The sequence below is a fragment of the Coptis chinensis genome, chromosome 4 (genome assembly GCF_015680905.1).
Source record: "Coptis chinensis isolate HL-2020 chromosome 4, ASM1568090v1, whole genome shotgun sequence".
Lineage (NCBI taxonomy): Eukaryota > Viridiplantae > Streptophyta > Magnoliopsida > Ranunculales > Ranunculaceae > Coptis > Coptis chinensis.
Window position 1 is genome coordinate 96,895,803 of NC_141459.1, and position 144,179 is coordinate 97,039,981.

The 144,179-nt window shown below is 35.9% G+C and overlaps 6 protein-coding genes, 2 long non-coding RNA genes, 1 other non-coding gene and 1 pseudogene across 14 annotated transcripts in view; 5 read left to right on the forward strand and 5 right to left on the reverse strand.

Moving 5' to 3' along the window:
• Positions 1-33,516: 33,516 nt before the first annotated feature.
• Positions 33,517-34,539, reverse strand: LOC147505972 (uncharacterized). The gene has a single exon (XM_086605663.1). It carries the CDS (start codon positions 34,537-34,539, stop codon positions 33,517-33,519), a length of 1,023 nt encoding a protein of 340 aa, XP_086461789.1.
• Positions 34,540-52,308: 17,769 nt separating this feature from the next.
• On the forward strand, positions 52,309-55,080 carry LOC147505973 (uncharacterized). Its single transcript, XM_086604201.1, has 4 exons — positions 52,309-52,806; positions 52,989-53,104; positions 53,214-53,310; positions 53,448-55,080. The coding sequence occupies exons 1-4, from the start codon at positions 52,749-52,751 to the stop codon at positions 54,902-54,904; spliced, it is 1,728 nt and encodes a 575-aa protein (XP_086460327.1). The 5' UTR covers positions 52,309-52,748; the 3' UTR covers positions 54,905-55,080.
• A 365-nt stretch (positions 55,081-55,445) lies between these two features.
• Positions 55,446-57,317, reverse strand: LOC147505974 (uncharacterized; annotated as a pseudogene). Its single transcript, XR_015220722.1, has one exon. The product of XR_015220722.1 is annotated as an uncharacterized LOC147505974 (transcript).
• Positions 57,318-62,575: 5,258 nt separating this feature from the next.
• Positions 62,576-64,415, reverse strand: LOC147505975 (putative disease resistance protein At4g14610). The gene is made up of 2 exons (XM_086558340.1): positions 63,123-64,415; positions 62,576-62,945 (listed from the first exon to the last, which is right to left on the reverse strand). The coding sequence occupies exons 1-2, from the start codon at positions 64,205-64,207 to the stop codon at positions 62,930-62,932; spliced, it is 1,101 nt and encodes a 366-aa protein (XP_086414466.1). The 5' UTR covers positions 64,208-64,415; the 3' UTR covers positions 62,576-62,929.
• A 9-nt stretch (positions 64,416-64,424) lies between these two features.
• Positions 64,425-67,424, reverse strand: LOC147505976 (putative disease resistance protein At1g62630; the record flags this gene model as incomplete). The annotated part of the gene is given in 4 exon segments (XM_086605664.1): positions 64,425-65,630; positions 65,632-66,134; positions 66,236-66,368; positions 67,168-67,424. Coding segments are annotated over 2 exon segments (1,680 nt in total), but the record flags the coding sequence as incomplete, so codon positions are not given.
• A 995-nt stretch (positions 67,425-68,419) lies between these two features.
• LOC147505977 (uncharacterized) lies at positions 68,420-73,127 on the forward strand. Its single transcript, XR_015220723.1, has 4 exons — positions 68,420-68,865; positions 69,095-69,164; positions 70,661-70,711; positions 72,972-73,127. It is a non-coding gene; the product is annotated as an uncharacterized LOC147505977 (long non-coding RNA).
• Positions 73,128-84,338: 11,211 nt separating this feature from the next.
• LOC147505978 (uncharacterized) lies at positions 84,339-90,758 on the forward strand. The gene is made up of 2 exons (XR_015220724.1): positions 84,339-84,656; positions 90,098-90,758. It is a non-coding gene; the product is annotated as an uncharacterized LOC147505978 (long non-coding RNA).
• Positions 90,759-92,765: 2,007 nt separating this feature from the next.
• LOC147505979 (small nucleolar RNA R71) lies at positions 92,766-92,869 on the reverse strand. The gene has a single exon (XR_015194044.1). It is a non-coding gene; the product is annotated as a small nucleolar RNA R71 (small nucleolar RNA).
• Positions 92,870-108,607: 15,738 nt separating this feature from the next.
• LOC147505980 (phytochelatin synthase 1 (PCS1)) lies at positions 108,608-112,365 on the forward strand. Of its 5 annotated transcripts, none has more exons than XR_015193541.1 (9): positions 108,608-108,823; positions 108,901-109,057; positions 109,415-109,653; positions 110,002-110,165; positions 110,426-110,477; positions 110,831-111,058; positions 111,172-111,189; positions 111,320-111,684; positions 112,088-112,365. XR_015193541.1 is itself a non-coding variant. In XM_086558345.1 (9 exons), the coding sequence occupies exons 1-9, from the start codon at positions 108,749-108,751 to the stop codon at positions 112,178-112,180; spliced, it is 1,383 nt and encodes a 460-aa protein (XP_086414471.1). In that variant the 5' UTR covers positions 108,608-108,748; the 3' UTR covers positions 112,181-112,365. The 5 variants fall into 5 exon arrangements, 4 of the variants coding, with proteins under 4 accessions (XP_086414471.1, XP_086414467.1, XP_086414469.1 ...); XM_086558345.1 differs by having other exon boundaries at positions 111,328-111,684; XM_086558341.1 differs by having other exon boundaries at positions 111,172-111,684.
• Positions 112,366-143,893: 31,528 nt separating this feature from the next.
• Positions 143,894-144,179, forward strand: part of LOC147505981 (uncharacterized) — a 2,139-nt gene continuing 1,853 nt past the window's right edge. Inside the window, exon 1 of the mRNA XM_086604203.1 lies at positions 143,894-144,058. Coding sequence (XP_086460329.1) covers positions 143,947-144,058 — 112 coding nt within the window. The 5' untranslated portion in view covers positions 143,894-143,946. The remainder of the gene's footprint in view (positions 144,059-144,179) is intronic.

Below are 144,179 nucleotides of genomic sequence, written 5' to 3' on the forward strand. Positions count from 1 at the left end.
TGTATTATGAAACCCCATTGAGACATATAAATTTGGTTAATTATGTGTTTAATAATCATGAAATAAATATGTTTTCATACTTTTGCAGGTATTTGCAGTAAACATGGAAATATTGGTTAAACCTGCGATAAAGCATGAGGAACGGCGTATATATGAATTCTTTCAAATCCACACAGAAGCATCAAACTTCCAAAGCTCCTACCTCTCGAACCAGGACTCGAATGCGACAAAGAGAGCTGCTCGGATAATCGTATGATGAACTCCACGATAGGCGGAAGTTGTAAAACTGCCCAAATACCGGACCGCCATCGATCGCACATGGACCCACTATGCGGGGCCACAAGATTGGATGAGTCATCAATCATGGAGCATGTCAAGACAAAAATAACAAATTATTGGTGCAAAGTTGACACCTTGCATGTAATAAATTAGATTAGGTGTTAATAGTGAAAAAAAAGGCAAGGTGTCACTTTGTTTTAATGTAGTGGATAAAAATGAATTAATGTGGTTTGATGATTCACGTGGGAGGAAATGAGATTTCTCTCAAATGGAGAAGAAATTAGATAAGGGTGGGGGACACTCCATTTACTCCCTTGACTTATTTTCCTTACATGGTATTATTTTAGTTCCTTAGTGAAAAAAAATGAGTTAGTTAGTTTTTAGTTTTTATAAGAAAAGCTTGTAATAGTTTTAATGGAGGAAACACTTGTTTTCTTCTAGAAAATAAAAAGCAAGTGAGTTTGATTGTTTATCTTCTTCCTCTTCCTCTTTCTCTCTCTTTTTGTTTTTCTAGTTATAATTTCCTTGTCCCAAGGATCATGAGCTAACTTCCCTTTTGGGGAGTTAATCCAACTCATGTGAGGGAAAAACAATTGTTGTTGGTTTGGTAGGTTGTTAGGAAGAACAACTAACTCTACATCCTATCCCAAAATGATAGTTGGTGTAGTGTCTAGTTAGGAATCAAAACAATGAGCTTAGAGATAAGTCATTGCTTGGTTCCACTTGCTAGCATGTATGAGCTCTTAAGTGAGTCATGTATGCTAGGGATCAAGTTTTCTTCCATTAGGGGCTTGTCTATGAGTCTAGGAAGAATCAATAAACCTTTTCAAATCAACAACTAAATGATAGTTTCACATGAGGAGGATTAGCTCTCCACCTTTTCTTAGTAATTTGTATTTTTGTATTAAGTGCATGATTTCAACCTTTAATGTTTTTCTTAATGTTTGTGTAGGAAAGAAAACCTAGCATTAGTAGTATAACCTTACTCATTAGTTCCCTAAACTGTAACAACCAATTTGTAGTTGTCCTAGACTTTAGGTTGGTTCGAATCCTTATTCCAACTTCACGAAAACGAAGATCATGAGTAAGGAACTTTGAGTTGCTTTTATGCCAAATTAGAGAGTTCAATCTCTACATAGAAAAAGATAATATCAAAATGGCGCCGCTGCCGTTCTAAAGCCAAAGAACGTGTTCTACAAATCAGAAGTTACATCAAGGGGGAACCCCCATTCTCTTCTTTTCTTTCCTTCTCGTTCGTTATTACGTTTTTGTTATTTTTTCGGATTTTTCCCTCGCAATAGACCTGTTCGCTAAAAAAAAATTCGTTGCACTTCCAGGTACCAAAAGTTAGGGGGCGAAAGTACATAATCAGAGGAAATTATAAGAGTTCGGAAAAATTTGAACTCATTCTGAATTACTTGATACGGCGGCGCTGGCGTGTGTGAAGTCGCGTGAAATAAAGATCGACCCGGCCCACGGGTGAATTTCTTCCTTTGCCTCTCCTGTTCAACCGCCAGCATCCACTGATACACCCTGATCCATAGCCGGGCCTAATTATCTGGACCCGATTACCTAAAAATTCAATATCTTTTGGGATTAATCACGTCGCCGGATTGAAACGCCCGTTTCAATTTTTTGGGCGGACTAGCGGGAAGCTTCTGTGTTTTCAAATTTTTCAGTGTTATTTTTATTTTTCGTTTTTTTCTGCATGAATGCCATGTACGTAGTTATTATAAATTAGTTTATGGATTATTATCTACGTCTTAGGCTAGAAATATGCATGAATCATATTAATACGCCCGTCAATATTTATATGCGATTAAGTAGGTATGAATTGCATATTAATGTATATGTACATACCAATGGTACTGTTTTGCATGGTTATCTATATTTATACGTATAAGTGTCTATTATTGCATGTTTAGTATTCTCTACGTATACGTACACGGTATTGTCTAATAAGTCGATTTTGTCAAGAAAGAGGAGAACATTCCAACGAGGGTTAAAAGCTGAGTTGGGTAAGTTGTTTCTAAACCCTACGGGGTAAAGGTGCTCTCTATATGACATTCGCAATCTCAATGAGTATTGTCGAAATCGAATTATTATGCAATACAAGAGTCGTATTTTAGTTTAGGTATAATACCTTGCATGTTTAGTTTTGTCGTGATTTATCTACGTGATGTATACTATCTTAAGATGCTAATGTATTTAGATAATTATGAGTGATTCAAATTTGCCTCAACATCGTTGATATCGTTTTTAATAATCGATTTACAAATTAGCATACATATACGTATTACTGATGTATATTTGCCTGTACGTATGGAAGTATTTATCGATGACACAAGCTTGCCTATTCGTATAGCTATACGTATGAGTAGAGTATCTTCACATGCTACTGCACCTAGTATTGTATGAGTAGATCGTATTTGCATGTTTGAATTTTACCCCTTGCATAAATCTCTAAAAAAATTAAATTAAATTAAATTAAATTAAAATTAATACCGCCTTTGCATAAATTTTAATTCCATAAATCTTAATCATATTCCAATGGTGTCTAGGAAACTTGAAATATTGAGATTACTTAATTAGAACCGTGCTTGCACGGAAATCCTCCCTCATACCTCTCTTGTGACCTGGCTGTTGGTTTATGCACACGTATTCCTAGCTTCACTGCTACGTTAGCAGCAGCTTAGGCATATATTGTTCAACTCTAATGCTTAAGATAATAATAAAATTTGAGTCCTACTAAATTCCTTCTGTAAGTTAGATCTAATTTTATGCTTGCATGAGATTAAGGTCTGGTTCCACTAAAGAAATTGAACATACCTATCGTCGAAAAAAATACGATAAGCAATTGCGTAAGTTCTCACCTAAAAATTGTTCTTCTTCTGCTAATTACCTTCATCACGATCCTTCATCGCCATCAACTTCTGTCATTATGGCCGACGATCCTCCACCGCCAGAGAAGCCCTCTCGGACTTCTATATCGCATTACATAAGAAGGACCTTCTTCCCCGTGATCAAACTTGAGGACATTGTCGGTGATTTTCGTGATCCCACCAAACGTTTTCAGTTTGTTACCTATATATCATGGTTTGGAGCACGAAAAACCTTACAATCATCTTCGTAAGCTTCCAACAAGTGGCAACAACATTTCACCATCCAAAGCCAGCCTCTAAGGAACAACTCTTGCTTCGATCGTTTCCATTCACTTTAGCGAAAAACGCCAATTTGGCTAGCAGGACAACAGCCACCACCATAGACACATGGAATAAACTAGTTCAAGCTTTCATGCTTCAATTTTACACTCGAAGAAAAAAAACCTAAATGCTTCGAAAAATTCAATTCTTTTCGTCAAAATCCTCATGAATCCTTTTACGTAAGCATGGAGTCGCTTTTTATCGATCTTCGTTAGAATGTCCTCATCACCAACTGGACAAAGTTGTCCTTGTTCGCTCATTCTTTAATTGTCTTTCTCGATCATCAAAAAGAAACTCTTGATATAATGAGCGGCGGTTGCTTTCATGGACAAAGGAGCTACCGCTTATACTTTTCTTGAAAACAAACGTAAAAAAGGTACACACTAGGGTAACACCGAGTCGCTCTCGGTCATCAAAGGACAATGTTACAAAGGCACATCTATTTTTGAGGTAAAACCCAATCCCGAAATAAAAAATTTGATAGAATCCCTAACTAAAAAAGTAGATGCCCTTGCAGTTCAAGTAAACGATCAACTACCAAAACCACCATGAACGTTGACACCGCCCTTGTGTCCTTTGTCTTAGTCCCCGACCATCCCGATGCATATTGTCCCCTTGTTATATGCTTCCCCTACTCAACAATCGGAGGAGGCATGTGCATTCAACATTCCTAATGCACCGTGGAGACAACATCCAATTTCGCTTGGCACCAAAATAACCAACAAATGGGGCTCCTCCGTGTTTCGCTTAATCCACTGTTCGACCTACCAACAATTTTATTCCATACCGCCAAGAAAATAATCAACAATACCAACAAGGTCAATTTCAAAATAATTCCAATGCTAACTATCAAACCAACCGCAGCCTTTGTTCCAAATTTAATCCAGATCCCAACTATAATCAACAACTTCAAGTAATAATCGGAACTACTACCGTTGTAACAACCTCACAAGAACCCATTTCAGATAGGACAAACGAGACTTTCTTAGCTTACATGAACCAGCAGCCTCAAATTTTAACGCCTATCCAACAATCACTTTAACAATTGGCGCAAGAAAAAGAGTCGAAGGCGTTTTTCCTCACAAGCAGCTTCCAAACCCTAAACCAAAGAAACACAGCCTTTTGAACTCACTAATGCCCTCGGGTACAAGCACCCCCAACCAAGGTGAGGTGCATGCAATCACTACTCTACGATCTGAAAAACTGTAGACAATCGACACGTATGCCGATGATCAACCAAAGGAAAAAGAGGGATCCAAGGAATCTATTTCTAATAATGAACCTACGGAAGATTCCCCGTGATCCAACAAAGTCAACACCTCGAATGTAGGAAACAAGCAAGTAGACCCTTTGCCAAATTCGGCCCTAAAGCACCGCTTTCCCGCGACGCTTTGGCAAAGAATAAACCCGATGAGAATTTTGTGAAATTCGAGAGACTTTTCAAAATTTAACAATCAACTTACCTTTTCGATGCCTTAAAACTATTACCAAAACATGCAAAATTTTGAAAGATATGTGCACCACAAAAGGAGAACTAATGTTCCTCAACAAGCCGCTCCTCAATCAGCAGTTTCCATCCATCACCAACACAATGGTGTAGTAAAATACAAGGACCCCCGGTAGACCAACGGTTCCATGCACCTTAGGTGACAAATACACGGCCATCGCACTACTAGACCTAGGAGCTAGTGTGAACTTACTTCCATATTATTTATTTAAACAACTAGGTCTTCATGAGCTCAAACCTACCACCATGACTCTACAGTTAGCCGATCGTTCCATAAAGTATCCAAAAGGAATTGTGGAAAACGTCCTTGTAAAAGTCCAAGATTTCTTCTATCCTGTAGACTTTGTTATTTTGGATACAGAAGTTGCATGTGATTCCATTCCTATCATCTTAGGACGTCCGTTCCTCGCCACTGCTAATGCTCTTATTAACTGTAGAGATGGTTCCATGACCATATCCTTCGGAAATCTTTCGGTCGAGGTGAATGTGTTCAAGTTGATGAAACAACTTCCGTGAGCTCCGACATTGATGGGATGGGTCAATGTAGTTGGTTGACAAAGATTCCCAAGAGTATTTCACAAACTCTTTCCAAAAGATGAAGTGTACCAATTTCTTTCCTTTAGCTTAATCTGAGTTTGAGGATGATGATTATACACAAGAAGTAAATGAGTTATTAGAGTTAAGCACCATTATTTGACCCTACAACAGTTGATGTCAAGTAACTTGGATGATCATCAATCTGTTTACTACATGGATGATGACCTTCCTCAAGAATCTTTAATACCCAACCACCCCACCCCGATTTAAAACCTCTTCCTTTGGAATTAAAAATACGATACCTTGATGCCAAATGGTCGCCACCCAGTTATTATTTATTCACAATTGATCGGCGATCGTAAAGCTCGTTTAATTAATGTCATTCAACAACATCGCTCGCTATGGATGGTCCCTCGATGACATTAAAGGCATTGAACCTAATGTGCACCCATCGTGATACACTTTGAAGAAAATGCTAAGACGCCATGTGGAACCGCAAATACGCCTAAACCCTACCATGAAAGATGTGGTCCGAGAGAAAGTGTTAAAATTACTAGATGCGGGTATTATTTACCCTATCTCCGATAGTGTTTGGGTGAGTCCCGTACACGTGGTTCCAAAGAAATCTGGCATTACGGTTTCAGCGAAATGATAAAGATGAATACATTTCCGCCAGATCCCAAGAAATGGCTTAATATGCATTGACTATCGCGAAACTTAATGCCGCCACCGTAAGGATCACTTTCCACTTCCATTCATCAATCGATGCTCAAACGCTTAGCCGGTCATGCCTATTACTATTTTCTTTGATGGTTATTCAGTTATTTTCAGATAGTCATAGACCCTCCGATCAAGAAAAGACAACGCTCAATTGGTCCATTTGGTACATTTGCATATAGACTAATGTCATTCGGCCTTTGCAATGCACCCGGTACTTTCCAACCGCATGCTTCATATTTTCAGTGATATGGTTGAACGGTTTATGGAAGTATTCATGGACGACTTCTCATATATGGAGATTCTTTCGATAGTTGTCTATCAAATCTTGAAAAGGTCTTTACACGCCAGGAAGAGAAAACCTTGTTCTTAATTGTAAAAATGTCATTTCATGGTTACTAAAGGAATAGTTTTAGGACACATCGCTTCAAAGGACGTAATCAAGTCGACAAAGCTATGATAGAAAAAATTGCTTCACTTCCTATACCAAAAATAGTTCGAGACATTCAAGATTCTTAGGACACTACAGTGTTTCTATAGAAGATTTATTCAAGATTTCTCAAAGGTTGCTAGACCTTTAACCAATCTCCCGCTTAAAGATGCCGCTTTTTTATTTCAGTTTCAATTTGCAAACAAGCCTTTGAGATATTAAAAACCGATTAACTACCGCCCCATAATTCAACCACCGATTAGTCTAAACATTTTGAATTAATGTGTGTGATGCGAAAGTGACTATGCTATAGAAGTTGTACTAGGGCAACACGAAAGAAGATAAGCCAGGTTGTCATTTACTATGAAAGTAAAACCCTTAATGAAGCTCAACGTAACTATACCACCACCGAAAAAGAGTTTCTCGCCATTGTATACGTTGGATAAGTTTTCCCTTACCTAGTGGGTTCTCCAACTATTGTCTACATCGACCACGCTGCACTTCGCTATCTATTAGCTAAAAAAGATGCAAAACAAATGTTGATCCGATGGATTCTCCTTTTACAAGAGTTTACTCTAGAAATTAGAGATAAAAAAAGGTTGCAAAATGTGGTTGCGCACCATTTATCAAGACTTGTCGCTGATGTTGATACCGATACCGAACCTATCCGCGGATTCCTTTTCCTGATGAACACTTGTACTCTATTTTTTTCGCCCCTTGGTACAATCGACATAGTAAATTACTTAGTTACCGTAGAAAGTCCCTTTATCTTGGTCTCAGAATGACCGGAAAAAGTTTTTATCCATCGCGGAAATTCTATTTCTAGGATGATCCCTACCTCTTCAAGTATTGTTCGCACTAACTAATCCGTTGCATTCCCCGACCGGGAACACAACGATGTGTTATCCTTCCGCCATGAACAATCTTGTGGTGGTCATTTTAGTGGTAAGAAAACCGCGCCAAGGTTCTACAATGTGGTTTTATTGGCCAACACCGTTTAGAGATGCACATGAGCATTGCAAAGCATGCAATCGCTGCCGCCAGCTTAGGTCGCATTACTCAACGCAATATGATGCCCTTAAATCCCATTCTAATTGTGGAAATCTTTGATGTATGGGGCATCGACTTCATGGGTCCATTTCCAAATTCTCATGGCTTCCTATACATACTTGTAGCAGTTGACTATGTGTCAAAATGGATTGAGGCATTGGCATGTCGCGGTTAACGATCATAAAACGGTCGCTTTTGTTCGTAAAAGAAAATATTTTCTCTCGATTTGGTGTTCCAAAAGCTATAATTAGTGTGACGGGGAAAACATTTCTACAATAAAATTTTGAATCATTAGTAAAGAAATATGGAGTCACGCGACAAAGTGGCAACTCCAGTGATCATCCTCAAACCAGTGGTCAAGTAGAAGTCTCTAATCGAGAAATCAAATCCATTTTGGAAAAACTGTCAATCTATCTAGGAAAGATCGATTCTACGATTATATGATGCCTTGTGGGCATACTGTAACAGACTTTTAAGACACCTATGGGATGTCTCCGTGATCGCCTCGCTTTTGGAAAACCTTGTCATCTCTTTGGTTGAACTTGAGCACCGCGGCTCTATGGGCCATCAAAAGCCTCAATTATAACACTAACGGCAGGTGCTTAAAAGAGAAAATTGCGCTTAAATGAGCTTGAGGAAATTCAGAGTGATGCCTATGATCTCAAATCCTATAAAGCTAACATGAAAAGAGTGCATGACAAGCACATATTGAGAAAAGAATTCAAAGTCGGTCAAAAGTTTTGATGTACAACTCAAGATTACACATTTTTCCAGAAAATTAAAAACTCGATGGTCCGGGTCCTTTCATCGTCTCTCACTGGCCACCCCTTATGGGGCTATCTCTTTGAAAAATGTAAAATGATGGTAGCTAATTTCAAGTAAATGGCCAATGCTTTAAACATTATCATGAGTTGCGCTCCGTGATGTCGAAGAGACTCTTCTCAATGATCCAAATTACACACGGACTAATAGATTATTTGGTGTACTTCTTTCCATGTATTTAAACAGAAAAGTATGCCATTAGGGTAGCCGGCCCTCTTCTATTTCTTTTCTAAAAATCCCTAGAGTGTATGGTTTGTAGCAGGAACCTTAGTCCACAAAACTCTACTTCAGAACTGAGTATAAATGTCTTCTGATAATCGAGCAAACGTGCCTCCTAGAAAACAATGGGTACCAAAAATTTCAAATTCTTCTTTCTCTTCCCTTTTCTATTCTCTTCATCGCGAACTCCAACTCATCATCTGGTGTAAATCTCACCCATCTCGAATTGGTAATGGTTGATAAGAGCCCAAAACTGTAGTTTTAACCCCTTAATAATCATACTGTTAGACCAATTATGTGAATATAATAAGTAAGAGTTAATATCGACGTGTTTTTATACATTTCAGGGCTTCAAAGTCCATTATGTGAATAAATGTGCGAATTTTAGCGAGATAAAGGAGCAAAAGTCGCCAGAACTTCCAAGTACCATATCTTTGGACTCAGACCTCGGATTGAGGCCTACCTTATGTCAAAACGACCGCTCGGAAAGAGCTTTGCAATGGTCCAAGCCTTGACCCAATCAGAGGAGCAGAAGTGGACGAAAAGTCTGTGGAAGGCAACTGCAGCTGAAGAGGCCTTTTGGACTAAAGAAATGGGTTTTGGGCCCGATTCTCTCGCCCAAAACATGGCTCCAAGCCCATGCACGATTTTTGGATCCTGGAAGTATAAAACAAAAGCTTGACTCTTTGTTAATGGCGCTTAGGTTAGGAAGCTAATGTTAATGGAGTTAGGGTTAGAAAAAGATAGTTAGATCTAGATTAGTTAATTACTTAGTTTTCATTCCATTAATTAGTTTCATCCCTTGTTTTTAATTTAAACTATTAAAATATTGTTATTGCTTCATTAGATAAATAAAGTAGTTTATTATTGATCAAATTCGATTTTGTCATTTATCTATTGCTTAGATCTAATTTCATTTCTTGGTTGTTAGTCATTTTCAGAGTTATTGATGTTAGATTTTAATTATTGTTTGTTAAATTTCATAAAGTTAGAATCTTTAGATTTAGTTGTCTTAAATTTATAATTAGTTTTAGTTTAAACACCAAACACATCACTCTCAATCGTTCCTTGTGTTTGAATAATTGAATTCTATTTAAGTCTTGAGGGTTTAAGAGTGGAACTAATTCCTTACTCATTATATTGCATGAATATGTTTTGAGAGTAAGTAATATTGATTTAAACGTAAGAACGGTAGGATTAATGATTAGTGTTCTTGTAGCATTAATATTAGTGTTCTATTATTTTTATGGTTATCAAATGCCATACCGCCATCTTAATCTCGCTCAAGACAAGAATTCAATTGCTTGAATCCAAGGGCAATCCCCCATTCTCTACCCACCCACCCTTTAATTTTTCATTCTTATTTCTTGAATTTTCGGAAATGTTCATCGTTTCAGCTTTAGGGGCCATGGATTCACAGAGAAAACACTGGGGTGAAGGTATTTCTAAATTTTCGAAAATTCTGAAAATATTCATACATAATATTTAATGTGTTGTTGATTTATTAGAATATTTTCAGATTTTTCAAAGTTGGTTTACCTTCAAAAAAAAAAAATACGATATTTACAGTGCTGCATTTCAGTTTTCACACAATCGCATGTTCTTGAAAACAGACGAATAAGGTTACTTAGGAGTTCTAAAAAATTATATAATTTTACAGGAGTATCTATCCTAATCCAGGAGTTTGTAGTAAAAATTTGATGAGTTTTTGATTTGTTTTGACCTCCTAAATAGTAGAGTGTTTCCAGTGTGTTTCTGCAGTGTTGCAAACACTTAATATCTGGAACACCATCCAATAAGGAGAGGTTGTAGACATCCAATTGCTCTAAATTTTTTACAGGAACAACTAGAATCTTTCAGGAGTCTCCAGTAAAAATTTGGAAATTTTTGGATTTGTTTTGATGGGTTAACCATTCGTTTGTTTGTATTGTGTCCGAAAACGGTTTCGCAAACTTTGGAGGGCTGTAGAGGGACTTTCACTACTCCGATCGATTTGAAAATTTACAGGCTACTTGATAGACGTCTTAGCAAATTACTGTAAAAATTTCAGATTTTTTGGAGTACGATAAAAGGCCTAAAACTTGAAAACCCTGGAGCGCGCCCGCGCCCATATTGAGCGCGACCCGCCCTTATTCACTGTAATTTCAACTTACCTTGAGCGCGCCCGCGCCCAACCCGCGCCCTACCCGCGCCCAACAAGGAAAATTCATCCAACAGCCCAATTTTCATAGGTAAATGCATATTTTTATTCCTTAAAGTTATTAAGTGTTTCTAACTTGTTAAATACACTTTAAATCAGCAGATACAAGACGCTATTCAAATTCGCGAAGCAAAGGAGGCATTCAGTACTCCTTCTTCCACTCCTCGCGTCTCTTCGGCCGAGGAGTTTTAATTCTAGTATAATCAGGCTTGTTTTTCGTAGAAATAAATATAACACGCCTATCTAGAATTTCACACACTACACCGCATCAATGGCTAAAGAACAAGAGACTCTCTCTCTCGATTTTTATAAAGCCCTAAACGATGGCCCTAAGTCGCATCGCTCTTTGTAGACCTAGTGGGGATTTTCGAATCCCCCTAATATATTTAACTTGTTACCGGTTTTTTCATGGTTTAGACCACGAGAAGCCTTTTACCAAGACACGCGAGGATAGACCAAGTTCTCACTACATTCCATCATCCTAGCGTAAGTCCAGATCAAGTTAAACTTAGGGTGTTTCCTTTCACCCTAGCCGACAAGGAGGGCGCCTTTGGTTAACTGCCCAAACGCCAAAACTCGTGGACTCATGGGCTCAACTTGTTCAATTGTTCATGGAACAATTTTACCCACCACTAAAGACAGATGAAATGCTTCAAAAAAATTCATTTCTTCACCATAATCCTCATGAATCCTTTTCAGAGGCCTCGAATCGCTTTAATCGATCTTCTCATTGAATGCCCAGATTATAATCTTGGCGAAGACACGCTTTGTTCGTGCTTTCTTCAAGGGGCTTTCACATTATCATAAGGAGGTTCTAGATATCATGATCGGGGTAGTTTTCTTAGTAAAGGAGCCTTGGAGGCTTATAAATTCTTAGAAGATCAATCTAAGAAGAACAACAATCGGGGAGGAAACGATTCCTCCCGGGCCTCTCCTTCTTCTCGTGAGGTTAAACATGATCCCGAAGCTTAGAACTCTTATCGATGCCCCCACTAAAAGGTAGATGCCATCTCCTCGCTCAACAACAACCCACTCGATCATGAACATTAACTCTACTTTCGTTGTAATGTCCATTTGTAGTCTTGAGCATTCCGACTTCTATTGTCCCTCTTGTCTATACACAAACACCACCACAACCATCACACTTCAACCGCTTAACTCAACATCAAGGACAAGGGAACTTAGGTGACCGTAATAGAGGTTTAGTACCCATAACCCTTAACTATCAACATCAAGACATGAACGCCAACAAGCTTTAATTCCAATACAACCATCTACAGACAAAGTAGTAGTGACCTTGTTGGAGAAACAAAATCAAATTATGCAACAAAACTCCAACTTGATGAAAGATCAAGATGATCAAAACTCTAATATGATGAAACAAACGATGCAAATGATGCGCTCTTTGTGCCAAAAGGTTATTGACATGTCTTCTAACCAAAATAATAACCAAACCGTGTTTCCAAGTCAAGTAGTGCCTAATCCTAAGTCAACAAACACCGCCTTTGAAATAAAAAGATTTACGGTAATGGTAATATAAACCAAGGGGACTTCCACAATCCACTACCCTTCGCTCAGTATGTAGTAGTTGATAACCAAGTGATTATGCCTAAAGATTACCCACAAACTAAAAATGATACCATACCACATACTATAATAGAAACCAAGACCCTACAATTGTAGAGAAGTACCGTTAAACCACAACCAAAAAAGGAAAGCATTACAAGATCCAATAATAGAAAGTGAAGACCTTACACCGTAGAGGTTCCAATATGGATACCTAGATGGAAAACGGATAGAGATAAAGCAAAGCCTAATAATACTTTTTATCCCTTCTCATTTAAAAATAGCGATAAAGCACCATATCCCCAAAGACTAGTCAGGTTTAAAAATGACTAGAATTTTGATGAGATTAGGGAAGTGTTTAAAAAATTTGACTATAAACCTACCTTTTCTAGAAGCTATAAAAGTCTACCCCGACACGCTTAAGTTTCTAAAAGAGTTGTGCACCAAGAAGAGGAAAACCAACATACCCCACTTAAGCATTCTTAATCAACAATATCCCTCTTTATCCTAACATAATGGAATTGTTAAGTACAAGGACCTCGGTCTTCCTATCAGATAATGCACCTTAGGTGATACCTTCATAACAACCGCTTTATTAGACTCGGGGAAAGTGTTAACTTACTCCCTTTTATTTATATAAACAATTAGGTCTAACAAAACTTCAACCAACCAAAATGACTTTGCAGTTAATGATCGTTTCTATTAAGTATCCCAAGGGTGTAGTTGAAAATATTCTTGTTAAAGTTCAGGATTTTTACTATCCCGCCGACTTTGTTATTCTTCGAGAAGTTGCTCATGATTCCATTCCCATCATCTTAGTATGCCCTTTCTTGGCAACCGCCAATGCCCAAATCAATTGTCGTGGATGGCTCAATGACTCTTTCTTTTGGAAATCTTTACGTAGAAGTTAACATGTTTAGACAAAAACAGGGACAACTAGGTTTGCCTATAGAAGGAGAAGTGAAGTCCATCGAGAGTTTTGTACCTCACATTAGTGCGGCCGACACTTTAGTCCCACACTAGTAGATACCCCTCTTATGGAAGAAGACAAGGATCACAATTTCTACTCCCTAGACGTAGATAACATCAAGGAGGATTTCCTTCGACTCTTTTGCAACCTTTCTTTTCCGCCTATGAAGTTTCTCTCCTATTGACATCCATTCATCTCTTGACGCCATGACGGAAGAAGAATTTTTAAGCCCTCTTATCCTAGTGATTCTTCTTACCCACCTATTGAGGAATGTCTTGCATATCTCAAGGCCTCGATGATATAGACCTAAGAACACTAGTTGAACACCATTCACCCACCTCACATCCTCATGTCACTCATTCACCTTCCATCACGCATGTCCCTCCCTCTACCTTTTCAAAGAACCATTGAGTTTGTACTTGACCTTGGTGTTTCTCCTATGCTTCATAACTATCTAAAACCAACTAGTGAAGAAGTAACACCCAAGGACAAGCCACCGGACACTTTTTTTCATTTTTTCCATTTTTCCCTTCTCAAAATTATCCACATCCCACATTATCTTCCACAACCATCAATTTTCTCATGTTCATTTACTTGGCATTCCCTTCAGTGGGAGGACAAAGAAGAAACCGTATGCTCGATTAGGTTTTTAGATCTATAAGGCTTTACTCTCATTCCACTAAGCTACATCATAGGAAATCTTGGTGCTTAATTACGTTTTGATGGTGCATTCCATGTTAATTATTTGTGGAAAGACCCACAACTTTTTAGATTATTGATATATGGGAAACCGCATGTAAATACATGTATATCACTTTAAGTCTAGGAATCCGACTTTAAAAGACCCATGTTTTAAAACAAATTTTTACAAACCTATTTTCAAAAATTTGTTTTGGGGTGGGGTGTTTGGTTTTTCCATTCTTGATCACTCAAATTCCTATTCTTACCCCCACCTCACCTTTGAAGAGTAGCTAGATTTCTTCTTGTTTGTTGTTTTGATGTTGTTTTTATTATTTTTAGTAGATAGGATATTACGTTGTTAAATTCAGAAGTTAACTTTGAATTTGGTAGTTAAATGTTGTTTAAACTTCAGAAGCGCCCAGCTTCCTGCGCCCGCCTTCACATTTTGGAAAATTTAGTTAGAGCCGCCCACATGGCTTAGCCGAGCGCCACCGCCAAACATCAGATCGAAAAAATCTCACGAAGCGCCAGCCACGCGACAAGCAGAACCGCCGAATTCCAAACACCGTAATTCCAAATACACATACGCGACTTGGCGCTTTCTAGTTGAAAGGCTTTTCGACTTGGGCCGACCGAGGAAAATTCCAGTTTTCAGCGGGTTGTTCCGGGTGATTTGCATTTGTTCCAGAGCGTAGTTTTGAGATGACATCTCCTACAATAATACCATAACAGATCTTTCAAAGATTTGTTTCAAAGCACTACTTATGGTGCTTGGTTTTGAGGTGATCACACACGAAGGCGGGAACCGCTTATGGTTCTTGCAAGCATTTGTTCTTGGACTTGCCATGCTCGCTGAAATACAAAACCCATGATGCTATTGGGTAGATAATATTCATGTCTACACTTATGACTTTTGCATGAGGCTTATGGGTCCGACATTTTCCGTGGTAGAGGACCAAGGGACATATAACGTAGCCCTTGGTAGCTTGTCCCTTAATGTGATACGGTAATGTTCTTTATCATGCTAAACATATTAGGGGAGTGGCATTTTTCTTCCGCTAATAATGCCACTTGCGATGTTTTCCTTGCTTTAGCCGAGGAACGCTTCGCTATATGACCTTCCTAAGACCTTAATGTCTAGTTTAGCACGAGCCCATAGCATGAGGCATAAATATCTTCTTATGCCTATATTAGTTTGCCGTATTATACTATGTTTCTTCCCTATTTTTGTGCCCGCTTTCACGGACTAGGTTGGGGTCGACATTGTGAGACCCACCAATTCTATTATTCGATCTTTCCCGTAATGACTTGGCAAGGGTGGAGGATACAACCTCATCAGGTTGCACCTTACACCCCATCCGACCAAGTGGCTTTTAACGGGTTAGGATCCGTAGATGATAAATGGCGCAAGCTTGGAAAATTATAATGGCATGGCGGGATGCAAAGGAACCTCACTTCTTTATAGAAGAGGAGGATGACAAAAGTAAAACGGAGTGGAGGTAAGTTTTTATTTTTCAGTTAGTGTCCGCTTATGTCCCAAGCAATTTAATTCTCGCTAACCCCATAATGGGTGGAACTCTTATAGAGTTGCGTCCGCTTTTTTATTTCCTATATTAGTATGTTCTCACCTTGTTTTGCGGATGTTCGAAATTTCACGATTTCCATGGTATTTTTCTACCCTCTTTATTTAAATGCTTTGAGGACAAAACATGCTTTTTGTTTGGGGGCATAGAAACACGTGTAATTAAGACATCCGTTAGGATATAGATATGTATAATGTGCACTTGTTTTCTAGTTAAAATTTCAAAAATTCAAAAATATAAATAAAAAGTATGCTATACACTTAGGAATATTGGTATTGTTTTCTTTCTCCATGCTCTTAACAATCTAGAAGTCTCAACGATTTGTTTTGATCAGAATAATTGTTAGAAACTTAGGTTAATATGTAGGTAATAATCTTTGCATCTATCTATAAATTTATTACATGAGTATCTATGATTGTTAGCAAGAAGTTTTGAAATCTAGGCTAGAGTACTTATTCTACAAATCCTGTGAGAATATAGCCTAAAGCCTTATATGAAGCTAAACATTTGAGAAATGACACAAGGGAGAAGTAAAACCGGATAGAGAAATCACACGCCCACTTGCTTAATCACTAAACCATATCCTAAGCGAGAATTTTGGCCCTCTTTGGATCGATATAGCGAGAAATTCAAACCTATGAATTATTTTCCGCTAGTTAAGCCCCTCCGAGCCTTTCTTTAGCCTTCCATAAACCACAATTCCTTTACCCTGTTACAAAAACAAAACAAAATAAAAAAAATCAACCTACCCAATTTAGAATAAGTCCGAGAATAGAATGAGGAAGAAAGAAGAAGAGAAAAAACACGTGTAAACAAAAAATTAGTTAGTTGCTTCAGAAAATAAAGAAAAGAAGTTTCCATCCAAAGAGAAAAGAAAAAAAGAAAAAAAAAAAAAAAAAGAAAAAAAAAATATATAAATAAATAAAACTCCAAAAAATAGAATAAAAGGGAGTCAAAGCCAAAGAAAAGAAAAATATGGCTAAGGATGGAAACAAAGTGTAGAAAAAAAAGTAAATAACAAGGTTTTCTCTAGTTACATAATATGAAGACTCTATTATCTCGGACTTGTCCTCTAGAATATCCATTTCCTTCCTTCTTAAACCATCTCCTAATCCCCCAACACCTAATAAAGACCTCTAGCTCAATTAGGAATAGGTTAGTGTGATAGTAAGTGGCGGATGTGTTTGATCGACCCCAGCTTCCTTGTTGTCATTGAGAGTTGTAAAAGGTAAAGTGTGCCCACCGCACAATCGGAGTATGAAAAACTTGAGCGGAAAAATCATAGTGATTTTGTCTTGACTTTTATGTGAGGACCTACTTAAGGACGCTTATTCGAAGTTTTCGAAACGGACTGCTAAGCATTTCATAGCATTACTCATTGTATATATGTTTATTCGTAGATGATTGATTATTATGCATATATTAGCTTAGGTTTCACATAATTATTCTCGTATTCAATTGCTAGTGAGATGTATAGATAGTTGAGACATGAATGAGGAAACAATAGTTTTATTTCTTAGTCGTTGTAGTATAGATGAAGTTTGTGAGTACCTTCATCGGAAAAACTCTCACGAGGTTATAACTCGCCCACTAGGGAATTCCTAGTGGTTTAAGGCCTTGTTGCATATGGTCAATGCAATCGCGACTCAATAAAACGAGAGTAGTTAGAACTCCATTTTTGGTCACTTATTCTAATTTCTCATCTTTGCTTGAGGACAAGCAAAATGCTGTTTGGGGGTGGTTTGATAAGAGCCCAAAACTGTAGTTTTAACCCCTTAATAATCATACTGTTAGACCAATTATGTGAATAATAAGTAAGAGTTAATACTGATTACGTGTTTTTATACATTTCAGGCTTCAAAGTCCATTATGTGCAGAAATGTGCGACTTTAGCGAGATAAAGGAGCAAAAGTCAGCAGAACTTCCAAGTGCCATATCTTTGGACTCAGACCTCGGATTGAGGCCTACCTTATGTCAAAACGACCGGCTCGGAAAGAGCTTTGCAATGGTCCAAGCCTTGACCCAATCAGAGGAGCAGAAGTGGACGAAAAGTCTGTGGAAGCCAACTGCAGCTGAAGAGGCCTTTTTGGACTGAAAGAATTGGGTTTTGGGCCCGATTCTTCCGCCCAAAACATGGCTCCAAGCCCATGTACGATTTTTGGATCTGGAAGTATAAAAACAAAAGCTTGACTCTTTGTTAATGGCAATTAGGTTAGGAAGCTAATGTTAATGGAGTTAGGGTTAGAAAAAGATAGTTAGATCTAGATTAGTTAATTACTTAGTTTTCATTCCATTAATTAGTTTCATCCCTTGTTTTAATTTAAACTATTAAAATATTGTTATTGCTTCATTAGATAAATAAAGTAGTTTATTATTGATCAAATTCGATTTTGTCATTTATCTATTGCTTAGATCTAATTTCATTTCTTGGTTGTTAGTCATTTCGTAGTTATTGATGTTAGATTTTAATTATTGTTTGTTAAATTTCATAAAGTTAGAATCTTTAGATTTAGTTGTCTTAAATTTATAATTAGTTTTAGTTTAAACACCAAACACATCACTCTCACTGTTCCTTGTGTTTGAATAATTGAATTCTATTTAAGTCTTGAGGGTTTAAGAGTGGAACGAATTCCTTACTCATTATATTGCATGAATATGTTTTGAGAGTAAGAAGAATTGATTTAAACGTAAGAACGGTAGGATTACGTATTAGTGTTCTTGTAGCACAAATATTTAGCATTCTATTATTTTTACGGTTATCAATGGTCGTAGTACTTTTGCTCGAAAGCGACGTGCGTGAAGGATGGGGTGGTGTATGAATTGTCAACAACGCTTCTGTCCAGGTCTTGATCTATTATCCGAGATGAGCCGGTATAAGGTATATTATTGTCGATAACGACAAGAAAGCGGGATAAACTTCGTCGTCGCCCCGTTATTCCCACAGGTTGGGAATCGTCTTGAGGATCTGACGTTAAAAGACTCACATTCGTCTTGAGGATCTGACGTTAAAAAACTCACATTCGTCTTGAGGATCTGACGTAAAAAGACTCAACATGTATATACTCGTTTTTTTTTTATTAGCACCCAGCATGGTGCCCAAAGAGAGTCTTGATATGCACCATCGGACATTTCCTAGTTCGTACGGGCAATGGATTCCACCAGGCCAACCCCGATCAGTTTTCTATGTGACTGTTTCGGGGCGGTTTGAGGCTATACCATATGTACTAAGGGTAATATTATTATTAGACCATTGCACATTGGTCAGGGATGGTACCGTCCTAAACCCTAGGCCCCCAAAACATAAAGGTTAAGCCACAGTCTGGCTGGATTAGGTCCGTGAGCCGACATGAAAGTTGCCTCGAAGTTAAATTTTGTTGTGATGTGTTGTTTTATTTGGACTTCCGGTGTTGTTGACATGTTCCTCTCGACTTGTACATTTGTATATAAATGTGTACATAAATAAACACCAAAAAAAAATGTTGAATGTGATTTTGTCATATTCTAGTGGATGGCATTTTTAATGCCGATCGTTTTGATATCTCATCCGTTCAATTTGGAGTTAAAACGAATCGAATTTCCACGTTTGAAATTTCAGATCATTTCGGGACATAGGGGGAATTTTTGGACTTCATTTGGGCTTGGGCCAAATATTTGACCCTACCCAAAATCATGGATCCGTATACAAAACCCACGCGCGAGGCACCCACGCGTCCACCTTTCTCATTTCTTCCCCCTTAAAATCCGGATCTTGGTCTCCCCCACACACCCGGCAAGACGACTCGACAAAGAATGAATTCGGCCAAGACGCAGCGCCAAAGTCCTCCAAACTGAAACCCCTTTCCTCCAGCACCATCTCCTCCACCAATCCTAGCTATTTCCACCCTCAAAAGTTCATCTACGCGTGGCTATGGCAGCCAAAGGAGAATCACGGTTGAGCTTAAATTTCGAAATCTCTACAATTCGGGATGTTTCACCCCTTTTTCGATGAAGAAATTGCTAGTAGAGAGTGGGAATATCTATTGCACCGAATTGCAGCTCAGTACTCTGAAGATTTAGTGTTGAAATTTTACAACAATGGAGGTTTCCGTGGTGACAAATTTTGGATTACGGCGGATGGGTTGGAACGTGAACTCACGCCGAGTTGATTTGAATACCGCCGATTAGATAAACTCGATAGTCCAACCCTGTTATTGTCGGGAGTATCCGACCCACGAGGGATTTGATGTTTGACACGCTTCTCGAGGGAGAGTACAACATCTGGCTCGACCTGCGTGTACCAGCATTCCTTTCGGGCGTAACCAATTAGTCGTCACTCAATGGTCGGGCGATAACGTCATTGGAACTTCAAAGAAGTCCGGCGTGAACAAGACTTTCTTGCACCTGGCCGTGGATCTACGAGGAGAGGAAGAACACTTTACGTATGGTCCATTTCACGGGCCATATTCTTACGACAGCGTCAAACAGTCGGCTCCTCTTCTTTGTACTTGTTACTTTCGGCTTATGCTTAACTTAGGGTTCCAAATCCGCTACTCCTTTTTCATTGAAACAAGGTCTTTCGAGAATTTTGGAATTTTTGAGACTTGTGTTTTAGACCACTGGGACCGGTAGCTAGAGATGACATTGAGCATGATAACGCACTCCTCCTCCTCCTTCACCACCCCCGACTATTTTAATGAAGATACCATCGCCAAATCAATACTCCTATGGAAGCCTTGAGGCACATGAATACTAGTATCGCGCAGGGATGTTTCTTCGCCAGGAAGAGATGCTTACTTCCCGCAATGACTTCCAAAGAAGAAATGAGAAATCGCCAAGGCCATTTCCAGAGAATGATGATGGCAAATCAGCAGACAATTCAAGATCGGTTGCTTCTGATCTATAGGCCACATTCGGCGGTCGGCCACCACTGAAGTTAAGTTCGCCGTGGGCGAAGACGTAGAAACCTAGGTTCATCTTCTCGCTAACCCGAGGATTCCCAAAGAGGCTGTTTATTTTCCTTGGCTTAGCAATGACTGTGTCATTTATTTCCCTTATGCATTGCATTTTTTTATTTTTCTAGTGATACAAAAAATTATATATCGGTTGATTTCTCATAATTTTGTATTTCCAGACGGTTTGAATGAGAAATTATTTATGTTATGCACGTAGTGTACTTCCTCATATATTCCTTGATGCATGGGCCTACTCTCAAAGCCCAACGGTCAGACACCAACGGCCTGATCCAAATGGTCAGATGCCCAACGGTCAGAAATCTACTTATAAATACAGCTCTCCTTTTCCACTTTCACTCAACCCCTTTCTCTCATTCTTCACAAAATCTTCTTCACAAATCCTCAATTTCTTGAACATAATGAATCCAATAGAGCGATGGGAAAAGGAGCAACGCGAATGGGTTATCACAATATTCGTGATAACAGTGTTTATCATTGTTCTGCTGTCACTCATGCATAACATGATCCAGAACATCTAGATCTATGTAACCATCTCTTTGTCTTTTGTTTTGTATATTAGTATGGTGTGTTAAATAATTCTCACACATTTGTACGGGTTACGTATTAAATGGAGAAGTTCCGTATTAAATATTTGTGTATATTAGTTGTCTTTTCCTCTCTAAATAATAATAATAATAATAAAATAATAAAATAATAATAAATAAAATAATAATAAAATAAGTAAATAAATAAACAAACCATAACAAAGAAAGGCCATCCAAAACTCACCAAAATAATTAATGGATACACATGGTGTTCAGAGAAAATTGCGCACGCTACAAGGTACGCATAACACTTGTCACACATGCAGCTCGATTATTCTATCCATATTCTATTACTGAGTTATGATCATCATTTCTGAAATTACGTGTAAGTCTAACTACCCTGTGAAATTTTCATCCGTATTTTCTAACATTCAACCATCTCATTAATTGTATTTGGATATCTGACATGACAAATACTTACTATGGATCCCCATTGATGATGTTCATAATCACATGGGTCATTAACTACACTTGGATTCCAGATTGGTACAGACTCATAGATTGGCTATAAATCTCTTCTTTTTCAGTACACTTGGATTTCTTATTCAAACAATTTTCCCTATCATTCCCTCAGTAATACTACCAATGGATCAACCAAGAAAAATAACGGCAGAGAAAGACTACCTGAAAACTTTCGAAGATGGCCAGTTTTCTCCTTATTTTGACACCGAAATCATACGTCGCGGATGGACGCTCTTCTATATCATTCAGCAATTTGGTTATTTCGAGAATTGGTTTTGATGTTCTACCAATTTAGCGGATCTGAAAATGGAAAATTATACTTCAATGCCTATAGACAACGTTCGGAATTGACTAAGGAAATGATCTCCGACATACTTCAAATCCCAGTGAATAACCAGGGGTCCCTTTTTCAAGAGTCATCATTTGATTCCGCAAAAACTTTACTACGAGCTACCGTATCTCATGACGAAGTCGGAAATACACATCACATTGTTCTTCAATGCTCTTTGAAACAGAATCAACGTGTTGTGCTCCACTGGTTGGGACATAATGTGGTAGGTACATCACACCAATCAGAAGTCACAAAGCCTCAACTTCACCTACTTTGGATTTTGCAAACTCAAAGAGATGACTTTTGTCTAATCCAACACCTCTGGAACGTAATCACCAAGAAAACAAGAAGGTCAGCACCCTACCCACTTTAGTAATGCAGATTATGATCCAATAATTTCTCCAGAGACACCCCTTCAAAGAGCACATATAAAAGTACTCCAAACAGACTACTCCGTTGGTTTTTGGACCCCGATACTCGATAGATGATGAGCGAGCGACCCAAGCTCAAATTTCGACCATTTATTTGATGAAAATGCCATCTTCAACATTATTAATCCCATGGAAGGCATTAAACTTCTTCATCGGGTTTTGGGGAACTACGGCTCGTCAGAATATCATCATCACAACTCTTGAGGATTTCCAAGATCGCTCAACAACGCATGATGTTAAGCGGGGGAGGAGATCTTGGAAAATCATTCTCGATCCTTGCAAAATCACGCTCTCTAATGGAAAATCAAACCGTACTCTCTGCCAAGGGGACATTCGAGATACATTTCGGCCAACAAATAGAAGACCTAAACAACGGTGCAAAATATGCATCTCCAAGATCAACATAAGAATCCATGATATTACTAAGTCAATAAGTATATAATCATATATGTTATTACGTTTTTCCGTCGTACGATGTATTTTGTCTTATCTTTTTGTCTTCTTTTGTATGCAATGCGTAGTAGGATTGTCATCATTTCCGTTGTGACTAATATAATTTTAACATGTGCTACAGGAGGGTCTATTTTCTCACATACTCATTTTTCCATCCAGTTGCCGATATCGTTACCCATTTCTTTACTTCATCCACCATGGCATCTTCATCAAACATTGCATCTTCATCATCCATGGTATCTCCCAAACTCATTCTTGAGCAATCCTTTCAGTCTATGATGGATTCCAATGCCTATGGACATCTCTTCCATGATTACATCACAAACATTGGGTGGTCTTCTCTAATTCTTCAACCTGACCAAACTTATTCTCCGAGTTTGGCTGCATACTTTTATGCTAATATGGAAGACACACCAAAGATTCAACCATGCGCATGGTTTCTACTTTAGACGGGTTCACATCCCGAAGTTGGTGACACACCTCATATCTTTTCGAACAACAACTTGCCTCTAACTTTGGACCTTCCATACCACTTAACCCGGGCGTGATCTTGGCATTACATCTATCATAATTCTTACCGTTCCTTTCAGCTGCAAGCGTTTAGCGACTCTTTTTATGGTGATGGTCTTGAGATCAACGACGAAGGAAATGGCCATGTGCCATGGCACGACATCACCATTCCATTAGCAAGCATGACCATGACCATGAACATGGGATTTGCAATGTTATTTGTACTCACGAACATTATGGGAGATTGGCATTTTTCTCGCCAATGAGGTTTGCTGCGTCATATTGATGCACTAGCTCGGGGTCATGCATTATTTAACATTTTAGGTTGTGTTGTCTCCAACACGAAACGAGCTCGCGACTTTTCGGGATCAGTATATACTTTTACGACCACCGCTTGCGGATCATGAAGACACATTTCCCACGGTTTGCAGCCTACTTTTCATGATCGGGTCAAGGTGGATTCCATGTGCCCAAACAAACAGAATCATTCGCTCATTGAGGTTTCATCAATGGAAGCGTCCTTCGATACGACGAGGCATGTTCGATGTTACCCCAAGGACTAAAAAGATGAAGACCAATTTGAGGGAATCAGGAGACAAAGAATGGGCAGAAATTTGGCAGACTATTATCTATTGGCGCGATGCTAAGGAAATGTATTTCCTTAAAGAGGACGCCAGACCTTCACATCCTGCTGGATGGTAAACTTGCACTTGCCATTGTACATATATCTAGATAAACCTCATGTTTGGTGTGCTATTGGTTGTCATGTTTCGTATGCTATTGTTTTTCATTATTTCGTGTGCTATATATCGTGTGCTATGTTTAGTGTGCTATTGAACATTTTAGTGTTCGATCTTTCTGAATAATATATTATGATCTCCAACCTCTCTGTTCCAGCAATCTAGCCCTAATTTTGCTCACGGCTCTCAGGTACTTTCTCTCTTTATTTATTGATCCTTCGAGGACTAAGCATCATTCTGTTTGGGGGTGCTTTAAACCTGTAGCAAAAATTAGGCATCTTGTAGCCTGTATATAGTTTTTATTTTCATATTAATAATTGTACTTAGTAACAAAGTCTTGTTTCCTTTTCAATGATGAAAATTGTCTAGAAATCTCACATTAGTATCCGAATTAGGATTTGTTTTTAAGAAACTTTAGATAATACGTATGCAATAGTTTATACATCTTTTCATGAATATTCATGTACTGACTATCATCGATTGTACATAGCAGTAAGTTTCTGGAACCAACGGTTAGTTACTTAAACTATAAATCCTGTGAGAATCTAACCAAAAACCTTGACATGAGTGATTTGTGTGTGATGACACAAAGGAGTAGTTTTTCCGATTAGAGAAATCACGCGTCTACTTACTTGATCACCACCCGAACCCTAGGCGAAAATTTAGGCCTTCTTTGGATCGACATAGCTAAAAATTCTTACCTTTTACAAATTTTACCGCTAGTCACTCCACTGAACCGTTCATCAAACCTTTCACTTTCACCAAAAATTCCTTACCCATTTATTAAACCAAATAAAAGAACCTACCTAAGTGATGAGTATGAACCTACCCATTATATATATATATATATATATATATATATAATAATAATAATAATAATAATCCATTAGAGGCTTAAGAACAAGGTTATAAAACTCAGTTAGAAGAAGGAAAGAAAACAAGGATTTCTCTAGTGTAAATATATGAAAACCCTATTCTCTCATACTCGTAAATTTTGATTATCCATTTCCATTTTCTTGTACACTATCCACCTAAGCCCCACAATACCTAATAAAGACCTCTAGCTCAATTAGGAGTAGGGTGGTGTGATAATAAGTAGTAGACGTGATTGATCGACATCGGCTCCTCATCCATCATTGAGATGTGAGGAAATGTGTGCCCACCGCACTTTGGAGTTAACAAAACCCGAGTGGTAAAAATTTTGAGTGGAATTGTGTTTCGACACATACCATGAGAACCCATTTAGGTGCGCCTCCAAGGGATCCGTAAAACAACCCCACGCTAGTATATTTCAATGAAAAGTTCCTTTGCATGAATAATCATATGTAGATGTCTTAATTATTGAATACATATTAACTTGAGTTTCAAAGAAATCAATCCTCGTTCCTGCTAAGGAGATGTATGGATATCGAGATTAATTTAGGAAACGAAGTTTACATCGAAGTCGTTGTAGTATAAATGAAGTTTGTGAGTATCTTTTCTGGAAAACTCTCACGGGGCTATAACTCGTCCACTAGGAAATTCCTAGTGGTTTAAGGCCTTGTTGAATATGGTCAATGCAACCGCACTCTGCGAAACGAGAATTAGTTTAGGACTACACATTTTTGGCCACTTATCTATTTTAGTGTCTCTTCTTTGCTTGAGGACAAGCAAAGTGCTGTTTGGGGGTAGTGTGATAAGCACCCAAAAGTGTATTATGAAACCCCATTGAGACATATAAATTTGGTTAATTATGTGTTTAATAATCATGAAATAAATATGTTTTCATACTTTTGCAGGTATTTGCAGTAAACATGGAAATATTGGTTAAACCTGCGATAAAGCACGAGGAACGGCGTATATATGAATTCTTCCAAATCCGCACAGAAGCATCAAACTTCCAAAGCTCCTACCTCTCGAACCAGGACTCCGAATGCGACAAGAGAGCTGCTCGCATAATCGCATGATGAAATCTACGATAGGCGGGAAGTTGTAAAACTGCCCAAATACCGGACCGCCACTGGACTGCACATGGACCCACTATGCGGGGCCACAAGATTAGATGAGTCATCAATCATGGAGCATGTCAAGACAAAAATAACAAATTATTAGTGCAAAGTTGACACCTTGCATGTAATAAATTAGATTAGGTGTTAATAGTGAAAAAAAAAGGCAAGGTGTCACTTTGTTTTAATGTGGTGGATAAAAATGAATTAATGTGGTTTGATGATTCACGTGGGAGGAAATGAGATTTCTCTCAAATGGAGAAGAAATTAGACAAGGGTGGGGGACACTCCATTTACTCCCTTGACTTATTTTCCTTACATGGTATTATTTTAGTTCCTTAGTGAAAAAAAAAAGGAGTTAGTTAGTTTTTAGTTTTTATAAGAAAAGCTTGTAATAGTTTTAATGGAGGAAACACTTGTTTTCTTCTAGAAAATAAAAAGCAAATGAGTTTGATTGTTTATCTTTTTCCTCTTTCTCTCTCTTTTTGTTTTTCTAGTTGTAATTTCCTTGTCCCAAGGATCATGAGCTAACTTCCCTTTTGGGGAGTTAATCCAACTCATGTGAGGGAAAAACAATTGTTGTTGGTTTGGTAGGTTGTTAGGAAGAACAACTAGCTCTACGTCCTATCCCAAAATGATAGTTGGTATAGTGTCTAGTTAGGAATCAAAACAATAAGCTTAGAGATAAGTCATTGCTTGGTTCCACTTGCTAGCATGTATGAGCTCTTAAGTGAGCCATGCATGCTAGGGATCAAGTTTTCTTCCATTAGGGGCTTGTTTATGAGTCTAGAAAGAATCAATAAACCTTTTCAAATCAACAACTAAATGATAGTTTCACATGAGGAGGATTAGCTCTCCACCTTTTCTTAGTAATTTGTATTTTTGTATTAAGTGCATGATTTCAACCTTTAATGTTTTTCTTAATGTTTGTGTAGGAAAGAAAACCTAGCATTAGTAGTATAACCTTACTCATTAGTTCCCTAAGAGTAATAACTAATTTGTAGTTATCCTAGATTTTAGTTGGTTCGAATCCTTACTTTAGCTTTACGAAAACGAAAATCGTGAGTAAGGAACTTTGAGTTGCTTTTGTACCAAATTAGAGATTCTAATCTCTAACGTAAGGAAAAGCTAATATCATTATACTCGATGAAATTGAACTTGTATCTTTCGATTTCAATACCTTCTTCATCTACGGACTGTATCAATGTTTGTGGTTTGAATTGGATTACAAAGGGATGCACCACTGGGCGATAGGCCTTTGCCAACACCACATCAAAGCTTTCTATGATGTAGATATTACCCTCTTTCAACATATCTCCTTTGGCAAATTTGTCAAATTCTTCAAAATACTTTTATTCCAATTTAGCATGCATGTGGGTTCCCTAGCTAGTAATAAGGAAAAAAAATGAGTGATAAATTATGAATGATTGCACAACAGACGTTGTTGATTACCTTAGCATCCAATAGTAGTAAGTCTCTACTTAGGACCTCATTGTTGTTATTCCAGTGGATCAACTCCCACATTCTTGTCACACGAACCATTATTTTCCATTTGCTTGTGCCTGAACGAAGCTTAGAAAGGGGTTGGAATTCTTTTGTTTCCATTTGAGGTATTCCTATAAAACAACAATATCGAATGTATGTAAGAAATTAAGACTGACTGACAGGGAAAACAATAATGTGGAAATCTAACTCACTAATCACCTAGGCTCGGCAAATATTTAACTTCAATTGATCAATATACTCCCAACCTCTCCAGCACAACATATATAAAAAAAGTAAAGAAAGCCTTGGTGAAGAACGATCTTGAACAAATGAAGAGAGGGCTAAATGTTTTAATGTTGTTGCAGATGGTTGTGATATTTAACGTATACATTAATGGAGGACCAGAAGTTATAAAGTGGTGTTGTGGACGTTTAAGTCAGAGGAATGGCCAAAGGGAAAACCCAATCGTTGAATTGAGGTTTTTCTTGCTATTATATATATATATATATATATATATATATATATATATATATATATATATATATATATATATATATCATGTCGAAAAGGAAAAAACATCATTGGGCGTTTATTGGTAAACATGTGGTTAAGTGAATTGCCCTCGAACTGGTCAAGACTTCTCACTTAAGTTGATCTGAAGAGAGTGGTAAAAGAATAACGGAAACGGTAACCATGGTAATGAACATGCATCAAATCATCAGGCCCATTATGTTTGTTAATTACCAGACGCTTTTTCTGGGAGTTAACACATTGTTTTAATTGAATAAGAATGATTAAGTGCCGTGATGAGTGCGAAATTTTATACCGCATTATTTATGGCAAAAATAGTTCCACCTTCTTAGATTTTTGTTGAGTACACATTCGTTTTTTGTTGTTTTTTTGTGTTCAAATTGTACACATTAGCCGTTGTACGCAGCTTACTTGGCAAAAGGGCATATTCAATAGCAATTGGTCCCATCTAAGCACGAATTGCTCAGAATGACAATTTCTCAACAACTTAGGCCACTGCTGTAAGAGGGCTTTTATATACATAATGGTCTCCTCCATAGTAGTTATGGTTCCTTCAAAATACATTCTATTCCACTCAAGCCATATATCCCACATGATTGCAAAAGGTGGATGACTCCATAGCCGATAACGCAACAAAGTGGAAGGTCTAGTAGTACATGAACCAAATGAACTGACCACTGATAATAGGGAAAACGATAGTTTTACCTACGAATAAGTAATTAAACTCAAATGTAAGTAAAACTAAAACTTTATTTTCGTGCTTATATATCAAAGTTATCTACTCTCGTTATCAATGCAATATGTTTGGAGTAGAGAATTCGTTCCACTCCTAGTTCGTTTAGATGTGAAGTTTTCTAGTTCGTGTAAGCTAACAAAGTCGTGAGAGTAATGGATTGAATTTAACTACGATGGTGAATCAACAATCAAGATTATATAAATCAAACTACGGAAATACTAAATTGACAATATGAAGAGGAATTATGGGGATTTGATTCCACCTTAATTCGATTTAATAAACTAGCATAGAATACATTGTAACCCTAATCTTTATGTTTTCACGTAAATGTTGGGTATTTCTAATCCCTAATTATTCATGATAATCTCTACCAACTAATAACTAGCATGTGAAGCAATCAAACTCATTCTCATTGTGAACTAATTACTTTCTAGAGTAGAATAGAACATTACAACTCTATCTATGCTAACAAAAATCAAGTCATCATCAAGGCTTCTTTAAACCCCTCTAATAGAGGTTTTAGCCTTGAATCATTATACTATCATTTCAAAAATAAGAACAATAAGAACAAGTCATTATTGAATAAGTAATTAAACCTTATAAATCTAATTGAACAATAGTCTAATGATTCGAAATGAATTAATATTTAATTTAAAACTAAGATTATGAATAACTAATTATCAATTTAAGACAAACTAAATCTATGAATTAAGTATTGAATTAGAAACTAAAATTTGAAATACAAACTAAGTATTTGATTCTAAAAAATAAATTCTTGTTCTAACAACTAATTTCTTGATAATTAACTAGATAACTTAAGAGCTAAGCCTTAGTCTTTTTATATAGAAGAGGCTAGATCCACAATTTTGTGCATGAGCTGAGGAGCCATGTTTTGGGCTGAAAAATCGAGCCCAAAACCTCATTACTTCAGCCCAAAAAAGGGGTTTTCAGCTGAAAATGACTTTAACAGCCTTTTCGTCCACTTTTGCTCCTTTTATTAAGTCAAGGCTTAGACCATTAGAAAGTTCTTTCCAATCTGGTCGTTTTAACATAAGGTAGGCCCAATTCCGAGGTCTGAGTCCAAAAATACGGCCTTCGAAAGTTCTGCTGACTTTTGTGCACTATTTCTGCCAGCGTTGACTTTGACTTTTTCGCTTTGACTGGGCTTTAAAAAGGTTTTTTCTCCTTAAATCTTCGCCTTTTATCATATAACTTCTTAGCAACCAACCTTTGCTCCTTTATCTCGTAAAAGGGACGCATTTCTGCACATATTCGACTCCAATGCCTGAAATACATAAGAACACGATAACAATACTAACTCTTACTTATTAATCACATAATTTGTCAAAAAACAATATTGTGAAGGGGTTAAAACTATAGTTTTGGGCTCCTATCAACCACCCAGTTGGACACACCCAAGACAACCTAGACTCCAATTTCCGTGAAAAAGGACACCCACATTTATGCGATCTGCAGATGATGAATTACGAATAATATTGCTAAGCCTGCTTTTGATTCATAAATGAAAATTGTAGGATTTGACCAGCATTGAGGATATGGCACAACCGATCCTGCCAGTGTTTTTTTCCTGTGGTGTTCAAAGATGTTGATGCAAAAGCATTCCTGTACCAGATATAATTGTCCTTGTCTTGTTATTTTAAATTGGCTGCAAAGAGGTCATCCAAGCTTCTTCTTGAACTCTAGACATTGAAAGCCAAAGATTGTGAAGCTGGGTCTGTTAGTTTAAGACCTTTTTAGGTTGGGTCTGTTCATTCTGCGCCTATTTTCTTTGCAATAGGTTTTTAAAGTTTTCAAGATCCTTGTTTCTATAGATAAATAACAAGCCCTAGTCCATTGGCCTGATACAATGAGCATACAGAAAGGGAAGTAACAAATCAGCACACATTTCTTGAATGAAGATGGTGTGTTCTGTTAGAATCAACTTAAAATAGAGATGCAAAAGTCTTAAAATAGCTTAAAAAGTTCGGATGCTTCTCCAATGAACAAAACGGAGAAGAGCAAAACATCATATAGATCTATAGATGCAAAAGAACCAAATATTTGATCGAAACATGTCTTTGATATAACAGCAAAGTTCCTCCCAGATGTCATCACTGGCAAAGCAAGAAGAGAATTGTGTATCAATGAATATATTATAGATAACAAAATTTCATAGCAAAGTTATTTAAATTGTCAGAAAATTGCACTTACACTTTTATACAGAATGGTGCATTTTGACTTGTTGATGTACTCGATTGCTACTATGTCATATGCAGTTGTTGCTTCCTCCTAAGTAGCTATAAGAAACAAAAAGTTTTTTTTAGGTTGGTAATCTGACGGAGTTAAAGTGAAATTCATAAATAATTCAAGTCCTAAAGTGAAATTGGAATCTAGTGAAGACAAAATCTACAAAGGACCCAAATTAACAATAGGCAAGCAAACATCAGAATTTCAATCTTTACATTGACAGAAGAAATCCCAGCTCTTCACATTATCAAGAACACATTACCCAGTCGATCAAACCTCAAAAAAGGAACAAAAATAGAGTCCAAAGTACTCATATGCTAAAATTAATAGCCACCATAATATGTTCTAAATGCTAAGTGAGGGAAGAAGGAAAGGCCTTTGACATACCGTTGATCAATCCCTATTGCCTGATGCTTCACTTAAATGGTTAACTAAAAAGGCTATGGACAAAACACTTCCATCTGAGTGAAAAATTAACATCAGGTTTATTTAAATTTATGGTATGGTGATAGTTATAGTAATAGTCCCTCATGACCACATCCCAAACAGATATGCAAAAGCTACCAATTTATTATACTCGCCTATAATCTGCTCTTGAAAATCTTAGCTACCGATCTATAAAACAGATATGTATAATATATATTTTTCACATGCAACATTAGTTTACATTAGTGAAAAAAATAGGTAAAAATTTACACATTATAAATTTTTTAAGTAAAAAATATATGTAAACAATGGCACTAAGTCCAGATCAAAGAACCAATATTAATAAATGGATACTAAACAAAGATAACAAAAAACTCTTGATAGAAGAAGACACTTACGAACCTTCAATCGACTTGGATATAGGATAGTAAAATGATTAGGCAACAACATCAAGGAACACATATTTTATAATCAAAATAGCAAAGCAATTAAATCAGATAAAAACCCCGAATTCCTCAATTTAATCACACCCCCAATGTCCACAACAATTTGGTAAGGTGGTAAATCATTCTCCAAGCTTAATTCATATGTTTACCACAAAGAGAAAATCTAGCTCATGATATGATCGTCAATTGGCATGGCATGGTTACACTTTCTAAAAACATGAAGAAATACTACTTTTACAAACCTAGTATTGAAAGTTTCAATCTTAAATAATAGATTAGCATAATATATTGGCACTTACTCGTGGCTACTTATTGATATTAGTTTCATTCTCAAAAGCAATCAAACACAAATGGGAAAGTGGGATTCCCATGTTTCTTTGCTCTACCTGCATATACAAAAGATGAAACTCCTACTTTCAGCCCTTTCCATCCATAATGCCTCCTGCAGCTATCTGGAAGACATGCTTCTGGTAAAGAAAAAAACATCGCATAAGAGTTTATAACTACAACCCTGCCCTGTTTCAGTCATGCAAGCTTAAAAAATAGTATATTGATACAATTCAAGGGTTGGGAGTTAGTATGGGAAAGTTATTGAAGATAAATATGTAATATAACTCTTGATTAGCATAATTAGATCATCAAACAGGATCACCAAGGCCACCACCTCTAAGCTCAATGATTTCAATTAATAGTTGCATTTGGTGTTCCTATTGGTCCGGTCATGATGGTAAAGCTTATAAATTTTAGGATGAATAATGCAAGTCTAAGGATATAGCTTCGGACTAAGGTAGATTTGGATAGTCAAACACCTTGCGTCACATTGTTCGCCTTTGCCCTTTCTAAGAAACATTAACCTAACTATGAGCAGCATGAGCTAGGACGCGCCCTTTTTCTGGTTTCTTTGGATCAGATATGAACATACCACTACATTGGTCAGCAATGACTAGGACCCTCAAATATGTAATTTCTAACATTACGTGATTGAGTTACAGGCATTATTTAAATTATAAGCACATAATATCAATAGACATCCAAGTTTCATACTGATAGTTTTACCTTGTTTAGTCATGTAGACTGCAACATTCAACTCCTTTGTTATTTTTGTTAAACGGGAGAACATTTGTGTTGGCTTTTGCTGCAAATTTATGTGTACACAAAATATAGTTAGAATCATATGGCAGAATAAGCAAGATACAAATAATATACAAATTCGGAGAAGAACAATACATACCCAATGACTATTGTACATTGCAATAATGGAGGACATCATTGTAGACAACATTTCTAGTGTAAGTTTCAGAGTGACCCCGTATTGTTCCATTCTTGAATAAAACTTTGGTAGAAGATTGCGATATTCCTCTTGATAAAGTAACATAGAGCTGGCCATAGGAGAAAACATGATCCGGCAAATACACTCCTACATTTGGAATGGTTTAACCTTGCAATTTGTTAATTGTGAGAGCAAAGCTCAGCTTGATAGGAAATTGTTTCCTAATGAGCGTGAAAGGCAACCTTGCATCCAGAGAAAGGTGCAGTGGGATGCGAGGAAGGAAAACTCTAGCACCAACATAATTTCCAGTAACAATCTCTGTATCAATGACATGTGCGTTGAATCCTCTACATATCAACCTTGTTCCATTATAGAGCCCAATTTTAAGATCTAAATTTCTTGTTAGTATAATGGGAGCTCCCAATTTAAGTGTCAATTTGTGAGGAGGTAGACCACTGGAACATAGAGAATTCAAGTACTCATTCGGGTACAAACCACGTGAATCATTCTCAACCGAATCGAAAGAGTAGTATGTGACTTCTTCACCTAGAAACTGATCAATTATTTCATCATTCAATAAGTCGACAGTTTCATTTCTGGGAGCTATTATTGCCCTATCAATCATGTAGTCAATGTCACTAGCATTTTCATGTAATCTTGGGAAGATCTCATTTATAAGATTCCCAGGTGAGTGCTCATTGTCCCACGGTACAACAATATCTTGAGGAAGCACAATCATGTCCTCATCAATAAATGGTTCAATACCATCGCCTATGCCCATTAGTAACTTCGCAAAAGTCAGATCGTTTCTCGCCCGCACATTTTCCTTTAAATGTATAACATGTGCAGTATCCCAAAGTGGGGAGTTTGTAATACATGCATCAATAGTCTGTGCCCTCATACCACGGGGAACCATAGGAAGCACTTGGCGGAAATCTCCACCCATAACGAAAACTTTTCCCCCAAAAGATAGGTCATTGCTTGTGATGTCTCTTAAAGTTCTGTCCAGTGCCTCAAAAGCATGACGATGTGTCATTGTAGCCTCATCCCATATCAGTATGCTCGCTTGTCGTAACAAACATGCCAAACCGTTTCCCCTGTCATCCTTGCTTATTTTGCATGTGGACATGGATGTAATTGGGATTGGTATCTTGAATCTTGAATGGGCTGTACGACCTCCAGGCATCATTATAGCAGCAATTCCCGATGTTGTTGTTGCAATCGCAATTTTTCCTTCACCACGGATTTTTGCTATAATGGCTTTATATAAGTATGTTTTACATGTACCTCCTGGGCCATCAACAAAATATACTCCACCTTCTTTCCGCTAAATTGATCCCATAATCTTATCAAAAGCATTTCTTTGATCATCATTAAGGTTGCCTATAGCATAGATGTCTTCTGAAGTAACGGGAATATTCAGTTCTTCTCTAATCAAATTGGAAGTTTCATGAAGGTGAACGTGGTTATCAGTGATTTTAGGCAAATCGTAGGCCAGAATTTGTTGACCATGTTGCTCCAATAACACTTTAAGTTCGAACAACAAACGATCCGTCATATAGCTCGTGTTTGAATTGGAAGAGGTATAGTCTTCTGACATATACCCATGAAATTCACTCCACAAATCACGCACACCGGTGGGATTATAATATACCAGAATAGTAACAAACAATTTCCGTAAAGAAGATGGCATTTGTATCATCGATGCCTCAAGCAAACAATTGCGAACATCGTTATCCCTTTCAAGCAGGCCCAATTCCTCAGCAGCTTCTTTAAATGTGTGGTATACAGTAGATCCAACAGTTCGTAAGTGCTCAAATGATGTTGGGCCTCTAATATGATTAAGTAGCACCCTCAAGTAGTATCTCTCACCCTCAAGAGGTGAAATGGCAAAAAGTCTTCCAGTGACATGATTTTGTCCAATTCTGTCTTGCCAATGCTTACCCGACTTATTCCACACATAATGTCCAGGGATTTCATGATAGAGATAATGTCGAGCAGCTTCGTCAGTGTTATTAAAAGCAAAAAATTCTATTAACATTGTGCAGGAGTTCCTATCATCAGCCAAAACATCCTCAATAAAGCGGTTGCCCCGGTAGGTCACCTCATGCATATTTTTAAGGTGGACTTGCAAATAGTACACGGATGGGTATATTTGGCTAAGCGGGAATTCAAAAATTCTCTACAGGGCTTCTTGTGGGCAAATCCAACATCCATCTACATATTGCTTAATTTCATCTTGTTCTTTGTTGTTTTCCGAGCTAACTTCCAATGCCACTCGATCTGAACCCCTGTAGATATACTTGTATAAATATTTGACACTTTTAACGCTCGAGCATATCTCGACATTGATATGGCAGTTGTACTTCTTAAGTAACCACGGGTTATAAGGAACTACCCAACGATTATCGACACGATAACTCCGACGATGATTTTGTACAACTGCAAATGCACCATTGTTTTGCCTCATATATACTGCATAGGAATCGCTTCCTTGATTAGTAACTGGAGCAAATTGCTTTGGGAAATTTTTGGAACACTTCTGAACCTTCATGCAAACACATTGTGGGTTCAAACTACCACACGGTCCATGAATCATGTGTTTAACAACAATTTCGTATAGTTCTGGTTCAAGAGTTGGGTCCGGAATTTCCGCTCTGCAATTTTGTCATAATCTTCTACAGTAGTTATCTTGTCATCTTCGTCAAGGATAAGTAGGATGTGTGTGTGCGGTAACCCTCTCTTTTGGAATTCAATAACATGGACATGCGCAACAACTTTTCCAAGCACCCCTTTAGTAATTAAATAGATCATTCTTTAACTCCTCAAGTTTGGCACGAAAGATCCTAACAATCAAATCCGGTCTGTCATTGGGAATTTGTCCTTCCAACAACTCAACGGTTATCTCCTCCCAAGTTGGATTGCAAGTCATTGTGATAAACAAATCTGGCCTTCCATATTTTTGAACTAATGCCATGGCATCGTGATATCGACGATGCATGTCTCGGGGGCACCCCGTAAAAGATGGAGGCAAGATTGTTTTGCGCCCCACATTACCTTAATTTGGAATAAGAATGGATTTTAGGATTTGCAATTCATAAAACGTTCTTAAGTACAAAAAGTAATTGCATACCTGAATACAATTCTCCCAAGTTTAAAGAATCTTGCAACCCTTGATAAAGCTCAGTCCTTATTTCTTGTTGATGATCACGCACCCACCTCAATCTTAGAGTTGATATTTTAACGTAGTTGTCAACTATATATTGTTGCAAAAGACGACCACTACGGAGAAGAAGAAGTGGATCATCCGGTCGAATCTAATCATGAGATCACATGTTAGTTTTTTTTCAACGGGGAAAAACCAATCCAACCCACAAAACATATGAAAGTAGAAGCTGGAACTCACCTGCAGCAAGTAACAATAAAATGCTTGGCAACTAAGCCGTGCTCCATTAGAGCTGAACATATGCAAATTCCATCCTGGGCTGCCATTAGGGACTAGCAAAGGGTACTGAAGTGAATCGTAATAGCCTGCTGTATCAGGGAGATTCTCAAACTCTCTAGATATTCTTTGAGCCACAATGTCTCTTTCATTAAGGTTACTTGGATCTTCACCACCAACCAAAATGGCTGCTACTTGAGCAAATGTAGGCAAGCAATATTGATGAGCCCCTATTGGTTTATCCTTAATAAGCAAACGAAAATTTGGCAATGACGATAGCTGCGATACCTAGCGAAATGTCTTAACGTACGAGTTCTCCTTTAAAACCCTATAAATGATTGCAAGCACTTGTCTGTCCAACAATCCACTTTCAGCCATACGGTAGTCAAGCTCATGATCTGTGTCGTATATATACATATGAAGATACCTAGGTCTATCTCCAGGGTTAGGTAAAGGCTACCAATATGATGATAAATAGATCCCCGAGCTTTATATGTGTAAATTCCTTCGCGACCGTCTGCGAGTTCTTCATCTATGTGAACACCCATAGAAGTGAAGGAGAAGACATGGTTGTATGCGCGCACGTGCTTCCTAAAATCAATACCTTCAATTGTCTGAGATGTATATAGATTAGTCAACTCAGCAGGTGCTTCCATTAAAGGTAAACTTATGGTCCCATTTGAGCAGCATAAGCCAGGTGGCTCGCGGTGGAAAAGCCTAGCTCGACAGTGTGGACAATTCCTAGGTTGCGGTAAACAATGGATTTGAACACTCGAAGAGTCAACATAACCTCGTGCACAATTGTGATTTCACCTTCTTCTTGTCGGCACTCTTCTTTGGTGGTCACTATGATAATTACCTAAGGTTTAATACTTTGAAGGTTAATATATTATAGAAGCGTAGGCATGAATAGATTGAAACATGCAAGATGGACATATTTAATTCAAGGATAAAGTGGAACCTTGCAAAGCAACAACTTCATCTGTTAAATCTCCACTGTTTCCTCCAACATCCCCAGAGTGCATAACAGTATTAATCACACAGAATGGATAAGTAGCATCTACACCTAAATCTTCATGATCAGCATCTAAGTCTATAGTTAAACATAATTTTGTTTTGGCAAGATTAGCGAATGATAAATGTCTAATGATCAATGGTGTAAAAGCAGGTTATAAGTATAACCTTCAAAAGCTTCATCCTCGCAGTCAGTGCTGCTTTGGGTGTCAGCATCATTGAAGGTTATGTAACTGAGATCACATTCGTCAAATATTTCTTCAAGAGGCAGGCCCAAAACTGCCAAAAATAAGACAAAATAGGAGATGTGATACGCACGGACAAATTTATTCAATCGATAATGTGATATGCATGGAATAATTTGTCTCATTAAGGAATAAGCTAGGGTGGTATTAGTCACAAAATAATTCTAGGGGTTTTAGATTTACCATCGTTACTTCCACTCTCTGATGGAAGTGATGTTGCATCAATACATCCCAATTCTTGATTGGCTAAGTTTCAGGCCCATTGCCTTATATGAGTCAGTCATTGTAACAGCCCGAATTTCTAAACAATTAAAAAAAATGAATATTTGAAATATAAATATCTCAAACATCACTTGGTTCAATTGTCTAAAAACCCAGGCTATGACGGGGTGGATACAACACAAATCAAAACCTAAAACCCACATCATAAACAATCTTAACCACAAATTCAATCTCCAAAAATTCACAATCTTAACCACAAATTCAATCTCCAAAAATTCTCTTTATTACTTTATACAAGTCTATCTTCCATCAAAAATCATCAATATAACATTTCAAGAATAACAGGTCCTCAACATCGTATTCTCATGTCATACTAAAAATGTAAACTACGTTATTACATTCTTCCAATAAGAATCAGACCTAAAAGAAAACTAACGGACTGCTCCAGGCAAGAATCCCAAATCAAACGCCACGGTTCCACTGCCTTCCACCTATGTTCCCAAGAACACACCCACGTTGCCAAAACAAAGCAAACATGGGTCAGCAAAATGGAATTTGCTGGTATGAGTAGACTAACCACATAAAACCATTATCATACTTTAATTATTCAAACAATCACTTTATATTATCACATAACTTAATCATTCACAGCTTGGAAGACAGATAGTTCCGTCATTTTAACCGGCATAATTTCTTCCCAAGCAAGACTTCAATTATATAACTCATTATAAGAACTCGTTTTAATATCTAAACCATTGAATTAAAACTTACCGATATCCACTGTTGTATAAGGGTAGGACCGCGTCCCTGCACAAAATGTTATTAAGTCCTACCCTCCTGCAAAAGAAAGTTAGAACTTCTATATAACCTTTGTAGATATTATATTAGGCATTCAAAAGTAAACCCAAACACTCGCATAATCAACTAATACAACTAACCCGCAAGGCGAATACCTTAGTTCCTCTCTAGGGCAGTCCAAAGAATCTGGTCATTCATGGCACATTCAATGACTACCCAGGTCATTCATGGCACATTCAATGAATACCCCTATATAACGCTAACGGGTCATTTATGGCACATTCAATAAATGCCCACTTAACATATGACATCAACAGTCATAAAACTAAATTCCAAAACTTGAGGCGTAAAGAGTTCTAAAAGAGGTGGTAAATTTTGTTTACGCATATTGAAATTTTATTGAATAAATTATCTCTGAGAACGACGAGTATCTTGTTTCATGTATTTTTTGGTTACGCGTTATTAATATACCAATGTCTTAGTGTCATAACGTTGCACATCATAAAATACTGCAAAATCACATAGTAGTTAATACACATACACACGTATATATAGAGGTCTTAGCCTAAAGTCAAGTATGCTAAAAAGCCCTAGACCTATCCTAATAGCCCAAATCATAATCCGAGTTAAAAAGTCAAATTGGGTCAACTGGTCAAAGTCAACCCTAGTCAACAGTCAACTCTGGTCAAAATCAACACCTCATTGTCAAAGTCAAACTGTCGTTTCTATATTCAACAGGTTCAGGGTCATAGCCATAGTTCATGGCTAAGGTCAAAAGTGCATGGCTCAGCTCATGACTAAGATAATGGTTCGGACGCAACTAGCCAAGCCCAAACCTTAGAACCCGGAAGTCTAAACATTTAAAGACCCAATTAGATCTATTTTAAGTCCTATGGACTGCCCCAAGCATTAATATTAGAAACTAGCCCAAAACAGTTAAGTGGTTCGGTCCAAAAATTGAACTGAAACCGGCCCAAAACTTTAAATTAAACTGGTCCACAAATTTAAAACAAAACCGGGCCCAACATCAATTGAATCGCCCATAGACTAAAGCCAAATTAGTCTAGCCCAAACAAAACTTAATTAAACTGGTCCAAAGCTTAAAAGATTAATATCGCCCAAACAAAAATTGGATTTCGCCCAACCAACTAAACAAGTTAGGCCCCAACCAAAACTAAAACATTTCGCCCAACTAACCAACCCAAAGCCCAACCATCTAAACCGGCCCCAAAGCCCAAACCCAAATTTATTGTTCATCATCTTCTCACCAAACAGCTTCCACCACCTACCACCAAAACGCCGCCACCACTAATCCCTTCTCCTCATATCGGTTTGACTCATATGCACAAACCATACAACTTTAATAAAACAATAACTCTAATATCGTTGATTCAATACTCTTCTTCAAACTAGATCTAAGGTTTCGACCTCCATTAAAGCTTGTTTCAAGCTCCAATCAACAGACCCTCAAGATTCCACTTCAACCCATTATCAACACTCCATTCAAATCCACAACCCAAAATCACAACAATACCTTAACCAATTCAATCGGATTTCGTTCATCTGTTCTGGCGATTCTCTGGCCGCCATTAATGGTTATCCCAAGCTCCTAACAGCCCAGTAAACCAACCACTCGATCCCCCTCACGCACCCTCACTAGCTACCAAACCTAACCTAACACCACCATTAGTGCCGACAGCACCGACCAAACTTCCACTAGCACCAATCTTCAAACCATAAAACAACAACAATAACAGTCTATACATAAAGGTTTACTGGCAAGTTCTCAGTGCCGCCAGTAAAAACCTCTAGAGTTCGAACAGATTTTAATCAGTTTTAAAATAACGACAGTTTTATCAACGACAGGACGAATATTAATAACAGAATAATTCACATATTTCGTGAAATAGAAAAACTAATCTACTCACCTGTAGCGCGCTCCGACTATCAGCTAGCTCTCAAAAATCTTCCTTTTCTTCTCTCAGTAAAACCCCTTCTTTTCTGTATAAAGTTTTTCTGTGTTTTTCTCCAAAAACTCTACGTGAGAAAACTCACCGAAAAACAAGGACCACCCTTATCTATTACTTACGGGACTTTTATCCCTAAGTTGATAGTTATCCTATATTATTTTATCTATTATCTATTTTTATTATCTTTATTATTATTATAAAAAAAACAAATAATAAAAACACGGGGTGTTATAGTCGTCTTCCCTGTGAATGTTGGCCTGCACGAAGTATTTGGCTGGAAATATTCCTAGCTTGGCAGTGTACGTGAGTCAGCCTATGACTTGATGAATTGTTGGAGTCCAACAATTCATCAGAAGGAATCAATCGAGGCGAGCGCCATGCCACACGCATGCGTTCTCTATGAGAAGCAAGTTGTTCATTTCTTTGGTTTTGGACTCGGCGATAATAATTCCTACGGATAACGCGCTCCGCCCGATTGGTTATCTCAGATCAAGTCAAATTGCTTTGCCTCTCTCTTTCTCTAATTCTCTGAGCATGTTGTTGTTGTTGGCACACATTATTATCACAAACAGAAAGCACATTTGGATAGCCTCCGGCCCCAGCCATTTCCAAACGCTAGCAGATGGAAAATAACTTGGTTATATATGAAGTGCACAGTCTGTAAAGCAATAATACAGTGAAAAAATAATGGGAAATGTACTACAGGGAAAAAAGAAATCGAATAAGAAATTGCAAAAACTACATAAAATAACTCTGAGCATGGTTGACCTCAATTATTGAATTAAAGGCAACTATGATCAGAAATAGTGACAAACAAAGAGACAGGCAAGGTTGGCTGAATAGGTCAAAACTAAAATAAGGCAACCTGCAAATAGCAAATAAAGATAGAACACACAAATACGATTTCTAATTTTAAAAGCAACTAATCTTTGAACTCTTTAGAAGATTACTGCAAAGAATTCCATTTATACATATGAAACCTTATTAAAGTTTTGATAACGGTGCATAAAAATAGATAGAAAGACATATGAATGCCAAATTCATAGGACAGTACATTATAATAAAAAAAATCCATGGTACTATCCGCAAAATGTAAACCTAATACAACGATTATAGAACAAAAAATATTAAAGCAGAACAAACATAAACATCAAATAAGCATTTAATCAAACAGTTCGTGATTACCAACATAAATTCCAAAAAAAAACCATACACAGAAGGCTACGCAACAATTTGGTGTGTGGATTTTTTTTTTTTTTTGCTTAAAGTGAACAGTAAAAGTTAAACTGGTGATTAAAAAAAAAACAAGCTAACTCATTTAACTAACTGAAATGGTCAATAGTATCTCAACAGCATACATTGAAAGGCCAAAAATCCAATAAAAAAATAGGAAAAATGGAAAAGGACTGAACAGCAGGGAAAAAAATTGCAAATCCCAAAACTACACACAAGTGAAATCCTACTTAAAACAGCCCCATTGATTGACAATAAAACAACGAAATACCAAGGCATTGATTTCATGAGTTTAAGGACCATATTGAGATTTCATGAGTAGCAAAATTCAATGAAATAGCAAAAAATTTGAAAATCAAAGAAACTAAGTATGCGCTGGAAAGATGTGCAACAGTTGAAAGTGAGCTAAGAGCAATATTAGATACGTATAGTACACACTCTAATTATTTTTGGCAAAACTAAACCATTCAGTCAACATTGTATTACAAAATGACTATGGTCCCTATCATAGTCACCTTTTCTCTAAATTTTTCAAATAAGGATCTTCCCTATTTTACTGCCACTTTAATCTGCCTTGAGCTTAATCAATTAAAAGTACTTGAGCGCACTTGAGCTTATACTCCAACCACACTTGGTCTTACAAGTTGAGCCATGTCAAGTAATTACACATTCACAGCAGGGAAAAAAATTGCAAATCCTAAAACTACACACAAGTGAAATCCTACTTAAAACAACACCCATTGATTGACAGTAAACCAACGAAAGACCAATGCACTGATTTCATGAGTTTAAGGATCATATTTAGATTTCATGAGTAGCAAAATTCAATGAAATAGCAAAAAATTTGAAAATCAAAGAAACTAAGTATGTGCTGGAAAGATGTGCAACAATTGAAAGTGAGGTAAGAGCAATATTAGATACGTATAGTACCCACTCAAACTTTTTTTGGCAAAACAAACCATTCAGTCAATATTGTGTTGCAAAATGACTATGGCCCCTGTCATAGTCACCTTTTCTCTAAATTTTTCAAATAAGTATCTTCCCTATTTTACTGCCACTTTAATCTGCCTTGAGCTTAATCAATTAAAAGTACTTGAGCACACTTGAGCTTATACTCCAACCACACTTGGTCTTACAAGTTGAGCCATGTCAAGTAATTACACATTCACACGTGACAGACAAAATGGTGTTTCTTGTTGGGACTGTTTGTAACATTCTACGACATTGCTGCTTAACATTATGGAAACTTGATCACCTCACATTACTCCATTGCCAGTAAATTGTGTCCCAAAGTGAGGCCACACAGAGGCACATCTTTAACTAGCTGCAGACACACACCCCACCAACAAAAGATAGACTTTTAACTATAGTCGGGCCTCAGCACTTTATAATGGCACTATCCATGGGAAACGTATGAGATGTTTACCAACTAAGCATACAATTAACATCCCAAAATAGCAATCAAACACATAACTAAGTTGACTGGTAAAAATAAGCTGACAGAATTTTGGTTAATACAAACTGGAAATATCTCAAAAAGTTGATCCAGTTGTAGCATAAATTACGCATATCATCACAAACGGATCAAAAAGAAAAGGTGTGCATAATTTCCACATGTTGTGATTGAGTTGTGATTGAGGTTTATGCCATGTACACATTGTCTTTGTATGCCATGTTTCACTGCAATTTCCACACCTGCTGATTCGAGATCTTCCTTTCCTTTTATCAGAATTCTCCATAGCAACAAAACCACACGCACCTATATTATAACAAAAATTGAGAATTATATTGAGCTTTGGAAACCAAAATTAAGCAAATGGCAGTACCTATCACTCGTAGAATGTATCTCCTCTTCTTCGCTCAAATTGGTTGATCGAGCACATTTTCTCACACGTTTTGAGTTTATACTTTGACCTATTACACACACATAGCATTGTAGTTATTAAAAAAATAGAAGTACAAGCAACGCAACACGTTTAAAAATTATAGTTCTTCAATAATATAGATACTTGTATTGGAAAAACTAAAGCGGTGAACATAACTAGTTACCCCCAATTTCTCGATGTAATTCTGGGCACATGGGTTTTGTATGCCCAACAACACCACATTCGCCACAACTTTTTTTCCTTGTCTCATTGTGTCCTTTAAGTCTTTTTGGTCGACCCTTAGGTGCTACCTGGGGTGGATCACGTATCAGTTCTAAGTGGGCCGCATCTCCGTGAGTATCTGATGGCTCCTCAACGGGAACTTGAGGATTTTCTTCAACAGTTGATGGGATCTCTTTTGACATAAGATAAGAATGTAGGAAATCTTTGAACTCTTCACTAGCTTCTTTAGTTTTGGAGGCCTTCAAACAAATATTCTTGCAAATCCCCATAAGCTCACTATAACAAATAGCAGAAGTTGATTCATTATGAACATTAACCGAAGTAACAGTAGGAATGACTGTTTTCACATGTCGCATCCACCTCAATAAAATGCAACTATAGGGTATTTCAGCGACGTCTTCATTTTTTAAGACGGAAATGATGTGTCGGCATGGAAAACCAAATGACTCAAATATACCACAAGAACACTTAGCATTTTGATCAACAACATTGTATTCCACAATAGACTTGCAGTGCCTATACAAATGACAATGCAAAGTGTAGTAACGAATATGGTCACCTTGATGATCCTTCATTGAATCAACAATGTACAATGCCTCTTGCTGCAATTGCATTTTAAACACATTAAAAGCCACCCGTGTATAGATGGAGTTCGCCTGATTTTCATACTCAGTCAGGTGGGTCATAATTACCGGCTTGGTTGTCAGAGTAATAACTTTTTCTTCGTGCTCACGGTGCCGGATCTTCTCAAGTGCTAGCTCCATTTTTTCACAGAGCTCAACTATTTTTAAACCAGGCTTTACATGAAGCCGTATAACAGAGTTCATGCTTTCACAACGTTGGTTGGTTCTACAACCACCAAAGAATGCGCCTCGAAGATATGCCTCTGCCCACCTCATCCTCTTTTTGTATATCTTCTTCACCCACTCATGGTCATGGACCTGGACCTGGTGTGCTTCTAACAAATGTTCCCACATTTGGTCAAACTCTTCTTCTGAACATTTCATAAACATGAGTGAACAAAAGTCCCTTTGAAACCCAGAGACACGGACATTGTCAATACAATTTTTCAGAACGTGCCAAGCACATAAACGATGTCTAGCACTAGGTAAGGTAGCTTTAATAGCCTTACGAATTGCATGATCACCATCTGTTATGACCGACTTAGGTGCTTTACCGCCCATCGCTCTAAGAAAATGCTCTAACGCCCAAATGTAAAACTGCTCTGACTCACTAGTCATAACTGCACAACCAAATACAATAGTTTGTCTATGATTGTTCACTCCAGTAAATACGACAATTGGCATTTTGTATTGATTTGTCCGGTATGTTGAATCAAACAATAACACATCACCAAAACAACTGTAATCTGCACGAGACGTCGAATCTGCCCAGAACAATCTGACCAATTGGCTAAGTTCATTCAACTCATATGAGTAGTAAAATTCTGGATCAATCTTCGACTTGTTTTTCATGCAAAAAATAAGTGTGCTAGCATCTCCATTCATATAATAAATTTTCCTCATCCTGGTCATATAATTATACAAGTCCTTTCTTATGTAACCAATTTTACAAAACTGACCAGCCCTATAAATAAGGAAATCCATCACTTGACATTGTCTAATGCCCACATCAATTAGACTCTTTGCCAAAGCCGCATCTTCACTGCCCATCTTTCTATGTGAGCGACCAAATATCGAACTAGGATAAGGCACAAGTGGATGAGTGTGTTCAGCAACAAACTTATTAACAACCCACATATTGCATTTTAAATCAAAAATCACTTCAAAAATCGCAAGACACTTGCATCTAGACAACTCATGTTGTTTCCTTTTGTGTTCCATATTCAAATATTTTGCCTCTCTCTCACCTTGGCAAGAGCACACAAAATTTCTTTTAACCGGGATATCTTTATGAAATCGGTAGACACCCTTGCGTACACTAAACTCAACAACCTTGGCATACTCATTGTAGAACTCAAATGCCTCGTTGCTGGTTTTAAAACGCATTGAAAACATGATTGCATTTTCATCTAGATCTTCCCCTCCCAACTTACCACTGAATAAATTGAAATCATTCTCATTAGTTTGTTCACTTCTTGCATCTGCTTCATTTGACTGTCCTTCAAAATCTTCAATTTCACTAATGTTGTGGTCATCTTATTCATCTTCATCTTCCAAACTCACATTGGTTGAACCTTCCACAACATTTATTTCGGTGTCTGAAGAATCACTTTCCTCATACGAACATGCGTCATTACACATATTTGTAGCCCAATCTCCGTCTTCATTAGAGATATCCACCATCACTTGATCACTATCATAATATAAATATGCATTTATTACTTCTTGCACTATAAGTGGAAAATAAAATGAACAACAAATAAAGAGCATACACGTGAAGCAACGTTAGTTTGAAGTTAAAATTTCATTTTAAAATAAAAAATAAAACAGACAATAGCATTTTAGGTTCACAAATAAACAATTAAAAGATTCACCTTTGTGTCATGAAGGGACAAAAGGTGAAGGTGAGTAATGCATAACGATAATTTAAGCAACGGAAGCAAGTAAAAAGAAACTAGCAGTAAAATTAAACTCCCCTTATTATGTGACATAAGAAAATAAACAAGTTCAATATGTTATTAAACTCCCCTTATGGAGCTCAATATTTACATGTCTTAAATCCTAGTATTGAAAATCTGATCAATTTCAATTTTCAAGGAGTAAAATACGTACATAATTGGCAATCCGGCCAGGCCAGGAATTTACTTATAAACTATCACTACTTCTCTCGTTATTACGTTGTATAGTACTATAGTTCTTTCAAGATGTGATTCCATAACTAGAAAGGAGAAGGTAAGAGTGTTCCAACATCATATTTTTTTTACATTTATGCCAGAAAAAGTGACAATTCAGTTTCTCTGGTCTCAAGGATTGTTTCTGCTCTTGCATGTGTCATGTGTGCCACTAAAATTATGGGCTATTTAGCTTTTGGGCCACTTTTTAATTGGATAATTTGCAGTTGGTCACCAATTGATCGTTTATTTGCGTTTGGGCCAAAATTGACTGTTGACTGCGTTGACTTTGAGTTGACCGTCTTGTTCCATCTATAATTTTCTAAAAATGGCTAAAATGCCCTGCGCATGCCATACACGTGACTTACTTGTGGACCAAACACAAATATTACTATTAATAGTATGACCAAATACTAAAAATTCTAAGTAATAGTCAAACACACAAAATCTAAGATTTGATTCAATGGCCATATATATAAGAATCTTTTTGTGACCACAACTTAACCAACTTACATCATGCATCTAAGCTAAGTTAATTAAAAAAATTATCGGAAAAAAAATTAATTAACATACACAGGCAAATACGACCCAAAAGTGATGGGTGGAAGAAAAACAAAATGCATATTATTAATTTTTGCATAATTGTACGAATTAAATAGTCTCAATCATTACACAAATTTTTTTGTAGTAGGAGCAAAACGAAACTTCACGAATATTATTATGAACACATTTGAGGTTGTCATAATTCAATTGCTATACTTAGAGGTTAGAAGGTATTTGCTTTTTATTAGCCTTTATACTAAAATAATTGTAAGATATTGTTCAAATTGAACTATCTCAAGCCTAAATTTGAACAAGATTCTTACATCTATATAAAGATGACCGATTGCAGAACACCTCGTACGATTTATTGCCAGTGTTAGTCATGGGGTTGAACAATCTATTGTTGATTCGATTGCTATCATTAGGTATAAATTAGAATATAATAAATGTTTGTAAAAGAGATTGAGTGGATATTTGAGTGGCCAGTTTATCCAATTAAAGAGTTTTAACTTTCAAAGAGGCGGTGGTGAACTTATGCTAATGGGAGAGGTGGAAGAATAGAGGGGTATAATAGATAATATAATTTTTTAAGGGTGAGTTTATAGACGTAACAAGGAGAATATTAACACTCTAAAATTATTGTTTAATGGTACCTAAAACATAAAATTGTACACCCCAATTAGCAGCTAATTTTATGTCAATTTAGAGTTGGTTATTGTATTTAGGGTCAATTATCAATTGCCCAAGTCTTATCTCAAAATTAGGGTTTGGCCCCAAAGTTTAACTATAAATTAGAGTTTGGTCCTAAGGGTAAATGTGTCAATATATAAAATATGGATGGGTAACCGTCAATTTTGGCCTAAATGCAAATAAACAATCAATTGGTGACCAACTGCAAATTATCCAATTAAAAAGTGGCCCAAAAGCTAAATAGCCCTAAAATTATAGGATCGACCAACAATGCCAGCAGTGATATCAGGATGAAAGTAAATCAGTTTAACTGTTTAACTGGTACACTTTTAGGTGAAGACTATGTTGTGTACGTGATCTCCAGACAACCAGTGCATCTAGTACAATCCCTATATATGCAAGAACATTATGCAATTAAAAAGTTTGGCACTTCTGAGGGCAGTTAAGTTGGTTGTTTCAAGAATAAAAAGTAAAAATCTCTTGAGAAAAACAATTTTTGCATTTTCATTCCAATGGACAAAGCTAATGTTACAAAATAGATTAAATTGTCCTTACAATAGAAGGATTCAATGGCCTCTTATACAGATTATCCAAAAAGGACCATTTCGAATCATCAGGTTATGAAACTATCCTTTGTTGATTGCACTATTGCAGCACTTCAGCCATGAAAATAAAGTTATACGTGACTATAGTCTACATTCTTAATTGCTTATACATGTTTTTAGAGTTTGAATTGAACCTACTTTAGTCTAAGAGTCTGTACTAATATTATAGATGGATGTACAAAACTTGAGAGGGAAAAATTGCTCTTGAAAAACTGAGGAACTAAGATAAGGAGACAAAGAAGCGAGTCTCTGAGCGATCACTGCTCTTAGCCTTAGTAGATAGTACTACTCTCGCCTAGCACATTTAATTGCGGATTCTGATGGCATCGGTGCATTTATATAGAGGAAACCATGATATATGTGTGAAAGTCATAAACAAGCAAGAAAAGCAAACTATTGAACCAAAATATACATGTAAAAAACTTGTGTTTGCCATTGAAGACCAAGCACCACCATATGTAAATAACAAATATTTTGAAACTAGATATTAATTCACTAATCAATCCATAGAAAAATTTCATGAACTAAGCCTAAATTACTAAATACTCATATCCAAACCTGAAGGAGTATTTGAGAGATGCCCAATCCAGAGTTTGAAATGCAGAGGATTTCTCTTGGAAGATAGTGAGAAAGGGAAACAATGGAGATGAACTCGATAGTTTAGTGGAGATGAACCCGAAAAAAGTATGAGAGTTTGGCGCTAACTGTTTTCCTTTTTTTTTCTTCGAACCAGCCTAAAGTAAATAGCGAAGTTTTATTTCACTTTCCAATTTCCACGATGGTTATTAGGTTGGATTAGTTTTTGGGTAAATTTGGTATTTCATGTACTTGTTTTTTTTCCAAACCAATTTATCCGGTTAACAAGTTTGTATTAGATCATGGATTTCCCAACAAAAATCAGATGTGGGGCTGAGATTAGTGCACATTGGAATGTATTGGAATGTTGTGCATGAAAGCAAACCTCTTAAATAAATGTTCACTTAAACAAAAAGAGTCATTCTAACATAACACAACCTAACCTGTTACACTTACAAGTAACACAAGCAAAAGAAAAATATCACCGGCCACGTGGATGTGACAACTTGATACCACCCAAACTGGTTTCCAAAAGAAAATAAATAAATAAATAAACAAAAAATAATAATACCGCCATGAATGAACTCATGAACACCATCTCTTTGTCTTGCACCACCTCCACCATGACCAACACCACCACCAAATCTCTCTATACACATATGTGACATTCTCCTAATCTCAATAACTCCAACCAAAACACCCAAATTGAATAATTGCACTAAGAATACAACACCCAAATAAATGAAAATTGTAACAAATTAAATGTACTCCACAGCCACAGATTTGTTAGAAAAATGGATGTGTAATTGAAAGTTCAAAACATGGAACTTGGATTTGTACAAATCCATTGAGAAATGAATGAGTAATTTGTCTCCCAAGTTACCCCACTTGAGATGAAATGGGTTTTACTTGAAACAATACGTAAATAGAGAAATACCTTTTCGAAATAGTGTGTGTAACGGTTTGAAATGTTGTATTATGCCAAAAAAGTGCGACCTTTCGAAATAAGCACTGGTTTGAAACAATGTTTTATGCCTAAATGGTGTGTCCTTTCAAAACATTGACTTTTCAAAGAGGTGCCTAACTTTTTCAAAGAGTCGTTGTGCTGTTTCGAAAAGGCAATTCTCACCTATAAATAGTGGATGAATTTGGAGAGAAAAACACACCATATCACACATTTCAGATCACACATTATTTCTGATCTTTCTCTTCTCCCTCTGTTCTTAATCAAATACGATATTGTGTTCGCTGATTGTATAGAATTGAAGTGCTAGCTTTCTATATAAGGAAATCCATTCTATCTTGGGAGACAGTTTCTCATCAACCTTCAAGCACCGTGAGGGGGAAAATCTGTCTTAAGGACATAGTATTTCTATACTAGGCTCGGATTTAACAAAGAAGTACAAGACACTTACAAGATAAAATATTTGTATTATTTAGTGATTGGTAAAGAGTAAGTATATTTAAGTTGTATATTCCTGACAAGATTTAACGTGTATCTAAATTAATATTGGAATCAAAATTGTCATCCGTGGTGTGAGATTATTACCACCAGAACACCATTTTTTATAGTGGTGGTGGATGGAAATAACAGCAATGGTGTTGAGATGAGAGAGGAGGTGATGACCTTTACATAACTAAAAAAGGAAAGAAAGAGGGAGATGATAGTGAGAGAGAGAGAGAGAGGTGGCAAAATTGGTTATAGGCCGTCGCCGGTTTCCATGGGAGGAAGAAGATGTTTTTTTAAGTGGGTTACCACTTTCTCAGTTTGTTAGGTTGTTTTTTTGTGTGGCATTATTTCATTGGATTGTGTTACACATTAAGTGTGAGTGTGTGACACAATGTATTACACTATATTTCCCAAACAAAAAGTTTCAATTCACTAAAAATTTCGATAGCCACTGAAAATGAAAATTTCATAAAATTTTGGCGAATTAAGATTCTTGACTCATTGCCAACTAATTTTGAGTTGAGTTTCCTAATGATTTCACAGCAACCATTTATGAGCTTGGGCCTAGTTAGTAGTGAGTCGTGGAACCTACCATTTACCTATTTACTATTTTTATCTAGAGTTGTCAACGGGCCAGACTTGAACGGGACACACCTAAATCCAGACCAAACCTAAAACATATATGAATTTTCAAGTCCAAGCCCGGTCTAGGTTCTATTGGACAAGTTCGGATTCAGCCTGGGCCTAGCAATATATGAAAACTTTTTTTTTTTTTTTTTTTTTTTAAATCAATTAAATTTGTAAGTAGCAAGAGTCAAATTCTCATCTCTTGTGGCAAACACAACACTGACCAACATTGCTTCCAATTTTCTATATACACTATTAGTAAATATATTACTAATATTAATTATAAAACACACAAATCTACCATAGCTTTCGGGCCAGACCATTATCGACCAGATAAGGGTATATCCACACCTAGCCCAATAACCTTAATTATCTGACTAAATGTAAAGTCTAAATTCTTGTCTTATCGGTTTGGATTCAATAGGACTTTGGGTTTGTCCCGGCATATTGGCAACCCTATTTTTATCCCTGAAAAACAATGTGGCAATCATTTCCATGCATTTTCCCATTGAAGTGAAGAGAATTTAAATGATTTTACTATTTCAAAAATTAGGTCCAACATATTATCCTTTCCAATTTTGCACTGTTACCTCCAAATTATAAACCAAAACCCGTTAAAACTTAGCTAAAAATAGGCCTGCGGAATTTTGAATCTTAAAATAAGGATGAATATTGGTCTTTCTTAGAGGGTTAGGACAACCGGAATCATGGTGGCTAAAACAAACCTTCAACTTATTCTAGATTTTGGGAAATTTGTTCTTCTTCCTCTCTTGATGTTTATTTCTTTAGACAATGAAATTTCCTGTTCGACAATTTTACTTCCATTCTTTTGACAATATCAAATGTTTTTTTTGAAAATATTTTTTTCATAGATTTTCAAATTGTACTATGCTGTGTGGAAAAAATGTATTTTGTTAATTATGGCGCAAAACCAATATATAACCTGAATCAAGAATCAGCCTAACATTTTGTTCCTGTATCCGTTTTATATTTGAAGATCATAGACATAATATCTTCAACAGCAAGCTACTTTGGTGGTGGGTGCTCTCTGGACCTAAGAGCCTTTCCCACATCCTAAATGACAATGAAAATGAAGGGCCTTTTAAAAGGTTTGCGATACATCACACAAATCTTTGGTAAGTCTTCTTACCCCTATTTATATTTCTTAATTAATAGTGTTACATTTTTCAAATGGTGCTAGCATATTTAATAGATACTAAATACATAGATTGAGGCCATTTACTTGGATGATTTTGTTGTTTGTTTCGGTTGAAAACTCCAATTCTGAGGTTTGTTTATGATCATAACAATTTCACAGATCATGATGATAATAAGTATGACCGTGAAATGCAAATTGGTGTACCTACAGACGTTAAGCATTTAGCCCACATTGGATGGGATGGGCCGTCCGCCGTTTCGTCTTCGCCAAGCTGGGTGAGGAATGCTCCTTTATGTTTTTTCTTTCTTTTTTGCTTCTAGTATTATTTTGGGTCACCAACGTTATCATATTTTAATGTGGTTTAATTTGTTCTTTCAAATGCAGATGAATGAATTCCCGTTGAATTCTGAACTTTCATCAGCCCCATTCAGTGTTGCAAAAGAAGCTAATTTGTATCGTAGAACCATGTCAACTTCCAGAGGTTTGATTCCTATGTCAACAACTTACCATCATATCATCATTTACGGACTACAGGCACTTACACTTGATTTCCGAAGTTATATCTATGGTAGATTATTTCTTTCACTTCAATATTTAAATGACACGATTGATATGCAGATGCAGCTCATATTGGTGGAATCCAAATTTCTTCAATTCAAAGCTTATGCGAATCACCAAAGCCATCAACACCAAGTCACGCACACATGGGAGCACGCCCAACAACTGATGCTTCAACACAAACTCCAGATATACCAGTGCAAATACAAGGCCATGAATCTGCAAGTTTATCCATTAACGTGACTTCTACTCAAGAATCACCGAATCGAACCAAAACAAGTAAGCGGAACAAGAACTCAAATAAGGTTCCAAATGAAGGAACTGTATATGACTCACAATCAGAAAGTTCGCCTTCGGTTTTAAAACAGTCTCGTAAGAAGAAGTCGTCGAAGAAGCATCATAATGGTGGAGGTTCATCAAAGGGTTCTTCAAGTAGTGGATGTTCAAAGTCTAGACGGAAAGCTGATACCAGTACTTCTTCTACTTACATGTCCCCATTTTCACATCCAGGCTTTGACTCTGGGTCCAAGAATGATGGACTGGTTTCTATTTTGGATAGTGTATCCTCAAAGTCTAGAAGAAAAGCTGGGAGAAATGCATCTTCAACTTACACTTCTCCGTATTCGAATCCAGGATCTGAGTCGGGGTCCAAGAATGATGGACTAGGCACTATTTTGGAGAGAGGGTCCAAAAAATCTAGACGAAAAGCTCACGCGTATGACAGCCCCTCTTCAACTTATAGTTCTGCATTTTCAAATCCAGGATCGGAATCTGGGTTTAAGAATGATGGAGTGGGTAGTGAGTTCTCAAACTCTAGAACAAAAACTTATGATAGTACTTCTTCAAGTTACACTTCAGCATTTTCAAATCCAGGATCTGAATCTGGGTCTAAGAATGATGGATTGGGTAGTATTTTGGGTAGTGAGTTCTCAAACTCTAGAAGAAAAGCCTGTGATAGTTCTTCTTCAAGTTACATTTCTGTGTTTTCAAATCCTACATTTTCAAATCCAGGATCCGAATCTGGGGCCAAACATGATGGACTGGGCAGTATTTTAGATAGTGGACCCTATTCTGCTTTCTCAAATCCAGGATCTGAAGCTGGGCCCAACAATGATGGAATGGGTACTATTTTGGATAGTGCACTCTCAAAATCTAGAAGAAAAGCTGATAATAGTACTTATTCGAGTTACACTTCTCCATTATCAAATCCAGGATCAGAATATGGGTCCAAGAATGATGGACTGAGTACTATTTTTGACAGTGGATCCTCAAAATCTAGACGAAAAGCAAATGATTGTACTTCTTCAACTTACACTTTTCTACTTTCAAATCTGGGCCCCGAATCTGGGCCCAAGAATGGTGAAATTGATAGTGGGTTAACAAAGTCCAGACGGAAAATGGATAGTTATCTGTATCCTGGATACAGTTCCGGATCCCACGCTGATGAAATTGCTCCAATCTCTGCTTTCCAAGCCTTAAAAATAGAAGAAGCCTTGAAAATAGAAGAAATGAGGTGATATGATTTTTTTTGTTCTCAGAAAGATTGTAAATTTGCTAATGGAAGCTTTTTAATTATGTCTTTACCATTCCAAATTTTAAGTACCTGACTTGTTGACGTGATTCTAAGGAATTGTTCGTTTCTAATCGTGTTGCAGAATGATGAATATAATAATGTTTAAAGACATGAAAAGTATACCAAGTTACTAATGTTTCAAAAGCACCAGGCTACATTTGTACATGACATTTTGCCGTTGCCGAAAAGATGGTGAAATAGGAGTCTTACTCTATAATTACATACGAACACTTGGTAGGGAGCGACTGCGCATAATGTCCTAAATGCCAGATAGGTGTTTGAACTTTCAACATTTTCCTACTCCTAAAATTAATCGCACTAATGCTATATGCAAAATAAACGTAAAGATTGTTAGACGCCGGAAAGGTGGAAACATAGCACTTGGGCAGTGGAGCGTGCTTCTTTTCCGTTGTACATTTGTACTTGAAAATCAAAACTGCACATTCCAGTTCAAACAGGACAAAGTACAAAAACCAACATCAGAATATCAAGAAACACGACAATTTCACCGTTCTATTTAAATAACCTTTCTCTTGTTAGAAAACCCAACTATTAACAAGTTTACCACCAAAACAAAATTCCCATGTATATGACCTGTATCTCTCAATTCTCACCTGTTTTCTCTATCTCTAAACTTAAAAACCAAGGACAAAACAAACACCAAATAAAAACCCAAAAAGTGAAGAAAATTGTGACAATGTAGAACTACTCCCACTAGAAAAAAGGACAGCACTGGGATTAACTGGTTTCTTGCACAATTTCGAGGACCCTTTTGTAATAACCTCATTAACACAGAGCTCATTGTTCCCAGATAATTTCAACTTTCTCCCCATCTTAGCTGAAAAAGTAGCAGAAAATGGTAACCTCCCGGTCAAAATATTGTTCTCTAAATTCAATTCTTTCAACACAGATTCCAATAGCCCAAATTCTCTTGGAACTATCCCTTCAAGCCTGTTATTATCAAGTCTTAAATAACTCACATTTCTCAAAAACATCCCCATTGAAGATGGAATTTCCCCAACCAGTCCAACACCAGATAATCCAATCCCTAAAATACCCCCAAGCTTTTCCCAAATTTCTGGTATCTGTCCACCCAAAAAGTTTCCACTCAGATGAACTTCTTTCAAACTCTGCATTTCTCCTAAAAACAGAGGAATCCCAAAGTTTCCTAACTTGTTATAACTCAAATCCAAAAACTCTAACCTCTGTAACTTCTTTAAACCATCTGAATCTTTCCATCAAAATGATTTGAACTCAAATCAAGTTTAAAAAGCTCAGTAATCTCACCAAATGAGTCCGGAACATTTCCTTCAAACCCATTATAGCTTAAATCAACAACTTTCAACTTCTTCAACTTTCCTAAACTTTCTGGAACTTTTCCATAAAACTCATTTCTAGTCAATGTAACTTGTTCAAGTTCACTTAACTCACCAACCCCATAAGGTATTTCACCAGTGACATTACTTCCAACAAAAACCAACCTCTTCAAGTTCTTGAAACTACTGATTATACCATCAAGAGAACCAAACAAAGCTGGGTTTTCAATGAAAACTAGTTGTTCTAATGAAGTACTCAAGTTTGAAAAGTACCCAGGGAGAGTAACATGTGTAGTTACATCAGTGAAACATTTGTAGAAGAAGAGTTTACGAAGGTAAGTTAACGAAGTTAGTGAAGGTGAAAAGGAAGAAGTGCTAGAACAAGGTGGAAATGAGGAGTAATCTGAAACATAACCAAAGTTGAGTTCAGTAATGTGGAGAGATGTGACACCATTTGTTTCGGTGAAGTAGTCACATGTTACACCGCGTGGACCTGAGTAACAAAGATCGTCTGGGTAGTTTAGTCTCCAGTTGAATGTTGAGTCTATTGATTCAAGGATATGGTAGAGTGATTCTTGTTCAAATGAACTAAGTGTTGGTGTTGGGGTTTCGAGACTTGTGCTGGAATCTGAGTGAGTTGAGGTTATGAAGAGGAAGAAGATGATGAGGGGTAGAATGGGAATGGAAAATAGAGAAGCCATGGAGAGGGGAGTTTGTTTTTCGGAAGTGAACTGAGGAAAGTGAAAAGGTTCAAGTGTTGGAAAGTGTTGGGAGTTGAGGTTTTTAAGTCAAGGAAAGTGCGTACAAGGGTATCGATAGTTGGGGTAATTACGTGGATGCCATGGGGTTTGGTGGAATTACAAAAATGGCCTATATATATGATTGTGAAAAGCATGGAGTAGTTGGTGAAATGAAAAATTAATGATGGGGTTTGGATTTGATGGTTTGGAAATGAAAAGTGGATGATGATTAGCATCTTCTCTGGATGAAGTGATGATGAACATATCTTATCCACTTTTTCCACTGAACAAACGAGGGTTACAATTATTGATCTTTAGTTTTGTAGAGATAAAACTCGGAATTTTTATGAAATGTTAGGTAATTTAGCTTCTAAAAAGTTTTCAGAATGTGTTGAAATGAATGGTAATCAGTGTTGGAATGTAGTGAAATGTTAAAATTTTAATTTTTCGGAAACTATTGTATGTGATCCATAGTTAGTGATTCTTGCTCATTTATTAGTCGCATAAACTTATGGCCCAAAAAGTGTATGGGCTAATAATACGAAAATACATACCTGAATTAACTGGTTGATCACTTGATCCTAAAACTGTTATTCCAAAAACATTTTACCTCCCTAAGCTAAGAACCGAAAATTTAATCAGAATTTTGGTCTACAATATGGAATTGTGGAGTGAATTTAATCGTCAAAAATTCAATTTTAAAGTGAGTCACAGCTTTCAATTTTACAAAGTAGGAAGTTGATCAATATATTATATAGGAGCCCCATGAGGCCATCCATGCAATGTTGCCCTCGAAAGACTAGAGTTGATTCAAAATCGAATAAAAAGGGAAAACATCACTAAGGGAGAGAAGCTTGGTGGTAAGTAGCTGGACAGGGAAGCGTTTTACATGCTGCACTGCTGCGCAATACACTGAAAAGGAAGGTTCTGCAGTAGCAGTTATTCTCAGTAGGTTGTTCCTTCCTCTTTTACATAATCGCCAAAAATGCCATTCTCTTTTTTCAGTACCAGACAACTAATAAAACACAAATTGAGGTAAGTAGGTAACTCCTAGGGACAATTCTATCAACACATCTAATTCCAGAACAATGCTAAAGAAGCCCAAGTGCACAACCATCTTCGACAATTGACCAAAAGCATATGGTCACCCATTGTTGGAAGGGAGTTTGAAGTTACTGAAATTTCAGTGTCTTTTGGAATTTCCGACAGATTTGATATAGTCATAGTGTCACCCATGTCCAATTCTTCAAAATTCGAAAATTTTATCCAATTTTCGTGACTCCAAATGATACTGTAGCGTTAACTACTTCACTGCTCAGTTAAAAATTAGGAAAAAATAAACGAAAATTCTAGGCTTTGTTTTTTGAAATTGGTATTGTCAGCTCTGAAGGAAATGACTTACACTCTCACATATCTGATTTATAAATTGCTGTAAAAATCCTCGAATACGCAATGCTGAAAAAATCGAAGTTGCACCATGCAACTCTATAAAATTTTGTTCCTTGCCGGTTCATTTTTGAGAAATAAATGAAGGTTACTGTTACTGCAATCTGTTTTGTACTCAAGCACGAAAACGAGTACTGTTCATGGGACCACTGCAAATGATCAGTAAAACAGCTATTTCGGCCAACAGAGGACGCTAAAGCTCGAACAAGTAACAAAGTAACTGACCACGTGGATTAACAGGAGAGCTGTGAAGTAAAAAGAAAATGGAAGGCGTTCGATGTTTAAAGGAGTGTTGAAAACGTGAACTTACGTGGCAGGAAAAAGAGTTGGTGGAGCCGACAATTATCTGCATAGCCGCCAACCGGGTTTGGTAGCAGACGTGGCAGAAGCATGTCTTCCATCGGTTTGGGGTTCAGATGGGGGGCCCAGTTTACTCGTACAAGAAAATCACATCAGGGCATTATTTGGAGAATCAATTTTGTTTGTACAAAAGATCATGAAGGACGGAGTTAATAGTTAGCGGAGATAATTGCAGAACACTGATGAACATTGCGGACTCAATCCGTTTCTTTTTAATAATGCCCAATAAGCAGTGATAATACCAATATTTTGTTTTTATTTTTAGTAATTAACTAGTGATCACTAATCAGGGAGATTTTGGAAGACGATGGAAGTTAGTAAAATAAATTAAAATACAAGTCCCTCTTTTTCTAAACAATTAGTTATTTAGTAACAGAACTTTTTTCTAATTTTATTGGATGGCAACCTCCCACACCACCTCTCTAGATTCATCTATGCTAGTAATTAATTCTCAACAGAGTAAAAAAGTTACCAACCAAATATGAGTAGTCTGGAAAATGTGAGAATTAGTTGGAAACTTTGAAATTATTGGATTTTGGTGACATCTTACATAGGAGTGGCAATTTTGTACACGACCTGTGCTATCCTGACACAAAATTAGCAGTTCAAATTGGAAAAAAAAAATATTGGGTCATTTAAAAGTTGACCCGCCGAACCCGTCAAATAAATGGATTATGTTATGATTATATATGTTAACCCGAATAACACGTTAGTAGGCCCAATTTGTTCTCGGGTCTAATAGATCGGGTCATCAACTTGTGATATGTATAATTTGTTTTAATACCAGTTTCTTTATTTTTTTAAGATTTTATTTGTCCAACTCCTTCAAATAAACGACTAGAATGATTAATCGTCATATTAGTTCATTCGATAAAAATATGTTTGAGTATTCAATTTTTATAGATATGTAATTGAATTATAGATAGTTTTTGAAAATTAATACATATTTTTTTATATATATTTTTGATAAATAAAATCGTGAAATACTAAATATTTTGTATACATGTTATTTGTGAATCCGATCTGAAACTAATCCGAAATTGATCCGCTGGCTTAGCGAGTCACGCATTATATAGGCGGGTTGGATTTGGGTTAGACAAACTCGACACGATTAGTAATTTGGGTCAGGTTTGGATTTGTTCTCCTAACGTGACCCAAATATGACATAACATAAACCCGATCCATTGCCATCCCTAATCCTACACTATACTTTTACAGTTTTACCAAGTAATATTTCGGAAAGATTCCATGCATTTTGGAATTTCAAACGTTTTCAACTTTTTGTATAGCCACTACAAAATACTAATGTATAACAAATTTTTGTACAGTTTAAGGGAAATTAGAGCGTCAAGTTAACAATCCAACAAATGAAATTTGACTATTTTAAACCCAAATCATTTCTGATTTTTGGTTAATATTTTCTCAGGCGTGCCCTGGAGATTTGAAATTTCTATCCTCGTAAAAAGAGATTTGAGATTTTATATTTAATGGAAATTGTGATCTGGATGTTGAGAGGTTACAAATTTTGAAACAAACTAATTGTTTGGTTTGGTGATATTCATGGCTTTGGATCTTGCCAGAATGCCAGGTTAGAAATTTTGAAACGAACTTATTGAACCCAATCAACCCATTAGAGTTAAGGGTGGATTGTCAACCCATTAGAAATTTCGAGGACTTCCAACATCTCTTCTTTACTTGTCCTTGGACTTCCAGGCTCTGGTTCTCCTCTTGGCTGGGTTTAAGGGTGGATTGTGATGCTTTTGAAACACAAAATTGGTTTAATTACTTTCGGAGTAGAGACAGCAGTTATGAAAATTTATCTCTATATGCTTTCTCTCTTATGTACAATATATGGTGGCATCGAAATGAGTGTAGGTTTAGCTTTATGAAACCTAACTTTATCTCTGTCTTAGAGAAAGCTTTCTATGCTTGGCAAGAGTGGACGACTGGAGAGAGTGACGTATCTGATATATCTCTTGAGGTTGGTTTACCTTGCATAGAGGAGAATTGGGTTGCTCCTCCCTTTCGGTAAGGTTAAAGTAAACTACACTGGTTTGTTTATGTGTGCTAAGAAAACAAGTGTGTCTCGGCTGCGGATTATTAGAGACTGGAATGGAGGGTGTATTGTCAGCTGCTACGCGATCGAGTAGAGCTTTATCAAAAACTGAAGCACATTTGTTAGCAAAACCGTGAGTTTGCGATTGGCCAAAGGCGTATGAACCGGTGGAAGCTACTTTTGAAGGCACCAAAAGAAGTTACTAGGATTAAACTTGGCAGAAGCGAGCGGTACCGGGTGGAAGCTACTTTTGAAGGCACAGTAAAGAAGTTACTAGGATTCTGGATGGACGAAAAAATTCAAATGGACCTGGAATGTTATGATAGAAAGCATTCATGCCTCTTTAAGTTCTTTTTCGTTTTTTGTTTTTAGAACCACTTCTGTAACTGGTAATTCTTGGTCAATGAGTTTGGCTGACTGGGCTAGATCATATGGACCAACGAACTTTTATATGTATTCTCCGGATGCTATTATGCAGGTTTTAATATAAATATATCTATGAAGTTTTTATCAAAAAAAAAAAAAAAAAAAAAAAAACACTTATCAAGCCTAAACACTTACTGTCTAATAAGTGTCTATGCACTGAAGGCCTCGAAGCTCAAGCCATATCCATCAACATCTCTATTTTCATTCCCTTGGATTATTAATTTATTATGCAGAGAAATTAGGCATGCCCAAAATGGAATGACTTATGGTGCACTCAAAAATGTGTTTGACTGTTGGTCACTAGCCTACTGGATTTTAGTAAATGTTAAGTTCGATCAAACGTCTTGATCCTAGCGACTACGATACTGCCATATGAAAGTGAAACATGCTAAAAGCTTAAGAGCAGATTTTTTTTGTCAACTTTATTAATGAAAGTAGGCAACCAAACTACAAGCCTAGTCTACTGCCACAGGCTTGCTTCTTTTTCTAAAAAGTGCAAAATTCGCAGCAGCCAAAAATACTGATTCGAAGCCAAATATTGTTGTCTGTCGGATAGAAAGAACCGCAAACAGACATTAAAGTTGTGTCTGATAATGCCGATATAAAGCGTAATTAATGGATGAGTATAGTGAGTTGGGTCTAGTGCCCTTCATCAAAGGGGTATGTTCTGCACACTTAATTGCGTTTTGTGCTACGTTGCTGTTTCGCCCATTTTTTGGTAAATATAAATAGGAAAGATTCAGCCTGATTGTTGTCAATAGCTCCATTTTAGAATAAAGTTAATCAACTATCAAGCATCACCTTACTTGCAGAATCACAGAGATAAAGCAAATCCAATGCACCAACAAAAACAAGTGTTAAACAGCTAAAGTCATTTTGACATCTGTTGGGCCAAAACGGCAGTCCAATACATCTGCTATCCTTCATGCCATTTGTGCTTGTGCTTGTGCTTGTGCTATATTACATAAATTATGAAAGATCACAAAATCACTTCCCAAGTTGTCAGTCTTTGTACATGTAAATTTGCATACTGGATTATTTGCCCATGTCTGGATTCATCGTTTGAAGCTTAATGTGAGTTAACTGGGACTTAAAAACTTGCGGTGCCACCAATCTATGTGAAATGATGTAGGTTAATATCTAGAGAAGTTTAATGGACTTGATAAAGATCATAACCACTGGAAACAAGAATTGAAAGTTGGGAACTTCCATTCCTCGAGTTAAGAGAGAATGAGAGAAGTTGTATTAGTGAGTGTAACAAAACCAACAAGTGATTCAGTACTTGACTTCAGATAAAAAATTGTCCGAAAATGATTTGTACATCAGTTAAGAAATAGTCTGAAAATCATTAAACTAGTGATTACAAACCACAGTAATGAATCCCATCCCAAAATTTTAAATCTATGGAACATATCGACTTAAAAAGCTAACATTTCGTTGACTAACAACAGAACCATTTGAGGCAGGGTACCTAGAAAAAAAGGCACTAATCTAACTGCTCAGAAAACATATTCTAAAAACCTAAGATTATAATTCTAACAGTTAGAAAGGTTTTCCACCTTATTTGGCACTTCCTTCTACTTGGGGCAATGGGGAACACCTCCCAGATGACCAGATCTTGCATTCTACTCCCATACGTACCTGCAAGTGCCGATAAAATGTAATTATCAAGACTTAATGCTCTTTAATAATGTAAGAACATACTGCAATTTTGCGAGGTTTAGATTGGTTTAGAGTGAATAGTTGAGAAAGAAAACAAAACGAGCCATATGACAAACTATAACAATGTGTTGTGATATGAGTATAAGCGCGACTTACTTGTTGACAAAGAGGGGACTCAGGCGCGACTTAAGAGTTTGGTCTTCCCATTCCAATTTTCGCATGAGGTCACTATATCCGGACCTGAGTTGTTTTAGATTGGGTGCACTGTTGGGACCCATAGGGAGCTTCTTTAAATTGGCGCACTCCACATGTAGTTCTTCCAAGGAAGGCCACTCGGAATATAAGTTGTGTACTTCATAGAATCCAAAAAGCATTGGTAGCCCAGATAGTGTTAAAATCTTTAATCGAGGGAACAACTTAGCCTGAACTAGAACAGGTTCTGTCTTCTCATCCATCTCTGATATGATGATTATATTCAACATTTCACTGCACCAACAAACACGAAGTTGTTCCAGCTGATTAAGTCTCTGTGCCATGGCTAATGAGAAGAGATATCTCAAATTGTTGCAATCCTGAATATGCATCTCTTTGAGGTTGAGAAAACATCCAAGTGGAACTGGCCCTTTACAAATTTCTTTCATGCCTTCCATACGAAGCATGGACAAGTCAGTTAGCTTACTGAAAGCAACTAGTGGAACGGATTTGTCTGTCACATCCACACTCAAAATGTGCTCTATTTTCGGGCAATCAATGAGTCTGAGGCACTTCAATTTGTTAAATTGCCCTCCTGCATCGAGTTGTCCAACATTCTTTAGATATTCCTGACCATAAGACCATAGTTCCAGATATTCTGTTTTGCCTAATAACTTCGACACCCAGGGGGCGAATTCCTCTGAAACTCCTAACATATTAAGAAACATGGTCCTTGTTCGATATTCCAGTGCAAACCTGTATACTATGTTGTCGGATGCATTCACAAGTATGCTGAATGTCTGTAGGTTTTGCAAACCAAAGGCAGCATCCTTGGTTAAAAAAGTAGCATTCTGCACTCTTAAGCGCAAACTTATTAAGCAAGTCAAGGATGCCACCTCAGCAAAACTAGCACAACTACTTCCATCTCCAAATTCGTTCACTAGCATGTGCAATTCTTCTAAACCTGAAAAACTTGATATAATGTTTGGTGGAATATTCTCAGTTTCACCTCTGTACAAGTTCAACAGCTTTAGGTTGGCCACTCCCATTATTTCGATCGGCAACTTCAAGGAAAACCCTGTTATTGAAAACTCACATCCAAGTTCAAGTATTTCAAGTTTCTTACATTTTCCAATATACGATACATCACTTAGATTAGCACACTCATTAAGATGCAGAACACGGAGCTTTGCAAGCCAAGAAAGTGACGGTGGCAATGACTGAATGTCAGTATAACTTAGATCTAAAGTCACAAGAGATCGCGCATGCCTTCAAAAACCTGTCAGGGATTTTCTGCAGACGCCTGTTACCTCGCAATGACAAGGTCAAAAGTTGGGGACATTCAGATTGCTCTGGGAGCTGAATAATATCGTTCATCATCAATGACATTCGCCTGCAGTTATGTATATTCTCTAAATGCCCCGGCCATAACTTCAATCCAATGCCAGCTCTTACAATAAATCCAGGAGTATCTTCTGATGCTATCACTGTGGCCACATCTCGCACAACATCATGCATCATTATGCCTCCACGATCCAGAATATGTCCATTAACAACTGTACTCCTACGCACTCTTAACATCAGTCCTGAAGCTATAAGGCTGTCGACCACTTTGTGTAATCTAATCTTTGCTTCCATCAAATTGTCTACATTCTTAAGTATGCGTTCGCCAATTGCATATCTTAACAAATCGTCCTCCACAATAATTTTGTGGTCTTCAGGGAAAGTACAACAAAAGAGGAAGGTTTTTTTCATTTCTTCACTTTCTATATAATCATAGCTCAACTTAATTGAATTGAAAACCTTAGCATGCATACCATCAACTTGAGGAAATATCGATTTCCCTAACTGTAGAGCCGCATCCTCCCACACAATTCGATCTCTGCCTTGCAATGCTCTCCCAAGTGTGACGAGTGCTAATGGTAGACCATCGCATTTATTGACAACTTCACTTGCAATTTTGTGTAAACCATCAGAGTACACAATATCAGTTGCATGATATCGAAACAGGTTCCATGAATCAAGTTGGGATAATGTGTGAACTTCAATCTTTGCTTGAGAGTTCATCATACAGCATGCATCCAGACTTCTAGTGGTGAATACCACTTTACAACCACTGTGCTCATTACCATTTGGAATTCCCACTTCTGCTAACTCGAGTCTTGTCCACAAATCATCTACGATAAGAAGAATTTTCTTCTCGTGCTTCAACCTCTCGCACAATTTTGCTGCTCTCAAAAATGCATTTTCCTTCGGAAGTTGCACTCCAAGTCCTTCCGCAATTTGTTCTTGGATACTTCTCAAGTCAGGGTTTTGTGACACTATTGTCATCACAACCTTATCGAAAAGCTTATCTTTTATGATGTCTTTTGCTACTTGTTTCATCAAGGTGGTCTTCCCCACCCCACCCATACCATACACTGCAACGATGCTAACTCTGTCATCCTTCAAAGCCGCTATGACTTCTTCCATAACCGACTTTGTGGAACCAAAAGCCACTTAAGTCAGCAATGGGCAACGATTCAAGACTTGGAGGAGGTGCAAGAAACGATACTGTATTCCCAAAGCTTTTCCCATCCAGATATATTTTGTTGATTGCGTAAATCTTTAAGTTTGCTGCTTTCCCCAGATGATAGCGAGAACGCCACCCTTTGAAAAAACTATTGATCCCCTCAACTTCACACTGAAACCATTTTGCCTCATCTCGAAGTGCATGAAGATCTACACTACTTAACCATGCTTCTACAGCGTATTTGATCAACTCCCCTCTTTCGCGGGCTACTTCCACCATCCGCTCAATATCATTATGTGTGTTTTCCAATTTATCGACCATGGTCTCAAGGTACTGAACGTTTTTCTTGTAATGAACAAGATACCTGATTCGACATTTAAGAGGAACAATTGAACATTTAATAATTTCTACAAGGGGTATAACAGCTATGTCCATTGTCAGTTAATATTCTTTCTTCTCTGTATCTGCATGTGAATCAAATAGCATGAGCTAGAAACGTTTTGGATACAAACAGAGAAACACATACAGATGATAAAAACGAATTAAGCTTGAGATATTTACTTACACTTAATTTCTTTAAGGAGAGAGTAGATACATGTGTTCTATGCCACTATTCTGTTATCTCCAATTCTCCATGGACCATCTTTTATTGCATTGTGGTTTAGGTCATGCTGAGCAGGCCGGGCTCATCTCTGAAACTGTAAATATAATATATAACTTTCAGCAAGGATAATCTGAAACCAGACATGGGAAGAAAATGATTTACACCATTAAAACAGTTTGTAGGGTCAATATATGCGAATATTCATCTGGGGTTTAGATGCATTCTAGGGCCTAGAAAGTAGAAGAATAATCGAACCAAAAATTACAAATAAGTGGTGGAAAATTAAAAAGCATGTTCACATTTAGTTTCTCAGACAAAACTTTGAGGCAATTAAAGATGATGCAATTGAATCATATATTACAAGACCTGGAACCAGTGGAGTCTTTTGAAAGATCAGTACGGCTATATAAAATTGTAGGATGGAAAAGGGGAGAATGAAGACAATTAGAGATGATGCAAAATGTCTTCAATTTTTAACACTTCCTATATATGTCATCCTTTCCAAATATAAGGAGATTATCCGCATACATGCTGTGGCAAAAGCTAATTTGATAACAGGGATGTCCTACGTCTCTACAGCATGGTACAGGTTCATAGACCTTAGCGCACAGATGAATAGGTATCGGTAAATTAGATCTCCTCAACGACGACCTCTTGTTGGTCTGAAGAAACCATATGCAGTGAAGCATTTCACACCTCAACTGTTACTGCTCACACAAAAGCTGAGCATCACTATGACACTATGTATCAGCGTAACTAATACACTGAGATAGAGGTAGGTGCAGATTAGACTAGAGGAAATGCTTTGACAGAAAATTTTAATAATGCTCTGACGCAAAATGAAACATACATATGATCATAAACCTATATAATCAAAGTGCAGGCAAGATTACCTCATATTGTTCTATACTTCTATATACGTACAAATTGCAATACTCAAATGGTAGATGATCAGGAATGCAGTGCAGATAGTGTGGGAGAACACGGTACCATTGTCTTGGTGCAAGAAGAGATTATTGGTTTTGGCCGAAACAGAATTAAGTAGCGGTACGTATAGTTGAGGGGAAAGATGAACAATTTGTGCTTCTCTCAGAGAGTTTAAGAGAAAAGGGCGTCCAATAAGTCATTCTGGGTCCCTTTTCACGTTGGAATTTCATTCGAATTAGTATAATACATCAGTCAAAACTATACCAAGGTGCTTTCAATTGATGAAGTAAGACTTACATATAACAATGAACAAGACAAAATTACTACAAGACTTCAAGTTACACGAAACCAAATAGTAAAATGAGAACAAAAATCAGTTCAGAGAACCTTTATATATATATAATAGCAGTCTCTTTTCCTGAGAGTGTCCATGTAGGCTAATTTTAAGTACCATTTTTACTCACGAGAAATCAGAATGGATTAAGAAAAAAATGGAGAAAAAACTGGCGGAACCACTTAAAAAGTAAAATGGAGAAAAAAACTGACATAGGTGTCTCCCACTTAAAATGGAAACCCCACCTCAAAAACCCACGACTGTTCCCAAAAAAAAAAAAAAAAACCCCGCTACTAAAATTAAAAACAACTCTTGAGATTCTCTACCCGCATCGAACCAAATTAATCCGAGGCGTGTGGAACCCTATGTTCAGTATCTTCCTCCCACAAATCGCCGGGTCTCCGAATCGTCATATGTCGCCCTGTTCAAGGGTTTATGCACCAGTGTGGTTTGTACCAATTAGAGTTGGGTTTAAGGGAAATCTAATTGTGATGAATATTTATAAGTCAGTTTTTCTGACATAAAAACCTCTGCGATTCTTATCCATTGCTTGGATTCTCTTCCCATAACTTTCTCTCTCTTCTTTGGACAAACACAGGCATGTTAGCCGAATTTTTATTGTTATTTTTTATTTTTATTTTTATTTTTGCAATCTATCCTATCTATTGATGCAATTGTTTTATGATTTTCTCCATTATATTTCAGCACATGTTATTCAATCGTTTCCAAAAAAGGATGAGTCCTTCGACCATGAATACCATCTATGTAGTTCATTTTTGTAATGGGCCAAACTTTTCCTGTTTGTGTTCTTTGATTTTGCCACTTTTGTCTTCGATTGTTTCCGTTGTACAAATGGTGAAGTCCAAATTCAGGGGCTAGACTGAAACAGAGTGATTGAATGAATTCAATCCTTTTGAAAGTAGTGGAGGAAAATTGACACTTTAAGAAAGTTTTTTTGCAGGTTTGTGTTGACTATAGATATATCATAACATGAAAATAATTGATGTAATACTCTTTGATAGTAAAGTCAATGAACCCCTTCACCACAAGTTCTCCCAAAAGCATACAATATCATCGTTTTATTGACAATTTTTTTTTAAAAAAAATCTGTGTTGAAATTTATCTTTTGGCTTATTATCTTAAGGTTTCTATTTTTTGCAGGATTTGGTTTTTGGTTGGAGACCAGTATGCTATGTTGATGTTGAACCACGTCCCTACCTAATTAAGCTTTGAACCCCAAAGTGTTTGACCTACTAAACCACATATTAAGCATGAATCTCAACCTCAACATATGCCTAAGCATTGAATCTATACCTTGATGTGTTTCCAGGTATATATATCTTTTTGTTATTTTCTTCTTAGGTTTCATGTTTTACTATATCTATATTTGATTATTACTTGAAAGACAAATAGATTTCTGGCATGGAGTTACAGTCGAAATTTGTTTTCTTTTGGTATCAATTCAACTATGGGATGGTTGCTTTTTGATTGATTTGAACTTTTTAGTTTGAATTGGGGTACCCTTTGTGTTTAAAGCTCTTAAATGTTTTCTCCTCAAGCCAAGGAACAACTTATGGACTTGAGTAAGGTTAAGAAACAGAAAGCATGGGACTTGCAGAGGATGCTTAGGTATATATTCTTCATGCGATAGTAAGAAGTAACTGTCCATAATGAGATGATTACTTGAATGATAATTAATTATTCAAGATGGTTGTTATGTGTCGTATATTTTCGATAAAGTCAGCATTCATTATCAGCGTGCATTAATCACATGGTATTCTATTGTCTTCAAGGTTTCATTTATCGCTGAGAGAGAGAGGTCAGAGTTGTACCCTTAATATGCTAGACCAATATAATTAAAGATGCAGATGGAGCTTAATTCATTCGCTACCAATACAACCTTAGATTTGAACATTTTACTTTTCTATTTCTTTCCTAATCACTGTGATTAAAAAAATTTAATCTATTTCCATCTTAGCTAATATTTTTGTGAGTGGATGGCCAGATCATTATCAAGACACTCTACAACCTCATTGGTAGGTAGGCATTGAACTTCTTCTTCTTCTTTTATTATTTTTACTCAAAAAAGGTTTTTGATTGCGTTATTGAATTTGAAGATGAGTTTGTTTTTGGGAGGAGATTATTAAGACCTCCAGGGATATTCAAAATAGAAAATAAGAGTTTTTTTACTTATGGGTGCTCCAACTCGATTGTACTTGGTAACCAGTGTCAAACACTTTATGACAACGGTTAATAAATATTATACTTACCCATGAAACACACTCACCAATTTATCACAAGTTTCAGTGGTTGTCATGTAATTCAAGGTTAAAGGAGAGCAAAAATCTTCCAGGGTTTTGTCTATGTGCATTATTGCTGTCTAATTTTTCACTAACAAAAACTGTCAACGAACAAATTAAATGTGTGCCGAAGGAGGCTTAATCGAAATATGTCAAATATGGTGAGAACAATGAAAAGTGAAACAGAGAAGTTTAGCTTAGTGTGTCATTGTCTTAAGGCTCCCCAGTTGCGAAGTCTCGAGTCTTTATTGTTCTTAGTTTGTGCCCAACCAAGGGCTCCTAAGTTGGTTACCACAGTTAATATTCGAAATGCACAGTGGCACTGTACATGTAAATGCAATGCAGTTCAGGTAGGTGAATTATTGTTCCAATTTGGCCACTTTCTTTTCACCTATTCCAAGTTCACAGTAAGTTTTACCATGGGTAGTTAGGTCTGATTGAGTGTCCAGATACCTTGGTCTGAGTAAGTGAGTATGAAATATATCTCAAGTTCTTTCTTTCCTTTAATGAGTCTATTGGATATGTTATATCAAGGTGAATAATATAACAAGTGACTTTCTCACATTTCTTCTTTTTGTTTACAATTCCTCTTCATTTGCAACTTATTTTTCAAAGTCTCACGTCCATTTCAAAGGTTTGTTAAGTAACCTTGGCCCATTTCTTATCTTTCCCTCATTTAATATATTTGCTTCCGTTTTTTTAATGGTTTACTTATATAATTTCACGGGGTTTTGAGTTCTCTGAGAGTGTGATTTGGGGATTTCTGTGCAATTTTCAGCGCCAAGTTGTGTGTTTGACATTTTCCATCTTCTTTATGATACTGAGTTTCCAGGAATTGCAATGGGGATTTGCGTTGCTTTAATGTATCGGCTAAAGGTAAAAACACAAACACCATCCACATCATTCTCTTATTTTATTGAAATTTTGTCTACTGATGAAATTTCAATTAACGATAACATAGCTTACTATTAACGATAATGCAACTATCTGTTGAAATATTCCCTATGTATTGTCTAATGTATCAAAAAGATAATGCCCTAAGATAAAGAAACTTTTAAACAATATTATATTGGATTTAGAGTTAAATTGTTCGTTTTGGATAACTCGGGGTTGTTTGTGTGGTAAATGAATACACTCATTTCGACTTTTGTAATATTGTGGAAATGAGTGTATTCATTTGAAAATTTTAAAATTGGTATGAGTATTCATTTAAAATTTAAACCAAAGTAATATACTCATACCAATACACTCATTTCGTTCCCTAAAACCTCCAAACATTCTCCCTATAACTACTGATGAGACATGGGACTGTGAATACATTAGGATGGGAATTCCAATAATACACTATCTTTTGGTGGTAAGCATGATTGTTTTTTTATTTGCATGCATATCCTTTGAATTCTTTACAACAAATCAGCCTACGATTTTAGAAGTATTGCTTTTTCGAAATTGATTTTTTTTGTTTATGCAATTCGCAGTTTAGCGAATAGCTTCATATTGCACTAAGTTATACGGGATAGATCTATTTTCTGAAACCTGCCATTTGTATTGTACATCGTATAAGTTTCCCGCATATAAGCTAACAAGAATTTATATGTATGTAAGTCTACTGACATATGTAACATACGTCGATCTACACTTGATATTAATATGGTTCTTGGTATAATTATGAAATGGAAGATCTACATAATTGGTATTGTGAATACTTTTATGATAACAAAAGTTCATCCTAAGAGTCATTTTTCTGATTAGCATTCACTACTAATTTGGTTCTAGATGGTGTTTTTAGTATGTAGGGCAAATTCTTTTATAAATAATGTAACGGCAACTACTAATTTGGTTAATATGTCCATAACTGCTTAATTTTCATATTGAACACAATAGATTTTCATTAATTTGTTACTGGGAGTGAATCACTTAACTATAACCTCATGGATAAATTGTTCTCTTAAGACAAGAATGAGTTAAGTATCCTGTACAATAATGAAATAGCCTTGCTTGGTATGTTTTTTTTTGGTTGCTTGGTCTAATATCGTTGGTTGCATACGGCAAATTGATGCATCTCTTATGTATAGTCTATTGCTACACTATAATGAGATCAATGTAGGCCGAAGTTATTTGCAATTTTTCAAGTAGTAACTACTAAAACCTAAAAAGAAAAGGAAATTGGTATGAATTTGTAATTGGTATTTGAAGACATTATATCACTTTACATACACTATCTTTGGATAGAGTTAATAAATAGAATATAAAGTTGTATATGTTCTCATATATATTTAAATGTGCCAATACTTAATGAATACAAACTCTTTTGTGGTTTTGACTATTTGTTCATACTAATGGAGTTCTATATGTAAGTAGTTGCATGGATGGAAAATTCTTTTTACCAAACTGATTTAACTTAGTTTTGTAGTTTTGTGTTATCTCATAAATCTTCTTGATCAATTACACTTACCATAGCTCCCTCGACAAAACTGTCAACCAAAACTGATAAACAAAACTAGAAGGCTAAGTAACTCAATGGAAGTGTATGTTTTTAAGTAATTTGGGTTTGAAACTTTAGTTATAAGGAAGTAAGGTTATTTTCTTTTAATTGCACTTGGTCACGGTTCAAAGATTTGTCAATTAAGCAAGAAAAGTGAAGTTATCTCGAAGATATATTTAATCTAGGTTCAAAATATTACTGAAAACTATATCGTCGTGCCTTTTCCAGATATATATTATCGACAATTATTGATTGTTTTATGAAGTTTCAATTTTAAATCTTTCCTAGGTGGTATTAATTCTTTTGGGCAAGCTACCAAGAAAATGGTTTAAACTGTGAGTGCAAAGATGTCTATGAAGTTTGCAGTATGAAAATGTGTATTAATACCTAGGTCATTCTGGTTTCGGTGAAACCATTGTCGTCTACACATAACCACTAAAACCAATCTCTTGAAAATACTTTTGACCTATGTAATATAATAAACACATACATCAATGGTTTCGGTGCAATGCTTGAGGAAGAAGAAACGGATGCTATCTCCAGTTTGATATCCAATTGTCTATATATTCATTGTACTAATGTTCCTTTTAATGATTATGTTGTACCTTGATAACTTATCATTTGTTCAGGTATCCTTTCATTGTAATGTAGAGGATCCAAGTGCTATACCAGTTTTCAGTAGTAAAGGAAGAAAAACGCATAACTAGATCTTGGAACTTTCTTGGATTGAGAAGAATGGAGAAGTTCCTGCTCATTCACTCTGGAAGAAGTCGAGATTTGGTCAAGATATAATCATTGGAAACCTTGAGAATGGTGATTAACTTTTTCCTTTTATTTTTTCAAACTTGAATAACTTCGGACCAAAGGATACATATACCCAAATTGGTTTGAAACCTAGGAAGCTTGCAAAAGTTGAGGTGCTATATATTCATCTATTACTTTTCTATCCATCGTCACTTACGTTATGGTCCTTCTTTTCTTCAATCTCTTTACAATGTTCTCATTAGTGATCCATTATTACTCTTCCTCATCATCTTTGTGTTTCTCTTCCCGGATACAAGTTTCTCACATTTTTGTTGAATTCAAGCAATGGGTATGTTTCTATTTTCATGATTAAGCATGGTATATACGTCTTTTGTTGATTTTAAGCAATGGGTATTGTTTAATATTGATAAGAAATGATTTTGCTTGATGCGTCGAGCTGATTAACTGTTTCTTGGTTACCTTAGAGGTTTGTTGAATTGAGTCAATGGGTGCCTTTGACTTCATAATCTGGTCATCAATTCACTATATTCTTCTTCACAAGCTTGATAAAGCGGGTAATTCCTTTACCCCATTTTGGACTTGAATGATTTTAAATCTAAGTATATGCATTTTGATACTAATGAGTTTTTATTAATCACCAAAGTTGTATTTTTTTTTTTTATTTCCAAGAATGACTGTCTCTCTTTCTTATTCAGTTCTTACGGCTTGCTCTCATTGGGTAAGCTCGATTTTTTCATGAAAACAAAATGCTACCCCAAAAAATGTATTTTATTATATTTAAGTGATTGAATTGAGTTGTTTGATTCTAGAATAACTGCAAATCATGTATATCTAGAGATTGAAAAAATAATTGTCTGTGATGGTAGAAAGTTATGTTTTCAGTCGTGGTTAGTTGATTTTTGAATTGGTCAAAACTATTATAATATATCATCACACATATATTCGCTTTTCCATACTGATTTCTTTGAACGCCATAAGGATCAACATCTTAAAGTATTTGTTTGTTTTTCTTATGAAACATCATTTGGATTAATTGTGTAAGCTTGAGTACCCTTATTATACATCTTGAAGTATTTCTCCTAAATTTGTTGTGTATTTTTCTGTTTTTTTTTTTGTGTTTTATTTGTCGAAAATTGGTTTTCCTTAAAAGTGAGCCCTTTAGTTGTAGGATTGACATACTTAGGAAGAGAATAAGATGAGTTCATATTCATCGTAGTTGAACTTTGCCATTTTGGTTAACGTGCTTTTGCCATTCTTCAAGAACTAATATGTTATAGGATATGTCGAGGTTCTTGGTTATATAAAATTTTAGTTGGCATATAGGTGTATTTGCTAGGTATTCCATGTATAACCATCCCACAATACCCCCCTCTTGAAATCATTTTTGTGAGAATTCTTGCTCTTCGACTTCCGAATGCGAGATACTTGACCCGACTTTGATTAAACGTGGAAATTGCAACAATGGGTTCATATGCAATTGCATGTTTAATTTCTTCTTTAATTGAGATATCTAGAGTTCTCTGTTTTGTGTACATAGTAGAAAGTAGTCTTAATGATGGATATAACCTATGATTTTTTATTCGAAAATTGGTTTTCCTTAAAAGTGAGTCCTTCAGTTGTAGGATTTACATACTTAGGAAGAGAATGAGATGAGTTCATATTCATCGTAGCTGGACTTTGCCATTTTGGTTAGGTGCTTTTGCCATTTTTCAAGAACTAATATTATGTTATAGGATATGTCGAGGTTCTTGGTTATATAAAATTTTAGTTGGCAGATAGGTGTTTTTGCTAGGTATTCCATGTATAACCATCCCACAATGCCCCCTCTCTTGAAATCATTTTTGTGAGAATTCTTGCTCTTCAACTTCCGAATACGAGATACTTGACCAGACTTTGATTAAACGTGGAAATTGCAACAATGGATTCATATGCGATTCCATGTTTAGTTTCTTCTTTAATTGAGATATCTAGAGTTCTCTGTTTTGTGTACATAGTAGAAAGTAGTCTTAATGATGGATATAACCTATGATTTTTTATTAGGATATTGAATTTAGCTTAGGATGATAGAGGTTTAGAATTAGATAGAGACCCCCTTTCTTTCATGAAGTTTCTTCAAATGCGTTCTACCCTTTGATGTAGTATTTTTTGTAGTTTTAATGGATAAACAATTTGCTTTGAACGCTAACAATGTTCGATTGTTTTGCATGTTTCCTAGGTCCCGATTGGAGGAGGCTACAGGCTTATTGATGTACCAATGAGCAATTGCATCAACAATGACATAAACAAGATATTCATGAAGTTTCAACTGCCACGTTGCACACACTCATAACTTTGGAAATGATGTGAACTTTGGAGATCGATCTGTAAAGGCATATATATGATGTGAACTTTGGAGATGGATATGTAGAGGTATATTAATTATTGCAAAAGTAGTACCTTAAAATAGATTATTATTATTATTTTTGAATAACTAGAATGTTATTCTCTTATTCCTAAAATTCAACCGAAAACCTCGGTGCAACCTCCCAAGGCTTTACCAGTAGACCATTGGACACTATGTTAGAGAATGATAAGGACCCACTTTTAGATATATCTTCAATGGCTTCTAATAAGGAGCTTTGACTTATTCAATAGCCAGTTAATCAAGTAATTATGTCTTCCCACTTATTAATTCCCCATTTTCTTTCTTTTTTTCTATTTTTTTTTAAACTAATGGGAATAAGGAGCTTTTTAATGGTTTTTTAGACTCTTGATTTTGATGTGCAAGAGATAACACTCCTTCCAAGTTTTTACCAGTAGACCATTAGACACTATGTTAGAGAATGATAAAGACCCATTTTTAGATATATCTTCAATGGCTTCTAATAAGGAGCTTTAGCTTATTCAATTGGCAGTTAATCAAGTAATTATGTCTTCCCACTTATTAATTCTCCTTTTTTTTTTCTTTTTTTTTTTTTTTTAAACTAATGTGAATAAGGAGCTTTGGTATGGTTTTTTCCGACTACTGATTTTGATGGGCAAGAGATAACATTAAGTTGCAAAAAGATGAAAATTTTGCTAGCTTTGAAACTTTATTGGGTAAGATATTATGTTGTTTGTTATTGTTGTTTTTTTTTTTTTTTTGCTTGAATTTGTGGGTTTTAACTTGAGAATAATGACAGGAAAGTCTTACGAAGTTAGTCCTGTTATTGAGCCTCTGTCTTCCAAAGTGGTCAATGCGGTTAAAAACGTCCCAAAGGTCTTTGCCAAAGGGGCCAAGGTGTTAGTTGAGAAACCCTAACCCGTGACCCTGTGTCCCTAATGACAAAGATAATCACAAGGTACGTTTTGTTCTTATTGGGTATTTGATTGCTTTGATTTAGTTGCTAGGGCAAATCATTCCAAAAGCGCATTTATGGAACACTTCTAAAGAGTCAATTGGATGTGAATCAGAGGCCTTTTAGACAATGCATAAGCAAAAACAAATTATTAACTACAAATGATTGGGAGATGATGTTTCGTGAAAAGACAATAAAGGATCAGTAAATATGGGGAAGACTGTTATTTTGCTTGGGAAGTCGATACTTTTGGGAGAGATGATGTTTCGTGAAAAACTGCCTTTTATTTTTTAAGTAATGTTATGTTGCAAGGAGTGAGTGTCTTCTACTCATGTCAGAGTGAAGGAGGTAAATTAAATAAATCGTCCGGTTGATTATCGATGGTCGCGGTGCCCATGATGGGGCAAGTCGAGTTAGGAGAAGTCTAAAAGCTCTTTGTATGATCTACTTAGTATAATATAATGAACAAGGTAATCGGTAAAAAAAAAAAGACAATCCAACGGTGACCAACTTTTAAAAGCAAAGCAGAAGAAGAAAATTAAGTTCCGAACACCACAGTGATCCACACAAGTGTTTTGTAGGGAATGAAAAAAAATTGATCGTACATTAATAAACATTAATGTCCATTCTCCCTTAATCTTTTTCAAAATTTACAATGAGAACATGATAGCCAACACTTTACAATAGCCAGGCCAATATAGAAATATTATACAATCGTTACAACCATTTTACAACATAGAATTTCATAAAAGCTTGATTTTCAAATGCATGAATCGATTGGAACAACAAGTACCTATTTCCCTTATTGATGATAATCGACTAAGGGAGTTTATGCAGGAAGCAAAAGGATTCATCCACAAAAGAATGCATCCATTTGCTACATTTTTGCAACAGAGATAGATCATGTCATTGACAGTATGCTCAGCCACTCCATTTTACTATAAATCATTCTTTGAGAAGCTCCACCTGCTACAACTTACCCTCATCTCGAGAGGCGGTTATAAGTTCATTGCAAATGTTAAACCAGTGAATAAAACCTTTCTCAACCATTTCTCGCACCAAGCAGAGGTTCCGGAAAAATCTTTAGACTTGAGGTGTCCCTCAACCAATGTGTTGTATGTAAGAACTAGGAGAAGTGGAGAACGCCTTTTGCCTCCATATCCTTCAAGAGGACTGCTTCCTGTGCATTTCCTTCCCTACGGATGGCACATAATCAGGCTGTTATAGGCCAAAACTAAAGATTTCTTTACAGTTAAGGGAATGAGCATGTGAGTTTAAAGTCTCCATATCGTAAGTCTACTGTCTACAATATGACCTTATAAAACCAATATTCAAGTCCTGAAAAACGAAGCTCTGTGTGCAGTGGTGCTCACACCACCTATAGGAAAATCGATGAAGTGTATATGGTTTTGAATCAATACTCACGATCTAACTCACAGAATTACTTTTACTGGTTATACTCATGATCGACAAGAAGTTACTTCAAAAATAATTGGGATCGATCAGAATTTTAATTCTTCTTCTTTTACTTTGCAATATACCTAAAAAAATGTTTCCAAACAAAACTTTTCCTATTTTATATTTAAAATGCTTCTCCTCAAAACATCGTGAAATGGAAACTTATAGGTTATATTTTAGTAAAACTCTGCGAACTATGCTCTACTTCTCGCATTTGCATCACTCTCCATGAAAATATTTTTGCAATTAATTGTTATACACGCCCTTCATAAGTAGCAACAAAATAAAGCTTCAAAGGTACTTATCAAGACACCATAGCAGAGGTGTTCCATAATGGGCTTTTTAAGATTATTCTTCTTAAAATTATAGTTTTAAGATATTTTATATATAATAATAAAATTAAAAAAAAATTATATAAAAACAGTCCCCGTTCGTTGAACGGGTTCAAAAATCTAGTTCACCTTGTAATGGAAGAAGTCATTGTCAAAACATGTTGTATGACTACTCCGCTACATAAGCAATTTGTTGTGGTCATGACTCATGATGCACTTGGACCTTCTCAAACGTGAAATAAGAAAGCAATGATCACAATGACTGATTACATATTCATCTACTATCTATATACTAAAGTAGAGACCTTTAAAGGAGGATTTTCTCTCTCCTATGTGGCACTCTAATATAAGAGTTAGCCTTTTTTTTTTATCATATGTGGGACTCTAATATGAAAGATAATATTTTCTAATAGCCTACAATCTCACGTACATGAAATCTCTTTGGGGAGTTTGAGTGTATTTCTAATTCTTATATTTAGAGAGTTTGAGTCTATTTTCAATTATTATATATTTGATCAAAGAAAAAAAAATACTAAAAAAATAGGTGATTTGTAGAAGGTAATTTCCTATTACTACGAATCAAACACTTTTAGTGTTCGAATTCTTATATATTTGATCAAATAAAAAAAATTGCTACAAAATATGTGATTTGTAGAAACTAATTTATATTTGATCAAATAAAAAAAAATTGCTAAAAAATAGGTGATTTGTAGAAACTAATTTATATTTGATCAAATAAAAAAAAATTGTTAAAAAATAGGTGATTTGTAGAAACTAATTCCCTATTACAAATCATACAATTTTAATATCTATGATAAAACACTAACTTATTTCGAATATATCCTTAACATGGCCTCAAAACATAGTTAAAAACAATTATACAAAATATATAATAGAAAAAAAAAAAAAAAAATAATGACAAAGCAATAATGACAAATATTTTAAAATATATATAATACTGAATGAAACTAACGTCAAAAAACAATTAATGGGGAACGGAAAACTGGATGCAAATGCATCGAACTAACCTCAAATAATATTTAACAGAAAATTGAAAATTGGATGCAAATGCAAGTATTAAACTAATCTTAAAAAGTAATTAATAGAAAATCGGAATATGGATACAACTGCATTAAACTAACCTCAAAGAATAATTAACGGAAAATCAAAACTTGGATACAAATACATCAAACTAACATAAAAAAATAATTGTCGGAAAATCGGAAACTGGATGCAAATGCATTGAGCTAACCCTCAAAAATTAAATTAACGGGAAATCGGAAACTGGATGCAACTGCATTGAACTAACCTAAAAAAAAAATTAATGATAAATTGGGAACATAATGCAAATGCGTTGAACTAATCATAAAAAATAATTAACGGGAAATCGAAAACCGGATGCAACTGTATTGAACTAATCTCAAAAAATATACTGGATGCAAAACCTCAAGAAATAATTAACGGGAAATCGGAAACTGGATGCAAACTCATTGAACTAACCTTAAACAATAATTAACGGGAAATCAGAAACTAGATGCAAATGTAACTTTATCAAATAATAAATACGAGAAATCGAAAACTGTATGCAAATGCATTAAACTAATCTCACAAAATAATTAACGGGAAATCAGAAACTGGATGCAAATGCATTGAACTGACCTCAAAGAACAATTAATAGGAAATTGGGAATTGGATGCAAATGTATTGAACTAACCGAAAAGAATAATTAACGATAAATCAGAAATTGGATGCAATTGCATTGAACTGGTCTCAAAAAATAAATAACGGGAATTGGAAATTGGATGCAACTGCATTGAACTAACCTCCAAATATAAATAACAAAAAATTAGAAACTAGATGCAAATGCATTAAACTAACCTCAAAACATAGGTTGGTTATATGTTGTGGGAATGTCTCGATAAGTATAGTTTTGCATTTAAAATGATGTTTATCTTATCTCTTTCCATATGATTAGGAACTCCTTGCTATTCAAGTAACTTCAATATATATGAACTTCGCCTTATTAGGCAATCTCACAAAACTTCAATCAAACTTCTATTATTAAACAAAAAAAATGAAGTTGAAGGATTTTATCAAAAGTGAGTTATTTTTTTTTAATGGAGAGTGAGGTTTTCACGTTATAAGAAATTTGGTTGAGTGATCAATATAATATTAATATATAATAATTATGCATATTTGCAAATATTTTTTTAGAATAATTAATATAATAATACCCATTCGTAGATAATCTTTGAAGATTCCACATAGTGAGTCATGCATAATTTAAAGAATAATTAACGAGAAATCGAAAACTGGATAATCTTCGATGATCCCACATAGTAAATTAAGCATAATTTACTTTTTATGTCATGTTTGCAAAAGGACACTCTGAGATGGATCGAATAGAAGTTGGTATTACACACCACATTGGATAATTATAAATAAATCGGAAACTGGATTCAAATACATAACTGAGCTCAAGGAGTAATTAACGGAAAATCATAAACTTTATGCAAATTGTATTAAACTAACGACAGAGAGTAACTAATAGAAAATTAGAAATTGAATGCAAATCCTTGAAAAATATTTAACGGAAAATTGAAAACGGTATGCAAATACATCAAACAAACCTCAAATAATAATTAATCGGAAACTGGAAACTGGATGCAAATGCATTGAACTTAACTCAAAAAATAATTAACATAAAATCAAAAACCGAATGCAACTGCATTGAACTAACCTCATAGAATAATTAGTGGGAAATTGGAAACTAAATGCAAATGCATTGAAATAACCTCAAAGGATAGTTAACGGGAAATCAGAAACCGGATATAATTATATCGAAATAACTTCAAAGCATAAATATTCAGAAACTAGATGTATATGTATTGAACTAACCTTAAAGAGTTATTAACGGAAAATCGGAAACTAGATCCAAATGCAATAAACTAATCTCAAAGACTAATTAACGAAACATTAAAAAATGGATGAAACTGCATTGAACTAACCTAAATGAATAATTAACGGGAAATTATAAATTTGATGTAACTGCATTGAACTAACCTCAAAAAATAATTAACGGAAATCAGAAACTTGATGCAAATGCATTGAACTAACCTCAAAGAACAATTAACATAAAATCAAAAATTATATGCAATTGCATTGAATTAACCTCAAAAAATAATTAACGGAAAACCAAAAACTGGATGCAACTGCATTAAACTAAAATCAGAGATTAACTAACGGGAAATCAGAAATTTGATGCAAATGCATTGAAATAACATAAAAAAATGGTTAACTAGAAATCGGAAAGTCGGATGTAACTGTATCGCACTGACCTAAAAACATAAATATCTACTTTTTTAGCCTTATCATATGAGTAATTACGAATAATTACCACACCCGTTCGTAGGACACGTTCATATGATAAATCTTTCCAAGTGGAAATAGTGTATTCTTTGAGGATATGGAAACAATCAATCTGTTTTAGTGATTTGTATACATTAGTACGTAAGCCGAACGATGATGATTTACCTCTAAATCACCATAAATCTAATAAAACTATTATACAAGCTAGATCGAATTTAAAATAATTCAATTTAAAAATTACAGATTAATATTATAAACCACAAAGTGAATAGGCTATCTCAATTTGATCCCTTAGTTTCCAAGTACTTATGCATCATAATCGTTGCTTATTAACGTATTTCGGTTTATTTTCAATAAAAATATATTTTGATTCAAAAATTTGCTGCTAAATCACCATAAATCTAAGAAAACTATTATACAAGCTAGATCGAGTTTAATATAATTCTATTTGAAAATTATGGATTAATATCCTAAACCATAAAGTGAATAGGCTATCTCAATTTGATCCCTTAGTTTCCAAGTACTTATGCACCATAATCGCTGTTCATTAACGTATTTCGGTTTATTTTTAATAAAAATATATTCTGATTCGAAAATTTGCCGCTAAATCACCATTAATATAATAAAACTATTATACAAGCTAGATCGAGTTTAAGATAATTCTATTTGAAAATTACGGATTAATATCCTAAACCACAAAGTGAAGAAGCTATCTCAATTTGATCCATCCCTTAAATAGTTTTCAAGTACTTATGCACCATAATCATTGGTGATTAACGTATTTCGGTTTATTTTTAATAAAAATATATTTTGATTCGAAAATTTGTGTGAGACATTTTGTAAAGCCTTTTTAGCGGCAAGTTTATAAATTCTAGTATTCTACTCATTTTCCTGTTCATTAGAATACATACATGAGAAAGCAGTTTACCACTTGTTTGACAAAACTGCAGTTATTGACGAACACATATGAGACTTAAGTTTTGTAATGCGAGAAAAATATCGGATTGGGGAGATGTTCACATGTGAGAACAAATCCCACTTTGTTTTGACTAAAGTTAGTTCCTAAATGTCGGATTTCCACCCTCTACTATGACTTTTGATTTATGTATCCGACAAAACAAAAGCTACTTCTTTATTTTTTCAAACTTACAGCAACACATGTGAGTGTGTGACTAGCTATTGAGTTTATGTGTTTTTCGATTAGTCAAACAATGAATTGACAAGTAAATATTGAAGTCAGTACATCATCCATAGAAGACTCGTGGAATCCGTTTCGGTATCATGCAAGTGACAATGTAGACTTTGATAGTTTGATGCACAGTACAAAATATTCCTATATATCGCGATATTTGGAGATATCTATCCAGATTTTAGAAAAAGATATATAAATATCACGATATGTTTAGAGATATATACGACTGTAAATATCTGTAATATTTTGACGATATTTGTGATATTTGAGGATATTTTGTGATATCTGAGGATATTTTGTAATATTTTGTGTATATAACAATTTTATTTAATATTTACTATTGTATTTCAAATAAATATAAATAATTTATCATGATATATCAATAAATATCTACAATATCTACGATATTTGTCGATATTTTTTATATATTTACGATATTTGCATGTGAAACAATGTCAAATATTTCCAAAAAGGAGAATATATCCACGATACATATCTAGAAATTGAATATCAATAAATACCTATATCCTGATATTTTGTACTATGGTTTGATGAGTTACAGAAACTTGCAATGGAAGTTGCCGAAGAATGTGACGGGCCAAGGAAATTAGAGGGGTTGGGCTTTAACCCCAAATATGAGCTTGGTTCTTTTTAAGTTCTCAATATGGGCTTTTAGCCCAATATTTATTGTTTTATTTACAAGAAATTCTCTCAAGACCCAATTTCGTTTCAAAACAACTCTAGAGGATAAGTTTTTTTGTATAATCACTCACAAACACAATTTTCACGTTTAAATAATCCACGAACCCAGTTTATACAATTTAATAACCCTCAAGGACAAACTAATTTGGCCTGCTTTTTTTTATCATTTTTTAATTCCACTTTTACCCTTTCCTTTGTAAAATAGAACAAATTTATGTGAGTGAGAAAATCCAAAACCCCTTTTTTCTCCAACCCACTCATTCTTTGTCTTTCTCTTTCATTTTCATGAGATTTATTATTGTTGGGTTTGCTATCTTGTTTCTTTTGACAATCGCTTGAAAGTGAAGGTCTACAATCCAAAAATAAGAGAATTACCAAGGAAAAAAAAAAAAAAAAACAGCACGCTATTTTGGTTTGTTATTGTTTTTTTTTTTTTTTTTTTTTTTTTTTTGAAACTTTGTTGAGCTATGAATAGTGAATAATGAGTGTTCATAGTCTATAATGTACTATAAACAATCAATGTTCATAGTCATGAACTATGAACATTATTTGTTCATACCACAATTGAACTATGAACAATGATTGTTCATAATCATGAACTATGAACATTATCTGTTCATATTACAATTATATGACTATCAACAGTGATTGTTCTTAATTCGGTAGTTATGAACATTAAGAACAAGCCACATCCTGAAAACTCATATTTTGAACCACCAAGTTCAAGTTTTTGATAGCAGTTCTTTTTATGTTGTGCCGCTCCTTTTTTTTTTGGATTGTGTGTTTTGAGTGTTTTCTAAAGAACAAAATTGATGGTAGGCGGGTTCTTGATTACAGGGGTAAACTTGAACTTTTACTAACTCCGTCTTTGAGAGTGATTCTCTGTCCTTGAGAGTGATTCAAATAAAATGCTGGTTCTAGAGTGACTTTTCCTTCCGGTTAGTCCTTGAGAGTAATTACTCTCCCTATTTATTTAACACCTGCTATACCAGCCAGCTTTTTGAAAAGATTGCGGGTATGGTAACAGTTTTTTATGTTATTTTTTACCCTAAAAGGCAAAACAACTCTGGCGAAGACAACAACTCAATTCCCATTTCCAAAAAAGAAAGCAAATTGATTTGAGAAAATGGCTATGGCAATTCTTTATAGGCGAGTTCTTCCATCTCCACCTGCAGTTGACTTTGCTTCTGCCGAAGGCAATGTAACTTTTTCTATTATTATCTTTTTATTTTAGTTGTTAAATTTGTTTCTATTTCGGTAAAGTTTCTAATGTCAGTTTGCTGCCAAGAGTAATTATCTTTCGATTTGGGTTTCTAATTCCATTTAGTATTCTATTTCTTCTATTGATCAGTGTTTCCAGTTTCACTTTTCTAACCGAACACACTTTTTCAAAATCCCTTACAACTTGGTTGTGATCAGTGTTTCCAATATACTTACAACTTGGTTGTCTGTTCGCCTTCTCCGGCATGGTTCTGCTCAGCAGTACGTATCGAAGTGAAAGGTCCGCCATTGATAGAATGTGCCATACTGGGGTCAAAGAGAGATGGATGCAGAGTTTGGGCCTTCTTCCCAAACACAAACACAAAAACAACAACTTCATCAGAAGGAGAACAAGATACCATCGACAAGACCGGCACCTGTATCCGGCTCATGCTATTAGCAGAAATGCTACAAAAACTAGTTGTAAAACGTTGAGTAGGAAGAGGGAGCCTTTTTATGCTATTATAGACAGTGAAAGGGTGCCCGACTGGACTGCGCTTCCAGACTATATTCTAGAGATGATACTTAATAAGCTGAAACGCGTCCATGACCGCATTCGGTTTGGTGTTGTCTGCAATTGGTGGCACCATGTCTCACAACACAATTCTCATCTCCCTGATCGTCAACTTCCCATGCGTATGGTTCCTAATCGTTGGAGGCACACACTTAGTTTTTTCAACCCTTTTCCTGGGAGCAGAAGAAGATCGAGAACAAGGATGTATGACTTGGACATGCATATACCAAGTAACAGCCGCTGCATTTGTTCTACAGAGGGATGGCTTATAATCGAGGAGACCAAGGACCACTTAGTTTCAGTTTGTCTGTTGAATCCGTTCTTGTCAGTCCAAAACCAGATCCACCTGCCCCCATACTCACATGACATATCCACTCCTGAAATCCTTAAGCTTGTTTTGTCTGCCGACCCTTCGACCTCTGATGATTACGTATATACTACAAAGATTGGGTGAAGGTCTGAGACTTCTCAACCACCCGTCAACCAGTTGTGACACAATCCTTGCAAGGCCCAAATGTTTACGAGTGTATGTTTAAGAACAAGATATACCTTGTGGAAGCATCGAGGGACTTGTTAATAATTTATAGGCGAATCCCGAAGGCGCCTGTCATCATAAAGGAAGCACCAACGATTGGCTTTAAAATCTACAAGTTGGACCCTGATATGCTAGTCTGGAACAGGGTGAAGAGCTTGGGTGGTCACACCTTGTTCTTAGGTAGTATTTCTTACATGTCGTTCCCAGCTTCACAATTCTCTGGTTACTGCAAGCCAAATTGCGTATATTTTGGTTATGATGCTCTTCCTTGTTTTACATATATGGAAATCATCTTTTGGCACTGTAATTTTCAATTTGGGAGACGGAAGCTTTGAACGATTTGTACCTCCGGCTTGCATGCATAGCCCTATTTGGATTGAGCCAAAGGTGCTGACCTGCTAATGTGGAGGCCTATGCATTTTATATTCTCCTGAGTCTACCATTTGGTGGTTGAATTCAGTTTTTATGGTCCCTGTTAGTATTTGTTCTTGTTATAGCAAAATATATTGTGCTGAAACTTATGTACCCTGTTTATGGACTGACTTATTCGTAAGTTGACTGAGCTTGAGGTTGAAACTCCCTAATTTATGAATGTACTCCAGTTAAAGAGAAAGTTGTATGGTCATTTGATGGTTTTCCTAGCACAAGGTTCAGTTGTGTTCATTGTTGTTTCCATCATGCGAAAGTTTTTTCTGGTTTTGAATTAGGGTTTAGTCTTTTAGTCAAGTGAGCGTATGCGAATGTTCTTGAGTTGACTTTTTTCAGAGAGGTGTAAAATGACTCTCGGCTGCTGTCTGTCTCTGCCCCTCCCCACCCCCCCTTACTCACCATTGTTGAAAATGCTGCCCACGTCCGCGAATTGAATCGGTTTCTTCTCTTGAGAAACCCGCTTTCTCACTGGAAATTGTGTGACCAACCCCATAACTTATGCGTTTAATCTTTTCGATTCATTCTCATGTCGCATTCCGAATTGGTCTCCTTCTCATGACAGCATTCGGAATTGGCCTTCTTCTTGGACAACCCATCGTTTGGTTTCTATTTTCTAGTGCTAAAGGTAATCAGTAACTTTTCAATTGTTTTTTATTTCATTTTTTGGGTTTTCGCCTTTACCCCATTTTTTATTCATTTTCGGTTTGAAGAAGGGTGACTTTTGAATTAAATACTAATTAACTTTGTTAGATTAGTGTTTAGATTGAAAACATGAGCTCAGTTATAAACTTCAAAAAACTTGATTTTTTTGAAAACATGAGCTCAGTTATAAATTTCAAAAAACTTGTTTTTTTTCTTTCATTTGACTCTGCAAGTGGTAAGCTTTTTTTTTAAATGCATAACAGTCGGCCCTCCACCTATAATGGAAGTTATTTGTCAAAACTTTCATGGATATGATTGTAGGAACTGTTATTTCAGAATGAATATTTCTACAAACCGTGAAAACCACGCGCAGCGGAATTAATGGTTCTCACGATTTTAGATAGGAAAACATACCTGTAAATCCGGTTGAGATAACTCTAAGAATCCAATAGCTATGAATCCGAATCAACAAATCAACCCCTTGATCTTCTGTTGTATTTCTTTCAATAGATTGGACGTTATGTGGGCAACGATCTACCAACCCCCTTTTCTCTCACAACGCTAGATCCAATTTTGGATCTATCTTTTCTTGCCTTTCTTTTCAATCCAGAAAAATGAATAGTGAATGGTTAATTTCGACCAGGAGAGAAGAGATCTATTTATAGGCTACAACAGGGACCATGAGGAGAAATTAGGGTTGGGCCTTCTAATGGGCTTGGGCTTTCCATGTTCGCCCAGAACACACCGACCAAGTCCGTCAACAAATGGCTTGTTCCACTAAAAGCCATTATTGCACTATCGCCATAATCCCAAATTACGTGTCAACGTTTATGGGCTCTATATTATATGCTCGTTGATCTTCCCGTGTTTAAGATATCGAATGTCCATTGATTAAGTCAAGTTACTGACAACTACATTAATCAACTTCTTATATCTTTGAGTAGTACCACTCAACCTCAATGTCATGTCGGATCAAATCCACCTGCAGGGTTTACATGACAATCCTTATGAGCTCCTCAAGAGGACATCATCAGCCCGACTTCTTGCGGGACACGGATTATTCCTTCTATAATCAACAACACACCTTACATACATTGTCATTACCCAATCCATCGAGTTTGTTGATTCACAAATGAATCTCACTCATTGATGATTTAAAGCAATGTACAATGCACATAAGTGCCCGTTATCATATTCGGATTAGGAGGACAAACATCCATAATAACAGAGGCGTTTGTTCTCTTATATAGTCAGTATAAAGAGAAACAACCTCACTTGCTCCTGTTCAATACACACAAAAGTGTACTAGTGTAATCCTATAGTTAAGATAGATTAATACCATATTATACTACAACCGTACCAATGGTTTGTCAAAATCCATCTAAGTTGTGAACGATTACTTATACTTTATAAGATACTGATGATATGATCTTCTGTGTGTTCATACCATATCATCAACAACATAAAGTATTAGACACATGCATATAACTAATAACATATATAATATGAATAACATTTGCCCATATGATTCTCATTTAAAATATAAATAATTAGAGTTATTACAAAAGTAATGCTTTTAGTATATAACCCTATCAATGATACCCTTCATTCCTTCAATGCTTGTGACATGAAGTGATGTGGTTGCTTACTTAGGTGACAATAACAAAAGAAAGCCTTCATAGAGCTTAGAAAAGGAACACTACATTGGTCAGCGGTTTATGCCCACGTCCAAAGTCCCCCCTTCATTCTAAAAAGCTAGTCTTATTGTATTATATTTCATTTTATGATTGAATGAGATTTATCGATCGAGTGTGCCTACAGTTTTCGTTGGCTTACTAGAGTCATGTCTGTATCCAATAATTCTAAGCATTATGCAAGTATTATAACTTTAACTGCTTCAGTACTGTTCTTGAATTTGATAAAAAAAAAAATAGCACTCCTAACAAGGGCTTCATATAGCAACTCATAGGAATATCATCTGTCATTGTGAGTTATGACGTGATCAAAGGTTGGTTCAGAGACCGCTTGCACCATCTCAAACGAACTCTTAATCGTGCATCCCCAATCCACATATTACGCTTCATTGGTGACCTTGCCTTGGCGCTAGGAGGAGTACGTGGAGTCAGGGCATATTCAAGTTGAGCGTCTTAAGTGTAGGCCCTTATCTTGAGTTTCGTTTGATGTTATTGTAAGAGGGAGCGAGTAAGGGCATATTCAAGTTGAGAGACTTAAGTGTAGTTGTGTGTGCCCTTATCTTGTTTGTGTTATTCATATTTTTTTACTGGCGATTAGATATGTTGTTTTTAGAGCATGTTCATTGTGTACTTATAATAATTTAAGACCTTGCTCTATTTCTACTAGCTGTATTTAACATTTACGCTGTGTATATTGTGTTACTACTACACCGAGATAATATTCATTTTCTTTACCCTCTTTTACTGTTAGTTTCTTTATCTAAGGTAAGTCTGTGACATAAGGATCTAAGTCAGTTGAGCACAATCCTTCAAAAAAGAAAACTCATCGACGAAGAGTGATGATCTTTCTTTTCTTCCAACTGATGAGTTTGCTACACCCATATGTCACACACATCCTCTAGAGTTAAATAAAAGTATAGCGCTATGGCATTAAATGATAGATGCGCTTTTGTAAATGTAGATCTACGGTAGTCTGTATCTGGTTTTAGTCGATTGTAGTAGCGTCCTCTATACCATCTTTCTGTGTTTAATAATGGGATTAGTGTGAGTCTATGCCATTCGTGATTATCGGCAATGTCATTCGCTAGGTATCCCTTGTGTTTAGTAATGGGATTGCTATTCTCTTCATAGATGTTAGACTTATTAGTGATTGCTAGCATGCATACAATGATCTAAACTTCTAGGTACATTTATGGGATATTGTTTGTAAGCAGTCTTGTGGACCCTATGAAGAGTTGACTCTAAACCAATTTTCAGTAACATTAGCCACTGTCAATCCACGTTGTTGCTTGTCGTGGGTGGGTTCTTTCTATTTCTAGCTAGAGCTTGAAGAAGATTGGTAGAACAAGCTTTCAATTGAAAGTCCATTTTCTAAGATAAATTCCATTTGATTACAGTGAATGGCCTTCTTTTGGGAATCATTGCTATATCTAGCACTTGATTGTATGAAGTGTCAGTGATAAGAGCCCAAAACTGTAGTTTTAACCCCTTAACAATAATACTTTTATACCAATTATGCGAGTAATAAATAAGAGTTAATGCTGATTACGTGTTTTTATGTATTCTAGGCATTGAAGTCAATTACGTGCAGAAATGTGCCACTTTGGCGAGATAAAAGAGCAAGGGTTGGTTGTTAAGAAGTTCTGCGATTAAATGTCAAGATTCAAGGAGAAAAAGTCTTTGTAAAGCCTGGTCAAAAGCTGAAAAGTCAAAGTCAACGCGGGCAGAAACAGCACACACAAGTCAGCAGAACTTCTGAAGACCGTATCTTTGGACTCAAGCCTCGGAATTTGGCGTACTTTATGTCAAAACGACCGGCTCGGAAAGAGATTTCCAATGGTCCAAACCTTGACCCAATCAGAGGAGCAAAAGTGGACGAAAAGTCTATTGAAGTCAAAGCCAGCTGAAAAAGGCTCTGTGGACTGAAGAAATTGGGCTTTGGGCTCGATTTTCTGGCCCAAAGCATGGCTCCTCAGCCCATGCACGAAAATGTGGATCTGGTCTCCTCCATTTCCACACACAAAACTTAACAAAAAAGCACGAATTAGCTTAGGGTAGAAAGTAGCCATTAGAGATTTCTAGATCTAGTTTTGAATTTTATTCCATTAATTAGTTTTTAATTATTGTTTTAGATCTAGTTTTCCCTTTCAATTAATTAGTATTAGAACGAATATATTGTTTTTTAGAATCAAATATTAGTTTATAATAAAGTATTCAATTTCATTCCAATTTAGTTATTGATTTAAGTCTTGTTTAAGTTTAGTATTGTTAAATTCTTAAATTAGTTGTCTTTATTTCATAATTAGTTAATCATAATCTAGTTCAATTATTAAATTCATTAGAATCAATTTTATTTCTTAGTTGTTAATTTAGATTTGAATTATTGATTAGTTAAATTAGTAAAGTTAGAATATTTATATGATGTCTAGTTTAATTTCGATTGGAAATGATAGCATAATGATTCTAGGCTAAACCTCCATTAAAGGAGGTTGAAGAAGTCTTGAAGAAGTCTTGATGAAGCTTGATTTGTGTTGGCGTAGAGTAGTCGTAATTTCCATTCTATTCTAGAAAACAATTAGTTCACCATGAGAATGGGTTTGATTGTTTCACATGCTAGATGTTAGTTGGTAGAGATTATCATGAACAACTAGGAATTAGGAAGAACCAATTGTTATATGAAAGCAGTTCAATTCGGATTACGACGATTCTTCGTTAGTGAATTAAGTCGAGTTAAGGTGGAATCAATCCCCCCTAATTCTTTATCTAGTATCAAATTAGCATTTTGTCATTTTTGTTATTCGTATCTTGTTTAGTATTTAAATTGACATCGTAGTATAATTCCCTTCGTAAAACTCTCATTAACTTTGGATAGACTTATAGTCGTAGAACACTTTGAATGCTAAAGAACTAGGAGTGGAACTAATCTTTTACTCCACTCTATTTCGATAGATTCGAGAGTAGAAATCTTTGAGAAACACTATCTTTATAAAGTTTAGTTTTACTTGCGTTTGAATTTCATCATTTATGCGTAGGTAAAACTATTATTCAATTTTATTATTTTATCAAATGGCGTCGTTGCCATCTAGTTCCCTTTAGTATTGTTTTATTTAGAATTGTTAGTCTTCCAAAGTCCCAAAACCCACCCACTCTTGTTTGATTCTAACTGTGGTTGTCTGTTTCAGCATTAAAATTTTTCCTCGCAGAATTACACGGAGCGCGACCCGCGCCCTAGGCAGCCCAAATTGGAGCGCCACCTGCGACCAAACGCCTGGAACTATAATTTTAGTCGAAGCGCGACCGCACCTTGGAAGGCAAAACTTCGGCAAAACTCGAAGCGCCCTAGACCTTGAGTTTTTCCCTAAGCACGACTCGCGCCCTACCAAGGCTAAGTTCGAGCTCGACCCGCACCCAAACACCTAGAACTCCAGCTTGACCTGAGCATGACCCACGCCCTACCTAGGCCTATTCTGAGCGCAACCCGCGCCCTCTGCTGAAACTGCCCTATTTCCACAGGTTTGTTTCAAACTTCCATTTCTTCAAGGTTTTCAGTGTTCTAACTTGTTATATACACCGAAAGCACGCCAGATACAAGACGTTATTCATAAGCGAAGCAAGGAGGCATTCAGGTACTCTTTTCTTCCACACCTCGCATCTCCTGTTAGAGGTTCATACTAGCATATCAGGACTGTTTGGAGTGTTGTTGTGTTTCGTTAAGATTGGTCGTCTTAGCCTTGCATGAGATTAAGGTCAGGCCGAAGAAAAACGCCTAACGTAATCAACCGGCAACGTTAACAAACACGCCTTTCTAGTATACCACTCACTACACCTCTAGCTAATATACCACACACACCACTTGAAATAATGGCTGAAGAAAGAGAGTCTCCTCTCTCTGACTTTTACAAAGCCTTGAACGATAGCCCTAAATCTTGCATCATTCTATTAGACCCAGTGGGGGATTTCCGAATCCCCCCAAATATATTTAATTTGTTACCCGTTTTTCATGGGTTAGACCATGAAAAGCCTTATTAGCACATGCGTAGGATTGACCAAGTCCTTACTACATTCCACCATCCTACGGTGGGTGCTGAACAAATTAAACTGAAGGTATTTCCTTTCACTTTAGCCGATAAGGCGGCGTCTTGGTTAACTGCCCAAGCTCCTAATTCTGTGGACTCGTGGGCTAAACTTGTTCAACTATTTATGGAACATTTTTACCCACCACTGAAAACCGATTAAATGCTTTTCAAGATTTATTTTTTTTGACAGAATCCTCATGAATCATTTTCAGATGCTTGGAATTGTTTCATCGATCTTCTTATAGAGTGTCCACACCATAACCTCGCGAAAGACACGTTAGTTCGAGCCTTTTTCAAAGGACTTCTACACCACCATAAAAAAAGTCATTAACATAATGAATAGGGGTAGTTTCCTAAGTAAGGGAGCCTCAGAGGTTTATAAATTTTTAGAAGGTCAAACTAAGCGTAATAATAACTGGGGGGGTTAGTGATGATATCTCCCATTCAGCTAGTTTTTCTACAACAGTTAAAGCCGCCGGTATGTTTGAGATGAAACACGATCCTGAACTTAAAAATTTAATCGAATCTCTCACTAAAAAGGTAAAGGCTATTTCTGTTTAACAAACGCCTGTCCCCGTCATGAATGTCAACTCCAATCCATATAATTTCTGTTTGAGTCATGAGCATCCAGACTCCTATTGTCCTCTCGCCTATGAACAACAACAATCACAACAAGATAATATTTGTTCCATTAATAGCGAACCTAACCCAGCTTGGCGACAAAACCCCAACTTTGGTTGGCAAAATAATCAACAACCTCCAAGGTTGTTTAACCCAAATGTTAGGCCAACAAACAATTACAACCAAGTTCCACCAAGGCAAGGACAGGGTCAGGGTAATTATAATTATAACAACCAAGCTCAACCACGACAAAGACAAGGTCAGGATAATTATAATAATTATAATAATTATAATAATAATACTAATAGAGGTATCATTTTGGTAAATAATAACTATCAAAATCCACCCATTAATAATCAACATAACATAGTTCCTATCACACAACCTATAGCTAACACTCCTCCACAACCGGATCGTTTTGACGCCTTTATGCAAACCTAACAACATATTTTACAAGTCATCCAACTTTCCTTACAGCAGTTAGCACAAGAGAAAGTACAATCCAAAGTTGTGTTTCCAGGACAAGCGATACCTAATCCTAAAACACCAAACACAGCCTTTGAGGTAAACGGTAATACTAGTAATGAAAATGCAAACGTAGGTGAGATAAATTCCATCACCACTCTCCGTTCAGGCAGAGTGGTTGATAACAAAGTAACTATCCCTATAATTACCCCACCAGTAGTCTCTACACCGGATATCGAACTAGATACCGAAAGATAATTGAAGATCCTACCCCTATAGAGGTACCAGTTAAACCACAGCCTAAGAAACAGAAAAGCAAGGTTAACCATCCTGTTGATCCATATGCTAAATATAGATGGAAACCACCGTTTCCTCAGAAATTAGCTATGTTAAACAAGGATACAAATTTTGACGAGATTAGGAAAGTTTTTAAAAATCTAACGATAAACTTACCTTTTCTTGAAGCGATTAAAAAGTTACCTCGCCATGTTAAGTTTCTTAAAGAGTTGTGCACTACTAGGCATAAGACAAAGATTCCTAAAGACGCCTTTTTAACTGAACAGTTTCCAACTTTAACGGAACACAATGGAATCGTTAAGTACAAGGATCCTGGTCATCCCATCAGATGCGAGTGCACCTTAGGGGATACTCACACGACCACTCTGCTTTATTACAGACCGGGCGAGTGTTAACTTACTCCCTTATTATTTATATAAACAAATAGGTCTACAGGAAATGCAACCTACAACAATGATGTTGCAATTAGCTGATAGGTCTATCAAGTATCCTAAGGGTGTAGTGGAAAACGTTCTGGTTAAGGTTCAAGATTTCTACTATTCTGCAGATTTTGTTATCCTCGATACAGAAGTCGCTAATGATTCTGTTCCGATCATTTTAGGGCGCTATTTCTTGACAACTGCCAACGCGCTTATAAACTGTCGCGATGGTTCGATGTCCTTGTCTTTTGGCCATCTTTCCGTTGAGGTCAATGTTTTTAAAACAATCAAACAGTTTTCTGATATGAATATCAATGGAGAGGTTAGCATGATCGAGAGCTTAGCTCATGATTATTTCAAAACCACGTTTCCGGATGACCAGATGCACAAATTCCTTTCTTTTGGAAGTTCCAACTTCGACAAGGACTCCTTGGACGTAGATGAAATTGAGGAAGATTTCCTTCAACTCTTTTGCAACTCTTCCCTACCACATCGCGAGTCCCACCCTACCAACATCCATTTATCCCTTGACGCTATGACGGAAGATAAATTTTTCACCCTCTATCCCAGTGATTCTTTTGACCCACCTATTGAAGAATGTCTGGCATATCTCAAGGCTTCTAATGATCTAGACCTGAGAGCTCTAGCTGACAATCATTCATCTTCCATCACCAATATTCCCCACCTTCCACCTTTTCAAAGGAACCTGGAGTTTGCACTTGACCCTCTTGTTTCTCCTGTGCTTAACAATTTTCTAAATTCTCTTAATACAAAACCAATTCCCAAGGGAAAGGCACTTGACACCTTCATTTTCAGAATTGAGATAATTCCCACCTACACCATGAATGAGTTTTATGCTAAACCCACATTCTCATTTTTTCCATTCCTTACTTCTAAAACTTATCCATATCCAACATATCTTCCACAAACATCCATTTTCTCACGATCATTCGCTTCGACACGCTCTCATTCAAGGATAAAGAAGAAGGTGCATGCTCGGTTACGTTCTAGATTTATCAGACTTCACTTTCATTTTACAAAGCTGCGTCGTAGAAAATCTTGGTGCTTGATTCTATTTGGGGGTGCATTCCATGTTATTTATTTATGGAAAGACCCCTAACTCTTTAGGTTATTGATATATGGAAAATTGAAGGGTATATACGTATATATCCAGTTATTTGTTAAAGTCTCGAGTATTTGACTATAAACGGCTCATTTTGTTGGTTGGTGTACTTCCTTACAATTCCATATAATGGTAAGTGCACCATTCAGGTAACTGGGCCCTCCCTATAGAGTGTGTGGCTGTAAGTACCGGATCCTAAGTCCACGGTTAACATAATTCATGTTTTCCACTCTTGCATTTTTTCTCGGATTTTGAGTCATGTTCCTCTATAGTGTGAATTATGCATTTATTGCTTTCTTGTTTTTCTTATATTAAATCTTATTCATAAAAAAAGAAAAAAATTGTTAAAATCACAAACAATAGTAATTTAGGAAGTCTCGGGAATCTGACTTTAAAAGACCCACTTTTAAAACAAATTTTCTAAACTCTGTTGTCTAAAATTTGTTTGGGGGTGGGGTGTTCGTTTTCCGTCCTGGATTGTTCAACTTTCCAGTTGTGTTGTTTAGGCCATTTAATTGTATTTTGATTCGGGTTGACATTATCTATGAAATTAGAGTTCATTCGTTCGCATAACTTACGTCATGCACGAACTTCGAGGTGTTTTCCATCTTCTTATATGTCATCCATGGTTGGAATAGAGTGTAATTTTATGGATCATTGGATTGGAAATTCTCTCCTGATCATTTCCATATCTCATTTGCATAAATCAGACCGGTAACGAAGCGGCAAATTTAGTTTGAAGTTGCGCAAAAAAAAATCAAATTGGGCTTGGGCCCAATCTCGCTCGCACGTGCGTCTCCATCTTCAAACCAACAGTTGCGAGTTTGTCTTCCCCACCGCCATTAACAAGCTTTAAAAAAAAAAAAAAAAAAAAAAAAAAAACCAAACTTAACCACGCCCAAATTCATTCCCACCCCAAATATTCTCCAAACCTCTCCCACCACCATCCCCAACATTTGCAACCACCGAAAATTAGAAAAAAAAAAAAACCAAATTTTTTTGAACTGCCGCGCCACCACCATCGTTTTTCTAGTGAGGTTGTTTCACATTGTTTCCTACACCATATACAAACCCTCAAATCAGTTTAAAACTTCCAATGACTCTAAGACGAAGAATTTTGCTAGAACAAGCTGTTATGGCCGACCGCTTCACGCCGTTTTATGGTGACGAGATGATTAGGAGGAATTGGAATAGATTGTGGTACTCGATAGATGATTTCTACCACTCCGATTTAGTAGAACAATTTTATAAGAAGAGAGAGTTGGATGGACAGAAAATTTTCATGAAGGTGGCCGGGACGCGGAGAGAATTATCTAGAAAGAAGTTGGTTGAGATTGTAGGCATTACGCCTGCACGCCACCTCAAAGCCACCGTGTAGGAATCCCAGTATACTGGAGTTCCTGCATTGATGAAAGACACTCTCATGGAGGGTCAATACAATACGAATTCTCATTGTGCTCGACAATCATCTCTGTGAACCAACCAACTGGCTGTAGCTCAGTGGATTGGTAAGAACGTCATTGGGAAAGAGAAAGTGAGCGACATCGGTTTGACATATCTGCACGTTATCTGAATATTGCAAGAAAAGATATATGAATTCTGTATCCTCGAGTTTTTGATAAATATGATTAATTAGAGGAGTTGGGAAGAGTATTGCACTATTTCCTGCTTTAATTACGAAGATAATGTTGTCTGGGGTGGAACCAAGAACGAGCGGCGGTCTATGTTGAAATTGCATTCAAATGAAACTATTTATACGAAGTGCATCCAAAAGACTTGGATGTTGCCGGAGGATAGGGTGGTTGATTCGGATGAGAAAATGGAGGACATGACATATTTGGATGAAGATGCCTTGGAGAAGTGTACGTCTGATTCAGAACGCATGACAGTGTTGCATACTGGCATGCGTTGCATTTATGCTATTTGCGAAGATGTACGAGATAGGCAGATTATTATTCGAAATAAACAAAAGAACCTTCAAACGAGTTTTGAAAACCTCGAAAAGGGTCAGGATGATCTCTAGTGTAACATGGAGACACTCCTTCAGCGTCACCATGCGCAATATACAGAGATGAAGGCAGAGATGAAATCAACAATGAAAGCACAATGCCTATTCCAAGTAGAGATTCTACGACACATGCCACCCCTGGAGGGTTCTGTTTCAGATGAGTCTGAGAGGCATGAGCGTCGTTGTCAAAAGACGGATGGCTCGGGCCCTTCTTTATCTCAGGCCCCATCACAATCCCAGGCCCAATCTCCATCTCAGGGTCTATCTTCATCGCATGGCTAGTGGTTTAGATGTTATTTAGTTGTTTTTATTGTTTTTATTAGTTCGGATATTAACTTATTTGAATTCGGTAGTTAATTGCATTTGAATTTGAATTTTAATATAATTTGGTTTTTTTTCAAATTGTGCTTTGATTTTATTGTTAATCCCACCTTCCCGAATTGTTTGGGGGTGGTATTATTTAGTCTAGCATGATTTTTATATGATCCAAATTCAACCTAAAAGATATTAAGTTTGTTTTGGAATATAGAATATGGGTTGTTTCTGTTTTGGGTTTTGGATTTTTGTTTTCCGGCAATTGCCTTATAGCTTTTTGGCAACTTTCCAATTCGTTTTGGAAGCTCAAAACCTATATAAACTTCTTTCATTCTACACTCACAACCCACACTACATCTCACTTTCATCTTTCACCTTTCACTCCCACGTTTCCCATTTTTCTTCTCCATTTTAGCAACTCAGTAGCTCGGAGCGCACCTGCGCCCCAGTGGAGCGCCACCTACGCCCTAGGCACTGCCAGCCAAAATTTCTTCAGAATGTGACCCGCGCCCTACCAAGCCCAAACCTGAGCGCGACCTGCGCCCAAAACACTGGAATTCCAGTTTTCATCCTGAGCGCGACCCGCGCCCATCCCAGGCAAAAAGAGAGCGTGCCCTGCGCCCAAGTACCTGGAACTCAAAATTCACCAAAGCGCACCCCGCGCCCTATCCAGGCATAAGTTGAGCGCACCTCGCGCCCTGACCTCTGTAGACACGAAAAATTCCAATTTTTTGTGGGTTGTTCTAGGATCGTTTGCAGTTATTCCAACAAGTAGTTTGGTGATGACATCCCCTCATATCATACCGGAACAATCTTTTGAAGACTTGTTCCAAAGTGACACCTATGGTGCGTGGTTTTGTGAAGTGATCATTCTAGCAGGCTGGGACCCACTCTTGGTAAGTCTTGATGAACTTTATTCTCCTGTACTTACATCTTATTTTTATGATAATTGTAAGTTCTTTGATAGACCAGATGGAAAACAAGTGTTCTCCATCACCATTGAGGATGAACCAATAGAAATTTCCAGGTTCTTGCTAGCCTTTGTTCTTGGACTTGCTATGCCCGCTGAAATACAAGACTCATGGGCCTATTTGGTAGATAATATGTACATGTATAACTATGAAGATTTTAATGAGCATTACGGGGCAGGAATCTTTAGAATAGAGGACCAAGGGGATTATAACGTCGCCCTTGGTAGCCTATCTATGAACGTGGGCACTGTTATGTTTTGGATCATGCTAAACATTAGAGGGGAATGACTTTATTCTTCTGTGAATGACGAAACTTGTGATATTTTCCTTGCTTTAGCTGGGGGACATACACTCTACGATATTCCCCATACCTTAATGTCTAGTTTAGCCCGAGCCCATAGCAAGAGACATAAATACCTTCTTATGTCTGTTTTAATTTGTCGTATTATACTATCTTTCTTCCCTGTTTTTTGTGACCGTTTCACGGATTGGGTTGGGGTCAACATTGTGAGACCCACCAATTATATTATTCGATCGTTCCGTGCAATGACTTGGCAAGGGTGGAGGATACAATCTCATCAGGTTGCACCTTACACCCCATCCGACCAAGTGGCGTTTGACAGGTTAGCTATAGTAGACGATAAGTGGCGTGAAGCCTAGCAAATTACCATGGCGTGGCAGGACGCGAAGGAACCTCATTTCTTTATTGAAGAGAATTAGAATGACAATTAAGCGGGAGAGGAGGTAAGTTTTTATTTCAGTTAGTGTCTGCTTATGTCCCAAGCAATTTAATTCTCATTAACCTCATAACGGGTGGAACTCTTATAGAGTAGCGTCAGTTTTTATTTTCTATATTAGTATGTTTTAACATTGTTTTGCAGATGTTCCAGAATTTCACGCGTTTCCATGGTATTTCTCTACACTATTTATTTAAATACTTTGAGGACAAAGCATGCTTCTTGTTTGGGGGGGGGGGGGGGCATAAAACAAGTGTAATTAAGGCATCTGTTAGGATATAGATATGTACAGTATGCACTTGTTTTCTAGTTAAAAAAATAATTTTTTAAAAAAATATTAATAAAAAGCTTATGTTGTACACTTAGGAATATTAGTATTGATTTCCTTCTCTAGGCCCTTGATAATCTAGAAATCTCACGTAGTTTTTGCATTATAATAGTTTTTAGAAACTTAGGTTAATATGTAGGTAATAATTCTTGCATCTATCTATAAATATGTTACATAAGTATCTATGATTGTTGGCAGTAAGTTTCTGAAATCTAAGCTAGAATACTTATTCTACAAATCCTGTGAGAATATAGCCTAAAGCCTTATATGAGTGAAACATTTGAGAAATGACACAAGGGAGAAGTAAAATCCGGATAGAGAAATCACATGTCCACTTGCTTGATCACTATACCATATCCTAAGCGAGAATTTAGGCCCTCTTTTGATCGATATAGCCAGAAATTCAAACTTACAAATTATTTTCCGCTAGTCGCCCCTCTGAGCCTTTCTTTAGCCTTTCATAAACCGCAAATCCTTTACCCTGTTATAAAATAAACAAAATAAAAAAAAATCAACCTACCCATTCTTTGAATGAGTTTGAGAATAGAGATGAAGAATAGAAAAGAGAAAGATCTTTGAAATCAAGAATTAGTTAGTTGCTTCAGATAAGAAAAGAAAGTTTCCATCCAAATAAAAAAATAAAATAAAATAAAATAAATAAATAAATAAAAGAAAATAAATAGTTAGAACTCCAAAAATATAATCAAAGGAGTCAAAAGTCAAAGAAAAAGAAAAAAATATGGCTAAGGATGGAAACAAAGTGTAGAAGCAAAAGTAAAAAAACAATGTTTTCTCTAGTTACATAATATGAAGACTCTATTATCTCAGACTTGTCCTTTTTGAATATCTATTTCCTTCCTTCTTAAACCATCTCCTAATCTCCGCAACACCTAATAAAGACCTCTAGCTCAATTAGGAATATGTTAGTGTGATAGTAAGTGGCAGATGTGTTTGATCGACTCCGGCTTCCTTGTGTGTCATTGAGATTGTAAGGTAAAGTGTGCTTGTTACTGCATTAATGGAGTAGCAAAACTTGAGCGGAAAAATCGAGTGGTTTTTGTCTTAACATTTATGTGAGGGACCTACTTGGGGCGTTATTCGAAGTTTTTGAAACGGACCTGCTAGTGCATTTCATAGTATTACTCATTGTATATATGTTTATTCGTAGATGATTGATTATTATGCATATATTAGTTTAGGTTTCGACTTGATTATTCTGTAGTCATTGCTAGTGAGATGTATAGATAATTGGGAGCATAAATAAGGAAACAATAGTTTTATTTCTTAGTCGTTGTAATATAGATGAAGTTTGTGAGTACCTTCACTGGAAAACTCTCACGAGGCTATAACTCGTCCACTAGGGGAATTCCTAGTGGTTTAAGGTCTTGTTGCATATGGTCAATGCAATCGCACTCGGCGAAACGAGATTAGTTAGAACTCCATTTTTGGTCACTTATGCTAATTTCTCATATTTGCTTGAAGACAAGCAAAATATTGTTTAGGGGTGGTTTGATAAGAGACCAAAATTATAGTTTTAACCCATTAACAATAATACTTTTAGACCAATTATGCGAGTAATAAATAAGAGTTAATGCTGATTACGCGCTTTTATGTATTTCAGGCATTGAAGTCAATTATGTGCATAAATGTGCCACTTTGGCGAGATAAAAGAGCAAGGGTTGGTTACTAAGAAGTTCTACGATTAAAGGCCAAGATTCAAGAAGAAAAAGTATTTGTAAAGCCCGGTCAAAAGCTGAAAAGTCAAAGTCAACGCGGGCAGAAACAACACACAAAAGTTAGCAGAACTTTTGAAGACCTTATCTTTGGACTCAAGCCTCGGAATTAGGCGTACATTATGTCAAAACAACCGTCTCGGAAAGAGCTTTCCAATGGTTCAAATCTTGACCCAATCAGAGAGCAAAAGTGGACGAAAAGTCTATTTAAGTCAAAGCCAGCTGAAAAGGGCACTGTAAACTAAAGAAATTAGGCTTTGGGCTCGATTTTCCGGCCCAAAACATGGCTCCTCAGCCCATGCACGAAAATGTGGATCTGGTCTCCTCCATTTCCACACACAAGACTTAACAAAAAAGCACGAATTAGCTTAGGGTAGAAAGTAGCCATTAGAGATTTCTAGATCTAGTTTTGAGTTTTATTCCATTAATTAGTTTTCAATTATTGTTTTAGATCTAGTTTTCCCTTTCAATTAATTAGTATTATAACGAATAGATTGTTTTTTAGAATCAAATATTAGTTTATAATAAAGTATTCAATTTCATTCCAATTTAGTTATTGATTAAAGTTTTGTTTAAGTTTAGTATTGTTAAATTCTTAAATTAGTTGTCTTTATTTCATAATTAGTTAATCATAATCTAGTTCAATTATTAAATTCATTAGAATCAATTTCATTTCTTAGTTGTTAATTTAGATTTGAATTATTGATTAGTTAAATTAGTAAAGTTAGAATCTTTATATGATGTCTAGTTTCATTTCGATTGGAAATGATAGCATAATGATTCTAGGCTAAACCTCTATTAGAGTGGGTTGAAGAAGCCTTGATGAAGCTTGATTTGTGTTAGCGTAGAGTAGTCGTAAATTCCATTCTATTCTAGAAAACGATTAGTTCACCATGAGAATGGGTTTGATTGTTTCACATGCTAGATGTTAGTTGGTAGAGATTACCATGAACAACTAGGGATTAGGAAGAACTAATTGTTATGCGAAAGCAGTTCAATTCGGATTACGACGATTCTTCGTTAGTGAATTAATTCGAGTTAAGGTGGAATCAATCCCCTTTAATTCTTTATCTAGTATCAAATTAACATTTCCATCATTTTCGTTATTCGTATCTTGTTTAATATTTGAATTGACATCGTAGTATAATTCCCTTCGTAAAACTTTCATTAACTTTGGATAGACTCATAGTCGTAGAAAACTTTGAATGCTAAAGAACTAGGAGTTGAACGAATCTTTTACTCCACTCTATTTCGCTAGATTCGAGAGTAGAAATCTTTGATAAACACTGTCTTGATAAGTTTTAGTTTTACTTGCGTTTGAAGTTCATCGTTTATCCGTGAGTAGAACTATTCAATTTTATCGTTTTATCAGTCAGCTATATGTACGCAAGTGCCCAAACAGGTCTAACAATGACTCATTGGCTCTAAATTTATTGAATATCCAATATCGCCTATTCTAGATTGTTATACTGTGAACTACTCCTCTGTAATTTATTAACATGAGAGGGAGCATGCTGCAATGCGTATATTTGAAGTATATCTTATCTTTAGGCACCTAATACTGATTAGAAAATATGTATATATATCCATTTCGAAGGATAATAAACTAGCTGAGACGACTGTTATTTCATTAGTGATTATTGTTGTTATTTTTTATCTTACAATAGTAAGATCCCATTCACTATGTTCTATAGTGAATTAGCTTAGTGATGGTCGAAATTTGATTATATGTACACCGTGGTATAATTTGTATGACCTAGAAGCCATGAGCAGTTAGTAGCATTTGTATCACACAAGGAATTGATTTTTCTTATGTGAGTACACACTGGGATTGACTTAAAGCAGAACGACATTACGTTTTAGGGACGGCATGCTTATGAACCACAATGGTTAATTTGTTTTGTGAGGTTTTCATGTGAAAATTTAGGTTGTGCCAACTTTTCTTTTGTCTTTCAGAGTTGAACATGGTTAAGCAATAATCTGAGTGTAATTCAGATTTAAAGGATTCATGCCTCAGTGGCAATACAACTCTTTAAAAATCCTCTAGTCTCTTTAACGGTTGATTTGTTTATATATGTCTTAAGCATTTCAAGATAGCTTTTCTGCAAGTAAGAAGGAGCAAGTGAACATCAATTGTTCTGTACAATGATGAAGCTGAATTTGGAATTATTGTTGTGGTGTCAAATTTGGAATCTGAAAACGTGGTGATAGACCTACAAAGAGGCCTTGCACCAAGAAGTATACTACTGCATAGACAACTTGATGATGGACCTACAAAGAGGCTTTGCACCTAGAAGTGCACTACTGCATAGACTGAGTAGCTACCTTTAATTGCATGTGATTGCATAGATCAATATCCCATATGCAAAGCTTCAATTGAATAAGTTGTTATTTTGCCCAGATTGTATTTGAGATGCACTCTAAAAGTGTTAGGGCCACATCTCCTTTCCCAGCATCCATATTATTGTTATTCCTTTTTCCCTTTTTCTTTTTTTAATTTCTTTCATATGTTCATGTTTTTTTTAATTGATGTACAAAGTACAGACTAGAGAGAATGCGCTTTAGTGAGAAGTTCAAATAGTTGGTTGATCAAGTTTTGTACTTGAGCACTGAGCCCAATTCTATGTCAGTGTCATTTTGTGGTGCTGATTTGAGTGATTTCAATCATTTTTTTTTTATGTCTCCTCTTTAGCGCATTGGCTATAAAAACAAACCATCAAACCATCATATGCGTGGTTACTTACTTTCATCAAACCTTCTTAACCTTCCACTTTCAGTACTTATTCCAATGCCACTTCCCCCATAGCAACTTCTATAAGAAATTTGTGGCTTTCTCTTTTAGCAACACTTACTCTATCATCAGACCTTCCACTTTCAACCTCTCTTCTTCTATCTCTTCCTCTCCCTAAACTCCTATCCATTTCTCTTGCCAACTCTCCCACTCTACTTTCCTTGGGCTCTGGAGATCTTTCCTCCTTCCTTGCATGGATATAGGGGAGTGCGTGTGGGGGCGGTCGCACCCCTGAGATTAGTAAAGCTCCACTACTACATAACTAATTGCCTAGAAAAATTTTTCAAACTATAAAGACTCGTACCCCCCAATTTTTTTTAGCAAACTTCCACTACCGCACCCCTAAAATTTTCACAACTATAGTGAGAATATAATCACCAAAAAAAATAGTATGAAAAAAAAATTTAATAAAAAACATTCCAACAAACTAAATTTTTTTACTTCTCTTTTTGCCCTTACAAAATTATCATTTATTTTGGGTCCAAAATCATTAAAGATTGACAAATGTGTCTTTGAATGTTTGATGGGTTGATGAGACTAAACCAAATCGTCAAAAACCCAAAGCCCAACCGGTCAGTTTGTATAATTATAATCACCCATAACAAACCCGTAAGTTCTCCCTCATTTCTTTTACTCTCAATTCTAAAACAAGCGTCAGACCTCAAAAAAAAAAAACAAAAAACAAAAAACAAATTTATAAAAGACTTGTGGCGCAGCTTGTTGCACGTTTTTTTTCATAATTATTTATAAAACTCGTTATCATTATCAATAAAATTTTCACTTAAAAAAAACAAAACAAAACAAAGTAATTTTTTACTTTCAATGTTAATCTTTTATAGTTTTCTCCACATGATAGTAAGGTTATATAGACTTATAATATTATAGGAAGTTAACAATTTGTTGAATTGTTGTAGACTTGTGCACTAGATTATGTAGATATATATAGACATAGTAGTATTAATTAATGGCTTAAGTGCTTAAGTAGTTAACTTCATCAGTCCATATTAAATTCTTAGTAGTCAACGCACTCTAGTTTTGTGAATTGAAATAAATACATAATTTTTTTGATATTTATTGTTTAGACCTTCTGACAAAAATTAAAAATTAAAAAAAAATTGCATATTTTTTTTTTGGATGGGGTGGGGTGTGCACATAATCTCGCATCCCCTAGCTTAAAATCCTGGCTCCATCTCCCACACCTAGTCTTTGGGGTCAACAGTTAGACCATAATACGTCGTGTATTAAGCCCTCATCAGATATACAAATTGGCCTTTCAATATCCTTTAAGTCAAAAGGAGAATCCAAATAACTTGATAGCCCACCATGTACGCAAAATACTCTTTTTGTTTAATAACGGTTGCTAAGGGTAAACAATCAAAAGCACAGTTGATCATTTTATAGACTACTTTGGTAGAACGAGACTGACACTCCTTAAAACCATATATTTCGTTCATTACAATATCTTCGTGGTTCTCTCTCAAAAGATAAACTTTATCAGGATATTTTATTTTGTAGGCGAAAATGAGTGTGACAACCTCCAGGTTTTGTTCTCCCCTATCTACCAAATCACCAAGAAAAAGAGTCCATGATAGAGGGGGATGCCCTCTTTTTTCCAAATGATCAAGAAGATCTTGATATTTACCATGAATATCCCCTGCATTAACAAAAAAGGGGAAAACACATTAAGCAATCCATTATAGTTAAGCATAAAGAGCCAGTCAAATCTTGCATAAGCTTCCATGTCAAGTGTAAAGGGGTGTTTGGATCTTATTTATTTATTGCTAAAAAGTGTTTATTAGTGAAAAAAAAATATTTTTGAAAAAATAAATGTGTTTGGTCTCTATTTAAAAAAACAAATAGTTTTTCATCCAAAAAACACTTTTGGTCCCAAAAACTAGTTTTATGATAAGTAAGTAAAACTTGTTTTTCAAGTTAAAAAACTATTTTTCTTTGAGGGGAACACTTTTTGGGCTGAAGGCAAATGAATTGTTTAGATGTTTTAGAGTTTAGTACTTTATGCTGCCGATATGCTGAAATATATCGAGAAATATAGTGTGAAATCTAATTTGATAAAATAACTTTTAAGAAAAATCACAACCACACATGTTTATTCAAAAACTGTTTTTAGAATAAATATTTTTTCATAAAAATATTTTTTAACATAAAATGAGACCCAAACAACCACTGTGTGTTTTTTCTCTTTTTCAGTAAATGTGTGTGTGTAATAAACAGAATGCTGAAATCAAGGAATATTGAAATTAGGTGTCGTCTGAAATTCTGATTTAGTGTCAAATTCTTATCAAATCTTTTTATCATCTATCAAATTCTACTTTGAAATCATTCAATTTTATGATTTGGTATTGATTTTGATATGTAACCTCAATCTACAACTTCAATTCATCATTCAATCTCAACTTTGAATAAATTTAGATTCAACACAACCTGATCATGGCAAGAACAAACCAAAATAAACGAATAGAAGATAAATCACTTACCAAAAACGAAAAGCCCCTCTTGACAATCTTGGAATTCAAGCAACGAGTTTTCTTTAAGAAACAACGGCCTCACATTATGACACAAACTCAATACTTCATCTTGAGACAAAACGAATTGATCTACGCTGTGCTGATTTAAAAGCTTTTTAATGATAAAATCCAAATCATCAGGTTTAATAACATCAACCAATGAGACCACAATATGGAATTACAAGTGCTTGTAAGCTCTCTTTTTTTTCCAGTAGATGTGCTTGTAAGCTCTCAAAATGTACATTTGTATAGGCAAGATTTTTTTTAGCATCTAAGTTCAAGCTTAAAATTAAAATTTTGAGATTTCTACATTGCTGCAAGACAGAAATAGTATGGAGACAAGAATATGAGTGTCTGAGGACCGAACGTGACTGAAAGATCTTGAAACTTCCAGGGATCTGTCCACCGAGTTGGTTCTAAGCTAGTAAGATCTAGAGTTTGCGAATTTCGACAATAGGAGAGGCTATCAGGAATTGGTCCATTGGATTTGTTAGAATTGCTGCGCAAATTTTATTAATAGGGCCTTTGAGGATAACTAGTCTTAAGATTAAAGAGTACGCTTAAGGGTGTGTTTGTTATGATGGAAACACTATGGAAAGGAAAGGAAAATAAGAGTGGGCTACCTTTTCCATAGTTTATAAGATGTTTGTTTACCTATGGAAAGGAAATGAGCTTTTCTATATGGAAACAAAATTATTGAAATGGAAAAGGTTTTGTGTCCTTAGCTAACTCTTGAAATTTTTGTGGAAAGGAAAGGAAAAGAAATAAATAGATAGGGACTTACTATTAATACACCTATGACCCAACAATACAATTATTCCTTTCCATAGCTTTTGCAAACAAACATGATTATTCCTTTCCCCAGTTTACCAAACACATACCATTTAAAATTATTTCCTTTCCATTCCATTCCATAGTGGACCACCCATTTTATTTCATTTCCTTTCCATGAGTTAAAATTTAACAAACACACCCTTAAATGACCAACATAATTGATTGAACGGGCACTAAACCTTTCAAGCATTCTCATGCTGATGAAAACATCAGGGAGAATACTTGAGAGCGAGAGATATCCAATTCGATGAGATGCAACAAGCGCAATGTTTTTAGCTAGTATAAATCCTTGGGCAAACTCCCTGAGAGCTTATTCGAATTCAAGATAAGTTGCTTTAGTGCATTTTCAAACCAACTGGAAAACTCCCTGAAGAATCATTCATGGAGAGATTAAGAACTCGAATGCTTGTCAGACTTACTACACATACTTGTATCTATAATAGTACCATAAAGATAATTCCGAGGGTAGCTCCATTTTACAAGTATTAATATGCACTTCATCACTGTTAGTCACTACCAGATCAGTTGCTCTGCACTTAATGGTCAGATATTTTCATTGTAGTCAATGGATGCGACGGGCAATATTTTCATTCAAGGATAATTTATGTGTTTTTCAATTTAGTCCACATGTCATTCAATTTACCACAAGAAGCAATGCAAGGATATGTCATCATGTATGTCAAACAATGAATTCACAAGCAAATATTGAAGTCAGTACATTTTCCAAAGAAGACTCCTCGAATGTTACGTGTATTATAGAAAGAGTTGGGCTTTTAGACCAATTATGGGCTTAGGTTCTATTTAAAATCGTAATATGGGATTAAAGCCCAATCTTTCTTTGTCTTATTTAACACGTGCTTTTGAAAAGATTGGCGGGTATAGTAACAGTTTTTTCTGTTATTTTTTGCCCTACAACACTTTGACCTTGATTTTGACTCAATACCAATTACCAAAGAAAGCAAATTGATTTGAGATAATGGCTATGGCAGGTCTTTATAGGCGAGTTCTTCCATCTCCACCTGCAATTGACTTTTCTTCTTCCGAAGGCAAGGTAACTTTTTTCTATTATTTTATTGTTTTTAATTTTGAATTTTGTAATAACCTCTTTATTGTTTATGGAATACGCAGAAACTGTTTAGTGAAGCTCTTGAACGTGGAACCATGGAAGGCTTCTTTAAGTTAATTTCTTATTTTCAAACACAATCTGAACCGGCATACTGTGGATTGGCCACTCTTTCCGTGGTCTTGAATGCCCTTGCAATTGACCCCGGAAGGAAATGGAAAGGTACCTCCTACACTATTTTCCCAATGCAATCAAACACTCCCTTGATTTTGCTTTCGTATGTTTATTGAGGAAACTATTCAAAATGTCCCAATGTCTGTGTATCATTGCAATTTTACGAAACAGTTGAGAAGATGTGAACATGAAGACAGCAGAGATGGACTGGATTTTTTTTTTTGTGCTCTTTTTTACGTGTGTCTGATCTTTTGTCCCCTCTCCCATAGATGATGATGATTGTTATTGTTGTCAGTATTGCTATTGCTGTTATTCTTATTCTTAAGTTGATACTAGTTTAATGCTATAGCACGCGGGGTTTTGTTCTTAGTACGTATCCTTTGCTATTGTCACACTTTCTTACAGGACCTTGGAGATGGTTTGACGAATCTATGTTGGACTGCTGTGAACCTTTGGATAAAGTCAAGGCTGAAGGGATCACATTTGGAAAAGTTGCTTGTTTAGCCCATTGTGCGGGAGCCAAAGTGGAAGCTTTTCGTACAAACCAGAGCACCATTGATGATTTTCGTAAATATGTTAAGTCGTGCACATCATCTGAAGATTGTCACGTGATCACCTCATACCATAGGGCGCCTTTTAAACAGGTATGTTGAAGTTGTTCAACTCCACTTCTTAATTGATTCAGTTGTATTCCATAATTGGTACTCATCAACATCTGGCGTAATCGAACTCTACAAACATGTCATTTGGACATATCATACACTGGTGGGATTTGACTTGAACAATTTCTAGGATTTGACTCATGGAAATAACAAATTACAACTTTCCGACTCTTTTATCACTTGTTTTCTTTTGAAGTGTTTGCACTTTTCAAACAATTGTAGCTTACATAATTATGAGTCTAACATCTAACATGTATTGTTCTTGTTCTTCCATTTCCTAGCAAGTGAAACTTAAGTGATTAAAAAGATTTCTTTAAAATTTGGTTGCAGACAGGAAGTGGTCATTTTTCTCCTATTGGTGGGTATCATGCTGAAAAGGATATGGCTCTAATTTTGGACGTTGCCCGGTTTAAGTATCCTCCTCACTGGGTCCCACTTACACTTCTTTGGGAAGCCATGGGTACTGTTGATGACGCAACAGGACATCATAGAGGGTATAACTGTTATTTATTATCTTTTACCAATTACTGACTGAAGGGATAAGGAATATCTTCTTGCTCTCTGCAATGTCTTTTACCAATAACATGGTTGACACCGCTGAATGGTTTATTGATGTCCATCAACTTGTCAGATTTATATGTTTAGCAGTATTACTAGAACTGTTGAATTGTGAGCTTCACTGTTTTCTTTTTACTGTTCTTGGGTATATAGTTTGTTTATATGCTTTTCCATCTACTTGGTATGTACATTCTAGGTTCATGCTTATTTCAAGGCTTCAGAAAGCACCGTCACTACTTTATACCCTGGTATGACTTTAGAACACGATTTGATTTTTTCTTGTTTGTATTTTAAAATCATTCATCTACATACATGCGCTACTAGGCTCGACCATGTTTTGAAAACGATCTCTTTGGAGTTGAAGGTTACACTGAGGCTTCTCTCAAAGGCTCAAAGCACATCAAATTTGAGGCTTTAGAATATAGCCTATTTGTTAAAGGCTTATGTCTGCATGTTTAAGTTGCCTTCATTTAAAATTCCAGCTTTTGAAGCATATCTCTAAATGCTTACAGTCTACACACATAAATTGGACTGTCTGGGCGATGATTGACTTTTCTGAATGTAACTGAATTGTTGGGTTTGAACTCTTGCCCTTTGGCAGAGCTGTAAGCATGAAAGTTGGATCAGCACGGCAAAATATTTAACGGATGACGTTCCTTTTCTTTTGAAGTCTGAGGATGTGAAAGATGTTGACAAAGTTCTTTCTGTTGTATTAACATCACTGCCCACAAATTTTAGTGAGTTCATTAAATGGGTTGCGGAAGTTCGAAGACAAGAAGATGGGGCTTCTAGTTTGAGCAATGAGGAGAGAGGAAGGCTTGCTATCAAGGTCTTGGATAGCTTCAGATCCATTCTATTTTTACTGGTTGTACTTGATGAATGTTGTTTTTTCTTAGATTTTTCACACAATGGTCTGTCTTATATTATCATTTTTCATTTCAGGAAGAGGTTTTGAAGCAGGTACGTCAAACTGGACTGTTTAAGCATGTCACAAAGTGGATGTCTTCTGTGAATTCATGCTGCAATTATATTGGATCTTTGGGTCATAAAGAAATTTTGACTGAAATCGCAAAATGTGTTTGTTGCCAAGGAGCAAAGATATTGACAGGGAAGGCTGATTCCTCAAGTGGTTTTTGCTGTAGAGCTATGTGTGTGAAATTGTTGGAAACTAATGGTGACATTTCAGTTACAATGGTGTCCGGCACAGTGATAACTGGTAGAAACGAGCAAGGAGTTGATATGTTGGTCCCTTCGTCTCAAATAAAACCAAGTTGTTGTAGTTTGGATCCAGGTAGTGGTAGCACTGGCATGCATCCTGCAAGTAACGACATTATAACAGCATTATTATTGGCCTTACCTCCCAAGACATGGTCTGGTATAAGGGAAGAGAAACTCTTCAAAGAAATTTGTAATCTTGTGGCAACTGAAAAGCTTCCCTCTTTTCTTCAGGAAGAGGTATATCTTCTACTTCTTTTCCTTCTTAGAATTTGTTTTGTACTAGGAACCAATTTTTGCACCCTTTTTCACTTGGATCTCCCTTTTATTGTAATATTGATTTATGGTTTCCGTTCTCTTGCTTTTGGTAGTACCTTCCTTGTGAAGCACGAAAGGGAATGATCTCCCTGTTTTGATTGTGATGTAACTCACATTTTCACTGATGAACTTATATTTGTTGTTCTAAAATGTATGTGCTCGAACTGTAGATATCTCTTGTATACATTTGATATTGCACTGGCATTTAAATCTAATTTAGTGCTTCTGATTAAATTTTGAAGCAACGGTTAAGTATGTAACCAAATTTGTTTGTTTATTTTTTTGAATTGACGGTGAGTTCCACTGTGATCTTGTTTTATCGCAGGTTTTGCACTTGAGGAGGCAGCTCCTTTTTCTTAAGAGGTGTCAAGAGAAAAAGGAAGATGACGATCTAAGCGCACCCACCCAATTACAATAACCTTACTTTATCTCGTTCTTATATATTTGTTCTCCTTTTGGCGAGGAGGCATGAGAATGTAATGGTCATTCATAATCGAGCATCAGAGCAGTAAGCTAAGCAAGCAGATATGTCTATTGACCGAGATACCAACCAGTGCCGTTATTATTTATCAGAAAAATATATATATTTGTTTTTAGCAATAATTTTAACTTTTATTTTCGTATCATTATTAAAAAAAAATGTTTTGAATAACTGCAAAAAAGCATGTTTTAGAGAAAACTAGAAAGTAGTCTTGTGCATTTTAGGAGAATAACTCTCATTTTAATTAAAGTGCTAGATTTTTCTTTAATAGGGGGAGAAATTTATGTTTTAATCGGAAATAATGTAGATTTTTAATAGAGTTCGAATGTTACATTGGGCCCAAGCCTTAATATTAAGATATAAAAGAAGTAATTTCCAAAAATAGGATAATCATTTTTTTTTTATAAGTTATCACTAATATGTTTGGCTTGTGGTATGAAGATGAATCTGTCTTTAAAACTATAGCCTTGGAATCGATCGCACAATGCTCACTCTTCTTCAATACTTTGCAATCTGTAACATAGAATCCTATTTCTTCTCGATTTGGGAAGCCATGCATGGGTACTGTTGATGATGCAACTAAGGTTGGCCGAACTCTCCTTTTAAACACTTCGGCAAAACTGAAAAAATAAATAGAAACAATGTGTAACACCAAATAACGATTTAATAAGTTAAAAAATGAAATTAATATATTTCGACCCAAATAAAAAAGAGAGGAACAACTAATCCTTAGATATATATTATACCTGTACCTATTGGCTCTATTTTCTGAGCATTCACAGAGTCTCCAGTATTTGTAAAACTCTTTGGCTAATATTTGGCAATGACATAGACTCCAGTTTTTTCTAAATTCTATTACTAATTACAAAAAAAATATAATATAAAGAAAGAAACAATCTCATTTAGAATTTCATAGATTCTTCAACTTTTTCTAAACACTAGCTAATTACGAAAAAATAGGAGACAAAAAAACTAAATTGCTAAAAACAATAGTTTTCACCGAAAACGATTTTCCTAATACGCCACAAAGAATAGTTTCTATACTAATATTAGGTGAAGTTTAACAATAACAAAGTTTCTTTCTAGAAAAATATAATGAAATAACGAAGAAAAAAATGAATTGAGTTCCCTGAACAATTACTTTTTACATTTGTTAACCTCACATGTGACTGGGACAAAAAATAAAAAATAAAAGTCAACTAATCATAAAATAAGTAACAGTGTACACCCAAAACTAAGCGGACAACAAATAAAATTGTATTGTATGCACTATATGTCTATATGGGCCTAAACAAATAAACTTGGATAGATTTAATGCACCATCCACTTTGGGATTTAGACATTTAGTCATCGTTAAGGATATCAAAAATCACAGTAATTACAATATATTCTAATTATAAAAAAAAAAAAAAAAAAAAAAAAAAAAAAAAAAAAAAATCAACACTATAATGTAATTTCTAAGTTTATAATATATAAAATAAATTATATACCAAACCAAAACAAATTCCAGTGGAAAATTAAATTATACAAAAAATAACATCACAAAATATATAATAGAAAATTTTGCATTCATTCTAATGCAAGTTCACATGTATATATATATAAAAAAAAAATAACGGCAAACCAATAATGACAAATATTTTAAAATATATATAATACTACATGAAACTAAGCTCAAAGAACAATTAATGAGAAACTGAAAATTGGATGCAAATGCATCAAACTAACCTTAAATAATATTTAACGGAAAATCGGAAACTTGATGCAAATGCAAATATTAAACTAATCTTAAAACGTAATTAATGGGAAATCATACTATGGATATAACTGCGTTAACAAAATTTGGATGCAAATACATCGAATTAACATTAAAAAAAATGTCGGAAAATCGAAAACTGGTTGGAAATGCATTGAACTAACCCTCAATGATTAAATTAATGGGGAATCGGAAATTGGATGCAACTGCATTGAACTAACATCAAATAAAAATGACCTATAAATTGGAAATAGGATGCAAATGCATAGAACTAATCTTAAATAAAAATTAATAGGAAATCGGAAATTGGATGCAACTGTATCGAACTAATCTCAAAAAATAAACTGGATGCAAATACATTGAACTAACATCAAGAAATAATTAATGGAAAATCGAAAATTGTATGCAAATTCATTGAACTAACCTCAAACAATAATTAACGGGAAATCGAAAACTAGATGCAAATGCATTAAAATAATCTCAAAGAATAATTAACGGGAAATCAGAAATTGGATGCAAATGCATTGAACTGACCTCGAAGAACAATTAATAAGAAATTGGAAATTGGATGTAAATGCATTGAACTAACCTCAAAAAATAAATAACAGGAAATCGAAAACTAGATGCAACTGCTTTGAACTAACATTAAAAAAAAAAAAAAATGGAATTGAAAATAAAAAACTGTATGCAAATGCATTGAACTAATCTCAAAATATAATTGTGTTATATGCTGTGGGAATGTCTCGATAAGTATAGTTTTGCATTTAAAATAGTATTTATCTTATATCTTTTCGTATGATTGGGAACGCCTTGCTATTCAAGTAGTTTCAATATGAACTTCGCCTTATTAGGCAATCTCACAAAACTTCAATCAAACTTCTATTATTAAACAACAAAATAAAGTTAAAGGGTTTTATCAAGGGTGAGTTTTTTTTAATGGATAGTGGGGTTTTCGCGTTATAAGAAATTTGGACGAGTTATCAATATAATATTCATATATAATAGTTCTACATATATAGGTGCAAATATTTTTTAGAATAATTAATATAACATCACACGTTCGTAGATAATCTTTGAAGATCTTACATAGTGAGTCATGTATAATTTAAAGAATAATTAACGGGAAATCGGGAACTGGATAATTTTTTATGATCCCACATAGTAAATGAAACATAATTTATTTTTATGTCCTGTTTGAAGTTGGTATTACACACCACATTGGATAATTAAAAGAAAATCAGAAACTGAATTCAAATACATTGAATTCAACTCAAAGAGTAATTAACAGGAAATCGGAAACTTTATACAAATACAATAAACCAGACTCAAAAAGTAATTAACTAAAATTTGGAAACTAGATGTAACTGCATTAAACTAACGTTAGATAATAACTAACGAGAAATTAGAAATTGGATGCAAATCCTTAAAAAATATTTAACATAAAATTGGAAACAATATGCAAATACATCAAACAAACTTCAAATAATAATTAACGGAAAATCAGAAACTGGATGCAAATGCATTGAACTAATATAAAAAATAATTAACAGAAAATCAAAAATTGAATGCAACTGCGTTGAACTAACCTAATAGAATAATTTGTGGGAAATCAGAAACTAGATGCAAATGCATTGAAATAACCTCACGGAATAGTTAGTGAAAAATCAGAAAATGGATGTAATTGTATCGAACTAACCTCAAATCATAAATAATAAAAAACTAGATGCAAATATATTGAACTAACCTTAAAGAGTTATTAACGGGAAGTCAGAAACTGTAGGCAAATGCAATGAACTAATCTCAAAGACTAATTAATGAAACATCGAAAAATAGATGCAACTGCTCTGAACTAATCTCAATGAATAATTAACGGAAAATCATAAATTTTTATGCAACTACATTGAACTAACCTAAAAAAGTAATTAACGGAAAATCGGAAACTTGATGCAAATGTATTGAACTAACCTCAAAAAGGAATTAACTAAAAATCGAAAATTAGATGCAACTACATTGAGCTAACCTCAAAGAATAATTAACGAAAAATTAGAAACTGGATGCAACTGCATTAAACTAAAATCAGAGATTAACTAATGGTAAATCAGAAATTGGACGCAATATCTTGAGGAATATTTAACGGAAAATCAGAAACTTGATTCAAATGCATTGAAATAACCTAAAAAACTTGATACAAATGCATTGAAAAAACCTCAAAGGATGTAACTGGTCGAACTAACTTCAAAACATAAATAACCAGAAATTTGAAACTAGATGCAAATGCATTGAACATCGAACTAACCTCTAAAAATAATTAACTGGAAATCAGAAACTGGATGCAGATGTATTGAACTAATATGAAAGAGTAATTAATGAGAAATTGGAACCTGGATGGAAATGCAATGAACTAATCTCAAAAACTAATTAACGAAACATCGAAAATTGGATGCAACCACACTAAATTAACCTTAATGAATAACTAACAAGCAATCATAAACTTGATGCAACTGCAGTGAATTAACCTCAAAGAATAATTAACAGGAAATCGGAAACTTGATGCAACTGCATTGAACTAACCTCAAAGAATAATTAATGAAAAATCGGAAACTAGATGCAATAACTATATTAAACTAACATTAATGAATAATTAACAGAAAATCGGAAACTTGATGCAAATGCATTGAACTAACCTCGAAACATAGTTGTATTATTTGTAGAGGGAATATAATGTCTCGACAAGTATAGTTTTGCATTTTAAATAATGTTTATCATAATTCTTTTATTATGATTGAGAGTGTCTTTCTATTCAAGCAGTTTCAATATCATATTCGACACATTGAGCATTCTCATCAAACTTCAATTATTAAAAGAAGTCGATAGGTTTTATCAAGGTTTGGTGTTTTTTTTATTGAGAGTGGTGCAAGAAATTTGAATAAGTGATTAATATAATTTTCATATATATCTCATAGCTCTGCATAAGTGATAATATTTTTTAGAATAATTTAATATAACGGCACCCGTTCGTAGGACGGGTTCGAAAACTAGTCTATATCTATATCTTAATATTAAAGCTTCCACAAGGGGTATTTTTCGAGCTCTATTAAAATTCCACGTCATCTCCTATTAAAACCGGAATTTCTCTCCTATCTATATCTATATCTATATCTATATCTTAATATTAAAGTTCCTACAAAGGGTATTTTTCGAACTTTATTAAAATTCCACATCATCATCTCCTATTAAAACGGGAATTCCTTTCCTATTTATTAGACATTTCTAATTAAAACGAGAATAAATTTCCTATTAAAACATAAATTCCTCCTCTATTAGAAAAATGAAATTATAACACTTCTAATTAAAACGGGAATCTTTTTCCTATTAAAACGGGAATTCCTTCCCTATTGAAAAGGAAAAATATAACATATATAATTAAAACGAAAATCATTCTCCTATTAAAACGGAAATCATATTTCTAAATTAAGTCAACTATTAAAACGGGGTTAAAAAATGAGTTTATAAAATTGAATTAAAATAATTTGTTAGAAAATTAAAACGGGTTTTTAAAACTTAATTAAAATGATTTGTTATGAAATTACAATAGGTTAGCGACTAAAACGGGAATCACGATTTGTTAGAAAATTTCTATATGTATATAGTTATGATTGTTGAACATGTTTTTAAAAGAGCCAATGCGTATGCACGAGCCTACTTTCTAGTCTTAATATTAAAGCTCCCACAAGGGGTATTTTTCGAGCTCTATTAAAATTCCACGTCATCTTCTATTAAAACGGAAATTTCTCTCTTATTTGAAAAACCAGAATTTTTTTTTTATATCGGGAATTCCTCTCTTATTAAAACAAATTCCAACACTTCTAATTAAAGTGTAAATCATTCTCATATTAAAATGGGAATTCTTCCCTTATTGAAAAGGGAAAATTTAGCATATCTAATTAAAATGGAAATTATTCTCCTATTAAAACATGATATCTCCCCCAATTTAAAAAAAAAAACGGGTTTTTAAAACTTAATTAAAACAATTTGTTAGAAAATTAAAATGGATTGGCGACTAAAATGGTAGTCCCAATTTTCTAAAAAAAATCTAAATATTTTCAAAAAAGTTGGTGCGTATGCACGGGACTACACAGCTAGTCTTAATATTAAAGCTCCCACAAGGGGTATTTTTCGAGCTCTATTAAAATTCCACGTCATCTCCTATTCAAATATAAATTTCTCTCTTATTTGAAAAATGGAAATCTTTTTTTACAACGGGAATTTCTCTACTATTATAACGGGAATTAATTTTCTATTAAAACAAATTATAACACTTCTAATTAAAGCGGGAATCATTCTCTTATTAAAACAGAATCTTTCTCCCAATTGAAAAAACGGATTTTTAAAACTTAATTAAAAATAATTTGTTAGAAAATTAAAACGGGTTAGCGACTAAAACGGTAGTCCAAATTTTCTAAAAAAAATCTAAATGTTTCAAAAGAGCAGGTGCGTATGCACGGGCATACAAGCTAGTCTTAATATTAAAGCTCCCACAAGGGGTATTTTTCGAATTCTATTAAAATTTCACGTCATCTCTTATTAAAACAGGAATTTCTCTCCTATTTGAAAAACGAGAATCTTTTTTTACAATGGGAATTCATCTCCTATTATAACGATAATTCTTCTCATATTAAAACAAATTCTAGCACTTCTAATTAAAACGGGAATCCTTCTCCTATTAAAATGGGAATTCCTCTCTATTGAAAATTAAGGGAAAATCTAGCATATCTAATTAAAACGAGAATCATTCTCCTATTAAAAGAGAATCTTTCTCTCCCAATTGAAAAAATGAGTTTTTAAAACTTAATTTAAAATAATTTGTTAGAAAATTAAAACAGATTAGCGACTAAAACGGTAGTCCCAATTTTCTAAAAAAAAAATTAAATGTTTTCAAAATAGCCGGTGCGTATGCACGGGCCTACATGCTAGTCTTAATATTAAAGCTCCCATAAGGGGTATTTTTCTAGATCTCTTAAAATTCCACTTCATCAATTCCTATTGAAACGGGAATTCTTAGCACTTCTAATTAAAACGGGATTTTTTTTTTTTTTTTTGAAAGGCAAGCAGGGTTTTTGAGAGGTCCCTTACCCCTGTTTTATTCATAATAAAATCATTGCTTGGTTACATTCGTACATACTCTTTGCCCCCGGCATCATCATAAAGTATCTTTTTTACATCTTCTGAAAAAGAACTCGGCGTAAATTCTATGTAACTAACAGTGGGTATATTGGAAGCTAATTTATCTGCTAGCTTGTTTGTTTCCCTAAACGGGATTCTTTCTCCTATTATAATGAAAATTCCTCCCCTATAGAAAAAGAAAAATTTAACACTTCTAATTAAAACGGGAATCATTCTCCTATTAGAAACGGGAATCACTCTTAAATTAAAACGGAATCTCTCTCCCAATTAAAAAATGGGTTTTTAAAACTTAATTAAACCAATTTGTTAGGAAATTAAAACGGGTTAGCACAAAAATAGGAATCACGATTTGTTAGAAAATGTATATATGTATATTAAAATAAATTCTAGCATTTCTAATTAAAGCGGGAATCATTCTCCTATTAAAATGAGAATTTCTCCCCTATTGAAAAGAGAAAATCTAACATATCTAATTAAAACGGGAATTATTCTCCTTTTAAAACATGATCTCTTTCCCAATTGAAAAAACCGGGTTTTAAAATTTAATTAAAACAATTTGTTAGAAAATTAAAACGGGTTAGCGACTAAAACGGTAGTCTCAATTTTCTAAAAAAAAATGTAAATATTTTCAAAAGAGTGGGTGCATATACACGGGTTTACAATCTAGCCTTAATATTAAAACTCCAACAAGGGATATTTTTCGAGCTTTATTAAAATTTCACGTCATGTCATATTAAAACGAGAATTTCTCTTATATTTGAAAAACGGGAATCTTTTTTTACAATGGGAATTCCTCTCCTATTATAACGGGAATTCTTTTCCTATTAAAACAAATTCTAGCACTTCTAATTAAAGCGAGAATCAATTTTCTATTAAAATGGAAATTTCTCCTCTATTGAAAAGGAAAAATCTAGTATATCTAATTAAAACGAGAATTAATCTCATATTAAAACATGATCTCTCTCCCAATTGGAAAAAACGGGTTTTTAAAACTTAATTAAAACTTTATTTAAAACAATTTGTTAGAAAATTAAAACGGGTTAGCAACTAAAACGGTAGTCCTAATTTTCTAAAAAAATATAAATGTTTTTAAAAGAGCCGGTGTGTATGCATGGGCCTACAAACTAGTCTTAATATTAAAGCTCCCACAAGGGATATTTTTCGAGCTCTATTAAAATTCTACGTCATTTCCTATTAAAATGAGAATTTCTCTTCTATTTGAAAAACGATTTTTTTTTACAACAGGAATTCATCTCCTATTATAACAGAAATTCCTATCCTATTAAAACAAATTCTAACACTTCTAATTAAAGCGGGAATCATTCTCCTATTAAAATGAGAATTCTTCCTCTATTGAAAAGAGAAAATTTAGAATATCTAATTAAAACGTGAATTATTCTCCTATTAAAACAGGACCTCTCTCCCAATTGAAAAAACAGATTTTTAAAATTTAATTAAAACTTCATTTAAAATAATTTGTTATAAAATTAAAACGGGTTGAAAAAACGAGTTTTTAAAATTTAATTAAAACTTTATTTAAAACAATTTGTTATAAAATTAAAACGGGTTAGCAACTAAAACGGTAGTCCCAATTTTCTAAAAAAAATATAAATATTTTCAAAAGAGCCGATGCGTATGCACGGGCCTACAAGCTAGTCTTAATATTAAAACTCCCACAAGGGGTATTTTTCGAGCTCTATTAAAATTCTACGTCATCTTCTATTAAAACGGAAATTTTTCTCCTATTTGAAAAACGAGATTTATTATTATTATTATTATTATAATTCTAGCACTTCTAATTAAAACGGAAATTATTCTCCTATTAAAACAAGATCTCTCTCCCAATTAAAAAAACGGGTTTTTAAAATTTAATTAAAACTTCATTTAAAACAATTTGTTAGAAAATTAAAACGGGTTAGCAACTAAAACGGTAGTCCTAATTTTCTAAAAAAAATCTAAATGTTTTCAAAAAAGCCGATGCGTATACACGAGCGTACAAGCTAGTTTAAGAGTATATCATTTATGAGAAAAATAATACATATTAAATTGGGGTATTGATGGGGCTACTCAATATTAATAGTTATTGGGTTGGGTTTATTCGGAGATAAATTTAGTTCAGGTCCAAAGCCCACCTAAAATTTGAGAAGATCTCAATTGGACACGTGTCACTTCAAACGATGATCCACACCAAACACTAATATCTCTCTCAAAAAACTGCTGTATTATTATACAAGTATGCAAACTGTGCTATCCATCGTCGTCGTCGTCGTTGTTGTTGTTGTTGTTTTTTTTTTTTTTTTTTTTTTTAAATTTATTTATTTATTTATTATTATTATTATTATTTTCTTAAGTCTTGAAACTCGTCATTCGAGATTGATAGTTAGACATAGTTTCTTCATATTCTAATTGTACGTATTTGGTAATTGTAATTATATAGGGAAGGTTAATCTAATTTTTCTTTTCAAAAAATAATATATAATTATGTTATTTACTAGTTTGTAGGCCCGTGCATACGCACCAGCTATTTTGAAAACATTTAGATTTTTTTTAGAAAATTAGGACTACCGTTTTAGTCGCTAACCAATTTTAATTTTCTAACAAATTGTTTTAAATTAAGTTTTAAAACCCCATTTTTTCAATTGGGAGAAAAATCCTGTTTTAATAGGAGAATAATTTCCATTTTAATTAGATATGCTAGATTTTCCCTTTTCAATAGGGGAGGAATTCCCATTTTAATAGGAGAATGATTCCCGCTTTAATTAGAAGTGTTAGAATTTGTTTTAATAGGAGAGGAATTCCCGTTTTTCAAGTAGGAGAGAAATTCTCGTTTTAATAGGAGATGACGTGGAATTTTAATAGAGCTCGAAAAATACCCTTGTGGAGCTTTAATATTAAGATATATAAGTGATATTATGGAGGTTTTTTTTAATTATTAATAAAAGAAGTTATTTAAGTGACTATTTTTTGGGCACATAGATTTTGGAAAGAGATTTTATTTGGAAATTAGGAGAGAGTCTAGGATTAAAAAAATAAAATAAAAGGAACATGGTCTTCATCGTTTCGATTTAATGGTCATGAACATCGAATGTGGTTTGTTCGAATTTTTTTTCTTCTTATTGTAGTGATGGGTTTATTTGTTTTATCTTCTTTTTGGGGAAAAAAATGCCTTCTTCTTTACATTTGCTGAGTAAGTTGTTTGGTTTTTTATCCCTAGGGATAAAGTAAATTAAAAACGACAGAATTTATATTTTTAGTCAAAATTGCAAAACAAAATTCTGGAATTGACATATTATCCATCTTTTGATTCCATGGTTGAATGAATGTCTTGACCAGTTTGAGAGAATGTTTGGAATCAATAAGTTAGTTTTTTTGGTTTCACAGGCCTATTCTCTACATTAATATTATCGACAAAACACAGCAAATTCTAGTACTAGATTCCTCCGATATTCATAATCTACGCTTTATCACGATCTCTACCGGTTTTAGGTACCGAAAATCTGACATATTTCGAAATGTTTGGGCTTATTCTGGCACGACATTTTGTTCTCTGCCGCCCAATATTATAGCCGTTAGGTTTTAAGGTCGTGTTCCTTCTATTTGCCTACAAGATCAAGTATAATGACAAAGTATATCTCTTGAGAGGGAACCACGAGGATATAGTAATGAATGAGATTTGCGGATTTAATGAAGAGTTTGACAACCGGTCTACCGAACGCGTCTATAGACAGATCAACAGTGTATTTGATTGTCTACCCTTAGCAGCGTTATTAAACAAAGCCGTATTCTGCGTACACGGTGGGCTTTCTAGAGATATGGATTCTCCTATTGACTTAAATGATATCGAAAGACGAATTTGTATACCGGAGGAGGGTTTGTTACACGATGTCTTATGGTCAGATCCAGTTCCAAGTCACGCTTGTGGGATAACTTTTGTTGGGGTGCCAATAAATATGGACAGGATGTCACCATCAGATTAGATAAAAATTATCTGCAATATATTGTGAGGGCTCATTATAACACCCCGTCTTTTCTTTTATTTTTCCTAGTATAATAATAAGTAAAACAAAATATATGATAACTATTAGTTAAGGATAAAAGCCCCGTAGGTAAATAGATAACTTTCATCCTTGTTTTTCGGTGGTGGTTTTTAAAAATAAAATAAAAAAGGAGATTCTCACGTAGAGTTTTTGGGAAAACACAGAGAGTTATACACAGAAAAAAAAATAATAAGAGACGGAAGGGAGAGTAACATCAGTGAGTGGTTACTATTTGAGAGTAAAAAGAAAAGGTTTTGAAAGAGGAAGATCGTCTTTTTCGCGCGACAGTTGACTTCGGTCTTTCGGGGTTTTTCCGCTTTCGAAAATCTAGCTGTTCGGTTTACAAACAGTGAGTAGTCTCAAGATGTTATTTAAATTTTTTGTTTTCTGCTAATCATATCCGTAATAGTGATTTCCTTATTTGATATTTTGTAAACTCTGTTAATGGTGCCGGCTATTAGATAAAATTTTGAAGTACTACAGTTGTATAAAATTCTGACGAAAATTTTAATTTCATGATTGTTATGCTGTGATGAGGATGAGAATGTGTATTAGTAAATACCCAAATCATTGTTTGATTTGATTCGAATAGAAATTCTATTACAAGGGTTTTGTTTTACTACTACTGTTGATCTGTAGGATTTTTGTTGGTGGTTGGAAGTGTTTGGTGGTAAGGAGATGATCTATATGGGTTGTGTGGGTTGCCGGGGAATGATTGGTAGTGGTGGAATTGTTGTATGAGCGAGTGAAGCTTTGTCAGGAGCATTAATGGCCGTCAGATGCGATTTGGGAAGAGTGGGGGAATCACGATTTTGTGGTATAGTTAGATTGGGTTTTTGGTAGAGAGGAAAACTGCTGGGTTAAATAGTGGTGGCGAGTGGTGGTTGTGGGGGCTGCTGTGGTGGTGGAAGTGCTGGTGAGGTGAGGAAGAAGATGACCAGCGATACTATTTTTCTGTTGGGCTTGGGTCGAGATTAGTTTAGGTAAGCTTGAGTGTTTCTTTTCTATTTCAATTGTGGGCTTAAGTGTTTAGTTGGGCTTGGAAAGGTTACAGACTATGGGCCTTAGTCTTTGGGTTTTTGGGGTTAGATAAGTTTAGGACCGCTTGGATCACACGACCCTTGACCCGCTGGATTGTTGTTGACCAGTTGACCGGGGTTGACTTTGACTAGTGGACAGGTGTGACTTTGACTTTTTGTTTGCTAGGATTAGGTCCGATGGGATAAGTCTAGGGCTATTAGGGTGTTGGGCTTTTCGGGCTAAGTCTATATATTTTTCCTAAGTGTGTACGTGTATTAACTACTATGTGAATTTCATTTATTATCAAAATTCTGTTAGGATATACGACGCTATGACACTTAGACATCAATCTAATTAATAACACGTAAACAATAATACGTGAAACAAGTTACTCTTCCGTTCTTTGAAATAATATATGCAATAAAATTCAATAATGCATAAACAAATTTACCGCACCCTTTTAGAACTCTCCACGCCTCAAGTTTTGGAAATGAGTTTTATGACTGATGATGTCATATGCTAGGTGGGTATTCATTGAATGGGCCATAAATGGCCCGTTAGCGTTATAAAGGGGTATTCATTGAATGTGCCATGAATGACCCGGGTATTCATTGAATGTGCCATGAATGACCAGATTGTTTGGACTACCCTAGAGAGGAACTAAGGTATTCGGCCAGGGTTAGTTGTATTCCTTGAGTGTGCGGGGAATATAAGGTTGGGTATTCCTTGAATGTGGCGGGAATGACCGGGGCATTCATTGAATGTGCCATGAATAGCCAAATTAGTGATATGATAGGTATTCCTTGAATGTGGCGGGAATGACCTAAGGTATTCATTGAATGTGCCATGAATGACCTGAGTTTTGTTCCCGAAGAGGCTGTGAAATATGTGTATGAAAGCCTAGAGATGGCTATGATATTGTGGTATTCGGTGGGAGTGAGGCACATAAAAATGTGTGATTTGGCAAATGTGTGGAGTAGGTACTAAAGGGTGGGTGTATAAGAAAAGAAATTGATTAATTGATAAGAGAAATTAATTTGATTATGCGAGTGTGCTTGGGCTTACATTTGAATACATATAGGATATCTACATATGTTATTTAGAATTTCTAACTTTTGTTTGCAGGAGGGTAGGACTTAATAATATTTTGTGCAGGGACGCGATCCTACCCTTATGATAATGTAAAATTGAATAGTTTACCTACGAAATGAACGATGAATTCAATCCGTAAGTAAACTAAAACTGATCTTTTGAGCCTATGTTTATCAAAGCTTCTACTCTCGATGCGAATTGCACTAAGTGGAGTAGGAAGTTCGTTCCACTCCTAGTTCCCTAGCATGGATTGTTTTCTAAGTCTAATTAGTCAGTCTTAAGTCAATGAGAGCTTTACGAAGGGGAATTATACTACGATGCAATATGAAATTGATTATTTGAATTTAAACTACGAATGCTATGGAAATACGATTGTTTGAATCTAGATAAAGAAATTAGAGGGGAATTGAATCCACCTCGAATCCAACTTAACAACCTAGCGTGGGAATGTTGTATCTCAATTCTCACGTTACGGGCGAGAATTTCGAAGTTCTAATCCCTAGTGTTCATGGCATTCCTACCGGATACTAACTAGCATGTGAGGTCGTCCACCCATTCTCATGGCTTAAACACGACCTTCTAGAGTGGAATAGATTCTACAACCAATTCTATACTAACCACTAAGTTTTCATCAAGGCTTCATCAACCCCTCTAATGGAGGTTTTAGCCTTAAATCATTACGCAATCATTTCCATTTAGATTAAAACTAAACATAATATAAAGCATTGAAATTTACTTAATTAAACAATAATGAAATCTAATTTAATGACTAAAATGAAATAACACCAGAATTGAAATTAGATCTAGAAATGGAAATGACAAAAATCGAAATTAACAAATAGCTATTTATTTATTAATACTAATGAAGAACTATGATTCTAATAGTTTTAATCTAAGACAAGAATTTGAATTGAAACTAAACTTAATTAAAACAATCAAATCTAGATCTAGAAGCTATTCTAATGGCTACTTTCTATTCTAAGCTATGTACCCTAATTCTCTACTAAATAATCTACCATTAACAAAGAGCTAAGCTTTTGTTTTTATACATCCAGATCCAAAAATCGTGCATGGGCTTGGAGCCAAAACCCAATTCTTTCAGTCCAAAAAGGCCTCTTCAGCTAGATTCGGCTTCAATAGACTTTTCGTCCACTTCTGCTCCTCTGATTGGGTCAAGGCTTGGACCATTGAAAAGCTCTTTCCGAGCCGGTCGTTTTGACATAAGGTAGGTCCAATTCGAGGGTCGAGTCCAAAGATATGGCATCGAGGAAGTTCTGCTGACTTTTGCTCCCTTTATCTCGCTAAAGTGGCACATTTACGCACATAATGGACTTTGAAGCCTGAAATGCATAAAAATACGTAATCGTATTAACTCTTAGTTATTATTCACATAATTGGTCTAACAATTATGATTATTAAGGGGTTAAAACTACAGTTTTGGGCTCTTATCAAACCACCCCTTGACATTTTGCTTTGTCCTCAAGCAAAGATGAGAAATTAGAATAAGTGACCAAAAATGGAGTTCTAACTACTCTCGTTTACTGAGTGCGATTGCATTGACCATATGCAACAAGGCCTTAAACCACTAGGAATTCCCTAGTGGGCCGAGTTATAGCCTCGTGAGAGTTTTCTAGTGAAGGTACTCACAAACTTCATCTATCTTCAAACGACTAAGAAAATAAAACTATTGTTTCCTTATTCATGATCAACTATCTATACATCTCTCTAGCAATTGAATAAGAATAACCAAGTCGAAACCTAAGTTAATATATGCATAATAATCTATCATCTACAATAAACATATACAATGATGAGTAGTACTTATAAAATGTTTAGCGAGGTTTGTTTTCGAGAACTTCGAATAAGCGTCCTTAAGTAGGTTCTCACAATAATAGTCAAGAAACAACACTCTGATTTTTCCACTCAAGTTTAAGCTACTCCGATTACTGGTGGGCACACTTTACCTTACAATCTCAATGACAACAAGGAAGCTCGGAGTCGATCAAACACATCGCCACTTACTATCACACTAACTTTATTCCTAATTGAGCTAGAGGTCTTTATTAGGTGTTCACGGGGATTAGGAGATGGTTTAAGAAGGAAGGAAATGGATATTCAAAGGACAAGTCCGAGATAATAGAGTCTTCATATTATGTAACTAGAGAAAACCTTGTTATTTACTTTTTTTCTACACTTTGTTTCCATCCTTAGCCATATTTTTCTTTTCTTTTTCTTTGGCTTTTGACTCCTTTTATTCTATTTTTGGAGTTTTATTTTATTTCTATTTTTATTTTTTTTTTCTTTGGATGGAAACTTCTTTTCTTTATTTTCTGAAGCAACTAACTAATTTTTGTTTACACAGGTTTTTCTCTTCTTCTTTCTTCATCATTCTATTCTCAGACTTATTCTAAATTGGGTAGGTTGATTTTTTTTTATTTTGTTTTGTTTTTGTAACAGGGTAAAGAATTTGTGGTTTATGAAAGGGCTAATGAAAGGCTCAGTGGGGCGACTAGCGAAAAATATACTTAGGTCAGAATTTCTAGCTATATCGATCCAAAAAGGGCCTAAATTCTCGCTTAGGATATGGTTTAGTGATCAAGCAAGTGGACGTGTGATTTCTCTATCCGGATTTTACTTCTCCCTTGTGTCATTTCTCAAATGTTTCGCTCATATAAGGCTTTAGGCTATATTCTCACAGGATTTGTAGAATAAGTACTCTAGCCTAGATTTCAGAAACTTACTGCTAACAATCATAGATACTCATGTAATATATTTATAGATAGATGTAAAGATTATTACCTATATATTAACCTAAGTTTCTAACAATTATTACGATCAAAAACTATGTGAGACTTCTAGATTGTTAAAAGCATGGAGAAAGAAACAATACCAATATTCCTAAGTGTATAGCATAACTTATTTATTTATATTTTTAAATTTTGAAATTTTAACTAGAAAACAAATGCATATTATATATATTTATATCCTAGCGGATGTCTTAATTACCGTGTTTCTATGCCCCCCAAAAACAAGAAGCATGCTTTGTCCTCAAAGCATTTAAATAAAGAGGGTAGGAAAAATACCATTGAAGCGTGAAATTCGAGAAACATCGCAAAATAAGGTTAGAGCGTCTAATATAGAAAATAAAAACGGACGAACTCTATAAGAGTTCCACCCATTATGGGGTTAACAGAATTAAATTGCTTGGGACATAGCGGACACTCAACGAAACTAAAACTTACCTCCACTCCATTTGTTATGAGTCATCTTAGTCATCCTCTACTTCTATAAAGAAGTGAGGTTCGCCAGCGATCTGCCATGCTATGATAATTTGCCGGGCTTCCGCCATTTATCATCTATGGTTGCTAACCTATTAAGTGCCACAGTGCGATGGGGTGTAGGGTGCAACTGGTGAGGTTGTATCCGCCACCCTTGCCAAGTCATTACACGGAAAGATCGAATAATACTATTGGTGGGTCGACCGTGTCTATCCTAATCCAATCCGTGAAGCGTGTACAAAAAGCGAGGAAAGAAACATAGCATAATCGTGAAATTAGAACGGGCATAAGAAGGTACTTATGCCTCATGGTATGGGCTCGTGCTAAACTAGACATCAAAGTTCGGGAAGGTCATAGAACCGGCGTCCCGTGGCTAAAGCAAGGAAAACGGCTGCAAGTGGCGTCATTCCGCGGAAGAAAAACGCCATTCCCCTAAAATGTTTAGCATAATCCAAAACATAACGGTTCCTATGTTCATGGACCCGGGCTACCAAGAACAGCGTTATAGTCCCCTTGGTCCTCAATCTGGAAAATGCACGCCCCATAAGCCTCGTGCAAAAACTCATAAGTGTAGACATGCATATTATCGACCCGATAGCACCATGGGTCTTGTATCTCGGCCGGGCATAGCAAGTCCAAGAACAAATGCTAGCAAGAACACGGTAATTTCCATTGGTTCATCGTCAATGTTGATGGAGAACACTTGTTCTCCATCCGGTCTCTCAAAGAAAAATGCAGTTATTATAAAAATAAGATGCAAGTCTTTGGAGAATAAAGTTTCACCGGTCTTAACCATAAGAGGTTCGGCCAACGTATGTGATCACCTCATGAAACCAAGCACCGTAAGTAGTGCTTTGGAACAAATCTTGAAAGACTGTTCGGTATTATTATAGGAGATGTCATCTCAAAACTACGCTCTGGAGCATTTTGCAAAACAACCGGGCACAACTTCGCGGAAAACTGGATTTTTTCGGGTCCACGGAGTCGGCGAAGCTGGCCTTCAAGAGGGCGCGAGTCGCTCTTTGTATTTGGAATTCCGGTGTTTGGAACGCGAAGTCGCTATTGACCTTGAAGCGCTGCGGCGCTTCGCAGCAAAATTTTTTGTCGAAGTGTAGTGAGAAGTGGCCGGCCTCGGGGCGCCGAAGGCTCCGGATTCTGAATTTGCTAAAATGGAGGCGAAGCGTGGGAATCGCGGGTGTGAAGGGTGCGTGATGGAAGTTAGATGTAGTGTGAGTTGTGAGTGTAGAATGTATGAAGTTTATATAGGTTTTAAGTTGCTAAACGGATCGGGAAGTTGCCAAAAAGTATTTCTGGCGGTTCAGGAAATTCTAAAATTTCCAAACCGAAAGCGGAAACAACTCATTTTCTTGATTCTAATTCAAACCCGGTATCTTTTAGGTTGATTTTATGATTGAATGTACCTATTTAATCTAGATTTCATCCTACAATGATTCTCAATCATAGATATGCCTAAGCGGCCATAATTTCACCTTACTCATAATAAATTCTAACACTAGGGTTATATAAAAATAAAGCTTGAATTGATAAAACCACCCCCAAACAAGTTGGGAAGGTGGGATCAATATGAAACAACCACACATACTGAAAATAACCCCTTATATTAAAATTTTCATTGGTACCTTTCACTACAAAATTCAAATTACGAAAATAAAAGTTACATTACAATAAAAACAACAAAAATAAATAAAACAACAACCACTATCAATCCTCACACTCTCTAAACACACCCGCCCTTTGGTGGCGGAGGGCACACTCTCTAGTGGTGGCTCTGGGCTCCCGAAGGTCCGGCAGCAGTCGCCCTTCGTCGGCGGCGCTCATGCCCTATAGCTGTGTCCTCGAGCGAGTCGTATGAGGTGGGAAGCGTCAAGCATATCCGCTCTAAACCGGCTGGGCTTGGGCTTCCATCACCCCGCTTTGTTCCCATCTCTCATCCTCTCTCACGGGTGCGGATCTCGAAGTTGTGATGAATAATTAAGCGCTGTCGAGTCGGAGGTCTGCCTGACAGATAGTGTTTAGTGACGATGCCCCTATGAAGCCGCGGCCATGCGTTACGCATCGACCAACACCTCGGAAGGCATCCAGTATCAAAGCAAGTCCGTCCTCCTCATCCTCCTCCGAATCATCCTCATCCTCCTCCTCTACCTTATCCCGATTTCCCTATCCTCGGGCAATTTCCGGACTTGTTGGACACACTCCTATAGATACGCCGAGTTTCGGGTGCGGGGTAATGTAAATCCTATCAGACGCCGGGCTGCTTTCATCTTCAGCATGATCTTGGTAATTAACACAGGAAGAGGTGCCAAAGACTTTCCGACCCCCCTAATCATGCTCAGCAAAAACTCCAAGATACAGAAATCGTACTTCTGCTCCTGGAGTACCCATAAGATGTGGAGGCAGGTCAGACCGATGTCACTGACCTTGTCCTTCCCTAGGACATTCGACCCAATCCCGGAAGCCCGATTTGGTTTGGTCTGAGGGATGCTGGCGAACACAATGGGAGTTTGTATTGTAGCTCCCATTGATGGTGATCCACGCCCATCAAAGGCTCTACCCGTCAAAGCTGGGGCTCTGTAAAGTGGCATCGGATGGATTCTAGGCGGAATGCCTAGAATCTCGGCCAACGATCGATGAGTCAACTCCTTCCTCTTCTTTTACCTTACCAACACAAAATCCTACTCCCCTCCAACTCCCGGTGTTGTAGAAACCGTCGGACCAAGTGCCCGTGGTAGAAGGCGGTCGAGTACCATAAACTACTCCGGTCTCTACTAGCCATTTCGTCACCGTAAAAGCGGTAGCGAAGTGGTCGGCGATGAAAACTTGCTCGGTAAAATTCGGCGTTGTTGAGCCATTTGAATTTTGAATACGGTTTGGGGTTTGTAGAAGGTGTAGGAGTAATGAGGAAAGACCTTACTGATAAAAAGCGATGGTGGTGGTGATGATGTAGTGGCAAAGACCAAATTTTGATTTTTAGGTGGTTTTGTTGGGTTAAATTGGTGGAGTTTGTGGTGGGTGGAGTTTGGAGTCGATTTGGGTTGGGATTTGATTTTGAAGTGGGTTTATTGTATTTTCTTTTTAATTTTTTATTTTGTTTTAGGTTTTGGTTTAAGCTTTGGCGTTAATGGTGGAATGGAGGAAGAAGAAGAAAAATCGTGGAGGTAAAGGAAGTCGTCTTGCGGCTAATGTCGCGAGGTTGGGCCTGAAGCCCAAAATCGAAATTTTGATTTTTTTTTTCGATTTTTCGCGAACTTCAAATCAAAATTGCCGCCGTTACCGGTCCGATTTTTGCGAATGAGATATGGAAATGATTAGGAGAGAATTTCCTATCAATGATCCATAAAACACTCTATTCCGACTTCAGATGACATACGAGATAGTGGAAAACGCCTCGAAGTGCGTGCATGGCGTAAGTTATGCGAGCGAATGAACTCTAAATTAATAGATTATGTCAATCCGAATCGTAATACAATAAAAGCGGCCTAAGCAACTCTAATGGGACATAAAACATTTGAAATGCGGAAACACGAACACCCCACCCCCAAACAAATTTTTTTACAACGAAGCTTAGAAAATTTGTTTTTAGCGATGGGTCTTTTAAAAGTCGATTCGAGACTTCCTAGATTACTATGTGTATTTTTATTTTATTTTTATTTTTTATTTTTTTTTTTTTTTTTTTTTTTTTTTTTTTTTTAGAAGGAAAAACAATAAGCAATAAAGACATAATTCACACCATAGAGAAACATGACTCAAAAAATCAGAAAAACATGCAAGAGTGGAAAGCGTGAACTATGTGAACCGTGGACTTAGGATCCGGTACTTACAGCCACACACTCCATAGGGAGGGCCGGTTACCTTAATGGTGCACTCACCAATATATTAAAGTGAAAGAAAGTGCACCAAACACGAAAATTGAGTCGTTTATAGTCGGATACTCGAGACTTTATCTAAAACATATGTATGAACATGCAGTTGATCATATATCAACAACCAAAATAGTTGTGGATCATTCCATAAATAAATATCACAGAAAACATATCCAAACACAATCAAGCACCAAGATTTCCTACGGCCTGACCTAGTGGAATGAAAGCGAAGTCGGATAACCCTATTGTGTAACCTATCATGCACCTTCTTTTTAATTTTTTGAATGAGTGGGTGTTCTAGTAAATAAGTGTGGAAAAGTGAATGGTTGTGGAGAATATGGTGGATATGGATAAGTTGTAGAAAAGACAGCCTGTACCACAATGAGGATGTGGTTTTAGCACCGAACTCATTCATTGTGTGTGTGTAGGGGTCTGTCTCAATTACGAAAAAATGAAGGTGTCAAATAGTTTGTCCTTACAAGTATTTGTTTGCTAGGAGGATTTAAAAATTATGAAGCATAGGAGAAACAAAAGGATCGAAGTGCAAACTTCGAGATTCCTTTGAAAGGGTGGAAGGAGGGAGTCGAGGTGGATGTTGTGCAAGTTAGTTCTTGATAGGGTGAATTGTCACCTTTCGAAGAAACTCATCGAATTCCTCATCTAGATTGGTCATATCCACATTACTATGGTAGTCCTCTACATCTTTGAGAAAGTCATCTATCCGTCCTCATCAATAATATGTGTATCGACTAGTGTAGGGATGAAAATGTTGGAGTCGACTTTCCAAAGGAAAGAATTTTGGGCATATGACTATCGGGGAGCGTGTTGTTGAAATAATCTCGGCGAAGCTCGATCATGCTAACCTCTTCCTCCATAGATGAATCGGGTAAATGTGTCTTTGTTTTAAAAACATTGACTTCAATGACAAGATGGCCAAAAGACATGGACATTGAACCATCACGGCAATTAATGAGCGCATTGGCGGTTGCGGGAAAGGGCGCCCTAAAATGATCGGGGACGAGTGGTTAGCGACTTACGTATCGAGGACTACAAAATCAGCCGGATAGTAGAAATCGAACTTTTACCGGCACATTTTCGACTACACCCTTAGGATACTTAATAGACCGATCGGCTAATTGCAGCGTCATTTTAGTGGGTTGCATCTTGTCTAGACCTATTTGTCTATACAAATAAAATGGGAGTAAGTTAACACTAGCCCCGGTGTCTAATACTTGGCCGTCGTCATTATAAGAATCTCTAAGGTGCATTATCTGATAGGGCGACCGGGGTCCTTGTACTTAACAATTCCATTATGTTCGGATAAGGTTGGGAATTGTTACATTAAAAAGCGTCTTTTGGTATATTTGTCTTACGCCTAGTAGTACACAATTCCTTAAGAAACTTAGCATGATGTGGTAGCTTTTAATAGCCGAGGAAGGGAAGGTTTATAGTTAGATTCTTGGCGTCCCTAATCTCCTCGTAATTTGTATCCCTAGTTAACATGGCTAATTTTTGTGGAAGCGGTGGTTTACGTCTATATTTAGCAATGGTATCACTGGATGTTTAACCGTGGCTTTCTGTTTCTTAGGTTGTGTTGTAGCTGGTACCTCTATAGTGGTAGGCTCTTGGTTTCTATTTGGGTATCTAGTAAATTAGTAGGTGTAGGGACTCTTGGTGGGGTAACTATAGGCATAGTTACCTTGTTATCAACCACTCTGCCGAGGAGGCAGTGGTGATGGCATTTATCTCACCTACATTTTCATATTCATTACTAGTATTATCGGTTACCTCAAAGGTTTGTGTTTGTTGTTTTAGGATTAGGTATTGCGTGACACGGCAACACACCTTTGGTTTGGGCTTTATCTTGAGCCAATTTTGTTGGGTTAAATTATTAGCAGTTGTAGAAAGTTGTTGGTTAGATTGAGCCATGGTTTGGAAAAGTTTTTGGCTCACTTGTATGAAGGTGTCAAAGGCGATCGGTTGTGTGGGTGTAGTAGTCGCGGGTGGTGTGGTGGAATTATTTCACGTGAATTATTTATGGGTGGATTTTGATAATTATTATTGACGGAACGATACCTCTATTAGCATTATAATTATTATAATTACCTTGACCTTGTGCTTGACCTTGTCGAGGTTGCACTTGGTTGTTATAATTATTAAAATTACCGACCACTCGTCCTTATCGTGAGTGGAGCTTGGTTAAAAAAATGCGTTGGCCTAACATATTGATTATTGTACCCTTGAGGTGTGACTTGTTGGTTATTTCTCCAACCGGAGTTGGGATTTTGTCTCCAAAGGCGTTAGGTTCACTATTAATGGAACAAGCCTGTTCATAGGCTATAGGGCCGATGGAGTCGGGATGCTCGGGACTCAAGCCGAAACTACATGGGTTTGAATTTACATTCATGGCGGGGATATGCTTTTGTTGTCTGAAATGGCCTCTACCTTTTTTAGTGAGTGATTCGATTAAAGTTTTAAGCTTCGGAATCGTGTTTAATTTCAAACATACCGGTGCCTTAACTGTATTAGTAGAGCTAAGCGGGCCGAGTAATCGTCACTACCCCCAATTATTATTTCGTTTAGTTTGGTCCTCTAAAATTTATAAGCCTCAGAGGCTCCTTTGCTTAAGAAACTACCCCATTCATTATGTCAAGGACTTCTTTTATGGTGGTGTAGAAGTCCTTTGAAAAAAAATAACGAACTAACGTGTCTTTCGCTAAGTTATGATGTGGACACTCTATAAGGAGATCGGTGAAGCGATTCCAAGCCTCACGAAAATGATTCATGAGGATTTTGTCGAAAAGAAATGAATCTTGGAAAGCATCTCATCCGTCTTTAGGGGTGGGTAAAAATGTTCCATAAACATTTGAACAAGTTTAGCCCATAAGTCCACATAATTAGAAGCTTGGGCAGTTAACCAAAGGCGCCTTATCGGCTAAGGTGGAAGGGAATACCCTTAATTTAATTTGTTCGTACCAACCGTAGGATGGTGGAATGTTGTTAGGACTTGTTCAATCCTAGCGTGTGATGATAAGGTTTTCATGGTCTAAACAATGAAAAGCGGGTAACAAATTAAAATATTTGGAGGGATTCTGAAATCCCGCTGGAGTCTGCTAGAGCGATGCAAGATTTGGGGCTATCGCTCGAGGCTTTGTAGAAGTCCGAGAGAGGAGTCTCTCTTTCTTCCCCATTATATCGGTGGTGTGTGTGAAATAGTAGTTAGAGGTGTAGTGGGTGGTATACTAGATAGATTTGATTGTTGATGTTGTTGTGTATTTTACGTTGGTGTTTTGTTGGCCGGACCTTAATCTCATGCAAGACTAAGTCGAACTTAACTAAACATGCAACACTCCAAACAATTCGATATACTAGTAGAAACCTCTAACCGGAGAGATGCGAGGTGTGGAAGAAAGGAATACCTGATTAGCGTCCTTGCTAAAGCTTATGAATAGTGTCTTGTTTACGCTTGTTCGGTGTATATAGCAAGGTTAGAACACTGAAAAATATGAAAGATCAAAGTTGAATCAAAGCGTGAAATCCGAAAAAATTTAACACGTTTCGGCCGCGGCGCTCTGAGTAATTTTCAAATTACGGTGTTTTAGCGCTGGTCGTCTCCACATGGGGTGGAATTATTTCGGTGTCGGTGCTATAATGGGGGAGCTCAAGGAGGGAAGCCTTCGGTGTGATTTTTACCCGAATTTTTCAACTTTGAAATGGACAACCCAAAGTATGAATCAAACAAGGGTGGGTGGGTGAAATGGGACTTAAAATGACTAATTCTATTATGAAAACAATGCTAAAGTGCAACTAAGATGGCAGGCGGCCATTTGATAAATGTAAAATGATAGTTTACCTCTGAAATGAGCGATGAATTCAATCCGTAAGTAAACTAAAACTGATCTTTTTTGGGCGTCTATTTTATCAAAGTTTCCTACTCTCAAGTCTATCGAAATAGAGTGGAGTAAAATTCGTTCCACTCCTAGTGCTCTAGCATGGATGTTCTCTAATCTAATTAGTCACCTCTTAAGTCAATGAGCTTTTACGGGGGAATTATACTACGATGCAATATGAAATTGATTATTTGAATTTAAACTACGAATGCTATGGAAATACGATTGTTTGAATCTAGATAAAGAAATTAGAGGGGAATTGAATCCACCTCGAATCCAACTTAACAACCTAGCGTAGAATGTTGTATCTCAATTCTCACGTTCTACGGGCGAGAATTTCGAGTTCTAATCCCTAGTGTTCATGGCATTCCTACCGGATACTAACTAGCATGTGAGGTCGTCCACCCATTCTCATGGCGAAACACGACCTTCTAGAGTGGAATAGATTCTACAACCAATTCTATACTAACCACTAAGTTTTCATCAAGGCTTCATCAACCCCTCTAATGGAGGTTTTAGCCTTGAATCATTACTAATAATCATTTCCATTTAGATTAAAACTAAACATAATATAAAGCATTGAAATTTACTTAATTAAACAATAATGAAATCTAATTTAATGACTAAAATGAAATAACACCAGAATTGAAATTAGATCTAGAAATGGAAATGACAAAAATCGAAATTAACAAATAGCTATTTATTTATTAATACTAATGAAGAACTATGATTCTAATAGTTTTAATCTAAGACAAGAATTTGAATTGAAACTAAACTTAATTAAAACAATCAAATCTAGATCTAGAAGCTATTCTAATGGCTACTTTCTATTCTAAGCTATGTACCCTAATTCTCTACTAAATAATCTACCATTAACAAAGAGCTAAGCTTTTGTTTTATACATCCAGATCCAAAATCGTGCATGGGCTTGGAGCCATGTTTTGAAAAGAGAATCAGCCCAAAACCCAATCTTCTTCAAATCAAAAGGCCTCTTCACTAGATTCGGCTTCAACAGACTTTTCGTCCACTTCTGCTCCTCTGATTGGGTCAAGGCTTGGACCATTGAAAAGCTCTTTCCGAGCCGGTCGTTTTGACATAAGGTAGGCCCAATTCCGAGGTCTGAGTCCAAAGATATAGCATTCGGAAGTTCTGCTGACTTTTGCTCCTTTATCTCGCTAAAGTGGCACATTTCTGCACATAATGGACTTTGAAACCTGAAATGCATAAAAACACGTAATCAGTATTAACTCTTACTTATTATTCACATAATTGGTCTAACAGTATGATTATTAAGGGGTTAAAACTACAGTTTTGGGCTCTTATCACCTTATACAGAAGTGGATATCGGTAAGTTTTAATTCAATTACTTAGTTATTAAAACAAGTTATTATAATGAGTTAATAAAATGGAAGTCTTGCTTAGGAAGAAACTATGTCAGTTGAAATGACGAAACTACCTATCTTCCAAGCTGAGAATGATTAAGTTATGATATGTTTAAAGTGTTAGTTTGATAAGTAAAGACTGGAAATGTTTATATGTGGTTAGTTTACTCATACCAGCAAATTCCATTTTGCTGACCCATTTTTGCTTTGTTTTGGCAATGTGGGTGTGTTCTTAGGAGCATAGGTGGAAGGTAGTGGAACTGCGGCGTGTGATTTGGATTCTTGCCTGGAGTAGTCCGTTAGTTTCTTTTATTATATCCGATTCTTATTGGAAGTATAATAACGTAGTTTCATATTCATATGACATGAGAATAAGATATTGAAGACTTTTATTCTTAGAGTTTAATTGTTTGATGTTTTGTTTGGACGGAAGATAGCTTAATAAAGTGACAGTGGAAAATTCTAGGGTTTATTTAATTTATGTTGATTCTTTTATGAATGAGGGTTTTAGGTTTTGGCATGTGTTGTATCCACCCCGTCATAGCCTGGGTTTTAGACAATTAAACATAGTAATGTTTGAGATATTTATATTTCAAATATTGACTTTGTAATTGTTTAGAAATTCGGGCTGTGACACTCATGAAGTGAGTGTTCTTCTTTTATACTCATTTGTTGTTTTTTCTTGATAATTATCATTGTTATAATTTCTTGATAAACTAAGTATTTCAGATCGTCAAGTTGCGGATTGGAATGATCTACATGAGATGGTGACTACTGCTTGCTACATGCCCAATGGCCAGGTCTATTCATGTCTGGAACTTTGCATAAGTTATTTAACATAAATAGAAACTTATGGCATGTTAACTTTGTTATTGCCAGTTGTGCTTATGGTTATCTTTATTGGTAGTGGTGATACTAGGAGAGTTTAAATATGATTGTAATAGGGAAACCAGTAAGAAAAATGTCACGCCCCGAGACCCAACACACATCCCGAGGACGTGGAATGAATCTCGAGGCAGACATCTATCCCGATTCTACCGAAATTTCGGCAGAGTTTCCTTTGTTTGATCGACGTTCGTAAACCCTAAAAAACCTGTCATAACCCTGGACACTTCATAATACCCTTCCAACAACCATATATATACAAAATCTCCACTCTATACACCACTGTGATGCCCATATACATATCCAAAAGGTTTAAGATTAACTACACTCCAATACATCAAATAAATACATCAAAAAGAGCGGAGCTCTATATATATATACAACCCAAAAGTAAGAACTTGACTCTGTCCCCGTCAAGCATAAGGGAATCCTCCCAAATCCCCATAACCCTCATCGCTAGGGTTAGGGAAAAGCCTCCTCGAATGGCTCGCTGAAATGAAATGTTAAGTAGGATGAGCAAACAACTATGCCCAAGAGAAACATACATAACCAATACTAGACTACTTATACAAAACATTTAAAACATGCGAGGGGTTTCTATAATAGTATTCAAATATATTGACTATACAATAAATCACTAGCTAGCATAAATCATATCGGCATGCTTCTTTAATCTTCAAAATAGAGTTTTCAGTCATCATACAACTATTGTGGGCTGCGATCCTATTAGAATGGTGAAGGGTAATACTTCGGCCGATCCGCAGGCAATCTCGGTTCAAGATTCCCGGTGTGAACCATGCGGGTTGTTTTCGATTTTACCGGGGAGGAGTTGAAATGCCGTTGTTGTGTTCAGTACACACAAAATCCCCAAAGCTTTTAGGGCTCGGGTGGGCCTCGTGACCACGACCCATCATACGGCTGCCGTCCTAACTTACGGTGGTCAACCGTTCGACCATCGCAGACTGCTTTCGGGATCGACACACATCCGGGAGTGGACTAAACTCTCACTCACTCGCTCTAAACCTCATCGAGGTAGCATGTAACCCCCACAAGCTAATCACCATACAAATGTGACACGCAAGCATGGTTATCTAGAAAGTAGAAAAGGAATTCCCGGACTACATCCGGTGATGCATCCCTTTAAAGGTGGCCCACCACCTCGAAGGTGTACACCACGTTGGAATCCTAGAATAACTGCCTCTCAGGAAATGCGAACAGTTCCTTCTTTATAGGAATTCACAGTTCCTTTTCTAAATCCCCTCGTGATAAACATAGTAATATCTATATATATATACTCGTATTACCGATTGTTTTCAAATACTCTAGTTACATATCTAGTTTTTCTTTTAAAACTGTTGATTATATAGGTGTGAGTTCCTGGATTTCCCATCCTCGAGTAGAACAACCTATGACTCCCAAACGGGCCAGTCATAGTAAATAACAACCGATGATTCCCAAACGGCGAATCATCGTAAATAACAACACCCATTCCGGGAAAAATCCAGAACCTCGCTCCTAATTACAGACAACCGGATAATTCTTACCCGCATTTCAAAATCCATCTCTATGTCTCCTTACTGAGACAAGAGACGCGAACCTCGCTCCTAGCTTGTTGCTCCACCAAAATCGCTCCACTCTGGCTCCTCCAAACTGCTACTGCCGACCTTCACTACCCCCAATACAATCAGTTACCATCAATACACCCCCAATTCACTTAGTTTTCATCAATATATCACAGGTTATCGTCATTGAGTTTAAATTATTTGATGGAGGCGAAAATCACTCACCTTTCACTTCGATTTCGCTTGCGCTCAAAATTCACTAGCTTCTCTAGCTGCTCTAACCAAAAAACACCACACCACCGTTCAATATTTTCAAGAACACATCAATTCCATTGCAATGAGTTTAAACTATCGATTGAAACAAATTAACTCACCGGCGGCGACGACGCGAAATCAATAATTTTTGAATTCCCACGCTTGGTTGAGTGTTGTTAAGGTTTTGGGCGTGAGGAATTGAGGTTGAATCGATGGAATTTTAGGCGAATTCGTGTTTTTCTCTCTTAGGTTTTGAGAGAGGCGCGAATGGGGGGAAGAAGTGGGTTTAGCGATTTTCGGTTTGGCGATTTTTTGATTTTTCAGTTTTTGCGATTTCGTGGTGGGTTCTATTTGGGCGATATATTTAGGCCCCTAGCCCAATATATCCTAATTAGACTTAACGCCCTACTTAGACTCCTAACCACTAAATTAATTTGGCGTCTCGTCAGTAATTATTTTTCCGGCTCATCCCATTTAAATTTGATCTTCCATATTCTATCTCACCGCATGCTATAATGATGACCCAATCATGCGTGTAAGCTGTTAACTCGTGCCAGCTTCGCACGCAAAAAACCGCTAACTGCCGTTTTTGGTCAAATTTTCGCCTATGGTCGCTTACCTAACGTGACTTATGAGTCGGAGTTAAGTTTCATCCAGTTACGTACGTTTGAAAAATAAGCCCGACGACCAATTTACATAATGACCCTAGAGTTGATATGAAATTTACACAATTACCCTTAATAATAATTCAGGCCTTTACAAAAAATAATAAAGAAAAGAGGAGGCTAGAATAATAGGGTTAGAGAGTTCTCAATACTCTACCCATAGTTTCATCTATTTATACTTGACTTACTTGGGTGTCAAACTACTCAAAACAGAAACTCCTAAATATGTATCCACACTTATAGATACGTGGGATACTTTATATACTTCAACACTCCCCCTCAAGCTGTAATTACATAAACTATGCAAATTACAGATTGGATTGCAAAAATAAACGATAAGTGGTGATGCTAGGAGAGTTGTGATATTGATAGTATTTTGGTTGGTTGTATAAGTTAGTATTTGGTTTTTTCTGTTTTAAGTTCAAGTCGGAATAGACAAGTTTCTGTATGTTCTTACCCAGCCATGTATATTCCACCTTAAGAGGGGGAATAGGGAGATATGAAGATATTCAGTAATATATGAGGGAAGGAGAATATGGAGACGTATGAGAAAGAGTACTCATGTCTCCATATTCCAGCAAGCCTTGACGAACTCTTCATGACAAGGCATATCCATTATTCGATCTTCAAGATTCAGGTAGTGTGATCAATCCTAAACTGCCAAGTATGTTTCGTGTAGTAGCGATCCGCCTAAACCGCAAGTATGTTTCGGTGTTGATCAAAGATCAAGCCTTAATCAGTATGTTTGGTGTAACGATCAAGCCTAAACTGCAAGTATGTTTCAGGTAGCAGTCACGCCTAAACTGCAAGTATGTTTCGTAGTGATCAAGCCTTAATCAGCGTATGTTTCTGTGTAGTGATCAAGCCTAAAGCGCAAGTATGTTTCGTAGGAATTAGCGATCCGCCCTAAACTGCAAGTATATTTTAGGTAGCAATCAAGCCTTAACTACAAGTATGTTTCAGGTAACAATCAAGCCTAAACTGCACTCATCAGGATTCAGGTAGCAGTCGCCTAAACTGCACTCATCAAGATTCAGGTAGTAGTTGCAAGTTATAACTGCACCAGTATTCAGTATTCAGTATTCAGTATTCAGGAGTACTCATAATAGTATTTTGTTAACATTAACAGTGATATTGCTAGTAGCAGCCAAGAAACGCACATAAAGTCAGTGTTATTGTTTTCAATTTATATTATGACAGCTATAATAGCGAATGGAGTGAGTAGTAGCCAAAGCAAAGACGCCACTAAACCCGGTGTTATGATTTCGGGCCAGTTGTGGTACACCTTCGATTGATTCAGGTTAAGACATTGCCTAAGCGACGGTTTCACCTCCTCGAGCGTCTCAGCGGTTTGTTCAAGTTCTTCAACTAAAGACAGTTCTATGCGAAAGGAGGAGCAGTATTCTTATCTTTTGTTTTTTGTAATCCAAGTTGTAATTTGCATAGTTTGCGTAATTACAGCTTGAGGGGGAGTGTTAGAATATGTCCAATATGGAAAGTCCAATGTTTCTATAAGTGTGGACATCCATATCTAGTAGTTTCTATTATCATGTTTTAGTTTTAGTATAAGTATGTAACTCTGGGTAGAGAACACCTCTCTCAGACTTTATATTCCAACCCTAATCAATCTCTAGTCTTCTCAGTTCTTATTCTTGATTTTTCTAATATATCAATGTCACAACTCTCCTAGCATCACCACTAACATAGAATTCAACACTTTACGGTTAAGGGAGTGAATTTTCAAGACTTCATGGGTAATTGGGAATTCGTGATATACTTGTACTTCGAGTGAACTGAATGTGATTGAGGGCCTTTTACATGGAGGCTAGTTAGCTCCTTGCTACACTGGTCTCCTGGTCTATCATGTTCTAACCTTTTGCACAGTTTGCTTCCTTAGTGAATTGACTTTTACTAACAAAAATAATTTGTTATCATAATTTTTTTTTTTTTTTTTTTTTTTTTTTTAATTTTTTATTGGTAAGTCTGTTTTAAATGAGAATCGGTAACTCTTTGATCTTTGGCGAAGTTCGAGCCCCGGACTTGGTATCATCACCAAAAGGTTTTACCGACTTTGCTAGTCGACTGTGATCATAATTGGTTTTCAAGTCTCTCTAACTACAACTTGTTAAATGGGGTTAGGTCTCAATTATTACTATCTAGTATCTACTTGTTAATGAGCGAATATAAACACATACCTTCTCTGTCCATTCCAGAGAATAAGCTGCACCATAAAAGTCAAATTAGTCTTCAAAACAAGAAAAAGAAATCACATCTGAAGAAAATCACCGGTTTCAGGTATTACGAAAACACATACCACTGTTTACTCTTCACTATGTTTCTTTTTATTTTCCAGTAAGAATGTCCTGTCTACTTTTAAAATTCTTTATTTTATGGATTAACTAGTATTAAACATAGTGGAAAATTAGGGTTTCTCCCCACTAGATGAGCCAATTAGGGCTTCTCCCCTAAACACACGGTCAATTTGGTTTGACTGCTAACTTTTAAGTCAAACAACTGAAAATGACATAAATGCCCCCACCTAATTAAAATTGAATATTTTCTTTTTGAAAACAATGAGGGCATTTGTGTAATTTTTAGTTGTTTGACTTGAAAGTTAATGGTCAAACTAAGTTGATCGTGTATTTAGAGGGAGACCCTAATTTCCCATCTAGTGGGGGGAGGGGGAAAATCCTAATTGGCTCATCTAGTGGGGGTAATACTAGTTAACCCTTTTATGTACTACAATTTTTAGTTTTTACTAAAGACCTCCTCATCTTAGGCGATGAGATTTCCTTTTGTTTTGATTGCTGAATCTGATGAATTTTGACAAACAGTTTATACCTAGGAGTTCCTCAGAAGTGCTTATCACGTCTGCTGATTCACGAATTCGGGTTGTTGATGGTGTTGATCTGGTTCACAAATTTAAAGGTATCAGTGGAAGTGAACACATTTCTCTTTTTTTTGGTGCATGTGTCTCAAAGTTGATTTCTTTATTTTGCAATTAACGAAAATTATAGGGATGCGTCTATCTTGAATTACTTGGGTTGGC

What these genes read in the sequence shown, in the direction of transcription:
- LOC147505972 (XM_086605663.1), bottom strand. Translation starts at nt 34,539, where the DNA reads ATGCCTGGAGGTCGTACAGCCCATTCAAGATTCAAGATACCAATCCCA.
- LOC147505973 (XM_086604201.1), top strand. Translation starts at nt 52,749, where the DNA reads ATGACAATGAAAATGAAGGGCCTTTTAAAAGGTTTGCGATACATCACA. An exon ending in ATACATCACACAAATCTTTG is followed by an intron (nt 52,807 to 52,988) that starts GTAAGTCTTCTT and finishes ACAATTTCACAG; the next exon opens with ATCATGATGATAATAAGTAT. An exon ending in AACCATGTCAACTTCCAGAG is followed by an intron (nt 53,311 to 53,447) that starts GTTTGATTCCTA and finishes ATTGATATGCAG; the next exon opens with ATGCAGCTCATATTGGTGGA.
- LOC147505975 (XM_086558340.1), bottom strand. Translation starts at nt 64,207, where the DNA reads ATGGGAGTGGCCAACCTAAAGCTGTTGAACTTGTACAGAGGTGAAACT.
- LOC147505980 (XM_086558341.1), top strand. Translation starts at nt 108,749, where the DNA reads ATGGCTATGGCAGGTCTTTATAGGCGAGTTCTTCCATCTCCACCTGCA. An exon ending in GCAACAGGACATCATAGAGG is followed by an intron (nt 110,166 to 110,425) that starts GTATAACTGTTA and finishes TGTACATTCTAG; the next exon opens with GTTCATGCTTATTTCAAGGC. An exon ending in CCTCTTTTCTTCAGGAAGAG is followed by an intron (nt 111,685 to 112,087) that starts GTATATCTTCTA and finishes GTTTTATCGCAG; the next exon opens with GTTTTGCACTTGAGGAGGCA.